Here is a 144,179-nt window from a genome sequence, read left to right as displayed (position 1 = left end):
CCCAGCCTCTACCCACCCACTTGACTCTCCACTGAAGTCTTGCTTCATCTGACCCCCTCCCCCCATCCCTATGACTCTCAGCAGAAGTCTCCCTTCCTCTGACTCCCCACTCTCTACCCATTCCTAACTCTCCATTCAGGTCTCCATTCCTCCGACTCCCCAGCCTCCACCCATTCCTGACTCCCCGCTGAGGTCTCCCTTCCTCCGACTACCCATCCTCCACCCATTCCTGACGCTCCGCTGAGGTCTCCCTTCCTCCGACTACCCAGCCTCCACCCATTCCTGACTCTCCGCTGAGGTCTCCATTCCTCCGACTCCACCCATTCCTGACTCTCCGCTGAGGTCTCCCTTCCTCCAACTCTCCAGCCTCCACCCATTCATGACTGGCTGAGGTCTCCCTTCCTCCGACTCCCCAGCCTCCATCAATTCCTGACTCTCCGCGAGGTCTCCTTTCCTCTGACTCTCCGCTGAGGTCTCCCTTCCTCTGACTCTCCAGCCTCCACCCATTCATGACTCTCCGCTGAGGTCTCCCTCCGACTCCCCAGCCTCCATCAATTCCTGACTCTCCGCGAGGTCTCCCTTCCTCTGACTCTCCGCTGAGGTCTCCCTTCCTCCGAATCTCCAGCCTCCACCCATTCATGAGTCTCCGCTGAGGTCTCCCTTCCTCTGACTCCCCAGCCTCCATCAATTCCTGACTCTCCGCGAGGTCTCCCTTCCTCTGACTCTCCGCTGAGGTCTCCCTTCCTCGGTATCCCCTGCCTCCACTTTCCCTCTCTGTCCGCATGCATATTCCCTTCTCATCTCTTTACCTGCCCTTCTCTCCACCTATATATTTGTCACTATCTCGAGTTCTCCAGATTCTATTATCTGTGAGGCGTTCTGCACATCCCATGTTCTGTGACCTTTAGTCCACAACCCTCTCAGTACCCTTTTGACTGCATTCCTCCCCATTGCCTCTCCCCATCAATAATCCTGTATCACTGAATTCCCTGTACATCCCTCTTTGCACTCGTCCTGTTTTTATGATTCCCCTATCTCCGTGCTTCTTTCACTGTAACTACCACTTCCCATTCTCAAACGATTGTCCCTCCATTAGTGCCCCAGCTCTCTCTTCTAGTTTGTCTCTTTCTTTTTTTCAACTGTTTCTCTTTTGCTTACTTTGCTCACCCAGCACCATATTTTTTCTGTCATCTCCTTGTTTCCATGTTTCCCCTTCTTTCTCCCCAGAGTCACTCAGCTGATTATGGGGCCCATCCATTAACATTTCCCTATCTACGACCATCTCCTGCACTCCTCTCCTCATCTAAGTACAAAACAGCACAGTAGCCTGGGGAAGAGACACTGCAGACAAGGTAGGCCTCAGGCCTGTAGCCCTGCCAGGCGAGTCCAGCCCATGGGAGCTGAGAACTGAAGGCCTATTAACCCAGTGGTCGTTGCGCGCCTAGAGCACAGCAATGCGCCTAATGTTCAACATATTTATTTTAAACAAAGTCTGAGATAACTCCACATTTTAAATTATTAGAAAATACCCCCGCCCTCCCAGCAACACCAGAAGCAGAATCCTGTGAATGGAACCCTATGACATGCAGGACCTCCAGTGTGACGTCAGTAGGTCCAGGCTATGGGGGCATAGGGGTTTCCGCCGCAGCAGGGAGACAGGAAGAATAAGAGCCCACTAAGGGGGAGAGTGCCGGGGAGAATGGGATCACTTTTTGGTTCATCGCAGGATCATTTTCGTGACTAAATGGTTGTTTATTTTCAGGAAACTGAATTAAACCCGTGCAGTGCTTGTTCCCCGTTAAACTGAAGTACGTGGCATCACCCATAAATCTGTGACGTAGGATGGGTTGAAAAGTCTCCATTGTGACGTGTCCTCGGTATCCAGACAGCTGCAGCACTGCGCGCGAGGACACCGGAGGAGGCGGACACTGCTGGCTCCGGAGCTGAGGCCAGAGAGAGCCCGAAGCCGCAGGGGCCTATCAGGCCCCAAAACGGACAGGCAGGGGTGGGTTCAAGGGCACGAGGTGAGTATATAAACCAAACGAAAAGCGAATTGTAACTAAACTTGAAACCAAACTGAAAACTAACTTGAAACTGGCTTGATACTGGCTTGAAACCCCAATTCCCTCTCCTTCCTTTCTCGCCTTCCCATCCCCTTACCTTTTCCTTTTTCCTCTTAGCTCTCTTTTCTTTCAATTTCCCTTTCCTTCCATTACTTTCTTCCCTACCTCTTCTATGCTCTCCCCTTGTCACCCCCTTTTCCTTATCCATTCCTTTTCTTTTCCCTTCCCTTCTCTTTCCTTCCATTCCCTTCCTCACTCCTGTACCCTACCAAGCCCTCCCCTTCCACCTCTCCTCTTCCCCTTCCTTCCACTCGGTTCCCTTTTCTTGCATCCCTTTCCCTTCCCCTTCTTCCTTTCCACTCCCCCTTCCCGTTATCTATCCCCTGTCCCTTCCCCTTCCCTTTCCCTCACCCTTTACCCGCTCCCGTCCCCTCATTCCCTTCTCCATTCCCTATCCTTAACCATCACCTTACACTTTCCTTCCCTGCCCTATCACCCTTGCCTTCCTCATCCCATTTCCTTCCCCCTCCAATTCCCACCCCTTCCTTCCCACTCACCCATCTTCTTTCACTCCCTTCCCTTCCCCCCTCTACCCTCTGCACCCCTACCATCCCTACCTTCCTTTCATTTCCCTTCCCCATCTTTCTCTCACCCTTGCCTTCCTTTAATTCTCTACACTTCCCTTTCCCATCCTCTTCTCTTCCTCATCATACTCCTTTACCCTTCCTCTCTCTCTCTCCTTCTCTCCTTTTCCCTTCCCTCCTGTTCTCTTCTCCCCCTCCCTCCCCTTTCCCTTCTACCTCCTCACTCTACCCCTTCCTTTTTTTTCACTTGCCTCCTCTTTCCTCCCCCTTCCTCTTTCCCACCCCCTTCCCCATCCTCTTACCTTTCGCTTACCACTATCCCCTCACCCTCCACATCCCCTCATACACCCCTTCCTCTTACCCCTTCCTCCCCTTTCCTTTCCCTTCCTTATCCTTTCTACCGCCTCACTATACCCCTTCCCTTCCTCTTCTCCCCCTCCCTCCCCTTTCCCTTCTACCTCCTCACTCTACCCCTTCCTTTTTTTTCACTTGCCTCCTCTTTCCTCCCCCTTCCTCTTTCCCTCCCCCCCTTCCCCATCCTCTTACCTTTCGCTTACCACTATCCCCTCACCCTCCACATCCCCTCATACACCCCTTCCTCTTACCCCTTCCTCCCCTTTCCTTTCCCTTCCTTATCCTTTCTACCGCCTCACTATACCCCTTCCCTTCCCCTTCCCCTCCTCTTCTTCTTCCCTTCCTTTCTCTTGCCCATCCACTTCCCTTTCCCATCCCCTTCCCCCACCCTTTCCTTCTCCCTTTTCCTTCTGCATCCCATAGCCTTTCCCTTCTCCTACCCCTCACCCTTTCCTTCCCTTTCCCCTACCTCCTCACCCTACCCCTTCCCTTTTCCTTCAGTTCCCTCCTGTTCCCTTCCCTTTTCTGCCCCCCCTCCCTTCATGCCCCCTCCATTTAATTCCCTTTCACTTCCCAACCTCTCCCTTTCTTTCCCATCCAATCTGTCTCCTACCCTTCCCTCTTTCCCTTCCCTCCTTTTCTTCCCTTCCCCATCACTTCCTCTTCCCCTCCCTCTCCTGTCTCCTCCGTCTTCCCTCTCCCTCTCCTTCCCCACCCTCCTTTCCTTTCCCTTCGCTTCTCTTCCTTTCTTTTCCTACCCTTCCCCATCTCCTCACTCTTTCCCACTCCACTTCCCCTCTACCTCCCAATCCCCTTCTCTTCCATACCCCACCCCTTCCCCTTCTCCATCCCCTCAACCTAACCTCCCCTTCTTTGCTCCTTCCCTTCCCCCTCCCCGTCTCCATCCCCTGCTCTTCCCTTCCCCCACCCATCCTGTTTCCCTTTCCATTCTTTTTCACCTCCTTTCTCCCGCCCCCACCCGCTTTCCTACCTCTCTCTCCCCATGTCCCTCCCCTTTCCCCTTTCCCACCCCTTCCCCTACCCTTTCCTTGCATTTCCTCATCCTCCCTTCCCTTTTCTTCTGCGTCTCATACCCTTCCACATTCCCTCACCCTTTCCTTCTTCCCTTCTCCCTTTTTTTGCCCTCTCTATTCCTCCACACTCTTTTCCTGCCCCCTCCCTCCCTTTCCTTTCTCTTCACTTCCCAACCTTTCCCTTTCTTTTCCATCCCATTCTCTTCCCCATCTTTCACTTTGCCTCATCCCTTTCTCCTTACCTTCTCCTTCCCCACCTCCCTCCCCTTTCCCTCCCCTTCGTCTCTCTTCCTCCTTCCCCTCACCCCTTCCTTTCCTTGCCCTTTTCTTTACACTTCCACATCTCCTAACCCTTCCCCTCACCCTCCATTCCCCATCCCCTCAACCTAACCTCCCCTTCTCTGCCCCTTCCCTTACTCCTTCAAGTCTCCTTCCCCTGCTCTTCCCTTCCCCCACCCTTCCCGTTTCTCTTTCCATTCCCCTTCCCATTCCTTTTCACATCCTTCCTCCTGCCCAATCCTCTTTCCCCCGTCTCCCTCCCATGTCCCTCCCTTTTCCCCCACCTCTTCCCTACGGTTCCCTTGCATTTCCTCATCCTCCCTTCCCTTTTCTTCTGCCTCTTATACCCTTCCCCATTCCCTCACCTTTCTTTCCTTTTCCCCTTCTCTCCCCCTTCTACCTCCCCACCCTACCCCCTTCCCTTACCCTTTACTTACCTCCTCCTCCATTCCCCTCACATTTTTTGCCTCCGCTCTCCTTTCCTGCCCATCCCTTTCCTTTCCTTTCCCTTCACAACCTTTCTCTTTCTTTTCCATCCCATCTAATCTGACCATTACCTCTTCCCTCTTTCCCTCTCCCTCGTGCCCCTCCCATTCCCCCCTCTTTCATCCCTTCTGTTCCCCATTCCCTTTGTTCCCCATTCCCTTCTCTTTCCCATCCACTTCACTTTCCCTCACCCCTTCCCCTCTCCCTCCTCTCTTCCCTCCCCCTTCTCTCTTCCCCTACCCCCTTGCCTTCCAAAACCCCTCACCCTTCACTTCCCCTTTACCTCACAATCCCCTTCTCTTCCCCTCCTGTTCCTCTTCCCTTCTCCCCATCCCCTCCCCTTCCGCTGCTCTTCGCTTCCCCATCCTTCACCCTTCCCTTTTTTCTACCCTCCCCAAGTCCCTTCCTTTTCTCCTCACCTTCTCCTCTTCCTCCCTTCACTTTCCCTCTTCCTCTTCCTCCCTTTCCTTCTCTGTCTGCAACACCTGCACATCTCATCACCCTTCCCTTCTCCATATTCCTGGGCCTTCCCTCCTTTCTCTCCCTTTTCTCTCCCCTTTCCTTCTCTTCCCCGCACCCCTTTCCCTTCCTTGCTCTTTCCTTCTCATTCCCATCCCCTCACCTTCCACTTCCCCCGCTCACCCCTCCCCCACCCTTCCTGTTCACATCCCCTCTCCCTTCCCTTTTGACCTCCCCATCCTTTCCCTTACACTTCCGACCCGTTCTTCCCGTCCCCAAGAGGGACGTGAATGGTTGAGGGGAAGGGAGGGGTGGGATGGGAAGGGAGGAGGAAAAATGGAAAGAAGGTGGGAGGCAAGGAATACAGGGAAGGGATAGGGAAGGGGATGGAGAGGGGAGAAAGGAGAGAACAGGAGGGGAGGGAAAGGAGAGGGGAAGAGAAAGTGACTGGGTGGGGAAGGGAAGAGAGGAAGGGGAAGGGAATGTAAAGGGGAAGGGGAGGGAGGGGAATGGGAGAGGGGGCAGGGGAGAGAGAAAGGATGGTCAGGTGAGTGGGGTACAGGAAGGGAAGGGAACAGACGGTTGAGGGAAAGGGAAGTGTGAGGGGGAGGCAAAGGAAAGGGTCAGTGGAGGGGAAGGGGAAGTAAAGGGAGGGAAGGGACAGGAGAAGGGAAAGGGGAAGAGAAGGGGAGGGAGAAAGGGGGAAAGGAGAGTGGAAGAGGAGCAATGGGAACTTAGGTTGAGGGGCTGGGAATGGTAGGTGAGGCCGTGTGCCTGCCTGCCCCCCTTCTCTCATGTACCCCGTGTGAGTGGTTTTCTTATTCTTTTTTTGCCTTCCATTTTCCGATCGTCGCGATCGCCAAAGGGCTCCTCAGCCCCGTTTTTTCCCGCCGCTGCCTCCTGTGCAGCCCGCCCCCCTGCTTCCATTCGCTGTCCTACCCTCCCTCCTCCCAGCTGACCCCTCTTCCCCTCCTACCCTCTTATGGCAGCCGCTGCGCGGCAGAGACAGCAACCCTTGACCCTTGGGTAGGTCGCTTCCCCACCGCTGCAGCTCCGCCTGCTCTGTCCGCTGTGACCGCAGTGACCTGCTATCTTCCTGATCGGCACTGAACGCCTGCGCGATTGCCGCCTTGGTTCCCCACTGACTGCCTGTGCCCCTTGCTTTCTGTGCCCCCGTGTGCCTGCCTGCCCCCCTTCTCTCATGTACCCCGTGTGAGTGTGAGTGGTTTTCTTATTCTATTTTTTGCCTTCCATTTTCCGATCGTCGCGATCGCCAACGGGCTCCTCAGCCCCGTTTTTTTCCCGCCGCTACCTCCCGTGCGGCCCCGCCCCCCTGCTCCTATTCGCTGTCCTACCCTCCCCCCTCCCAGCTGACCCCTCCTCCCCTCTTATGGCGGCCGCTGTGTGGCCGCACAGCTGGCGTGCTGCAGGTGCGCCAAAGGCAATCCTGTCTGCGCCCGTCCGCACCTGGACCGCGCCCAGCACCAGAACCCCTGGCCCCCACCGCACACAAAGCACCCGACTGAGATACGACTCCGCCTCCCTCAACGCCCTCAACACCGGACGAACAGCCACCTGCTACCAAGACACCCCAAAGCGAACCCATGGACCCTTCACCTGTCAAGCCTGCAAATACACATGCCTCCGAACCTGCAGACCACCCACCGGCCCTCGCAACAACAACAACCACCTCAAGTGCATCCTCCTCAACACACGCTCCGTCCATAAGCACGCCATCGAACTATGGGACCTCCTGGACACAACAGCACCAGACGTCGCCTTCATCACGGAAACCTGGATGAACGCTTCCTCTGCCCCAGACATCGCCATTGCCATCCCTGACGGCTACAAGATCGCCCGGAAGGACCGTGTCTACCAAACCGGAGGAGGAATCGCCATCATCTACAGGAACACCATCAACATCACAACCCCCACCGAAGACACACCCCTCACCGTCGAACACGTACACTTCCAGATTCACACCGACCCCAAGACCACCCTCAGAGGAACACTCATCTACAGACCCCCGGGTCCACGCGTGCAATTCAGCGAAACCATCGCAGACTTCTTCAGCCCGCACGTCCTAGCCTCACCAGAATACATCCTCTTTGGGGACCTGAACTTCCATCTGGAGAAAAACAACAACACCACCACCACCCTGCTAGCCAACCTCGCCAACCTCTGACTCGAGCAACTGGTGATCACCCCCACCCACATTGCTGGCCACACACTCGACCCATTCTTCTCCGCCAGCAACCATGTCTCCTTCAGCCACTCCTCCGGACTACACTGGACCGACCACAGATGCATCCACTTCACCTTCAAACGGGAGACTCACCACCATCGCACACAACAAATCCCCCGCAGATGCTGGAGCAAAATCACCACAGACAAGCTCCTCTCAACACTGAGCCAGAACCTACCAGCCAACATCACTGACGTCAACAACGCAGCCCACAACCTCACACAGTAGATCACCAACTGCGCCGACAACCTCGCACCACTTAAGAACCCCCCAGGCGGGACCAGCAACAGGAAAACCCCATGGTTCACGGACGCCCTCAAAGAATCTAAGAAATCCTGCCGAACCCTCAAAAAAAACCTGGCGCAGCGAACGAACCACAGAAAACATGACAACCCTCAAGTTCGCCACCCGTGAACACCACCAGCTGATCCGCTCCACCAATAGGACATCATTCAAAGTGCGACTAGACAACAACTCCCACAACAGCAAGGAACTCTTCAACATCGTCAAAGAGCTCTCCAACCCCAGCGCCAGCTCCAACGACATTGCATCGTCATAAGAACTCTGCAACTCCCTCGCCACGTTCTTCCACCGAAAGATCACAGATCTACACGACAGCCTCGGACCCCAGATCCCGCCTCCTACCACCGAACCAGCAGCACCCACCACTACCCTCAGCTCCTGGACCCCTATCAGCTCAGAAGAGACCATAAGCATCATGAACACCACTCCGGCTCCCCCTCGGACCCTTGCCCCCATCACATCTTCAGCAAAGCTGACACCATCATCGCACCCCATCTCCGGAACATCATCAATAGCTCGTTCGCATCAGCCACCTTCCCCGAGAGCTGGAAGCACGCAGAAATCAACACCCTCCTGAAAAAACCCACGGCAGACCCTAATGACCTGAAGAACTTCCGCCCCATCTCTCTTCTTCCCTTCCCGGCCAAGGTCATCGAGAAGACCGTCAATAAGCAGCTGACCGCTTTCCTCAAGGCTAACAACTCGCTCAACCCATCCCAGTCTGGATTTCGAGCCAACCACAGCACAGAAACCGCCCTCATCGCAGTCACCGACGACATCAGGACCCTGATGGACAACGGAGAAACAACCGCCCTCATCCTCCTGGACCTCTCGGTAGCCTTCAATACAGTGTGCCATTGCACCCTAGTAACCCGCCTCTGCACCACTGGAATCCTAGGAAAGGTCATCTCGTTCCCCTCCGACAGAACCCAGAGAGTCCGCCTCCCTCCCTTTCGCTCAGAACCCACCGAGATCATCTGCGGAGTACCCCAAGGATCCTCGCTCAGCCCAACCCTTTTCAATATCTACATGAGCCCCCTCGCCGCCACCGCACGCGAACACAACATCAACATCATCTCCTACGCCGACGACACCCAGCTGATACGCTCCCTCACCAAAGACCCTGCCACCGCCAAAACCAACCTACAGGAAGGAATGAAAGACGTCGCGGAATGGATGAAGCTCAGCCGCCTAAAACTGAACTCAGACAAGACGGAGGTCCTCATCCTCGGACAATCCCCATCCGCCTGGGACGACTCCTGGTGGCCCACGGCGCTGAGCACCGCACCAACCCCCTCGGATCACACACACAACCCGGGTTCATCCCGGACTTCCTCCTCACAATGACCAAGCAAGTCAACGCCGTCTCGTCATCATGCTTCAACACCCTACGCATGCTCCAGAAGATCTTCCGGTGGATCCCCACAGAAACCAGAAAGACGGTTACCCATGCCCTCGTCACAAGCCGACTGGACTACGGAAACACCCTATACGCAGGAACCACCGCCAAGCTTCAGAAACGACTACAACGCATACAGAACGCCTCCGCACGCCTCATCCTCGACATTCCTCGCCACATATCCGCCCACCTGAAACACCTGCACTGGCTCCCCATCAACAAGAGGATCACCTGCAGGCTCCTTACCCACGCACACAAAGCACTCCACGACATGGGCCCGAATACCTCAACAGCCGCCTCTCGTTCTACACGCCCACCCGTCAGCTCCGCTCAGCCAGCCTCGCCCTCGCCACCGTCCCACGGATCCGCGGCACCACTGCCGGAGGAAGATCATTCTCCTACCTGGCGGCCAAAGCATGGAACTCCCTCCCCGCACACCTAAGAACTACCCAGGACCATCTCGCCTTCAGGAAACACCTCAAGACATGGCTCTTCGAGCAGCAGTAACAAACCTCCCCTCCCCCCTCCAGCGCCTTGAGACCCTCACGAGTGAGTTGCGCGCTCTATAAATGGACTGATTGATTGATTGATTGAGGGGAAGGGTTAGGAGATGTGGAGGCGTAAAGAAAAGGGCAAGGAAAGGAAGGGGCGAGGGGAAGGAGGAAGAGAGAGGAAGGGGAGGGAAAGGGGAGGGAGGTGGGGAAGGAGAACTAAAATCATAAACATTTATAAAGCGCGCTACTCACCCGTGCGGGTCTCAAGGCGCTAGGGGGAAGGGGTTACTGCTGCTCGAAAAGCCAGGTCTTGAGTAGTCTCCGGAATGCGGAGTGGTCCTGGGTGGTCCTGAGGATGGTGGGGAGGGTGTTCCAAGTCTTGGCTGCCAGGTAGGAGAAGGACCTCCCACCCGCCGTGGAGCGGCAGATGCGAGGGACGGCGGCGAGAGCGAGGCTGGTGGAGCGGAGAAGACGGGTGGGAGCGTAGAAGCTGAGGCGGCTGTTGAGGTATTCTGGTCCCTTGTTGTGGAGGGCTTTGTGTGCATGGGTGAGGAGTCGGAAGGTGATCCTTTTGCTGACGGGAAGCCAGTGCAGGTGTCTCAGGTGTGCGGAGATGTGGCTGTTGCGGGTATGTTGAGGATGAGGCGGGCGGAGGCGTTTTGAATTCGTTACAGACGTTTCTGGAGTTTAGCGGTGGTTCCTGCGTATAGGGTGTTGCCGTAGTCCAGGCGGATCGTGACGAGGGCGTGGGTCACGGTCTTTCTGGTGTCGGCGGGGATCCAACGGAAGATCTTCCGGAGCATGCGGAGGGTGAGGAAGCAGGAGGATGATACAGCGTTGACTTGTTTGGTCATGGTGAGAAGTGGGTCCAGGATGAAACCGAGGTTGCTTGCGTGGTCTGAGGGGGGTCGGTGCGGTGCCAAGGGCCGTGGGCCACCAGGAGTCGTCCCAGGAGGTCGGGGTGTTTCTGAGGATGAGGACTTCCGTTTTGTCAGAGTTCAGTTTTAGACGGCTTAGTTTCATCCAGTCTGCGACGTCTCTTATTCCGTCTTGCAGGTTGGTCTTGGCGCTGGTGGGGTCCTTGGTGAGGGAAAGTATCAGCTGGGTGTCGTCGGCGTAGGAGGTGATGATGATGCTGTGTTTGCGTACGATGTCGGCGAGGGGGCTCATGTAGACATTGAAGAGAGTCGGGCTGAGCGAGGAGCCTTGTGGGATGCCGCAGATGATCTCGGTGGGGTTTGAGCGGAAAGGTGGGAGGTAGACTCTTTGGGAGCGGTTGGAAAGGAAGGAGGTGATCCAGTCTAGGGCCTGTCCTTGGATCCCGGTGGAGCGGAGGCGGGTTATTAGGGTGCGGTGGCAGACGGTGTTGAAGGCAGCCGAGAGGTCGAGGAGGATGAGGGCGACTGTTTCTTCGTTGTCCATCAGGGTTCTGATGTCGTCTGTGACTGAGATGAAGGCGGTTTCAGTGCTGTGGTTGGCTCGGAATCCGGACTGAGAGGGGTCGAGAAGGTTGTTGTCTTCAAGGAAGTTGGTAAGCTGCTTGTTGACGGTCTTCTCTATGACTTTGGCAGGGAAGGGGAGGAGCGAGTTGGGGCGGAAGTTCTTCAGGTCGCTTGGGTCAGCCGTAGGTTTCTTCAGTAGGGTGTTGACTTCAGCTTGTTTCCAGCTCTCGGGGAAGGTAGCAGATGAAAAGGAGCTGTTGATGATGGTCTGGAGGTGCGGGGCGATGATGTCGTCGGCTTTGTTGAAGATAAAGTGTGGGCAGGGGTCTGAGAGGGCACCGGAGTGGATGGAGTTCATGGTGGCTTTGGTCTCTTCCGTGTTGATGTGGGTCCAGGCGTTGAGGGTGATGGCTGGGGTTGTGGGTTCTGTGGTGGTCGGCTGGGTCTGGTGTCTGAAGCTGTCGTGTAGGTCGGTGATCTTGCGATGGAAGAAGGTGGCGAGGGAGTTGCAAAGGTCTTGTGAGGGTGTGATGGCGTTGGCGAGCTCTTTTACGATGTTGAAGAGTTCTCTGCTGTTGTGGCTGTTTTTGTCCAGTCTGTCTGTGAAGAAATTCCTTTTGGCAGCGCGGATCAGGTGGTGGCGTTCGCGGGTAGCGTTCTTGAGGGCAGTCATGTTATCTGCGGTGTGGTCCTTACGCCAGGCTTTCGCGAGAGTGCGACAGGTTTTCTTTGATTCCTTAAGGGTGTCAGTGAACCAGAGAGGTTTTTTGGTGTTGGTCTGTCTAGGGAGGCGTCTGAGGGGAGCGAGGTTGTCTGCGCAGTTGGTGATCCAGTTCGTAAGGCTGAGGGGGTTGTCGATGAGAGTGGAGAGAAGCTGTTCTTCGGGGATTTTGTTCCACTGTCGACGTGGGATTGGTTGTGTGCGGAGGTGGCGAGTCTCGCGTCGGAAGGTGAAGTGGACACATCTGTGGTCGGTCCAGTGTAGAGCGGAGGAGTGGCTGAAGGATACGTGGTTGCTGGCGGAGAAGATGGGGTCGAGCGTGTGTCCGGCGATGTGGGTGGGGGTGTTCACCAGTTGCTTGAGACCGAGGTTGGCGAGGTTGTCGATCAGGGCGGTGGTGTTGGGGTGGTTGTTCTGTTCCAGATGGAAGTTGAGGTCGCAGAGGAGGATGTAGAAAGGGGTGAGGGAAAGTGAAGGGGAAGAGAAGGGGATGGAAAAGAAAGGGAAAGGTTGGGAAGTGAAGAGAAAGGAAAGGGAGGGGGTAGGAAAGGAGTGTGGAGGGAGAGGGGGGCAATAAAAGGGAGGGGAATAGAAGGGCAGGTAAGTGAAGGAAATGGAAGGGAAGGGGTAGGGTCAGGAGGCAGGAGAAGGGAAAAAGGGAACGGAAAGGGTGAGGGAATGGGGAAGGGGTATGGGAGGAGGAAATGCAAGGGGTAGGGAAGGGGTGGGAAAGGGGAGGGGCATGGGGAGGGATAGGTCCGAAAGAGGGTGGGGTGGGAAAAAGGATGTGAAAAGGAATGGGAAGGGGAATGGAAGGAGAAACGGGGTGGGTGGGGGAAGGGATGAGAAGGGGAAGGAAACAGGGAGGGGTAAGGGAAGGGGCAGAGAAGAGATTAGGTTGAGGGGATGGGGAGTGGAAGGGGTGGGGAAGAGAAGGGGGTTGGGAGGTAGAGGGGAAGTGGGAGGTGAGGGGGTGGGGAAGGCCCGGGTATAGGGAGAAGGGAAGGGTGATGAGAAGTGCAGGTGTTGGAGATAGAGAAGGAAAGGAAGGGAGTGAGAGGAAGAAAGAAAGGAGAGGGAAAGTGAAGGGAGGTGGGAAAGGAGAAGGTTAGGAGAAAAGGAAGGGACTTGGGGAAGCGAAGGGCAGCGGAAAGGGAGGGGATGGAGAGAAGGGAAGGGGAACAGAAGGGGAAGAGGATTTGGAAGGTAAGGGGGTAGGGAAGAGAGAAGGGAAGGCAAGACAGGAGGGAGAGGGGAAGGGTTGAGGGAAAGTGAAGGGGATGGGGAAGAAGAGGGAATGGGGAAGAGAAGGGACGAGAAGGGACAGAGGGGAGTGGGAGGGTGAGGGGAAGGGTTAAGAGAGGTGGAGGCATAAAGAAAAGTGCAAGAGAGGAAGGGGGAGGGAAAGTGAAGGGGATGGAAGGGAAAGGTTGGGAAGTGAAGTAAAAGGAAAGAAAAGGGAGGGGGCAGGAAAGGAGTGTGGAGGGAGAGAGGGGGCAAAAAAGGGGAGGGGAATGGAGAGGCAGGTAAGGGAAGGGGAAGGGAAGGGGTAGGGTCCGGAAGTAGGTGAAGGGAAGAAGGGAAAGGAAAGGGTGAGGGAATGGGGAAGGGTGTGGGATGCAGCAGAAGAAAAGGGAGGGGAGGAGGAAATGCAAAGAAAGGGTAGGGAAGGGGTGGGGAAAGGGGAGGTACATGTGGAGGAATAGGTAGGAAAGAGGATGGAGGCGGGAAAAAGGATGTGAAAAGGGAGTGGAAAGAGAAATGGCATGGGTGGGGGAAGACAAGGTATGGAGACGGGGAGGGGTAAAGGAAGGGGCAGAGAAGGGGAGGTTAGGTTGAAGGGGTGGGGAATGGAAGGGGTGGGGAAGAGAAGGGAGAATGGGTGGGGTAAGGAAGAGAAGGGGATTGGGAGGTAGAGGGGAAGTGGAGGGTGAGGGGATGGGGAAGAGAAGGAAAGGGTGAGGAGATGGGGAAGGGTAGGGGATGGAGAAGGAAAGGAAAGGAAGAGAAGCGAAGGGAAAGGAAAGGAGGGTGGGGAAGGAAAGGTGGAGGGAACATGGGAAGGGGAGGAGAGGGGGGGGAGAGGAAGTGGATGGGGAAGGGAAGAAAGTGAAGGAAAGTAGGGAAGGGAAAGAGGGAAGGGGAGGAGACAGATTGGTTGGGAAGTGAAAGGGAAGGGGGAAGGGAAGGGGAAGGAAAGGGGGAAGGATGGGAAAAGGGAAGGGGTAGAGTGAGGGGTAGGAGAAGGGAAAGGGAAAGGCTATGGGACGCAGAAGGACAAGGGAGAAGGAAGGGGATGGGGCTGGGGAAGGGAAAGGAGGTAAGTGAAGGAAAGGGGGAAGGGAAGGGGTAGAGTGAGGAGGTAGAATGGGAAAGGAAAGGAAAGGGAAGGAAGAGAGAAGAGGGAAGAGGAAGGGGTGTAGGAGGGGATGTGGACGGTGAGGGCATAGTGGTAAGGGAAAGGTAAGAGGATGGGGAAGGGGATGGGCAAGAGGAAAGAAAGAGGTGGAGGACAGAGGCAAGTGAAGGAAAAAAGGAAGGGGTAGAGTGAGGAGGTAGAAGGGAAAGGGAATACGGGAGGGAGAGGGGAGGGAGGGGGAGAAGAGAAAGAATGAATGGGGAGAGAACAGGAGAAGGAAAAGGGGAAAAGGAGAGAAGGAGAGAGAAGGGAAGGGTAAAAGAAGGGAAGGGGAGAAGGGGAGGGGAAAGGAAGGGGCTTGAGTATGGTGAGGAAGAGAAGAGGATGGGTAAGGGAAGTGCAGAGAATTAAAGGAAGGCAAGGGTGAAAGAAAGATGGGGAAGGAAAGGGTATGAGATGAAGAAGAACAGGGAAGGGAGGATGAGGAAATGCAAGGAAAGGAGGGAAGGGGTGGGAAAGGGGAGGGACATGGGGAGAGAGGTAGGAAAGAGGGTGGGGCGGGAGAAAGGATGTGAAAAGGAATGGAAAGGGGAATGGAAAGAGAAACTGGATGGGTGGGGGAAGGGAAGAGCAGTGGAAAGAGACGGGGAGGGGTAAGGGAAGAAGCAAAGAAGGGGAGGTTAGGTTGAGGGGATGGGGAAGGGAGAAGGGGAAGGGGTGGGGTATGGAAGAGAAGGGGATTGAGAGGTAGAGGGGAAGTGGAGGGTGAGGGGATGGGGAAGAGAAGGAAAGGGTGAGGAGATGCGGAAGGGTAGGAAAGGAAAGGAAGAAAAGCGAAGGGAAAGGAAAGGAGGGTGGGGAAGGAGAGGTAGAGGGAAGACGGGAAGGGGATAGGAGAGGGAGGGGAAGAGGAAGTGGATGGGGAAGAGAAGAAAAGAAAAGGAGGGAAAGGAAAGAAGGAAAGTTAGGAGACAGATTGGACGGAAAAGAAAGGGAGAGGTTGGGAAGTGAAAGGGAAGGAAATGGAGAGGGCAGGAAGGGAGAGGGAGAGAGGGCAGAAAAGGGAACAGGAGGTAAGTGAAGGAAAAGGGAAGGGGTAGGGTGAGGAGGTAGGGGAAAGGGAAGGGGTAGGGTGAGGGGTAGAAGAAGGGAAAGGCTATGGGATGCAGAAGGAAAAGGGTGAAAGAAGGGATAGGGAAGGGGATGGGAAAGGGAAGTGGATGGGCAAGAAGAAGAGGAGTGGAAGGGAAAGGAGGTGAGGGGAAGGGAAAGGAGGTAAGTGAAGGAAAAGGGGAAGGGAAGGGGTAGAATGGAAAAGGAAGGGAAAGGAAATGGGAGGAAGGGGGAAGAGGAAGGGGTGTATGAGGGGATGTGGAGGGTGAGGGGATAGTGGTAAGCGAAAGGTAAGAGGATGGGGAAGCGGTGGGCAAGGGGAAGGAAAGGGGGGAAAGAGGAAGGGGGAGGAAAGAGGAGGCAAGTGAAGGAAAAAAGGGATAGAGTGAGGAGGTAGAAAGGAAAGGGAAGAAGGGAGGGAAAGGGGAGGGAGGGGGAGAAGAGAAAGGAGGAATAGGGGGAGAGAACAGGAGGGAAGGGAAGGAAAAGGGGAAAAGTAGAGAAGGCGAGAGAAGGGAAGCGTAAAGGAAGGGGGGAGGGGAAAGGAAGGGGCTTGAGTATGGTGAGTAAGAGAAGAGGATGGGAAAGGGAAGTGTAGAGAATTAAAGGAAGGCAAGGGTGAAAGAAAGATGGGGAAGGGAAATGAAAGGAAGGTAGGAATGTTAGGGGTGCAGAGGGTAGAGGAGGGAAGGGAAGGGAGTGAAAGAAGGAGAAGGGTGAGTGGGAGGGAAGGGGTGGGAATTGAAGGGGAAAGGAGGAAAGGGGAAGGTAAATGAAGGGTAGGAAGAGGGGGAGTGGAGGGTAAGGGGATGGGAAGGAAATGGGATGAGGAAGGCAAGGGTGCTAGGGCAGGGAAGGAAAGTTTAAGGGGATGGTTAAGGATAGGGGATGGAGAAGGGAAAAGAGAAGGGAATGAGGGGACGGGTGTGGGTAAAGGGTGAGGGAAAGAGAAAGGGAAGGGGCAGGGGATGGAGAAAGGGAACGGGGAGTGGAAGGAAGAAGGGGAAGGGAAACTGGGGTTTCAAGCCAGTATCAAGTCAGTTGCAAGCCAGTATCAAGTCAGTTGCAAGTCAGTTGCAAGCCAGTATCAAGCCAGTATCAAGCCAGTTTCAAGTTAGTTTTCAGTTTGGTTTCAAGTTCAGTTTCAATTCGCTTTTCGTTTGGTTTATATACTCACCTCGTGTCCTTGGACCCACCCCTGCCTGTCCGTTTTGGAGCCTGATAGGCCCCTGCGGCTTCGGGCTCTCTCTGGCCTCAGCTCAGGAGCCAGCAGTGTCCGCCTCCTCCGGTGTCCTCGCGCGCAGTGCTGCAGCTGCCTGGATACCGGCCTCTTATACCAAGGACACGTCACAATGGAGACTTTTCAACCTGTCATCACATGTCACAGGTTTATGGGTGATGCCACGTGCTTCAGTTTAACGGGGAGCAGGCACTGCACGGGTTTAATTCCGTTTCCTGAAAATAAACAATCATTTAGTCACGGAAATGATCCTGCGATGAACCAAAAAGAGATCCCACTCTCCCCGGCATTCTCCCCCCTCAGTTGCCTCTCTTGCTGCGGAGGAGCCCCCACCCCTGCACATAGCCTGCATCTAGTGACGTCACACTGGAGGTCCTGGCATGTCATACGTGTTCCATTCGCAGGATTCTGCTTCTGGAAAGGCGCGGACCTTTTACATTCATTTAAAATGTGGAGCTTTCTCAGACCTTGTTTAAATAAATGATATTTTCAACGTTAGGTGCATTGTTACAATTTGCTTGCACAACAGGCACAGATACACACACAGACAGACACATTCAAACACGAGCGCACACTCGCATAGAGGTGTCATGTTCCAGTCTTTATCTTAAGAAGAGAGCCCAAAGAGGGCCGCTTTTCAGTGACAATGAGATAATTTCAAACCAATCACATACAGGAGCAATGGCTGCTTCTCTGCTGATAGTGGGTCTCGTCTCCATGGGGATGTATCACTGGCTCGGGTATCTAGGGTTCATTACCAGACAAAATAGATCTTGTTCTCTAGCGCACTGAAGTGAGTTTCCAGAAAAAATCTTTCTGTGGGTCGTCCCTGGTGCTTTTCACTTTCCCATGTGAGTCTTAGGCATAGCTGGCAATTTTCCGAGGTCCTTCCGTGGTGTGCTGCTCCAGTTGAGGTTTTTCCTTTTGAATTCACAAAGGAATAAACACGACTACAAGTCCCAGAATGTGAAGAAAAAATCTGGACTGCAGCAGCACATCATGGATGGATTGGCAAAACTTGGCAGTGCTTCTTAAGTTGTCTTTCACCGACCTACCCTAGTGAGACTGAAGGGTTCCCTTCACTACTCCAGAGTGTAGACAGAAAGTAATGAGGCAAAGGCGTGGGTGAGCTGGTTTGAGGGAAGAACCTCCTCGCTCCTACAGGTGCTTACTGAAAAATGTCTTGAGACTCTGCTCTCAATGTGTGGGCTATTGCCTGGTGTTTAGAAGTATGCAAGGTGTGAAGCGCCCTCAACCCTCCAAAGAAAGTAGCAGAGTCCCACCTGCCCTCATTCCCAAACTCTGGAAAGCCCCCTCCCAGGTTAAGACAATAAGGGAAATCACACCTTCTCACCAGCCCTGTCCCCTTCACCATGTCTACCTTGTGCATTGGCTCTTATGGAACTGACAGAATCAACATTCTCTCCAAACATATTGTCACCACAATCCAAGTATACAACCAATTAGACACCTGCTGGTGCTGTCACTCATGCTGCACTCAGCCTAGGCACACCCCGGACACACCATCTGTCCCTCCTATTGGAACACTTTAGTGCACCCAAGAAATTGTGCCAGATACCTGCATGCCCACAGTAATGTACGAACACGAAACCTTGAGCCCAAATATTTACTTCATGCGTACCTGCAGGAAGGAGCAGCCAACGAATGAATCAATCAGTGTTTTGGCATTGTACAAGGACATGAGGCTACTTTGAACTCTAGAATTGTTTATTTCATATATTTGATCTCACGTTTGTATTCTTAATTCCACATTAGTAGTTTGAGTCCATCATCAGTCACATTTTTTTTTTCTTCAAAATAAGACTTCATAACTTGTCACTTCCTCAGGGCACAAAAACATATGAATAAAATTTGTGTTTCGAACTAGTGGTTTTGCAGTAGGCTCAGAGATGGGAGTAAGTGAACAATGTTCATATTTGAAACCATCCTTATAGCTCTGTGTTAAAGAGTTAGGGATGATTTAATCTAGTTTGAAGTTATGAAGTGCACGTTGAGGGGCAAGACCTTAGTTCTTTAGTACATGCCATGTTGGGGAGTGGTTAGGTCAACAGTAACTAGTGCCTGCAAGTCAGCATTGAGTCATCACTGCAGTGCTATCTGGTGAGGTAGTGTGAGTTGCCTACGTTCTTCAAGGCGCTGTGGGTAGACAGTGAATGTAAGTCTTTGTGTTCTTGGTGCACATGTGTGCTTGGGTGTGTCTGTGTGTGTGTCATTCGTGTCTATGCATGTGCTTGTTTGTATGTCTGTTTGGGTAGGTCCGTTTTTATGTGTTTGTTCTTTTGCATGTGTGTATATGCTTGACTGCATGGCTGGGTGTATCTCTGCCCCTTTGTGCTCCTTCTTTGAAGGTGTGTGTGTGGAGGGGAGCACCCACGTGCAGGCCGGGCCCAGTGTAAGCAATGTTGGGTTCTAGACTGCATCCTGGTTTCCTGCACTATGAACCTCGGTATGAAACTACGTAGATTGATTATTTGTATGGTACTTTTTTTTGTTTACAAACTAATTTTGTGTGATTATAATTCTCCATTAATGAACAATGGAGGAAAGAACACAATCCGCCATCTTTGCTGCCTGCAAGGATAAAGCTTGATTTTGGATCAGAATGAAATGTCCACATGCCCCATGGCCATCCCTAAGTCAAGCACATGGCTGGTCCCTTGCTGCAATCTCCAACTTAGTTCGAGCCTGCTCCCCTCCCCCTACCCCCGCCAACAGACTGCTTCCCGGCAAACAAGAGACTGCTTCCCTCCAAGCATGAGACACCTTACCTTTAAACAGGAGACTGCATGACTTCAAACACGAGACTGCATGTCTTGAAACAAGAGATCACTTCCCTTTATGCTTGAAACTGCCCCCACCACTTCAAAGATGGGGTTGTATCCTAACAGTCACAACATTGTATCCCACCAAACACAAGAGTGCACGTCTTTAATCATGAGACTGCACCCAAAGCAAGGGAGTGCATCCTTCCGAGCAAGAGACTGTATCCCTTTGAGCACAAGAATACATCTATTCATCTACAGCATTGCACCGTCTTCACGCTGGAGACTGCATCCCTTCAAGCATGAGTCTGCATCAATGCAGCATAAGACTGCATCCGAGCATGAAACTCCATCCTTCTGAGCATGAACCTTCATCCATCCGAGCATGAGACTGCATGGAGCCGGCGGAGTTGCTGGTGTGCGACGGGTGCAGTTGCACCCGTCGCGATTTTCAGTGTCAGCTAGCCAGACACTGAAAATCAATGTGGGGCCCTGTTAGGGGGCCCCTGCAGTGCCCATGCAGTGAAAACCGCCAGAACCAGGCTGGCGGGAAGGGGGTCGGAATCCCCATGGCGGCGCCGCCGTGGAGGATTCACAGGGGCAGGGGAAAACCGGCGGGAAACCGCCGGTTTCCCTTTTCTGACCGCAGCTTTACCGCCGCGGTCAGAATTGCCCTTGATGCACCGCCAGCCTGTTGGCGGTGCATCCTCCAACCCCGGCCCTGGCGGTCCATGACCGCCAGGGTCGGAATGACCCCCTAAGTCTTTAACATTTCAAGACAAGGTTTATCCAGGGTGATGTCAAAACACATTTTCTACATACTTGTAACATGTCTTGTAAATTCATACTTTACTGTGACAGCACAAGGGATTCACTCAATATATGAATACCAATATGCAAAATATTTAACTATCACTCCACATCTGAAGTTTAGGCATGCATGTCCAGTCATCCCTTCAAGGATAACACTCCATCCACTGGTTAGGTTTGGAGGCTAGGCAAGCATGTTGCGGTCATCCCTCCCAGCATGAGACTACATCCACTGGTTAGATTTGGATCTTGAATGGGGATGTGGCCAAGATGGTGGCTGAAGCAGTCACCTGAGTGAGGGCTTCGGATTGGCTTTTGGTGCATCCTGTACCATCCTGCCCGGGAAGGCCTCCGAAGCCCCTGATGTGAACTCGCTAATACACCCCAAGGACTTCGCTCAGCTGGTGCACTGGGAGACTTTTATCATTGTAATGGAGCGTGACTAGAGCCAGAGTCTCTGTTTCCCCATAACAAAATGGCGGCACCAGCAGTCGCCGAGTGACATCCGCAGCCCTGTGGAGAACTGCTGGAGTGGCCCCATTGAGCATTTGCACTAGTGGGTGACTGGGTGAGGCCTCCTCTCCTTAGAGTGCTCTGATTACCCCCTGAAGGTGCCAGGGCGGGTTGCGCTACACAGCGGCCTCTGGCGGCTGTGGTGCCTATTGGTTCTCCCTGTGAAATGGCAGGCCCACTCTGCTGAGGCCGCACCATCAGACATCAGCTTGGGGCAGTCGATGCAAGATATTGCTCAGCTGCTGGAGGCAGATGAATAGTGTTCCACCAGCCAAAGTTGCCTCCCCTGCATGATACTACACATAAATGTCAGAAGTCTGGGACCACTAATATATGCAGCATGACACCTGTGATTATGTTATATTATTGTTGCTCGGGCATCAACAGGGAGGGTAGTAAAGTGTAGGGGAGGGTCTGTTTACACAGGTTTCTTAGTGTTACAAGCTGCACACATACACTGTCCAGAATATATTTGACATCGCAGCACATACACCTTCCCGAAGCGATTTCACTCACTACTAATGTCTGACATGGCTCTACACCCACATAGGTTGCTTCAGCAAGATAAATTATTAACGTGAATGTCTGGCTACCCCAGCAAAGAGGCATCAGGTTCACACCTACCTTAAGTGTCATATAGGGTGGACCCATAGGGCCAATATGTGGTGGTGAAGGGTCAAATAGATGGAACATCCCTCGCAATGCTGGCTTTCAACACACTGACTGCCGGACACCTGGGGTATTTAGATGGACTCACCCCAGCTCTTCTTCTAGGACCCCACACCCATATAGTCTGGGGAGGGGACTTTATTTGTGTCCCAGACATTATCTGGGCCCGTTTCACCCTGCCATTGCTGGGTGCTGGCTGTTGCATGGAATCCCAGTGCTTTCAGGAATGGCTAGCCACTGTTTAGTGCCTCCACCACACGGATAGCAACAAGTTCTCCTTCTACTCCCCAGTACACAGCCTGCATGCTTGGATTGATCTTTTCCTCTGTACTACAAAGCTTTGCCCACAGGCCCTCTGCTCTGAATATCTGAGGGAGGGCTCGTTCCTGCATTCCTTCATTTCGGCTACAAACGGATGCGCTTCATGACATCCCTTTTCGGGATGAGCTGGCAACACACACTGTACAATATTTCGCATTGAATGCAGAGATAGCCTTGCATTGGGCGACGAAATGGACTGCACACAAGGTGGTCGTCCAGGGCTACTGCATTGCAACAGCATGGGGACTGTACCAAATGCCTCACAGGGAGCTTAAGGAACAGTAAGATGAACTGCGATAACATAAGGTGCAGCCATTGCAAAATCGTGCGGAGACCGATAGACTTCACCAGTTATGGACAGATTACTGAGACACTGAGGCATGCCTTTGGACATTAGACTATAAACACCCTCTGGCCTGGCTACACGTCGAGGGCAATCTGTCAGGACAACTCTTGGCGTGGCTCCTCAAAGACGACATGCTTACACTCACTAATAGGAGGACTCTGACTGGACGATGGTCATATCATCAGCTCAAAGATGGAAATTGATGAAGCCTTTCTTGTTTACTGCAGAGCTGTGGATGCCTTAGAGACCTTTTTTTGGCAGCTTCACTTACCTCTAGTAGATTCGCTTCAACGATGCGGACCTTGATGCTCCCCTGCAGAGAGAGGAGATTTGTTTAGCCATCACACAAATCACCCATGCGGCCACAGGCACAGACAGGCTCCCCAGAGAGTACTATGCATCCTTCTCTGCTACGTTGGGCCCTCGACTCCTAGAGATCTATGACGAAGCATGGGACAGAGGTACACTGCTGGACACTCTGAGAGAAGCCCTTACAGTGGTACTCCCCAAACCAGGCCGGGACCCCCTGGACGTAATGTCATATCATCCACTCTCACTTTTGAATCTTGACTATAAAATACTGGGCAAGATCCTAGCGAATAGCTGTTGCCCATTATTGCACACATCATCCATGCAGACCAAAATATATTTATCCAAGGCTGCACACTAACCTTAATATTCACTCCCCCTCGGTCTGATGGAGGAAAGTGAAACTGGTCCCAGTGGCGGTCTCGCTTGACATCAAAAAGGCCTTCGACACTCCAGGGTTGGGACACTTGTTCTCGACCCTGGAGGTTATGCACTTTGGCCAGTGGTATTTGAGGTGGCTCGGAGCGTTGTATGACCACCTAGTAACACGGGTTACAACAGGACAGCTGATATCCACTAGATTCGAAATACAGAGAGGTATCGAGCAAGGCCCGCTCCCTTCTTTGCTGACCTACACAAGCTCCTTTTGGAACTGATATGGGGTTCTGGTAAGCGCCGTATATAACTTCCGATCCATGCAGGAAGGGAGTCTGGAAGCCTCAAATAGGAGCTCTATTATGCTGTGGTGCAGCTACAGTTGCCATTTCGCTGGCTGGATATGACCCCCTGCACAGAACAGGCAGTGCTGGACCTCACTGGGACAGTATCCCCCACTGCTAGACACTCATGATGCGGGCTGCACGCTGCTGTTGGCTGTGATACGTTGATGGCAAACCGCAACACCGACATATTTTCCATTAATCCCTTTGTGGCAGATGGCAGCACTCCAGAATGTTATCTGACCCCACACTACCCAAGGATGGCAAGAAGCAGGACTGACACGGATGGGGCACCTCTATGCAGATGGCCAGATTCCTCCATTTCAAGATCTTAGGGACTCTTATGATATCCTTGCTGGTCCCTTCTTGATATATCATGCAGTAGCTTTACAGTCAGGGCAGAGTCGGTAAGAACCCTCCACTGCCCTTCCAGTCCGCATAGCCCCAACACATGGAAATGCATGCAGGCTTATCACTGTTCTTTACACCTCTTTATTATCTTACAACTCTCCACCCGATATTGGGCCACACGAATGTTGCTCTTGCAATCTACACATGCCACTTCTGGATAAACATTGGGAGCAATCCCAGAATCAGATCTGCTACATGTCAAACCAACCACATCTACACTTCACACAATTTAAATATGTGCACCAGATATACCTCACGCCCGACAGATAGCATGCATGTTCCAGACTGCCTCCCCAACCTGCCTGAGATGTTGAACACTGGATGCGGGTTGTTTTCTGTGTGGCGTAGGAATGCCCAGTGCGCACTTGGCCAGACATAATAGGTGTAACGTCCACACCTGTTGATACAGAGCTCCCGCTTACAACTGAGTCCTGCTTACCGGGGAACCACACGAGGGCTAAAGGGGACAAAAATCTACATACATTTGTTGATCTGGCATTTATACTGTTTAATCGTTTAATTACCATATCCTGGAAATCACCGACCTCTTTCGAGAAGCTGTGCTGGCTCCATGCACTGCTCAAATGGGCACATGCAGAAGCAGATGCCCTAGTGCAAGCCCGCAGACAGGGAAGCAAGGGGATCTAGAACTTATATGTACAGAACTTGGAGGAAAGGAACGATCACCGCCCTCTGTGAGGATCTTACCTGTAATCTCCATCACTTCTGGGATATGGACCGACCTTTGAAGCTGTTCAATGGCGATACCCTCTTTACTCCACAGTGTGCCTAGTGGGTGGGTACAACATGCTGATACAAATTTTTATGCCTCATCGGTAGTTACTCTAACGCCTGCCATGTACGGGCTTCCTCATTCATTGTGTATCTGTAGCTCATCTTGAATTTGTGTATTCTATTTTCTGTTTTTGTTTGCTATGTTGACTGCATTTCTATAGTAAAATTATGTAAAAAAAAAAAAAAAATAAGGTTTGGAGCTTGGAGACGCATTTTGCAATCCTATATTTTCAGAGGTTTGATCTACTACCTATCAATAATAAGAAATGGTTTCTTACCTGTAACTCCAGTTCTCTCGTAGGGGTATTTCCATGATAGTCATAAGCACTGAATAGTTCCGCGCGCCTGCGGGGACCCCGGAGCACTGTTGTGTAGTATATTCTTAAGTGCAATCATCAGCTCCTTGACAAAAAGGTCTGTGAAAAACACTTAAGAATAACAATGTGCAGCCTATGTGAACAGCTACACAGGCCAAATTGTTAGAAGAAAAAAAAACAGTTGTAGTGTAAATTTCACGTTTAAACCTCTATTTATTCTATAAATACATAAATAAATACATTCTCATATTTTATTTACACCTCTCATGAGAATAAAACAATGTAGGGCAGTGTAGCCCATAGGCTGCCATTATACAGAATGAAAATAGAGCTGTGCCTTTAAGAAAGTAAAGTCTTCCTGTTTCCCATCATGCACAGCAAAAGGCAGTTGCCTCAGTTCTTTTTTGGAGGCTATTAACGTGACATGAAGAAAAAACAAAACATTTGTTGGAGTACCAACCTCCATAATATTCATGTTCTATGTCAACTCCACCGGGGAGGAGGGAGGGTTGCTTATGACTATCATGGAAATACCCCTACGAGAGAACTGGAGTTACAGGTAAGAAACCATTTCTTCTCTCGTAGGGGATTTCCATGTATAGTCATAAGCACTGAATAGAGTAGCAAGCCCATCCCCATAACCGCGGTGGAGTAGATATAAGAATACTGAGAAAAACATGAATCATGCAAACAAATTCTTGAGCAAAGCCTGCCCAACCTGAGCATCTGCCCTAGCGTCTGTATCAAGGCAGTAATGCTTAGTAAAGGTATGGACCGACCTCCAAGTGGCAGCCTTGCATATTTCTGCCAAAGGGACATTTCTCATCAAGGCTACAGTAGCTGCTTTCCCTCTGGTAGAGTGGGCTTTTGGCCTACCACCAAGGGATTTGTTTGCTAACTGATAACATAACATTATACATGAAACAATCCACCTGGATAAAGATTGTTTAGATGTACCCAAACCTGTTCTGATTGGGCCATAGTTAATAAAAAGCTGTTGTGATTTTCGTAAGCTTTTTGTCCTGTCCAAGTAAAATTTCAAGACTCTCTTTACATCCAGAGAGTGCAGAGTTCTCTCAGCAGGAGTAGCTGGATTCTGAAAGAAAGTCGGTAATGAAATTGTTTGGTTCACATGGAAGTCGGAGACTACCTTAGGTAAAAATTTTGGATGAGTTCTCATTACCACTTTTGCAGAATGAAAAACCGTGTAGGGTTCCTGAGCGCAAAGGGCCTGGATTTCGCTGACCCTACGCGCTGAAGTGATTGCCACCAGAAAAGCAGCTTTCCATGTGAGATGTTGCAGCGATGCCTTATGTATTGGCTCGAATGGCGGCAGCATCAGACGTGATAAGACAACGTTCAGTTCCCATGGAGGAGAAGGCTTTCTAATGGGGGGAAAAACCTTCTTTAAACCTTCTAGGAAATCCTTAATAATCGGAATCCGAAAAAAGGAAGTTTGTGAAGGACTCTTTCTGTATGCTGTGACAGCCGCCAAGTGAACTTTTATTGACGACAGTTGTAAGCCCGATTTTGCCAAACTTAACAAGTATGGCAGGATAGATTGTTCTCCACAGGAAACCGGGTCAATGTTGTTGTGTAAACACCAAATGCAGAATCTCTTCCACTTGCTTGCATAGGCTGATCGTGTGGAAGGGCGCTTTGCTTCCTTCAGAATTTCCATACAGTCCTGAGGTAGGTTCAAGTGTCCATATTGCACTAGCTCAGGAGCCATGCTGCCAAACTCAACGATGAGGGGTTGGGATGAGATATCTGCCCTCTGAACTTCGTGAGAAGGTCCGGACGATATGGTAGCCTGATGTGTGGTTTGAGTGACCGGTGAAGAAGGTCTGGGAACCACCACTGGCGTGGCCACTCCGGAGCAATTAGGATCATTTTGGTCTGAACATTGGACAGCTTCTGGAGGACCGCCGGAATCAGGGGAAGCGGTGGAAAGGCGTAAAGAAATGCTCCTGACCAGCTTATCCACAGGGCATTCCCCAGTGTCCCTGGATGGTAATATCTGGAGGCGAAGTTTTGGCATTTTTTGTTTTCTGGGGTTGCGAATAGGTCTGTAGAGGGGGTACCCCAGAGTGCGAAAATGGAATGAACGACGTCGTCGTGTAGTACCCATTCGTGGTTCTCGTCCATTACCCGACTGAGGGCATCCGCTTGAACATTCTGGATGCCGGGCAGGTGAGTTGCCACTAGTGACAGGTTCCTGGCTAGAAGCCAATGCCAGATTGTCTGAGCCTCTCTGGATAAAATTCTGGACCTGGTGCCTCCTTGTTTGTTCACGTAGTACATAGTGGCCACGTTGTCTGTCTGGAGAAGGAGAGTTTCCGTTCTCAGAGAGGGAAGGAAGGCTTTGAGCGCAAGGTGGACTGCGCGAAGTTCCAGCAGGTTGATGTGATAGAGACTCTCTCTCTGTGACCACTCGCCTTGGACTCGAAGATGTTCCATGTGCGCCCCCCATCCGATCAGTGACGCATCTGTTACGATGGTTTGAGATGGGGGCCGTTGTTGGAACGGAATCCCCACCAAGAGATTGCTGGGTAAACACCACCACTTGAGGGATTGTAGGGTGTGAGGAGAAAGAAGGACTTTGTTCTCCCAATCGTCCCTCAGTTGACACCACTGATCCTCCAGGTTTTCCTGCAATGGTCTCATATGGAGGCGAGCATTGGGAACCAGATGGATACAAGACGCCATCGAGCCCATTAGAGAAGCTATTATTCTTGCAGTGGCTTGAGGTCTTTCCTGCAGTTGTTTGCACTTCTGGAGAATCGATAACCGTCGTTCCTCCGAAGGAAACACCTTTCCTAGCCTGGTATCTACAATGGCCCCTAAGTAATGCAACCTCTGAACAGGTGTTGCTGTAGATTTCAGGAGATTGACTTGAAGACCAAGTTTTTGCAGCAGTTGTAGAGTCCATTCGAAATGTTGCTGTGTCTCGAGACAACTGGAGGCCTTTATGAGCCAATCGTCTAGATAGGGGTAGACGAATATTCGCTGTTTCCTCAAGTGGGCGGCTACTACCGCCATGCATTTGGAAAAAGTTCTTGGCGCTGATTTTAGGCCGAAAGGTAGAACTGCAAATTGGTAATGGCGTTTTCCGACAGTGAACCTTAGGAATTTTCGATGTTTCTTGGTTACTGGGATGTGAAAGTAAGCGTCGCAAAGATCTATCGCACATAGCCAGTCGCCCTGACGTAGATGTGGATAAATTTGGTGTAAGGCTAACATCCTGAATTTTTCTTTGCGAATCCATTTGTTTGCTGTCCTCAGATCTAAGATGGGACGAAACTCTTGTTTGTCTTTTTTCGGTACAAGGAAATATCTCGAATAAATCCCCTTCCCTTGCTGGCTGATGGGAACGGGTTCTATGGCTCTTTTTTGCAATAGGATATTGACCTCTAACTGTAGAGCTTCGAGATGGCGGTTGGCTGTTTTGGGTGGAACAGATGGTGGAGGACTGGTGAATCTGAGAGCGTAACCATGTCTCACAATATTCAATACCCAGGCGTCTGTTGTGATGCGTAGCCACTCGTCCAGATGATTTGAGATACTTCCCCCTACCGGAGTGGATAACGGAGGAGGGGGAAGCAAAGATTCAGGGCTTAGACGTGGGAGCCTGTCGAGTTGCCTGAGTTTGAGGTGTTGAACGACCCCTTGTCGACCTTCGCTGAGTAGAGAAACCCCTTTGATACTGCTGTTGTTGCTGTTGCTGGGGGCGCGAAGACATCCAGTGTGGCGACTGATACCGGTGGGTGAAAAGTCGTCGTTGATATGGCCGGAAAACCTTTCTTTGTTCTTTCGGTCTTTCCATCCCTACCGCTTTCAAGATATCTAGTTCAGCTTTCATTCTAGCCATCTCGTCATCGGCATGAGAACCGAACAAGGTGGAGCCCGAGAAAGGCAGGTTTTGTATTCTCTGCTGCGCTTCAGGTTTGAGTGATGTAAGTCTCAACCATGCATGCCTTCTGAGCGCTATCCCGTGTGCATAATTGTGTGCGGATAGCACCGAAGAGTCAGCTGCAGCACTTATAATTTGGTTAGACACCATGGATCCCTCACCCACGACCTCCAGGAAATCTTCCCTTTTATCCTTAGGAAGATGTTCCGCAAACTGTATTAAAGAGTCCCAGAGGGCACGATCGTACCGCCCTAATAACGCAGTAGCGCTGGCTGCCTTCATCGTGACGGCTGCAGTAGAGCATACTTTTCGTCCTGCAGCATCTATCTTTCTGCTCTCTTTATCTGGAGGTGAAGAAGAAGATGGTGAGGTTGAATGCAGTTTCTTTGCCGCTACTATGACCACCGAATCAGGAACTGGGTCCGACCTCAAGAATAGAGGATCTTGTTCTGGTGGACGATATTTTTTAATAAGTCTGGAAGGAGCAGACTTTGTTGCGGCCGGTGCAAGGAAAATATCCATTGCTGGTTCAAGGAGACCTGGAACCAGTGGAAGCAAAGGTCTGGAAGATGTCCTGTGATGCAAGGTCTCGAAGATCACTGACGTCGATGGGGCAGGTACCGCCAGCGGGATGTTCAGCTTGGTTGCCCCTCGTACTAAGACCTCCTGGAACGTATTCACATCATCTATGGGGGACACTCTCGGGGACGGTGAGTCCGATAGGGTTGGAGAGTAGTCCCGTGTAGACGAAGAAGAACGCCTGTGATGTGAATGCTGAGATCTCTGTGGGTCATGACGGTGCCGAGAGGAAGAAGAGCGTCTAGAGGAATGTCCCGAACGTCTTACAGACCGCGTTGGAGTCCTCAAAACAGACTCTACAGGCGGAGCCGGAAGAGGCGCCGTAGGTGTTACCGGCGTCTGTGGCAATGGTGATTGTCGAGGAGAGAGTTGTGGAGACGCTGGAAGGAGGATGATTGAAGCCGAGGATTCTGAGGTTGTATAAACCCTCCTAGGTCTTTTTGATTGTCTCGACGTCGACACACTCCTCGACGTCGAAGTACGGTGACGGCGAGTGTCCTTCGCCGTCGATTCTTCTCGCCGTTGAGAATCTCTCGACGACGACCCTCGACGTCGCCGTGATGACGGTGAACGTCTACGACGTCGAGCACCCCTCGACGTTGATCGATCTCGCCGTTTCGACGGCGAACCGGATTCAGATCTCCTCGACGTGGAACGTCCTCGCCGTGTCGACGGTGACCCAGATCTCGACGGCGAAAGTCCACGCCGTCTTGACGGCGAAATCGTCGTCGACGGCGAGCGATGTCTCTTTCTCGCCGGCGAACCACTCCTCGACGGCGAGCATGTTGGCGCCGTTCCTTGCCTCGACGTCGACGCCCTCGACGTCGTCGGAGACCTGTGCCGTTTTTGAGCCGGTCTGGTCGGAGTTATAGAGGAACCAGTGTGAGCCCTGGTAGAAGACTGACCTTCTCCTCGCTCTGTGGTAGAATGACCACTTTTCCTCCTGTCCTCTTTCGCCTGGAGTCGGATCTTCTCCCTGTCACGAAGGGTCCTTCTGGAGAAGGTTTTGCAGATGTCACACGACTCCGGTTTGTGGCTGGATGGAAGGCAAATTATGCAGACCCGATGTGGATCTGTTTTGGCCTTTTTTCTGCCACAAGAAGGACATTTGTCAAACAGTGAAGGCATTTCTGAAGTAGAAAAACCTCAAAATTCTGTCAGAATCTAACAGAAAAAAGCAGAAAATTATCACTCAATGTTAAAAACGTCGAGTGAAAATGAAATTCAAAAGATTTTAAATGAATTTCTGTCACAAAAGGATTTTGTGAGGTAGAGCTCAATGCTTCAGGGTCCTGTCAGAAAGGAGCCGGAAAAAAGAACTGAGGCAACTGCCTTTTGCTGTGCATGATGGGAAACAGGAAGACTTTACTTTCTTAAAGGCACAGCTCTATTTTCATTCTGTATAATGGCAGCCTATGGGCTACACTGCCCTACATTGTTTTATTCTCATGAGAGGTGTAAATAAAATATGAGAATGTATTTATTTATGTATTTATAGAATAAATAGAGGTTTAAACGTGAAATTTACACTACAACTGTTTTTTTTTCTTCTAACAATTTGGCCTGTGTAGCTGTTCACATAGGCTGCACATTGTTATTCTTAAGTGTTTTTCACAGACCTTTTTGTCAAGGAGCTGATGATTGCACTTAAGAATATACTACACAACAGTGCTCCGGGGTCCCCGCAGGCGCGCTGAACTATTCAGTGCTTATGACTATACATGGAAATCCCCTACGAGAGAATGACTATACATTACTAGGCCATCTTTAAAATTAGGGCTAGGGATCTCGGGAGAAGCACAGGATTTTCTGGATAGATATGACATCAAGGAACTCCCATCTGGCAGCATGGACGTGGGCAAGGCTTCCCTACGTAGACCTCCACCTATGACTCCAAAAGGGCAGACTGATGCAACCTAATGTGATGACCTCACTGGTGTCAGTGAGGTCATCACAGTAGGTTGAGTCATTCTGCCGTTTTGAGATCATAGGTGGAGAGCCGTTTGTGCAAGGCATTGCGATTCTATGCTTGGAGAGGAGCAACATCATAGTAATTAGTTTTCTTCTGTGGAGGGGAATAAAACATTTTCTAGCTATCACATCAACAGTTTTCACCTCTATTGAGGACATGGAGGCAAGGATTATGCTTCTCATTTTTTTTACTGTAAAATGACAGACGCCAATCAAAAACAGGTAAACATTTAAACTACACTTCCCACAAAACCACTTACCAAGCAGGACCTTTCTAGCCCTTTATCAATCAGAGACACCAAGATCCCTCCTCTTTCTTTACAATATCACACAAACGAAAGGAAGAAACAACAGCCAACATGACCAAAATACCAACCAACAAGACCACAGTGCTTCTCTGGTTCACCGGCCTACAAAGTGCATTGATCCATAGGCTCCTTCAGCTGAAAGTTTCACAATGTGGCGCTCTGACAAAACATGATATTTCCTCAGAGCACAGAAATCGTTTAGAGGTGGTCCTGGATCCTGGAAACATGATGAACAACATCAACTGCAAAGAATTACTCCTGTTCTGATAATTTCCTGAAAGGCAAAAGATAAGCATTGACAACTATTCCACCAAAAAGACCCATCAACAGGATGGGAAACAACAGTAGGCAGACAATAATTGTGCAATAAATCAGAAATGCATTTGATTTCAGAATACAAATAACCCCTAACAATAAATCTAAGGCAATACATGTCAATTTGGATGGGATAATCCTCGCCACTTTGTCCCTAATAGAACTGAATTTTTTTTATGCAATAGCTAGAAGAACGAGTTACTTACCTTCGGTAACGACTTTTCTGGTGGATACATTAGCTACCTGTGGATTCCTCACCTAATGAATACTCCCATTGCGCCAGCACTCGACGGAAATCTTCCTTCTAGCTTCTGCACGTCGACGAGGACGTCACATTTGCCCATGCGACGCCGTCTGACGTCATACAGGCAAAAAGAGGTCCTCGCCGACGTGCCGACGTCAGTACCAACATTTTTTTACGTGCCTGAGAATAATAATCCATTGAGATGAAAGAACAATAGCAATATTTAATAACATTTCAAACAGACACATCATTCTGAGAATCCGGTCTACCAATTTTTTTTTTTTTTTTTTTTTTAAACACGTAAATAAATATATGAACTATATATATATACATATATACATAATATATACCAATACTCAAAACCAAGAGGAGCACACTCAAGAATTACTTGGTTAGACCAAACAGGCAACGGGGAGGCGGGTGGGACAATGAGGAATCCACAGGTAGCTAATGTATCCACCAGAAAAGTTGTTACCGAAGGTAAGTAACTCGTTCTTCTGATGGATACAACTACCTGTGGATTCCTCACCTAATGAATTGAGTCCCAAAGCAGTACCGCACTCTGTGGTGGGTGCCTGAATGGTCAAACCAAGAAATCCTGCAGCACTGACCGTGCAAAATGGCCGTCCCTTCTGACCTCAGAGTCCAAGCAGTAATGCTTCGCAAAAGTGTGAAGGGACGACCAAGTTGCGGCCTTGCAGATGTCGACCACAGGAACACCCCTATCCAAGGCCGAAGAGGCCGACTTAGCTCTGGTGGAATGAGCTCTTATACCATCAGGGGGATCCTTCTTTGCCAAAGAGTAACACATTTTAATGCAAAGAACAACCCACCTGGAGAGTGTTCTCTTGTGGACTGCCTTTCCTCTCCTCCTTCCCACGTATCCGATGAAAAGCTGATCCTCCAGCCTGAAATCCTTTGTCCTGTCTATATAAAAGCTTAACGCCCTCCTTGGGTCCAAGCGGTGTAGTCTCTCTTCTTCCTTTGACGGATGAGGCTGAGGATAAAACGTGGATAGAGTAATTGTCTGGGCCAAATGAAAGGGTGAAACAACCTTCAGAAGGAAAGCAGCCTTGGTCCTCAACACTACCTTATCCCCATAAAAAGATGTATAAGGGGGTTTTACCGATAGAGCCTGCAACTCACTCACTCTCCTTGCAGATGTGATAGCAACCAGGAAAACTGTTTTAAGAACTAACAAACTTATGGGGCAAGAATGCATAGGCTCAAAAGGGGACCCCATAAGGAAAGTTAGAACCAAGGACAAATCCCATTGAGGCATAACGAAAGGATTTGGAGGAAATTTATTCATAAGGCCCTTCAAGAATCTAAGTACTATTGGAGATTTAAATAAAGAAGGCTGGTCTGGAAGACAAAGAAAGGCTGACAAGGCAGACAAGTAACCCTTAACAGTAGCCACTGCACAACCCCTCTGTGCTAAAGACAAAGCAAAAGATAAAACATCCGACAAATGAGCACGTAAGTGATCAATCTGCCTCTCTCCGCACCATACCACAAATTTAGACCACCTATTAGCGTAGATAGATTTAGTGGAGTGTCGCCTGGCCGATAAGATAACATCCACTACCTCAGGCGGGAGAGAAGGAATGGTTTCTTACCTGTAACTCCAGTTCTCTCGTAGGGGTATTTCCATGATAGTCATAAGCACTGAATAGTTCTGCGCGCCTGCGGGGACCCCGGAGCACTGGTGTGAAGTATATTCTTAAGTGCAAATACCAACCCTTTGAAAAAAGGTTTGTCAAAAAACACTTAAGAATAACACTGTGCAGCCTATGTGAACAGCTACACAGGCCAAATTGTTGAAAAGAAAAAATCATTATTAGTGTAAATTCAAGTTCAAACACCTATTTATTCTAGAAATGTAATAACAAGTACATTCTCATACTTTATTTACACCTCTGATGAGAATAAAACAATGCAGGGCAGTGTAGCCCATAGGCTGCCATTATACAGAATATAAATAGAGCTGTGCCTTTAAGAAAGTAAAGTCTTCCTGTATCCCATCATGCACAGCAAAAGGCAGTTGCCTCAGTTCTTTTTGAAGGCTTTTAACCTGGAACAACCTTTGTTGGAGTACCAACATCAACAATATTTATGGCAACCTTTTCTATGTGAACTCCACCGGGGAGGAGGGAGGGTTGCTTATGACTATCATGGAAATACCCCTACGAGAGAACTGGAGTTACAGGTAAGAAATCATTCCTTCTCTCGTAGGGGATTTCCATGTATAGTCATAAGCACTGAATAGATTAGCAAGCCCATCCCCATAACCGCGGTGGAGTAGACAGAAAAAATACTGCCAAAACACAAAAGTTATGCAAATAAGTTCTTAAGCAAGGCCTGTCCAACCTGCGCATCTGCCCTAGCGTCTGTATCAAGGCAGTAATGCTGAGTAAAGGTATGGACCGACTTCCAAGTGGCAGCCTTGCATATTTCTGCCAAAGAGATATTTCTCATCAAGGCTGTAGTAGCTGCCTTCCCTCTAGTAGAGTGGGCTTTCGGCCTACCACCGAGGGACTTGTTCGCTAACTGATAACATAACATTATACATGAAACAATCCACCTGGATAATGATTGCTTAGACGTGCCCAACCCTGTTCTAACTGGGCCATAGTTAACAAAAAGCTGTTGTGATTTACGTAAGCATTTTGTCCTGTCCAAGTAAAATTTCAAAACCCTCTTTACATCCAGAGAGTGCAGAGTTCTCTCAGCAGGAGTAGCTGGATTTTGAAAGAAAATTGGTAATGAAATGGTTTGGTTCACATGAAAATCGGAGACGACTTTCGGTAAAATTTTTGGATGAGTCCTCAATACCACTTTCGCAGAATGAAAAACCGTGTAGGGTTCTTGAGCGCAAAGGGCCTGGATTTCGCTGACCCTACGCGCTGAAGTGATTGCCACCAGAAAAGCAGTTTTCCATGTGAGATGTTGAAGTGATGCCTTATGTATTGGCTCGAATGGAGGTAGCATCAGACGCGATAGGACAACATTCAGTTCCCATGGAGGAGATGGTCTTCTAATGGGAGGAAAAACCTTTTTTAAACCCTCCAGGAAGTCCTTAATAATTGGGATTCGAAAAAAGGAAGTTTGTGAGGGGCTCTTTCTGTATGCTGTTAAAGCCGCCAAATGTACCTTTAATGATGACAATTGTAAGCCCGATTTTGCCAAACTTAGCAAGTATGGCAGAATAGACTCCTCTCCGCAGGATATTGGGTCAATGTTGTTGTCTAAACACCACACGCAGAATCTCTTCCACTTGCTTGCATAAGTGGATCGTGTGGAAGGGCGCTTTGCTTCTTTCAGGATTTCCATACAATCCTGAGGTAAGTTCAAGTGTCCATATTGCACTAGCTCAGGAGACATGCTGCCAAACTCAACGATGAGAGGTTGGGATGGGATATCTGCCCTCTGAAATTCGTGAGCAGGTCCGGACGATAAGGGAGCCTGATGTGTGGTTTGAGTGACCGGTGAAGAAGGTCTGGGAACCACCATTGCCGTGGCCATTCCGGAGCAATCAGGATCATTTTGGACTGAGCATTGGATAACTTCTGGAGGACCGCCGGAATCAGGGGAAGCGGTGGAAAGGCGTAAAGAAATGCTCCTGACCAGCTTATCCACAGGGCATTCCCCAGTGTCCCTGGATGGTAATATCTGGAGGCGAAGTTTTGGCATTTTTTGTTTTCTGGGGTTGCGAATAGGTCTATAGAGGGGGTACCCCATAGTGCGAAAATGGAATGAACGACGTCGTCGTGTAGAACCCACTCGTGGTTCTCGTCCATTACGCGGCTGAGAGCATCCACTTGAACATTCTGGATGCCAGGCAGGTGAGTTGCTACTAGCGACATGTTCCTGGCTAGAAACCAATGCCAGATTGTCTGAGCCTCTCTGGATAAAATCCTGGACCTGGTGCCTCCTTGTTTGTTTACGTAGTACATAGTGGCCACGTTGTCCGTCTGGAGAAGGAGAGTTTCCGCTCTCAGAGAGGGAAGGAAAGCTTTGAGCGCAAGGTGGACTGTGCGAAGCTCCAGCAGGTTGATATGATAGAGACTCTCTTTCTGTGACCACTTGCCTTGGACTTGAAGATGTTCCATGTGCGCTCCCCATCCGAGCAGTGACGCATCTGTTACGATGGTTTGAGCTGGAGGCTGATGTTGGAACGGAATCCCCACCAAGAGATTGTCGGGTAGACACCACCACTTGAGGGACTGTAGGGCGTGGGGAGAAAGGAGGACTTTGCTCTCCCATTCGTTCATTAGTTGACTCCATTGATCCTCCAGGTTTTCCTGTAATGGTCTCATATGGAGGCGAGCATTGGGAACGAGATGGATACAAGACGCCATCGAGCCCAGTAGAGAAGCTATTACTCTTGCAGTGGTCTGTGGAGTCTCTTGCAGTTGTTTGCACTTTTGGAGAATCGATAATAGTCGTTCCTCCGAAGGAAACACCTTTCCTAGATTGGTATCTATAATGGCCCCTAAGTAGTGCAACCTCTGAACAGGTGTTGCTGTGGATTTCAGGAGATTTACTTGAAGACCGAGCTTCTGCAACAGCTGTAGAGTCCATTTGAAATGTTGTTGCGCCTCTAGATAACTGGAGGCCTTTATGAGCCAATCGTCTAGATAGGGGTAGACAAATATTCGATGTTTCCTCAAGTGGGCGGCTACCACCGCCATGCATTTGGAAAAAGTCCTCGGCGCTGATTTGAGGCCGAAGGGCAGAACCGCAAATTGGTAATGACGTTTTCCGACGGTGAACCTTAGGAATTTTCTATGTTTCTTGGTCACCGGAATATGAAAGTAAGCGTCGCAAAGGTCTATTGCACAGAGCCAGTCGCCCTGACGAAGATGTGGGTAAATTTGGTGCGAGGATAGCATCCTGAATTTCTCTTTGCAAATCCACTTGTTTGCTGTCCTTAGATCTAAAATGGGACGAAACTCTTGCTTGTCTTTTTTGGGCACAAGGAAATACCTCAAATAAATCCTCTTCCCTTGCTGGCTTATCGGGACGGGTTCTATGGCTCTTTTTTGTAATAGAATGGTGACTTCTAACTGAAGAGCTTTGAGGTGTCGGCTGGTTGTTTTGGGTGGAACACATGGTGGAGGACTGGTGAATCTGAGAACGTAACCATGTCTCACAATATTCAATACCCAGGCGTCTGTTGGGATGCGTAGCCACTCGTCCAGATGATTTGAGATACTTCCCGCTACTGGAGTGGATAACAGAGGAGGGGGAAGCGAAGATTCAGGGCTTAGACGCGGGAGCCTGTTGAGTTGCCTGAGTTTGAGGTGTTGAACGACCCCTTGTCGACCTTCGTTGTGTGAAGAAACCCCTATGATGCTGCTGCTGTTGCTGGGGGCGTGAAGACATCCAATGTGGAGTCTGATACCTGTGGGTGAACAGTCTTTGTGATATGGGCGGAATACCTTTCGCTGTTCTTTCGGTCGTTCCATGCCTACCGCTTTCAGGGTATCCAGCTCAGACTTCATTCTGGCCATCTCGTCATCGGCATGAGAGCCGAACAAAGTGGAGCCTGAGAAAGGTAATTTTTGTATTCTCTGCTGTGCTTCAGGTTTAAGCGATGTAAGTCACAGCCATGCATGTCTCCTGAGCGCTGTTCCGTGAGCATAGTTATGTGCGGATAGTATCGAAGAATCCGCCGCAGCACTTATAACTTGGTTAGAAACCATAGCTCCCTCGCCCACGACCTCCAGGAAATCTTTCCTTTTGTCCTTAGGAAGATGCTCCGCAAACTGCAGTACAGAGTCCCAGAGGGCTCCATCTTATCTCCCTAATAAAGCAGTGGCACTGGCTGCTTTCATGGTGATGGATGCAGTAGAGCATACTTTTCTTCCTGCAGAATCGATCTTTCTGCTCTCTTTATCTGGAGGTGAAGAGGAAGACGGTGACGTAGAATGCAATTTCTTTGCTGCCACTATAACCACCGAGTCCGGTGCTGGGTCCGACCTCAAGAATAGAGGATCTTGTTCTGGTGGACGGTATTTTTTAATAAGTCTGGAAGGAGCAGACTTTGTTGCAGCCGGTGTAAGAAAAATGTCCATTGCCGGCTCAATAAGACCCGGAACCAGTGGAAGCAAAGGTCTTGAAGATGTCCTGTGATGCAAGGTCTCGAAGATTACTGACGTCGATGGGGCCGGCACCGCCAGCGGGATATTCAGTTTGGTTGCCCCTCGCACTAAGACCTCCTGGAATGTATTCACATCATCTATGGGGGACACTCTCGGGGACGGTGAGTCCGATAGGGTTGGAGAGTAGTCCCGTGTAGACGAAGAAGAATGTCTATGATGTGAATGCTGAGATCTCGGTCGTGATTCATGACGATGGTGCCGAGAGGAAGATGAACGTCTAGAAGAATGTCCAGAACGCCTTACAGATCACGTTGGAGTCCTCGGAACAGACTCTGAAGGAGGAGCCGGAAGAGGAGCCGTAGGTGTTACCGGTGTCTGCGGCAACGGCGACTGCCGAGGCGAGAGCTGTGGAGACGCTGGAAGCAGGATAAGTGAGGCCGAGGATTCCGACGTTGTATAAACCCTTCTAGGCCTCTTTGATTGTCGTCTCGACGTCAAAGCGCGGTGACGGCGAGTGCCTCTGGACGTCGATTCCTCTCGCCGTTGAGAACCTCTAGACGACGACCCTCGACGTCGTTGTGGTGACGGCGAACGTCTCCGACGGCGAGTACTCTCTCTCGACGTCGATCGCCCTCGCCGTGTCGACGGCGAGCCTGACTCGGATCTCCTCGACATGGAACGTCCTTGCCGTGTCGACGGCGACCCAGATCCTTTCAACGTCGGGTGTCCACGCCGTCTCGACGGCGAAATGGTTGTCGACGGCGAACGATGTCTTTTCCTCGCCGGCGAACCACTCCTCGACGGCGAACATGTTGGCGCCGTTCCCTGTCTCGACGTCGACGCCCTCGACGTCGTCGGAGACCTGTGCCGTTTTTCAGCAGGTCTGGTAGGAGTTATAGAGGAAACAGGTTGAGCCCTGGTAGAAGCCTGACCTTCTCCTCGCTCTGTGGTGGAATGGCCACTTTTTCTCCTGTCCTCTCTCGCCTGAAGTCGGATTTTATCCCTATCACGAAGAGTTCTCCTGGAGAAGGTTTTACAGATGTCACACGACTCCGGTTTGTGGCTGGATGGAAGACAAATTATGCAGACCCTATGTGGATCTGTTTTAGCCTTTTTTCTGCCACAAGAAGGACATTTGTCAAAAAGTGAAGGCATTTCTAAACTAGAAAAACCTCAAAATTCTGTCAGAATTTAACAGAAAATAGTAGGAAATGATCACTCAATGTTAAAAACGTCGAGTGAAATTGAAATTCAAAAGATTTTAAATGAATTTCTGTCACAAAAAACTTTGTGAGGTAGAGCTCAATGCTTCAGGGTCCTGTCAGAAGGAGCCGGAAAAAAGAACTGAGGCAACTGCCTTTTGCTGTGCATGATGGGATACAGGAAGACTTTCTTTTCTTAAAGGCAAAGCTCTATTTACATTCTGTATAATGGCAGCCTATGGGCTACACTGCCCTGCATTGTTTTATTCTCATCAGAGGTGTAAATAAAGTATGAGAATGTACTTGTTATTACATTTCTAGAATAAATAGGTGTTTGAACTTGAATTTACACTAATATTGATTTTTTCTTTTCAACAATTTGGCCTGTGCAGCTGTTCACATAGGCTGCACAGTGTTATTCTTAAGTGTTTTTTGACAAACCTTTTTTCAAAGGGTTGGTATTTGCACTTAAGAATATACTTCACACCAGTGCTCCGGGGTCCCCGCAGGCGCGCGGAACTATTCAGTGCTTATGACTATACATGGAAATCCCCTACGAGAGAAAAGGAACTCAGGTTGCCCCGTTCAATCTCCAGGCATGAAGGTGCAGGCTCTGGAGGTTGGGGTGTAAAACCTGCCCCTGCGACTGCGAGAGGAGGTCTGCCCTGAGAGGGAGACGGAGCGGAGGGCACAGTGAGAGTTGGAGAAGGTCGGAATACCACACCCTCCTTGGCCAATCCGGAGCAATTAAGATTACGTGGGCCCAGTCTTGGCATATTTTCCTCAATACTCGAGGAATCAAGGGTATGGGGGGAAACGCGTAAAGCAACTGGTCGCACCAGGTCATCTGAAACACGTCCCCCAACGTTCCTTGTACCGGATACTGGAGGCTGCAGAATAACGGGCAGTGCGAGTTCTCCCGGGTGGCAAACAGATCTATCCGAGGAAACCCCCACATCTGGAAGATTAGAAGGACTTGATCTGGATGGAGACGCCACTCGTGGTCGGCTGAGAAATGGCGACTGAGACTGTCCGCACGTACGTTCAAGACTCCGGCCAGATGATTTGCTACCAAGCAAATCTGATGGTCCTTTGCCCAGGACCATAGCCGAAGAGCTTCCCTGCAGAGAAGGTACGACCCTACCCCTCCCTGTTTGTTTATATACCACATCGCGGTAGTATTGTCTGTCAGGACCTGAACCGACTGACCGCGAAGGGATGGGAGGAAGGCCTTGAGAGCCAGACGTACAGTCTGTAACTCCAACAGATTGTTATGAAACATCTATTCCACTGGAGACCAAAGCCCTTTGATCTCCAGGTCCCCCAGATGAGCTCCCCACCCTAGAGTGGAAGCATCCGTTATTACCGTGGTCACTGGTGGAGGTTGCGTGAACAGCCTTCCACGGGAAAGATTGTCGCCCGCAATCCACCACTTCAAATCCGTGGCAGCATCTCTGGAGATCTTTACAGAACCTTCGAGATCCCCTTTGTGTTGAGACCACTGCCTTCGGAGGCACCACTGAAGAGCCCTCATGTGCCAGCGAGCATGCGTGACCAACAATATGCAGGAGGCAAACAGACCGAGCAGACGTAGGACCTTGAGGACTGGAATGACCGCTCCACTTTGAAACATTGGAACCAACGACTGAATGTCTTGAATCCGCTGAGGCGGAGGAAAGGCTCGATTCAATGTTGTATCCAGTACTGCCCCTATGAACAGGAGGCGCTGAGAGGGCTCTAGGTGAGATTTGGGCACGTTCACCGAATAGCCCAGGTCGAACAACAACTGGGTTGTCGACTGCAGATGATGCAACACGAGCTCCGGGGACTTGGCTTTGATCAACCAGTCGTCCAGGTGAGGGAATACTGCTATCCCCTTCCTTCTGAGCTCTGCCGCAACCACCGACATCACCTTCGTGAAGACTCGAGGTGCTGAAGTAAGACCAAATGGGAGGACCGCAAACTGATAGTGCCGCGACCCCACCTCAAACCGGAGATACTTCCTGTGCGACTTGAGTATCGGGATATGAAAGTAAGCATCCTGCAAGTCGACAGACCCCATCCAATCTCCCTTGTTCAACGCCAAAAGCACCTGAGCTAGGGTCAGCATCTTGAACTTTTCCTGTTTGAGGAACCAATTCAAAATCCTCAGGTCCAGGATTGGTCTCAACCGACCATCCTTCTTGGGAATCAGGAAGTACTTCGAGTAACAACCTTGACCCCTTTCCTGCTCTGGAACCAACTCCACTGCGCCCTTTGAAAGGAGGACTTGAACCTCCTGTTCTAACAGGAGGTGTTCTTCTGAACAATAAGATGGGCGGGGCGGGATGGGGGGGCGGAAACTCCCAAAAGGGAAGGGTGTAGCCTTTTCTCACAATGCTGGTAACCCAAGAGTCTGATGTGATGACCTCCCACTTGTGGAGAAAATACAGTAACCTTCCCCCTACAGGAGAGGAGTGAGTGGGAATTGGTGGAAGCCTAAGGCTGCTTCCCCTGCTGCACCCCTCCAGAGGAAGAGGAAGAGGCAGAGTGCTGCTGAGAGGCTCCCCTGGTACGGACCCTACCCCTCCCTCTAAAAGACCTATAGGAGAGAGCAGAGGTAGGCTGCTGGAATTTTCCTCAAAAGGAAGAGGAGGAGGAACCACGACCCAATCCTCGAAACCTCCTAAAAAATCTGGAGAAGGCAGAAAAAGTGGCTTGCAAACTCAGCGACTTGGCCGTGGCCCTGCTCTCCTTGAACCTCTCTAAGGCCAAATCTGCCTTGGCACCAAAGAGCTTGTCCCCATCAAAAGGAAGGTCCAGCAGGGTCGACTGAAGAACCGATGAAAATCCTGAGTTACGAAGCCAAGCCTGCCTCCTCGTAACTACAGCAGTGCCCATTGCTCTAGCCACAGAGTCAGTTGTATCCAACCCAGATTGGATAACCGGAGTTGCAGCAGCTTGAGCGTCCGATACCAGATTCAATCGCCCTTGAGGGACCTCCGTATGCGTAGATGTAATTTCGTCCATCAGAGCATAAATGTACCTCCCTAAAATACATGTAGCATTGGTGGACTTTAATGCCATGCTACATGACGAGAACACCTTTTTGGATGCCATGTCCATCTTCTTGGAGTCTCTATCCGATGGCACAGATGGAAAAGAACCAGGAGCAGACCTTGCCGAGCAGGAAGCCTGGACCACCAAGCTTTCAGGTGTTGGATGTCTGGTAAGAAAACCAGGGTCAGCCGGTGCAGCCCGATACCTCCTCTTCTGTATACTCCCCAGGAGATGACAAGTCCCACTCAGGGGAAGTATCTAGGCCACTAGCAGTGTCCAGCCCATGGAGACCCTCACGAGAGTCCTCAATCTCTCCTTCCTCCAGGTTCTGCTGGTACTCCTGTTCTTCCAGGAGACGGAGAGCAAGCCTCCTCGAGTGCAGCCTCTCCTCAATCCTCGGCGCCGACATGGCGTCAGCAGATGTCCAAGAACGACGCTGATCTCCGGATCCGTCCGATGTCGGGTCTACAGGCGCCACAGGTACCTTCGGCGCCGAACCAGGAGTCGGATGGAGAGAAGACTGCTTCGGAGTCGTAGGAGGTCTAGACGGCGTCACTGGCTGAAACACCAAAACCGCTGGAGCCGAAACTGTCGGAGCCGAAGTCTCAGGAGCCACCGGAGCCGATACCGGCGCCGCGCCCACGTTCCCCAGGGGGAGAAAGGGCATAAAGGATGCTGGTCGAAGCGGAGCCGGAGCACCCATGTTGAAAGCCAAAGGGCCCGAAGGCCCAGCCGGTCCACCACCTGGAGCCATCTGCTGAAAGATGGAGAACATTGCATTTAAAAATGTGGTATTATCAGCTCCAGGGGCCGGAAAAGCCGGGTACTGGGGTGCCTGGTTCGAAGGCGACACCGACCTCGACGTCTGTAACGTCGGAGAAAACATTTGAGGCTGAGGAACCTCAAACACTGAAGGTGGTTGGCCCGAAGACCCGGGCGAAGTCAGTGAGGCTGGAGAAGGCAACGGCATCGACTTATGAGGAATGACTGTGGGACTGACCTCCCAAGTCTTCCGACGCCGAGTCGATGGTGACCTCGACCGAGACCTCTCTTTACTCGACCGGCGCCGTGATTCTCGACGACGCCGATGAGACTTCGGTGATGAGGATTTTCGATGGTGTCTCTTCTCCCTCTTTTTCGACTTCGCCAGAAAAAGCTTGGCCTTGCGCTCTTTCAGGGCCTTCGGATTCATATGCTGACATGAATCACAACTGTCAACATCATGATTGGAACTAAGACACCACAAACAGTCAGAATGTGGGTCAGTTACCGACATTTTGCCCCCACACTCACGACAGGGCTTAAATCTTGACTTTCTCTGCGACATTGTAATCTCAGAGAAAAAACAACCAAAAAACACACTAACTGTCGAACAGCAACAGTTGCTCCCTCGAAGATAACCGTTTCGAATGGCACGGAAAAAAGGGAACTGACGTCGGCGAGGACCTCTTATTGCCTGTATGACGTCAGACGGCGTCGCGTGGGCAAATGTGACGTCGTCAACGTGCAGAAGCTAGGAAGAAGATTTCCGTCGAGTGCTGGCGCAATGGGAGTATTCATTAGGTGAGGAATCCACAGATAGTTGTATCCATCAGAAAATATTTTGTTCTATGTCAGGGCCAGAGGAGAGATCATGCTTGTTTAAAGCTGATTCACCACCACAGATGCTACTTTATGAATACGTTTATAGTAAAATGTTTTTAAACGTGATGGGGAATCAGATTGTTTAAAGCTAATTCACCACCTTAAATGTTACATCAGGAATAAGCTTATTATTTTTAAACATTAAATCTGAGGACTAGTCTGATGCCCTCATGTCTAGACAAGAACCTAACCCAAAGTTCTTGATGCCATGGTACCCCTTACCAAGTGTGTACCAAATCTAGCCGGAGTGAAGCCGTCTCTGCCATAAACCATTTCACCCATTGCATCAAGATAGCTGACATAACCGGCCGAAATGGTTCTAGCAAGACAATCAAAAGTTGACCTAAGGGAGAATCACTAAGCTCCCTTGTGCAGTCAATTTAAGTTTTCAAACACTGAACTCCACGCAATTTGGGATTATCCAGAATTTCTCTCCTTGAGATAGAGTTTTTACAAATACAAATTTGAAAAGAAACTCCATCAGGAGGAACAATCGAGTCAAGTGTACGCACACCAGACACTCTTCAGCAGGAAATCAAACTGAAAAGCATAGTAGGCTTTGCAGACCAGTCTTGCAAAAACCATCAACACTAAATCGACATTCCAAAGACAGAAATATCGAGGTTGATAGGAAATAGATAGCAAAATATCCTTCAGCACTTAGCACACAAATGGGTGCTCTCTCACAGGTCTGTCTTCCACATGGGAATGTCCTGCAGAAATGGCATAACGGAAAGTGTTGATCTATCTGTAGGCCAGCCCTACCAAAGCTTAACACAACATGAAGTTCACCATGTAGGGCAAATCCACCTCCCACAGGATCCACGTTGAGTATGCCATGTCAATGTACCCATCGCAGTCAGGCTGAAGAATAGCGTTTATGGGTACCGAAGGCCAAGAACTGCCAGATAAAGAAACTCCAAAAAGAACAGATAATAGACAGAATGCTGAACAAATCAAACATTCACCCAGAGTCACAGATCTGGGTTAAATCCATCATTTTGCTTTGCTTGCCATGCCATTCCAATCTGGACCCAGCCATGTGTAAATCAGTCTCGACCCTGATGGGAAGAGTCCAGCCCAAACTGCCAAGCTAGGTCCTCTGTGGACCAGAATCAAGCATCCTGGGACTAGTGCTCTCAGAGGGCCTCATAGACGGAGTAGAAAATTTGGGTTTTTTTTAGTAACTGGCAACAGAAACTCCAGCAAATCATTAGTGCCGCCAGAGTGGAACATCCGATTCCTTATCTGACCTGTCTCCAGGAGCTTCTAGGGCAGTGGTCTTCAAAACTTTTTAATGCCCCCCCCAGTTGGAAAATAAAAATCATTGCCCCCCCCCCAGAATTAATTTTTCACAATTATTTTAGAAAGATGGCAATGTTTAAATATGTCTAAACCTATTTAAACATTGCAGTTAAGTTCTGTTACCTTTTTTAAACTGCAATAACATGCTTTTGCTTAAAACAAAGGCATGTTATCTGTATAATATTTCTTTTGGTCAGAGTTTGGCGCCCCCCCCCCCCTGGGATCACTTGAGGCCCCACTAGGGGGGCCCGCCCCCCAGTTTGAAGACCTCTGTTCTAGGGGGAGATTCTCAGGGTGGCGAACACTATAGCCATGATCGGTCATAAATGACTTTGATAGTTTGTCAAAAACCTTTGAGTGAGGCTTTGTATCAGACTTTGCTCGAGTTTTACGTCAGACCTATGTAGGCTCGCCAGGACTGGGTTGAATTGACGCACTCTAGAAAAGTGGTAGGTGTGCGACATATCTTTTCAGGGTTGAAGTGCAACAGCTAAGGCGGTGTTTACAGATTGCTGCACCAAATTATCAATGGCCTCCACCAGCTGGTCCCACACATAGTATTCTTCCTCAATATAGGGTGGATGCTCCTCCGAGCAAAAGCTTTCAGACTGGCTCCATTATGGCAACTGGTCCACAAAGATAACAAAAACTCCCACCCCAAATTATACACAGACCAAATTGATCTTAGTACGTTCATTACAATAGGGTGAGCCACCCTAAGTCTCAGTGTGTAAGGATGGTGAACCACGCTCTTCAGGCAAGCCTGTAATTGAATTATATAGCCCGACATACTAGCCAGACAGACATGCCTAAAAGTAAAAGAAGGCTGCAGCAGGAGCTCAGGGCTGTGGAAAATCGATTTTGTTATGCAGGCGTGAGCTCAACATGGTTCCAACTCCCTCAGAGATGATTTCAAGTAACCGCAAACATACCAATCACAATCATGAAAATAGAAAGAGCAATCCACGGTCTCCGAGCTCAGGGCGCGTTTTTCTCGACGTGCTAGCGTAATGAGTGAAGGAACTTAAAAAAGTAAGCGCCCGCAGTAAATTCTGCCAGAAAACAAATTATCAAGCACAAATCATGTGAAAGTATGAGCATTACATGAAAGACACGAGCACATATCAAAGACCAAACTGGTGACTGCAGAAGCAAAGCAAGAGTAGGGATTTCGGTCTCTCTAATAGATGAAGGGCTAGGTTGGTCCTGATTGACCTGAGGTTGTATAGGAAGTATAGTTTCTATGGTTATCTGTTTTTCATTGCCTGCTGTCACTTTACAGTAAAGAAATGAGAAGCATGATCTGAGCCTCCAGTCCTGGCATAGAATCTTACCCACATACCTACCAGTGCTATAAGAGGGGAACCTATCTATTTCCTAATCTGTGATATTACTAATGGTTTCAAAAATAGATTCCCAAAATTCACATATGACAGAAAGTGACAGTTCAAGCGAATAAAATCAGCCGGTCGACAATTAGTACGCACACACCATACTCTAGGTGTGCGTGATCTACAGTAAATGCACCTGTACTCAGAAAAGCAATTATTCACTCGGACACAGATTAGAATTTCACTGTGGATTCTCAGATTTACACCAGGCGTTCTATACCCATGTCCACTGAAATTATGCAGCGGATAATGGAAATGTGACAAATCTATAATTGCGATGCAGCCGCACAGTCACATAATTCCAGAGGTCGTGATTATTCTTTATTGTGTCTTCAAGTGCTCACTATTTTTATACCATATTTTAGTATTTAAAAATGTTCTTCATTTTGTTGTTAATTTTTTTAAGGTTTTCAGTTTCATAAATATAGAACATGTTTTTGATGTTTCAGTTATCATAATATGTATGCATTTTTATACTCAGTATTATTATTTAATATAAATTAATACTATTACATTTCCTATTTAATATTTATATATTAGTCATATAATTTTTAAAATATATAATTTAATACTAGATTTGCTACACTATTTGAACAAACATTTCAAGTCACATATAATTATGCCATGGTATATTATTAAATTGCCATTGCAGTTTCTTTTTTTTAGGCCCACAATTTATGTGATTTAGATAATTTCTGTTGGTGCTCTGTTGCATATCATTTTTATTTTTATTGTATTTTACTGTATACATTTGACAGTGCATTATTTTCTTATTGTATTGATTTAATAGCCATGCAAATATAGTGCCCAAAACATTGTTTATACTGAGGTTTCTTGTTTTTCACTGTTTATCCAAATATATATGTATATACACTGTACCTTCATGTCTGTGTGTGAGCCCAGTCAATGTGACGGCCGTAATGCGTCATGTTGGAGTGAACCACCTTTCTACACCATGCACTCCACAGCGAGCATCTTTTTTTCTGGTTTCAGCCTGCCGATTCCCACTGGCGTTCTTGGCCGGCTTGACGCTCCACCCCTCACATCGAGCATTTGGCTTCCAGAAAAAAAATACATATATATATATATATATATATATATATATATATATATATATATATATATATATATATATATATATTATTTTGGCTGCCAATATTTTGACAATAATCATTTTGAACCGCAAGAGTTTTCTGGCATAACAGCCAGAGCTGATGACTTTGGAGCTGGGGAACCAGGTTCACGCCTCGGCACTGACTCAACATTCTGTTATTCTGGGCAAATCACTTAATATCCCCCTGTCTACCAAAAATGAATGTGTCCTTGTGTAACGTAACTGGGGCTCATGTAAAGCGATCCAATACCTTTGGGTTGTGTTCGCGATATGAAAATAAGCTAGTTACCTGTAACTATGATTCTCCAGTATTGGAATCTTTCATAGATTCACATGCTTGAATCATTCGCCGTCGTCAAGATAGGAGTCCCCGGTACCTTAGAAAAGACAATGTCCCCAAAGACATAACAGCAATAACATTAAAACTCTACATTTTAGTAATCAATCCAAGTCCTTATGTAAAAAGGACCAAACTTGAGCCTCAGCCAATGAGAGTGCCCTACCCTCTAGAACTCTCCTGAGAGAAGCTCCAGTACCTCAGATTTTGTAAGCACTACTGCATAAGTTACAGGTTGAACAAGAGATATTTGAAAGTGAGCTTCCCTCGGGAGGTGGAGGGTCGCATGTGAATCTATGAAAGCTTCCAATACTGGAGAACTACAGTTACAGGTAAGTAACTTATTTCTTACTCCAGTATTGGAACTTTCATAGATTCACATGCTTGAATAAGACTAGCAAGAGGTAACCAACTGTGAGAAAGTAGCCTCTTTCTAGCCTTGTTACCCCCACTTTTGGCCTGTTTGTGAGTGTATGTCAGGGTGTTTTCACTGTCTCACTGGGATCCTGCTAGCCAGGGCCCAGTGCTCATAGTGAAAACCCTATGTTTTCAGTATGTTTGTTATGTGTCACTGGGACCCTGCTAGTCAGGACCCCAGTGCTCATAAGTTTGTGGCCTATATGTATGTGTTCCCTGTGTAGTGCCCGTCTCACTGAGGCTCTTCTAATCAGAACCTCAGTGGTTATGCTCTCTCATTTCTTTCAAATTGTCACTAACAGGCTAGTGACCAATTTTACCAATTTACATTGGCTTACTGGAACACCCTTATAATTCCCTAGTATATGGTACTGAGGTACCCAGGGTATTGGGGTTCCAGGAGATCCCTATGGGCTGCAGCATTTCTTTTGCCACCCATAGGGAGCTCTGACAATTCTTACACAGGCCTGCCACTGCAGCCTGAGTGAAATAACGTCCACGTTATTTCACAGCCATTTTACACTGCACTTAAGTAACTTATAAGTCACCTATATGTCTAACCTTTACCTGGTAAAGGTTAGGTGCAAAGTAACTTAGTGTGAGGGCACCCTGGCACTAGCCAAGGTGCCCCCACATTGTTCAGGGCCAATTCCCCGGACTTTGTGAGTGCGGGGACACCATTACACGCGTGCACTACATATAGGTCACTACCTATATGTAGCTTCACAATGGTAACTCCGAATATGGCCATGTAACATGTCTATGATCATGGAATTGCTCCCTCAATACCATCCTGGCATAGTTGGCACAATCCCATGATCCCAGTGGTCTGTAGCACAGACCCTGGTACTGCCAAACTGCCCTTCCTGGGGTTTCACTGCAGCTGCTGCTGCTGCCAACCCCTCAGACAGGCATCTGCCCTCCTGGGGTCCAGCCAGGTCTGGCCCAGGATGGCAGAACAAAGGACTTCCTCTGAGAGAGGGTGTTACACCCTCTCCCTTTGGAAAATTGTGTGAAGGCAGGGGAGGAGTAGCCTCCCCCAGCCTCTGGAAATGCTTTCATGGGCACTTTTGGTGCCCATTTCTGCATAAGCCAGTCTACACCGGTTCAGGGACCCCTTAGCCCTGCTCTGGCGCGAAACTGGACAAAGGAAAGGGGAGTGACCACTCCCCTGACCTGCACCTCCCCTGGGAGGTGTCCAGAGCTCCTCCAGTGTGCTCCAGACCTCTGCCATCTTGGAAACAGGTGCTGCTGGCACACTGGACTGCTCTGAGTGGTCAGTGCCACCAGGTGACGTCAGAGACTCCTTCTGATAGGCTCCTTCAGGTGTTGCTAGCCTATCCTCTCTCCTAGGTAGCCAAACCCTCTTTTCTGGCTATTTAGGGTCTCTGTCTCTGGGGAAACTTTAGATAACGAATGCAAGAGCTCATCCGAGTTCCTCTGCATCTCTCTCTTCACCTTCTGCCAAGGAATCGACTGCTGACCGCGCTGGAAGCCTGCAAAACTGCAACATAGTAGCAAAGACGACTACTGCAACTCTGTAACGCTGATCCTGCCGCCTTCTCGACTGTTTTCCTGGTGGTGCATGCTGTGGGGGTAGTCTGCCTCCTCTCTGCACTAGAAGCTCCGAAGAAATCTCCTGTGGGTCGACGGAATCTTCCCCCTGCAACCGCAGGCGCCAAAAAGCTGCATTACCGGTCCCTTGGGTCTCCTCTCAGCACGACGAGCGAGGTCCCTCGAATCCAGCAACTCTGTCCAAGTGACTCCCACAGTCCAGTGACTCTTCAGTCCAAGTTTGGTGGAGGTAAGTCCTTGCCTCACCTCGCTAGACTGCATTGCTGGGAACCGCGACTTTTCCAGCTACTCCGGCCCCTGTGCACTTCCGGCGGAAATCCTTTGTGCACAGCCAAGCCTGGGTCCACGGCACTCTAACCTGCATTGCACGACTTTCTAAGTTGGTCTCTGGCGACGTGGGACTCCTTTGTGCGACTTCGGGTGAGCACCGTTTCACGCATCCTCGTAGTGCCTGTTTCTGGCACTTCTCCGGGTGCTACCTACTGCTAAGAGGGCTCCTTGTCTTGCTCGACGTCCCCTCCACCTCCTGGTCCAATTTGCGACCTCCTGGTCCCTCCTGGGCCACAGCAGCATCCAAAAACGCTAACCGCACGATTTGCAGCTAGCAAGGCTTGTTGGCGTTCTTTCAGCGGGAAAACACTTCTGCACGACTCTCCACGGCGAGAGGGATCCGTCCACCAAAGGGGAAGTCTCTAGCCCTTTTCGTTCCTGCAGAAACCTCAGCTTCTTCTGTCCAGTAGAAGCTTCTTTGCACCCACAGCTGGCATTTCCTGGGCATCTGCCCATCTTCGACTTGCTTGTGACTTTTGGACTTGGTCCCCTTGTTCCACAGGTACCCAAGATTGGAAATCCACCGTTGTTGCATTGTTGGTTTGTATCTTTCCTGCATTATTCCTCTATCACGACTTCTATGTCCTTGGGGGAACTTTAGTGCACTTTGCACTCACTTTTCAGGGTCTTGGGGTGGGCTATTTTTCTAACCCTCACTATTTTCTAATAGTCCCAGCGACCCTCTACAAGGTCACATAGGTTTGGGGTCCATTCGTGGTTCGCATTCCACTTTTGGAGTATATGGTTTGTGTAGCCCCTATCCCTATGTGTCCCCATTGCATCCTATTGTAACTATACATTGTTTGCACTGTTTTCTAAGACTATACTGCATATTTTTGGTATTGTGTACATATATCTTGTGTATATTTCCTATCCTCTCACTGAGGGTACACTCTAAGATACTTTGGCATATTGTCATAAAAATAAAGTACCTTTATTTTTAGTATAACTGTGTATTGTGTTTTCTTATGATATTGTGCATATGACACTAAGTGGTACTGTAGGAGCTTCACTCGTCTCCTAGTTCAGCCTAAGCTGCTCTGCTAAGCTACCATTACCTATCAGCCTATGCTGCTAGACACCCTATACACTAATAAGGGATAACTGGGCCTGGTGTAAGGTGCAAGTACCCCTAGGTACTCACTACAAGCCAGTCCAGCCTCCTACATTGGTGGCAGCGGTGGGATAAGTGCTTTGAGACTACTTACCACTCTTGTCATTGTACTTTTCATAAGAGAAAAATATACAAAACAAGTTCAGTGTGTGTACACATAGCTAACATTTTTGCATTTCCTCTTTTCACTCTTTTCTAAAGTGCTGAAAAGTACTTCTAAACTTTCAAAAAGTTCTTAAAAGTTTAAAAAGTTTCTTTCTGTCTTTCTAAAAAGTTCTGAAAACTTTTTTCTCTTTTTCTATCACTTTAACTCTCTAAAAATATCTGGCACAGGCCAAAATGTTGATCTGTCCAAACTTGCATATGACCACCTTAGCTGGAAAGGAGCAAGGAGTCTCTGCATAGAGAGAGGTTTGAGTGTAGGGAAGAATCCTTCCTTGGAACTGTTACTTAACATGCTTAGAGAACAAGCTAAGGCTAAAAGTGCCCCATCTGTGGAAAAAGTAGCTAATGGTTCCCAATCTGATCCAGGGACTCCCCCAGGAAAAGATTCAGGAAAGAAACTTCATAGCCTGCCCATTACTAGACAGGCTAGCATAGTTGGTAATGATGAAGAGCCACACCATACAAATAGTGTTGTCTCACATCATAGCAAAAGCATTTATTCTCACCACAGTGGTACTGATGTTTTTGTTAGCCAAGCTGTTAGGGTGCCCTCTGTAAGGGACAGGTCTCCTTCTGTCCATTCTCATCATACTTCTGTTTCAAGACATGTCCCTCCCACCCACCCTGATGACAGATTGTTAGAAAGGGAGCTCAATAGGTTGAGGGTGGAGCAAACCAGACTGAAGCTTAAAAAAGCAACAGCTGGATTTGGATAGACAGTCTTTAGAATTAGAGAAGGAAAGACAGAAGTTGGGTTTAGAAACCCATGGTGGCAGCAGCAGTATTCCCCATAGTCATCCTGCAAAAGAGCATGATTCCAGGAATCTGCACAAGATAGTTCCCCCTTATAAGGAGGGGGATGACATTAACAAGTGGTTTGCTGCACTTGAGAGGGCCTGTGTTGTACAGGATGTCCCTCAAAGGCAGTGGGCTGCTATCCTATGGCTATCATTTAGTGGAAAAGGTAGGGATAGGCTCCTTACTGTGAAAGAAAGTGATGCCAATAACAAACACTGTTCATCTCATCATAAGATATCGTTCGCATTAAGACAGGTAAATGCCAAGCAACAAAAGTTAACCTTTTGAAACATAAATGAATATGCATAAGAGGTACGTGAATACTGAACAGAAAATGTGATATTATATCAGAAGCGGATGGTGGGAAAACAAACAGCTCAGCTTATCAGAACAAATGTCTAAGGACTGCTTGACCCACCGCTGCATCTCGGAGCGCCTCAGCATCCAGACAGTAATGCTTCGTGAAGGCGTGTGTCGTTCTCCACATCGCTGCTCGCAACACAGAGAAGAGCGCATAGAATGTAGAGACTGCCCTGGTAGAATGCGCACGTACTCTGGCCTCCAGGGGTCGACCAGCCTTTTGATGGCAAAGAGCCTATTGTGCTTGAGGTCCATCTAGAAATAGTCTGTTTAGTAACAGGATGCCCTCTTCTGGGCGCACTAAATGCCACAAATAGTTGATTTGATTTCCGGATCGAGGATGTTCGCTGCAGATAAAATTTAAGGCATTGTTTACCGTCAAGGGAATGCAGCAGTCTTTCTGCTCCAGTCTGCGGCTGTGGAAAGAAAGTCTTTAGCACTACTGGCTCATTAATATGTAAGTCTGACGGCACTTTAGGTATAAACTTAGGGTTTGTCTGTAGGATGACTTTATCGTCACCAAATCTCATGAAGGGTTCCTGGACGGTAAATCCTTGGATCTCGCTTACTCGACAAGCAGATGTTAAAGCCAAGAGGAGAGCTACCTTCCAGGTGAGATACTTAGGGGGTCAACACAACATTGGCGGTAAAAGGCGCTTACCGCCGTGCAGAAGACCGCCAATACACCGCCGCGGCCGTGGAATTCCGCCACAGCTATTATGACACACGGCTCGGAATCCGCCGAAATTCAGACACCCACACAACTCCGCCACACCAAAGGTCAGTGATAAACTGGCGATAACAAAACCTCCACCTCCACGCCAACAGAAACATGCCCATGCTATTACGACACACTAATCCACGCGGAGGTCTTTCAACCGCGGTATTCCATTGCCGGTACACACCGCCGCGCTCCAAATACACACACATCTCCAAAACACCGCCACATTGGACAATTCCAAATACACACACCTGATACACATAAAAACACCACTCCCACACACCCAATATAATATAAAATACACACCCACATCACCCACAAACCCCTACGACCAAAATTGAGAAGGAAGGCCAGAGAGAGAGAATAGACAGAATAGACAGAATAGACAACCCCAACACACAGAGGCACACAACACCATCACCCACACAACATCCACGCAGCAAACACCACACACCACTACACATCACCACACTCATCACCACATACACCACCCACACATCACACACACCACCCCATGTCACGCCAAAGACACCACCGCTTCTCCGAGGAGGAGCTCAGGGTCATGGTGGAGGAAATCATCCGGGTAGAGCCACAGCTATTTGGCTCACAGGTAAAGCACACATCAATAGCCAAGAAGATGGAGCTATGGCGCAGAATAGTGGACAGGGTCAACGCCGTGGGACAGCACCCAAGAAATAGGGAGGACATCAGGAAGAGGTGGAACAACCTACGGGGGAAGGTGCGTTCAACGGTCTCCAGGCACAACATCGCGGTGCAGCGGACTGGCGGCGGACCCCCACCTCCTCCCCCACAACTAATAACATGGGAGGAGCAAGTCTTGACCATCATGCATCCAGAGGGCCTCGGAGGAGTCGGTGGAGGATGGGACACTGGTAAGTCAAATCTTAACTATCATATCCCCCACTCTACCTGCATGCTATCACACACCCCCACCCTCACCCCCTCCCCTATCACTCCAACTCCTCACTAATAACAAAAACCACACATCCCAACACCAACCCCTGCATGACACAACTAAGCATGGACACCCAGCACTAAAGCATGCTCACTGCACATACCCAGAACAACCCCCTAACCATCATCAAACAAACCCACACACAGGAATGCTTGCACTGGGGTACACAAACACCCACCCATTGCACACAATTACACACACACACGCAATAATCATTCTCTTATGCCCCTGCAGGAACCTGAAGGACCGTCACCACACCAGAGGGTCCAGACAACACCACTTCACCCCCAGAAGAGGCCCACAGTGACGAGAGCAGCTCTGCCCTACTGGATCCTGACGACCAGCCCGGACCATCGTGGGCCTCGGGACAGTCGGTTCCCCTTGCACAGGCACAGCCCAACACTGACCTTCCACCCTCTGGTAACACCAGCACAGCACCCACCCAGCGGGCCCAAACCTCCCTACCCAGGACAGGTCAATCAGCGGTGTGTCCACCACTACAGGAAACCCAGGAGAACCCACCACCCCAACAACAGCGACCTGGGGTCAGTGGTAGTGGGCACACGGTCCAGGGGACGGAGGCACAGGAACACAGGGGAACTGGGAGGGCTGCTGTGCGACAGGGGGCGGCGGACAGGCCAAGGGAACCCACTCTCCACGAGGCCCTATCCTCCATCATGGGAGCATACCACCACTCCCAGGAGATGATGGCGAGGGTCCTGGACAAGTTGCAGGAGACCCTGCGCCTGCAGGAGGAACAGTATTTGGGGTTCAGGGAGAAGCTCAGGACCATCAGCTCCACCTTGGGCACCATCGTAGGGGTGCTGAAGGACATACAGAACACCATGAGGGACACCGTGGCACTCCAAGGGGCCCCTGACACTGGCCAGGACAATGAACTGCCCACCACCTCCGCCAGCGCTAGTGGACAAGATGCCCCACACCAGCACCCCACCCCCTGCAGACAGACAACCACCACGCAAGCGGTCCCTGAGATCCAGGAACAGGACGGAGCAAGATGGCAAGACCCCAGCTAGGAAATGAGACCACCCTCTTTGTCCTCCCACTGTCCCACTTTGTTACCCTGTCCATACTTAAACTGCCCCAGCTCCACTTCCTATGCCCAGATGGGCAGTGCACCTGTGAGACTAATAGACTGGACTCTGCCATGGACATTCCTCCACCATCACCCCTCACCATTTTACCACCCCCTTCAATGATTAGCACTTCAATAAACACCCTTGAAACACAAAACAATCTGGAGTCAGACTGTGATTTAGTAAATATGTATTATCAATGACAGTTTGATAATGAGTTTCCTATTATAAAGTTAACATACCTATGTCACACAGCACAAGTCCTTGAAGGATGCAAGCAGATGACACTTTGGTAACCACACCTGTGAAACAGTTATCCAAAGGTACAACTCAGTTACCAAATAGTGGTTGAAACCGACAGACAGGCTAGAGGTAGACGTGTGAAAGTTAATGTAATGTTAAACATGAAAATGTTCTCACCTGTGTGTCACTGGAAATATTGCTGTATGACTGACTCCCTGTTGTCGTTGTCTTCTTCCTCAGCTTCCTCCTCATCACTGTCCACAGGCTCCACAGCTGCTACAACACCGTCATCTGGATCATCCTCCTGCAGAAAAGGCACCTGGCGTCGCAAAGCCAAATTATGGAGCATGGAGCAGGCGATGATGATGTCGCACACCTTCTTCGGTGAGTAGAATAGGGATCCACCTGTCATATGGAGGCACCTGAACCTAGCCTTCAGGAGGCAGAAGGTGCGTTCAAACCCCCTTCCTAGTCCGCCCATGGGCCTCATTGTACCGTTCCTCTGCCCTGGTCCTGGGATTCCTCACTGAGGTCAATAGCCAGGAAAGGTTGGGGTAACCAGAGTCCCCCAATAGCCATACACGGTGCCTCTGGAGTTGAGCCATCATATCAGGGATGCTGCTATTCCGCAGGATGTAGGCGCCATGCACTGAGCCAGGGAACATAGCATTCACCTGGGAGATGTACTGGTCTGCCAAACATACCATCTGGACATTCATTGAATGATAACTCTTCCTGTACACCTGTTCACTCCTGTGGGGGGAGGGGGGGCAGAGCTACATGGGAAAATGATGCATCTCCTTACTTGTTTCAGCAGGGCAGACAGTACTCTGGACAACACGTTGGAAAACATAGGCTGGGACATCCTTGATGCCATGGCCACTGTTGTCTGAAAAGACCCACTTGCAAGGAAATGGAGCACTGACAGCACCTGCACGTCAGGGGAGATTCCAGTCGGATGGCGGATTGGTGACATCAGGTCTGGCTCCAACTGGGTACATAGTTCCTGGATTGTGGCACGGTCAAACCGGTAGGTTACGATGACATGTCGCTCTTCCATTGTCAACAGGTCCACCAGCGGTCGGTACACCGGAGGATTCCGCCATCTTCTCAAATGTCCCAGCTGACAGTGCCTACGAAGGACAACAGCGACGAATCAGTCATTATTCCTCCAGGTATGTACCCACAGTTATACACAAGACTACACCACTCACAAAACCCTTCCTGTATGTGTGTTGAGTGTAGGCCTAGCTATGTGTGTGACGCAGAGGTAAATCAAGCCATGTGGGCCCCTGAAATGGCGGCTGCCTGACCTCTACAATGGGACAATGGGATTGTGGGGTAACTGCGCTGGCGTTGCACACCGTCGTGGTAGGCGGTCATAGACCGCGGCGCAATGCTGCATTGGTTCACATAGGACCCTATGGGTCCCAGGAGCCAATGAACAGGTGCGCCGGCGGTGATGATGATACGCACCGCCGCAGATGTCACCGCCATTTTCTATCTGTTCAATCACTAGATACCTGACCTTCGACAGGAGAGGACCTACACTGCAAGTGCTGCTGTGACCTCAGTCTGGAAGCGACGATGGCTGCTGCGTCTGGGGAAAGGGCCCCTGCCTTCACTGCTCAGGAGTTGGAGAAACTGGTAGAAGGGGGTCTCTCCCCGTGTACACACTACTCTACGGTCCTCCAGACCAACAGTTTAGTACACAGGGAGCACGTTGTATGGGCTAGGCCTGGGTGGAGAGGGCTGGGTGGAAGAGGGAAGGGGGCAGAGTTCAGAGAACATTAATGCATGTCAATGAATGGGCCACATGGCTAGACTAGGGAGGGGGGCCACTCACATCGACGGTGCAGTTGGTAATGACTTCTCTTCTTCCCTTGTGCATGTCATGTAGGTCAGCGCCCACCAGAAGAGGGACATTTGCCGTGCCATCGCCAAGGACGTCCGGACCCTGGGGGCCCACCAGAGACGGGGCACCCACTGCCGTAAAAGATGGGAGGACATTCGCCGCTGCAGCAAGAAAACGGCGGAGGCTCAGCTGGGGATGGCCTCCCAACATGGGAGGGGTGCCCGTTGCACTATGACACCCCTGATGTTCCGGATCCTAGCGGTGGCCTACCCGGAGTTGGATGGGCGCTTGAGGGCATCACAGCAGACACAAGGGGGTGAGTACAACCTCATTCTGCGGACTTTGCGCGCAGTAGAGGGGTCTGGGTGGGGGAGGAGGTCTGTGGGTGTACCTAGGCCAGCCAGAAATGCGTAGACTAGGCCCCTCTGTAATGCAGCCCATGTGGCACACAACCCCACCTCAGTACAGTGCCAAGTAGAGGTATAGTTGCCCCTGTGGCATCCATGTGTGCAGATGTTCACCATAGCGATGTAGGCCATATCCCAGGAATTGCATATGCAGAGGCCAGGAGCACGGCGTAATGCAGGGGGCTGCTGTGTCTGTCTTGTCCGCCAACGGTAGCGGTATGCCATGCACTCAACCTGTTCTTCTTCTGTCTCCCCCCCTCCTTTTTGTACTCTCCCTGTTCTTTTGTGCATCAGCATCATCAGGCGGAGGTACAGTGGCACCGGAGCACGAGGGAGCTGCATCCCACATGGCCATGGAGGGCCACACCACAGACTCAGAATGCACCAGTGGGACGGAGGGCGAGGGGAGCTTCATGTTGGCCACTGGATCACCAAGCAGCGACACGGACTCGTCTGCCGATGGGGGCTCCCTTGTGGTGGCGGCACCATCTGTGCGCCCCACTTCTACAGGTACAGCCGCCACCTCCCCTACCAGCACCGCCCTCCCAGCAGCCCCTCAGCGTTCGCCCCGTGCCCGCTCACCCAGGAGGGTGGGCATCACCTTCACCCCAGGCACCTCAGGCCCTGCCCGAGTCACCCCTGCTGCCCTCAGTGAGGAGGCCATTTACCTCCTCAGGTCACTCACTGTTGGGCAGTCTACCATTGTGAATGCCATCCAGGGTGTAGAACGAGAGTTGCAAGACAGTAATGCATTCCTGGAGGGCATTCATTCTGGTCCTTCAGCGAACCCTGCAATCTCTGGCCTCAGCACTGATGGCAGCCATTGTCCCTGTGTCTAGCCTCCCCCCTCCAAACTCCTCCACCCAGACCCAATCCCCTGTACCCCAGTCCATCCCAAGCACACCTACAGACCAGCATGCACACAAGTCAGCACACACAAGAAGCTCAAGCAAACAGGCACCACACACACCACAGGCACTCACGCAAGCCTCACCCACATACAGACACAGCAACATCCACTGTCTCCACTGTGTCCCCCTCCTCCTCTTCTCCCTCTTCCCTCCCAGTCTCGTCTACACACACCTGCATGCACCACATCTACAGGCACCAGGAATCGCACCAGGACACCCAGCACCACAAGCCGCTCACCTGCACTCACCACCTCCACTGCCATTTACACGTCCCCTGTGTCCTCTCCCACTGTGTTTGTGACGCCCCCTCCCAAAGTACACAAACGCCGGCAACCACACACCCAACATCCATCCACCTCACGACAGCCTCCAGTACCTGCACCCAAAACACCTAAAGTGACACCTCCTACAACCACCTCCTCTTCCTCCACTCCCAGACCCCCTCCAACTACCCATCCCAGTGTTCGTCAGAAACTGTCCCTGTGTAAAGTTGACCTTTTTGCCCCCACCCTCCCCCTCATATTCATCAGTCACGTCGTAGCGCCACAGCCAAAAAGCCTCCAATACCAGTGGTGCCTGTTCAAGGTATGTGGAGTGCACCGGCCACCAGGGCAGGCAGTATGACCCGGAGCCAAGGCACTGGCAGCCCACCCCCTGTAAAGGCTCTGAAATTGGAAAGTGGACGACGGGACCGTGTGAAGACTCCTGGTGGGAAAACAACTCACAGGGGTCCCAAGGGGATTGGAGAGTCAGCTGTGACTCCACCAAAGGTGGGGAAGGGCCAGAGGAAGTCTGCCCAGCCTGTTGTGAGTCTTACGGCGGAGAAGGGCGGCATCATTCCCGGCGGTCGAGACGCCACCGCCAGCACCGTCGTCACTGGTCAGAAGCCCACCGCCGGAGTCAGTGCCCAGGAGGGCCCAAGTATCGTCATTGGTCAGGAGACCACCGCCCAAGTCATTGCCCAGGAGGGCCCAAGTATCGTCACTGGTCAGGAGACCACCGCCACTGCCGGAGTCAGAGCCCATGAGGGCCCAAGTATCGTCACTGGTCAGGAGACCACCGCCACTGCCGGAGTCAGAGCCCATGAGGGCCCAAGTATCGTCACTGGTCAGGTGACCACCGCCAGAGTCAGTGCCTAGGAGGGCCCAAGTATCGTCACTGGTCAGGATGTTGTGTGGGTGATGGTGTTGTGCGCCTCTGTGTGATGGGGTGGTCTATTCCGTGCTCTCTCTCTGGCCTTTGTTCGTGATTTTTTGGTCGTAGGGGTTTGTGGGTGATGTGGGTGTTTGTTTTATATTGTATTGGGTGTGTGGGAGTGGTCTTTGTATGTGTATCAGGTGTGTGTATTTGGAATTGTCCAATGTGGCGGTGTTTTGGAGATGTGTGTGTATTTTGAGCGCGGTGGTGTGTACCGCCAATGGAATACCGCGGTTGAAAGACCGCCGCATGGATTCGTGTGTCGTAATAGCATGGGCGTGTTTCTGTTGACGTGGAGGTGGAGGATTTGTTTCCGCCAGTTTATCACTGACCTTTGGTGTGGCGGTGCTGTGTGGGTGTCTGAATTTCGGCGGATTCCAAGATGTGTGTCATAATAGCTGTGGCGGAATACCGCCGCGGCGGCGGTGTATTGGCGGTCTTCTGCACGTCGGTAAGCGCCTTTTACCGCCAATGTTGTAATGACCCCCTAGGTGTCCGAATTCTAAGATTTCAGGAGCCAAATTGCTAGATTCAGCGATGCTGGATTTGGGTGTCTGATCTGTTGTTTGTGTTGAGTTAACAGATCTGGTCGGTTTGGCAGTTTGATATGAGGCACTACCAAGAGGTCTAGTAGTGTTGTGTACCAAGGTTGTCGTGCCCAAGTTGGTGCTATTAGTATGAGTTTGAGTTTGTTTTGACTCAATTTGTTTACTAGATACGGAAGGAGTGGGAGAGGTGGAAAAGGGTATGCAAATATCCCTGACCAACTCATTCATAACGCATTGCCTTGAGAGTGAGCCTGTGGGTACCTGGATGCGAAGTTTTGGCATTTTGCGTTTTGTTGCAAATAGGTCTATTTGCGGTGTTCCCCATCTCTGGAAGTAAGTCTTTAGTATTTGGGGTGAATTTCCAATTCGTGGATCGGTTGGTGATCCAGAGAGAGCTTGTCGGCTAACTGGTTTTGAATTCCTGGTATGAACTGCGCTATTAGGTGAATGTTGTTGTGAATCGCCCAATGCCATATCTTTTGTGCTAAGAGACACAACTGTGTCGAGTGTGTCCCTCCCTGTTTGTTCAGATAATATATTGTTGTCATGTTGTCTGTTTTGACAAGAATGTGTTTGTGGGTTATTATAGGTTGAAATGCTTTCAACGCTAAAAATACTGCTAGTAGTTCTAAGTGATTTATATGAAGCTGTCTCTGCTGAGTGTCCCATTGTCCCTGAAAGCTGTGTTGGTTGAGGTGTGCTCCCCACCCTATCATGGAAGCATCCGTTGTGATCACGTATTGAGGCACTGGGTCCTGAAAAGGCCGCCCTTTATTTAAGTTTATAGTGTTCCACCATTGTAGCGAGGAGTATGTTTGGCGGTCTATCAACACTAGATCTTGAAGCTGACCCAGTGCTTGTGACCATTGTGATGCTAGGCACTGTTGTAAGGGCCACATGTGTAATCTTGCGTTTGGGACAATGGCTATGCATGAGGACATCATGCCTAGTAGTTTCATCACTAATTTTACCTGGTACTTTTGTTTTGGGTGCATGTCCTGTATTACGTTTTGGAATGCCTGTACCCTTTGTGGACTGGGAGTGGCAATCCCTTTTGTTGTGTTGATTGTTGCTCCTAGGTACTGTTGTATTTGACACAGCTGTAGGTGTGATTTGTTGTAGTTGAGTGAGAAACCTAGCTTGTGAAGGGTTTCTATGACATACTTTGTGTGTTGTGAACACCGTTCTTGCGTATTTGTTTTGATTAACCAATTTTCTAGGTACGGGAACACATGTATTTGCTGCCTTCTGATATGGGCTGCCACTACTGCCAGGCATTTTGTAAAAACTCTTGGCGCTGTTGTTATTCCGAATGGCAACACTTTGAACTGGTAATGTACCCCTTGGATTACAAACCTTAGGTACTTTCTGTGGGAAGGATGTATAGGTATATGGAAATACACATCCTTGAGGTCTAATTTTGCCATGTAGTCTTGTTGTTTGAGCAATGGAATCACATCTTGTAGTGTCACCATGTGAAAGTGATCTGATTTGATGTAAATATTTAATGTTCTGAGATCTAGGATAGGTCTTAGAGTTTTGTCTTTTTTGGGTATGAGAAAGTACAGGGAGTATACTCCTGTTCCTTTCTGATGAATTGGTACTAATTCTATTGCATCTTTCTGCAACAACGCTTGGACTTCCAGTTGTAATAGATCCATGTGTTGTTTGGACATGTTGTTTGTTCTCGGAGGGACATTTGGAGGGAATTGTAGAAATTCTATGCAATAACCATGTTGGATAATGGCTAGGACCCACGTGTGTCTGTTGTTATTTCCTCCCAGTTTTTGTAAAAATTTGTTAGTCTCCCCCCCACTGGTGTTATGTGTTGGGGATTTGTGACGCTGAAGTCACTGTTTATTTTGCGGTCTCTTGGGACTTTGGAACTTCCCTCTAGTTTTAGTTCATTGTCCCCCTCTGTATTGTCCCCGAAAACTTCCCCTCTGATATTGACTCTGGTAAGTGGGTCTTGTTTGTGAGGTTGAGGGTTCTGTGCTCTGTCCTCAAAACCCCCCTCTAAACTGTGATTTACGAAATGTGCCTCTGCTCTGTGGGGAGTAGAGTGCGCCCATGGCTTTGGCCGTATCTGTGTCCTTTTTAAGTTTTTCGATAGCAGTGTCCACCTCCGGCCCAAACAACTGCTGTCCGTTAAATGGCATATTCAGCACGGCTTGTTGAATTTCCGGCTTGAATCCTGAGGTGCGTAGCCATGCGTGTCTCCGTATAGTGACCGCTGTATTTACTGTAGCTGTGTCAGCTGCATCCATTGCTGACCGTATCTGATTGTTAGAGATACTCTGGCCTTCTTCCACCACTTGTTGAGCCCTCTTTTGGAACTCTTTGGGTAGGTGTTCTATGAAATGTTGCATTTCGTCCCAATGAGCCCTATCATATCTAGCCAGCAAGGCCTGTGAATTGGCGATGCGCCATTGGTTGGCTGCTTGTGCTGCAACCCTTTTCCCCGCTGCGTCGAACTTGCGACTTTCCTTCTCGGGCGGTGGTGCATCTCCCGAGGTGTGTGAGTTCGCCCTTTTGCGAGCTGCCCCTCCTACCACGGAGTCCGGTGTTAATTGCTGCGTGATGTACATGGGGTCTGTTGGTGGAGGTTTGTACTTTTTCTCCACCCTTGGAGTAATGGCCCTGCCTTTTACAGGCTCTTGAAACACTTGCTTTGAATGTTTCAGCATTCCCGGTAACATAGGGAGACTCTGATACTGGCTATGTGTGGACAACAGTGTATTAAATAAAAAGTCATCTTCTACTGGTTCTGCGTGCAGGGTGACATTGTGAAACGCAGCTGCTCTTGACACCACCTGTGTGTAGGCAGTACTGTTCGCAGGTGGTGACGGTCTTGCTGGATAACAGTCGGGACTGTTATCTGACACTGGTGCATCATAAAGATCCCATGCGTCAGGATCATCTTGACTCATTCCCGTATGAGTTGGAGACTGCATCATTGGTGGAGTGGCTACCGGTGATGGTTGTGGTGAGCGTTGTGGTGATGGTGGTGGAGTTATTTGTCTTGCCACCTTTGCTTGTGGTTGCTTGTCTTTCTCTTGGAAGGCAAGTTTCCTTTTAATTCGGATTGGAGGGAGAATTCTGATTTTCCCTGTGTCCGTTTGAATGTGGAGCCTCCTTTGAGTGTAATCTGGCTCCCCTGCCTCTAGCTCCTAACCGAATCTGTGTCCTCGCATCTGTGAGGACAGGCCCTGTTCCTCGGTATAGGAGCTTGGTTTCGGCTATGAGGCCGGATGTTTCGGTATCGAAACCTTTTCGACCGTCCTTTTCGGCTCCGAAGACACTTACTTGCCTTTCGGTGTTCCGATCTCTCAGTGCCGACTCATTTTGGTGCCGACTCATTTCGGTGCCGCTCTCTCAGTGTCGAGAGTGCTCTGACCCGGTGTCTCGGGGTCGAGTCTGTTCTGTGCCGGTATCTCGACCGGAGTCGGATGACTTTGACACATGCGTGCCCTTTTTCGGAGCCGATGGTCGGTCACCTAATTTTTGGGTTAAGCCATAGCCTGTTGGCGGTGGCGTCCCCTGGGCTTTAGTGATTTTCCGTGAGTTTTGCTCATTGACGTCTTACTCACGGTTCTTAGCATCTGTTCAGGATCGACCTCGTCCGAGTCCGAATCCGCGATGGAGAAGGTTTCCTCTTCTTCCACGTGCTGTTGTCCTGCCGACGCCATTTGTAGTCTTCTTGCTCTTCGGTCTCTTAGCGTTTTCCTCGACTGAAACGCTCGACAGGCCTCGCAGGTATCCTCTTTGTGTTCGGGAGACAAACACAAATTACAGACCAGATGCTGATCTGTGTAAGGATACTTGTTGTGGTATTCGGGGCAGAAGCGGAATGGGTCCGTTCCATTAGCCATGAAGACGCACGAGGTCGGGCTGACCATGCCCCGTCGGGGAATCGGAAACCCCGAAGGGCCACCGGAGTTCTTCCGAAAACGGTGTCGATCTGTTGTAACTAACCCGATACCGAACGCAAACAATACCGTCTAATTTTCCGAGATTTAACTAACTTTCCGAACCGAAACACGGAGCGAAGAGGAACACGTCCGAATCCGATGGCGGAAAGAAAACAATCTAAGATGGAGTCGACGCCCATGCGCAATGGAGCCGAAAGGGGAGGAGTCCCTCGATCTCGTGACTCGAAAAGACTTCTTCGAACAAAAACAACTTGTAACACTCAGAGCCCAACACTAGATGGCGGGATGTGCACAGCATGTGTATCTGCAGCTACACATGCCATCGAACATATATATATATATATATATACACACACATTTATTTTCCAAGAGGTGGTGCCTTGCTTCTAAGAATACCAGTCACTATCTTTGAATAGGCGATATGCCTATTTCTAATAATTTTATGATTTTGTTTCTCCCACTTGTTTTGGTTGTGAGTTTTGTTTGCCAGTACTTTCCACAGGCGGGGTAACCTCCAAGTGGTGAGATGAGTCTCTGGGCTCCAGTTTGTTCTTAATTACCCCACCTCCTTTTTTTTTTTTTTTCTGCCCAACATCACCACACCTGATCCATGCCCCTATCCCGGCTGCCTAATTCATTCCGGACAATAAGCGTCTACACCAGATCCCACTCTAAGGGGAGGGTGCCTTTGTACCTCACTATGGCCTGGATTCTGGGGATTCTTCTGCCATTCTGGAAGGCAGTGCTTCTTTTATTTACTTGTGTTGGCTCTGCCAAGAGATGGTGTTCGGCTTCTGGGAATTCTGGGCGCCATCTTTGACTAGGCAATCTGCCTATTTTTAATTATTTTATGATTTTGTTTCTCCTACTTGTGACTTTTGTTTGCCAGTACTTTACACTGGTGAGATAGCTTCCATGGAGTGAGAGGAGTGTCTGGGCTCCAGTTTGGTTTTAGTTGTCCCTCCCTTTTTTTTTTTTTAAAGACACTATCTCGTCCACAGCCACACCCCCAATCCTTGCGGCCTATTTCATTCAGGGCAGCGTATATCTGTGCTGCTGGCGTGCCGAAGGCGAGCTAGAGGCAAGCCTATCTGCACTTGTCTGCACCCTGATTGCACCAGGAGCCAGAAACCCTGACCGTTTTATGCCACATTAAACATCTTATTCAGCCAACGAGTTCCGAGCCCTGCGCCCTTAAGCAGGCAGCCCGTGTATGCATGCTCTGGATCCCGTGTTGCAAATTGGTAAGTGGTTTATCCTGTAACTACTACTTCAATCTGAACTTTGGCAAACTTGCTTCTTGTATTCCTCAAGGTAAAGTGTGTATATATATATATATATATATATGGATAGATAGATATAATATATTCTTTGAAAAAAACAAAAGGTTACGAGACGTTATAGTTAGGACGTAGAATTTAAAAAAAACTAGAAGTTCACCAAAAAAACAAAGGTTACAGGGATGTTATAGTTAAATTCAGATTTTACATGCACAAAACCATAGAAATTCAGTAGTTATAACTACACCTAACTCAAGAAACTATAACCCATGCCATAAGGTAACTGTAACTTGCGTCCCCAAGCTCTAGCTCCAAACCCATCCGGCCCTCATACAGGACCACACTCGGATCTGCAGAACTAGCAATGATGTCCAAGGGCCAGGTAACAGAATATCTTGAGAAGCAAGATGCTACATACTTGCCAATCTGGCTTACACCCCCATCATAGCATGGAATTGTCTGTTCTGGACATATCTGACCACATGAAATTGTTGTTGGGTGTAGGAAAATATTTAGAGGGTCATTACAACCCTGTTAAAGTGGCGTTCGTACCACCAACAGGCTGGCGGTACGAAAACCCATATTTTGACGCCGCGGTCGCACCGCCGGGGCTGGCGGTATTCCGCCATTTTAGCCACGGCGGTGATAATCCGCCAGGGCAGCGCTGCCCTGGGGATTATGACTCCCCTACCGCCTGCCTGTTTCTGGCGGTTTGCACCGCCAGGAAGAGGCTGGCGGTAAGGGGACTTAAGGGGGCCCCTGGACTTGGCATGGGCAGTGCAGGGGCCCCCAGGCACAGCCCCGTTGCGCATTTCACTGCCCGAATTTTGGGCAGTGAAATGCGCGACGGGTGCTACTGCACCCACTGCACATCAGCATTGCTGCTGGCTCAATTACGAGCTGGCGGCAATGTTGATGTGACTTTTCCGCTGGGCCAGCGGACGGTAACTCTGTTACCGTCCGCTGGCCCAGCGGAAAAGTCAAAATACGGAGCCAGCCACACCGCCAGCACTGGCAGTATTCTGGCTCCCACAACCTCAAGGTTGTAATGACCCCCTTAGTCTTGATCCTTCTCTATTTGTCTGCCACCTTTGACACCGTCCCACAACCTATCCTCCTGCACAGTCTCTTTGTTTTGGGTGTTGGTTGGGGGGGGGGGGGGGGGGGGGGGGGGATTGGTACTGTGGTGTAGGCCTGGTGCAAGTCTTTCCTGGTTGCCAGAGGCCAATCAGTCTGGCTCACTCCATTTTCCTCGGAGGTCAAGGCAGTTAACCAAGGGTTCCCGCAGGGCTCTTCCCGTATCCCTACCCTTTTCTAGGTCTTCATTGCCCCCCTGGCATCTGTTATTGAGCCGTTCGGATGTAAAACCATTTCTTACGCTGATGATACTCAGCTACTCTTTACCTTCCAGAGCTCTCACGTTTCTATTGCAGCTTCCATCACCAACTGCATGTTGGCCATCTTTGACTGGATGGAGAGACTTAAATGCAACACAGAGGACGGAAATTATTCCATTTGGATTACACCTGTCCAACTGATGGTAAGATCTCTGGCCCTCTGCGTTGCCTGCCCTGCCTCCTACCTCTTTAGTAGTAAACAATCTAGGGGTGAAGTTGCAGCCAATGAAGTCGCAGATCTCTGCCGTGATAGTCCAATGCTTCGCATTGTACGCACAATCAAGAAATTCTCACTGCCCTGCCGGTGGAGGCGAGAAGAGTTGTGATCTATACCCTGATCACATCGCATTTGCATTACGTGAATGCCCTGTATTTTGGAGCATCAGAAGCTCAGGTGAATCATCTACAGGTGGCCCAAAATGCAGTAGCCAGGCTACTTCTTCATCTGCCACGCTGCTCTTCAACCGCAGCTAATCTAAAAGCTCTGCATTGGCTGCCTGTTACGAAACAGATTTTGTTTAAACCCTTTGTTTGGGTTCACAGGACAGTGCATCTGTCTAGTCCCAACAACAAGGCTGTGAGATTTTCCCTTTATATTCTTGCTAAAGCACTGCACTCTTCCTCAGTTCTGATAATCCTGCGGTTCAAACATGTTTGCAGGGACGGTTAAGCTTTTTCCTTCCTTGCGACCAAGGGATGGAATGAGCTCCCTTGCGAATTGCGTCTGATCTCGCTTTCCGTATAAAACTCAAAACCTGTTTTTTTTCTTGGGGGGGGGGGGGTTGGACATTAAGTTCTCTTTTGGCATTGTGTACCTTGGCTCTGCCTGTTGGTGCCGGGACACTCCTTGGAGTAGCCACACACTCTACAATTCCTTCTCATTCATTCATTCAATCAACAAAGCCTTCATCCTCCTCCTGACATTTAATACGTAGTTCTGAGGGGCTACGTGCCACCGGGAAAAAACCGTCATCCGAATAGACATCATCTTCCTCCTCCTCGTCAGCAAAGAGATGCTGCGGAGGTACTGGTGTGACTTTACTAGGTGATGTATGGAATGGTAGTAGGAGAGAAGACTTGCTTTTTATTGGCAGAATTCTCTGAGGTAGGTAAGAAGATGCTCCAAAATGCTTGGGTATAGGATCAGGAAATTGAGCCGTCGACAGAGTCGTCGTCGACGGTACGTTCGTCAGTGGTGTTCTCGCCGACGGTGTAGGTGTCGACGGAGCCGTCGTTAGTGGAGCCGTCATCGGCGATGCGAGCGTCGACGGAGTTGCCGTCGACGGTGCCAGTGTCGATGAAGTTTCTGTTGACGGGGCTGTCGTCGACGAAGAGGCTGTCGTCGACGAAGGTGTCGTCGATGGAGTAGTCGTCTCTGAGGGCAAAATCGATTGCCGCGCCGTCGCTGCTTCCATCGGTGGGATCGTCGACGAAAAGCCCCGGAGCTTACCCGTCGATGAATGCGTTGACGATAGAGATTTCATCTTCTTACCCGTTGACGGTTTCTTTGCGATCTTCAAGGTGTGAGCAGGTGAGGGTCCGTATTTTAAGCTCACCGACGTTATAGTCGTATATGACAGCGGAGATGAGGTAACAATCATTGGTGACGACGGAGCCGTAAACGTGGCCGTCGCTGTTTTCGCCGATGAAGGAAGACCTGCCGTCGACGAAGCGCTCCTCGACGGTGTGAATATCCTGGACGTCGACGGTGGTAGGGAACTTGAAGATCTTTTGAGCTTCTTTGAGGTGGTAGCAGGTGTAGATGGCTCTGAACGAACCTTACCACCAAGTTCCCTGGATGTTGAAGCCTGTTCCTCAGGTCTGTCCTTAAATGCATGCAGCTTCTTGGCTGACTTACTGCTCTTGGGGGAGAAACTCTCCACAGACTTTTTCCTCTTCTTTGAGGCCACTGATTTGTCGCTGTCCTCCTCCTCAGAAAAAGCTTCTCTGGCTTTTCGTTTCTGAAGCCAAAGTAGGAGCCTGGCTTCTCTGTCTCTGAGAGTCTTGTTAGGAAAAGTCCTGCAGATTTTACAGTCTTTGACCTTATGCTCTGGATGGAGAGAGTATACGCATTCCTTGTGAGGGTCCTCACAATGAAGCCTTAACTTTCCACAGGTACCACAAGGTCTAAACAAACCTTTTCTTGCTGTAGACATGATGGAAGAAGTACCACAGCAAAAACAAAAGTGAAAGCTGAAGAATATCTCTTGAAGAGAAAGTAAACTGAGCAGAGCTCAGGGAGACTCCCTTACACACAATGTGCGGTAGAAAATCTGAGAGACTGAGCCTCTGTGCTGAGGATTCTAAAGGGGTGGTCTCGCCTGATTGGCTGAAGTTTGGGCTTTTTCTAATGAGGCTGATAGTTACAAAACTGAATGTGTTTTTTCCTATTGACTACAATGAAGAAAAAAAAAAAAAGGTTTTTCTTTATCTATTTATTGCTTTCTATGTACTGTGGGACTCCCACTTCGACGACGGGGAATGATTCAAGCATGTGAATCTATGAAAGATACCACAATACTGGAGAATAAACGATTATTCAAAGTTCAGACTATAAAAATGTAGGTAGAGAGTCCTTTTTATTATTATTATTGATATATGAATTAAGAAATACTAACACATTTTCTTTTCTAGATATGAATTAAGAATTATTGAAGCATACACTATCACTAGATGAAATATTCTAGCTAGACAATCTAGTGCAAATTGGAGCAAGACAGATTTTAATCCCTCATCCATTTTGTACTACGAATTAAGTGATAATATGTATTACCTGTAAGGACCGTTCAAGATGGATTTTTTTTTTTTTCTAAACAATGTGAAAGCAAGCACTGGTACTATCTGTACTTGTCTGAAGAAAATTTGTTACTTACCTTTAACTATGGTTCTCCAGTATTGGTATCTTTAATAGATTCACATGCTTGAATCATCCGTTGTCGAGTTGGGAGTCCCACAGTAACCTTAAGTATACATAGCAGTATGCGTACCACACTAGGCTTCAATGGTATAGCCAAGCACTGTTATAGCCTATCCATGTTCTTTTATAAAAAATAAAAAAAGAACCAAATCTGAACTACAACGAATCAGGCGACAGCACTCTCTAGAACACTCCCAACAGAGGCTGTTTCCCTCAGATTTTATAGTATAAGTGTGAAGTATATAGTCTTATAATTGAGGGGAGCCTCTGAGGGGAGGAGGGCGATTTGCATGTGAATCTATAAAAGATACCAATACTGAAGAACCATAGTTACAGGTAAAAAGCCAATTTTCTTCTCCAGCATTGGATCTTTCATAGATTTGCATGATTGAATTAGAATAGCAAGCAGTAATTTTGCTTATTTTAACAATAACATCAATAATAATAGCAATGATACTACATTTAGTTAATATTTGAAAGCAATTTATGTATTGAGAATTTTAACATAACAAGAATAGCAATAACAACAATAATAGCAATAAAAACAATATTAGGTGAGTACTGACAACATACCTATCAAGTGGAAGGTGGGATAACCAGAGAGGCTCACCTTCATTGAATAGATGTCTTAGTACTGCTTGTCCAACGGCTATATCCGTTTTGTTCGTCTCATCGAAGCAGTAGTGCTTTGTAAATGTATGTTGACTGGACAACGTTGCTGGCCTACAAATATGCTGGAGGGGTACCCCAACAAACATAGCTGTGGATGTGGCTACCGCTCTGGTAGAGTAGGCTTTAACCCTAGTGCGTAAAGGTTTTCTTGCCTGGGCATGACAAAATTGCAGAGTCAATCTGTCCATCTAGCAATGGTTTTCTTAGATACTGCAGAGCCTTTCTTTGCATCTCCATATGCTACAAATAGCTGGCCCGATTTCTGTATGCCATGCATTTTTTTTTTTTTTTTTAAAGATAAAACTTTAGACATCTCTTTACATCTAGCAAATGCAGTGGTTTTTCCGCTGCCGTTTGAGGATTAGGAAAAAACATTCTTAAAAGCACTGGCTCATTCAAATGGAAATTTAATGATAATTTTTGTATATACTTAGGGTTTGTTCGAAGTATGACACCATTTGGAGTGAATTGGATAAAAGTATCCCGGATGGTGAAGGCTTGTATGTCACTCACCCTTTTCGCTGATGAGAGCTAGTAAAAGTGATGTCTTCCAAGAAAGATATTTTAATTCTGACCTGTGGATTGGTTCGAAAGGTGGCTTCATGAGTTGTCCTAACACTATGTTCAACAACCATAACGGAGGAGGTTTATGCGCCGGCGGAAACACTCTAAAAGGGCCCTTGATTAATTGCTTTACAATCCTGGAAGAGTATAGCGAGGGGCCCTGCTGAGAGCGGCGGAATCTTGAAATTACCGCCACTTGTACTCCTATTGATGAATAAGAAAGTCCGGATTTTGCCAAATATAATAAATAAGGAAGTATTTTCTCCGGAGGTGATATCATAGGATGGATTGCCTCAGTAACACAACACAAGCAGAAGCGCTTCTATTTAAGCTTATGGGTCTTATAGTTTCAGTCCTGGCTTTGCTAATATTGCTCTACATTCCGGTGGAATGTTTAAGGTGGAAAACTAATTGAATTCAGGAGCCATGCCGATAAGTGTAGACGAAAAGGATTTGTGTGTCTGACCTGGCCCCGGTGCACGGTCAGCAGAGCTGATGTCTGTCTGAGTTACATGTGGTTGTTCAGAGTACAGAAGGAGTTCTGTGAACCAGAACTGTCTGAGCCATTTGAGTGCCACTAGGAGGAGACTGCATCCCTTGCCTTTCATCTTGCTGATCACCCTGGGAATCAAAGGAATTGGGGGAAAAGCTTAGGCATAGATTTCTGACCATCTCATCAAAAAAGCATTTTCACACAATCCTTTCTGGGGATGCCAGCTTGCGTAATATGGGCATTTCTTGTCTTAGTTTGTGGCAAAAAGGTCCAGATTCGGTTTGACCCATCTTTGGAAAAGCTGGATGAGAACCTGTTGGTCGAGTTCCCACTCGTGATACAGGATGATTGTTCTGCTCAATGAGTGTGCCAGGAGGTTGGACTGCCCCTGCAAATGTTCTGCTTTTAGAGAAATGTGATTCTCTGGCCCATTTCCATATGCTCTGGGCTTGATGTCAAAGTCCTAACGATTTTGTGCCTCCCTGTTTGTTCAGGTAAAACATACTTGTGGTGTTGTCCGTTCTTATGAGGATTGTTGAGTTTTGGATTTTTGGTAAGAAAACTTTTAGTGCCAGATCGATTGCATTAAGCTCTAGTTGATTTATGTGGAGCTTTTTGTCCTTTTGCATCCAGTTGCGACTTATTGGTAGATCCTGAAGGTGGGCGCCCTAACCTTCGAGCGACGCATCTGTCGTTATTATGTAGTTTGGTACTTGTAGAAATGAAAGGCCCTTGGATAGATTTGACTGTTCTTTTCACCAAGACATGGCACTTTTCATTGCGGGTGTGACCTGAATCTGATAGTCGAAGGAGCCATTCCCCTGTAGCCACTGAGCGTCTAGTTGCTCCTGTAGAGATAGCATATGCAGTCAGCAATTTGGAATCAGTGGAATACATGAGGAAATTATTCCCATAAATTACTTATAGGTTCGAACTGAAACAAACCTTTCTGCTGATAGCTTGTGAGCCATTTTGCAAATTGTTTGCGGTCTCTCTTGGGACAGAAATGCCTTGCTTTTGGGTAGTATCCAGTATTGCTCCTAGGAACCTCAGCCGATTTGTGGGTTGAAAATGTTATTTGCGATAGTGGACAGTAATGCCCAGAGTTTTGAACAACTGGAGACAAGGGGATGTGTGTTGCACCACTTGATTTCTTGTGGATGCCTTTATGAGCCAGTCATCCGAATATGGAAAGATCTTTATTCCTAGTAGTCATAGATGAGCTGCTACTGGGGCCAGCACCTTGGCGAAAATTCTGGGGGCTGATTTTAGCACGAACAGTACAACCCAAAACTGTAGATGCATACCAGCTACCTTGACCTGAGAATTTACGATCATTTCAATGTATTGAGATATGGAAATACGCATCCCGGAGGTCTAGAGATGGCATGTGATCTCCTGTGTTTAAGAGGCGTAGAATGTCCTGACGCGTTACCATATAAAACATTTGCTTTTTCAGGAACCTTCCGGCCCACTGATCCAGTATGGGACACCAATCCCCCGAAGGTATTTTCACTAGAAAAAAGCAGGAATAGAACCCTATCTGTAGAGTCGGAACAACCTCCATTGCTCCTCTGTTCATCATGGAATACATTTCCTTGAGGAGTTGTTTTAAGCGTGGGGTGCTGGTCCTGATAGCAGGGTATTTGGAGGCTTCTGGATGAATTCTAGATTATGCCCCTTGGATACTATATCTAGTTACCACCTGTCCGATATTATCCTTGACCACTGAAGGACATGATAAGTGATGCGGCCTCCAATCTTTGATACACAAGTGAGGTTGGTAGCTGGTATGAATGTGCGGTCATTGTTTTCTGCCAGTGTGTCTACCAGGGGTTGAGGATCTTCCTCTTGTGAAGTGCCTGTAGGCAGCTGTTGGTGGTAACCTGTACTACTGTTGCTGTCCGTACTGTTGTCAAGAGCCTGTTTGGGCAGTTTGATACTTCTGTCTCAATGGCCGCAAAAGGAATAGGTTCCTCTGCCTCTAGCCCCTCGAAAGGGCTGTCTTTTGTACTGTAGTGTACCCAGGGATCTGGCCATGTCTGTATCTGCCTTTTATAGATTGCAAAGCCTCATCTACATGCTTCCCCATCATATGTGTAAGGAAATGCCTCCTTGGCATGGTTACCCCCCGACTTTTTGCCTTTGCTGATGCCAAGTTACGATTTGAAAGTGTGCTGAGGCCTGCTAACCAGGCCCCAGCACCAGTGTTCTTTCCCTAACCTGTACCTTTGTCTCCACAATTGGCACACCCTGGCATCCAGGTAAGTCCCTTGTAACTGGTACCAAGGGCCCTGGTGCCAGGGTAGGTCTCTAAGGGCTGCAGCATGTCTTATGCCACCCTGGGGACCCCTCACTCAGCACAGACACCCTGCTTGCCAGCTTGTGTGTGCTGGTGGGGAGAAAATGACTAAGTCGACATGGCACTCCCCTCAGGGTGCCATGCCAACCTCACACTGCCTATGGCATAGGTAAGTCACCCCTCTAACAGGCCTTACAGCCGTAAGGCAGGGTGCACTATACCACAGGTGAGGGCATAGGTGCATGAGCACTATGCCCCTACAGTGTCTAAGCAAAACCTTAGACATTGTAAGTGCAGGGTAGCCATAAGAGTATATGGTCTGGGAGTCTGTCATACATGAACTCCACAGCACCATAATAGCTACACTGAAAACTGGGAAGTTTGGTATCAAACTTCTCAGCACAATAAATCAACACTGATGCCAGTGTACATTTTATTGTGAAATACACCCAGAGGGCATCTTAGAGATTCCCCCTGAAAACATACCTGACTTCCAGTGTGGGCTGACTAGTTTCTGCCAGCCTGCCACACACCAGACATGTTGCTGGCCACATGGGGAAGAGTGCCTTTGTCACTCTGTGGCTAGTAACAAAGCCTGTACTGGGTGAAGGTGCTTCTCACCTCCCCCCGCAGGAACTGTAACACCTGGCGGTGAGCCTCAAAGGCTCACCCCCTTTGTTACAGTGCCACAGGGCATCCCAGCTAGTGGAGATGCCAGCCCCCTCCGGCCACGGCCCCACTTTTGGCGGCAAGGCCGGAGGAGATAATGAGAAAAACAAGGAGTCACTGGACAGTCAGGACAACCCCTAAGGAGTCCTGAGCTGAGGCGACTCTAACTTTTAGAAATCCTCCATCTTGCAGATGGAGGATTCCCCCAATAGGATTAGGGATGTGCCCCCCTCCCCTCAGGGAGGAGGCACAAAGAGGGTGTAGCCACCCTCAGGGCTAGTAGCCACTGGCTACAAACCTCCCAGACCTAAAAACACCACTAAATTGAGTATTTAGGGGCCCCCAGAACCAAGGAAGACAGATTCCTGCAACCTGAAGAACTGCTGACCTGAAGCCCTGCAGAGAAGACGGAGACACCAACCGCTTTGGCCCCAGCCCTACTGGCCTGTCTCCCCACTTCAAGCAAAACTGCAACAGTGACGCGTCCCCCAGGGTCCAGTGACCTCTGAAGCCTCAGAGGACTACCCTGCATCTCAAAGGACCAAGAATTCCCGAGGACAGCGGCCCTGTTCCACAAAGACTGAAACTTGCAACACAGAAACAACTTTTAAAGGACGGCACGTTTCCCGCCGGAAGCGTGAGATTTTCCACTCTGCACCAGACGCCCCTGGCTCGGCCTGCGGAGAAACAACACTACAGAGAGGACTCCCTGGCAAGCGCGAGCCCGTGAGTAGCCAGAGTTGACCCCCCCACAGCGACGCCTGCAGAGGGAATCCAGAGGCTCCACCTGACCACGACTGCCTGCTTCAAAGAACCTGACGCCTGGTAAAGACACTGCACCCGCACCCCCAGGACCTGAAGGATCTGACCTCCAGTGCAGAAGTGGCCCCCAGGTGGCCCTCTCCCTTGCCCAGGTGGTGGCTACCCCGAGGAGCCCCCCCCTTGGCTGCCTGCTTCGCTGAAGAGACACCTGGGTCTCCCATTGAAACCAATTGCAAACCTGACGCCTGTTTGCACTCTGCACCCGGCCGCCCCTGTGCCGCGGAGGGTGTACTTTTTGTGCTGACTTGTGTCCCCCCCGGTGCCCTACAAAACCCCCCTGGTCTTCCCTCCGAAGTCGCGGGTACTTACCTGCTGGCAGACTGGAACTGGGGCACCCCCTTCTCCATTGAAGCCTATGCGTTTTGGGCACCACTTTGACCTCTGCACCTGACCGGCCCTGAGCTGCTGGTGTGGTAACTTTGGGGTTGCCCTGAACCCCCAATGGTGGGCTACCTTGGACCCCAATTTGAACCCCATAGGTGGTTTACTTACCTGCAAGAACTAACAATTACTTACCTCCCCTAGGAACTGTGAAAATTGCACTGTCTAGTTTTAAAATAGCTTTTAAGCCCTTTGAGTTTTTGATGACTTGGCATAACGGTCCTGACCTTTGTTGTTCCAATGGAAGATGTTTAGATTTTTAGATACTTTCTTAGGAGGCTCTGAAGAAAGTTGTTCTTTACTTTTAGCCCTTTTAAGAGATTGAGAAACCTGTGAGGAGGCCTCATCCATCAAAAGGGCATTCCATAGCTTTTTGTTTTTGTAGCCATAAGTCTCCCTTCTCTGTCTTTAAGGGTTTTATGGTTAAAGGTACAACAAATTTTAGTCTCTCACCTTATGATCTGGATGTAGGCACTATATACATTTCTTGTGTGGGTTGTCAATATGAAGTCTTTTTCTCCCACAATTGTCACAAATCCTGAAGAGTCCTTTTTTTAGTCTGCTGGAACATCCTGCCCAATGAAATATTGATATATCCGAGAGAAATGTTCCTGTCAGGGTAGCTGTAGAGCACAGAAGTTGAGCAAAGCTCAGGGAAACTCCCTTCACCAGACATGCACTACAAAGTCTGAGAGAAACAGCCTCTGTTGGGAGTGTTCTAGAGGGTGCTGTCGCCCGACTGGTTGTAGTTCATATTGGTTTTTTGGATAAAATAACATGGATAGGCTTAAACGGTGCACGTCTATGCCACTGAGGCCTAGTGTAGTACACTTACTGCTATGTATATATAAGGTTACTGTGGGACTCCCAACTCGACAGGGATGAACCAAGCATGTGAACATATGAAAGATCAAATACTGGGTAACAAATTTATTTGTAAGCATCTGTATTTTAAACAAGAGCAATTTCCTTTTGCTTGAAAGTGACAGGCAGGGCAATTTCTCAAGGCACTGAGCAGCATAAACCCCAGGCCCAATCTGCTGCCATGTGTGGCTCGAAATTATAGGGATATGTAAATGTTTCTTCTCTCTTGCAGTCTACGAAGAGCACTGAAGTCCCCCTCTAGTCCTCGTAACACTATTGGTATTGGAAAGGGGCCTGAGAAGTACAAATTCATTGGTTCACCTCAGACCTTATTATACTGTCCAAAAACAGAATGTGAAGCTGTGGAAAATGTCAATATGGAGTTGCTGTACAAGAGGTTTTCTTTTTCTTGGCAAGTGAAAGGTGTGTGGACGGTCTTAATATAGCCATGACTTCCTGATCACTACAGGTCTTTCTAAATTGTAGTTGTCCCCTGAATTAATACTGGTTCCATTACCAAACGATTAAATAAATACATTTTTAAAAAAGTCTGAGGCGTTTGAGGATGAGTGCACGGGCTTCATCATTGAGCCTTCTTTATAATAGTGCAAACCACATTTTTAATGCTATTGAGGTTACATTGAACAATAATTTACCTAAGTTGTATACATTAAGTTTTAATTTGCTACACTGTCTTTAGCTACATTTACCTATTCATGGAATTTTACTTGGCCGCAAATAAAATCTGCTTTCACTGCTCGTCTGCGTAATAGTTTAAACTACTTATTTGTCCATGGTACTGTTTTTAAAAATGTATCTTAGAGATGATCGAAGTGCCCTACGAATCTGAAAGTGTGTGTGTGTGTGTGTGTTCGTTTTAGGGGGTAGCAACAAAAACAAGGAGACACTTTCATCTACTCAAAGTTTAAACTGACAACCCGGTGTAACTTATCACTGAAGTCCAACGTGAAACTTCAGACCGATAATTCTGCACTGTCGCCACACATCTCTATACTTGGAGGGTGGGTGGCCGTCAGAGTACAATGGATTCTGTTATGGGCTGAAGGGGTACTGATTCGAGTAGTCCTGGTGTAAGAAGTGCATTGGATGGTATGGGAATGATACAAATGCATACAAGAATTAGGTACCTACTCATTCCAAAGCTAACCAGCTTAATGGCTTGACTTACAGTTCAACAAGGATGGAATGTTACTATTATTCAAGCCTTCATATATTAAAAGGATATTTCACATTAAAGAACATTTCCAGTTATCACCCAGACACATCTCCTTGATGAGCTAAGGCAGCACAACCGGCTGCTTACTAAAAACCTGCAGGATGCTCTAGTTAACGGTTTAATATAACAGTACTCTTCACATGGTCATCCTTTAACTCATACAGGTCACAAGACAAGCCTCACTTTGGGACTTCAGAGTACAAAACGTTGGTCAAGTGTCATTGCCACAAGTCATTCTTCAATCTCTTTGTCCACTGCATGGACTCTATAACGCAATAATTGTAGCACTTTAGAGCTTAGATGTACACAATAGATGTAAGACCATGCCACCATGGAAGTTACTCTGGGTCGTTCCAGAGGCCTCTTCTAAATAGCTCAGCTCTTATCCCTCGGGATTTCCAAAGCAATAGGTCTAGGAAACACCAACTTTCATATAACTATACTTGCTAGTCTCTGAGAGAGCCACCAAGTTGTATCTGGAATCCCTCTCGAGTACAGGCAGTCAGTAGATGGGTTTTCCAATTGGGCCTTTGGACCAGGCGATGTACCAGAACTGGTTTGGCAAGGTGCCTTTCCATCTTCATTTCTACATAACCAGTGACTCCTCGGAGTGCAGCTGCACAATTCTGGACCTATGTATGTAATCATCATTGACCGAACAACCAACTGCATCTAGTCTTCACACATTAAAACGCTGCTTTCTAGTTCTGACCAAGTATGGCTTATGGGGGCAATGACACTAGGATTATGTATTCACAATTAGTTCTACTTCCGATATGGAATTCTGTATAGATTTAGTGCCGATTACTGTCCAAGAGCATTTACCTTGCCTACTACTAACCTACGTCCATAGAAGAACATGCATGTGTCTTGCTCTGCCATCAAATGGGACAAGATCCACCCAAAAATGTTTTTCCACCTCTCCAGAGTGCAGCATGATCAGATGTAGCATAGCATAAGATGCTACCACGTTGCATTTTAGATGTGCAAGGACACCAAAGTTACCAAGGCAAGTCTTTCATTATTTAGGACATCATTCTGTACACTTTCCTTATCACAGTGCAAGGTCATACCATCCTCCACAGACGTTGGCGCGCTATGCAAAGCAAATCAATAATTGGGGCACTGAGACCCTCTACTCAGAAACACACAAGTGAGTGCAATTTTAGAAGTGTGCTGTGAAACAGCAAGAAAATCTCCTGGAGTAATCTTGCAGCAGTTTTATTTCCTCACCTCATATACAAAATTGGTATAGTGTATTACTAGTTTGCAGGGCACACTCACAGCAGAATCAGTTGGTTGCTCTTCATAATGTTCAGCACCACTCTTAGTTTGTCTGAACCTTTTCCAGAGAAATAAGGTACTATGTTAATGTTTTTAGCAGTTTCTAGATATTATGTGCAGTATATGCATATACGCTTTTAGAGTCTAGGATTCCTGTAAATCAAAGCTGGGATCTTGTAAAATAGCTGTTGTGGTTGCTTCAACCTGGAGAGGGCCAACCACAAACTTGCAGATCCGTGGCTCCAAAAATCAGGCTTCTGAATACAATTTCAAAATAACTATGCGTGTCCCTTACAACTATGTGGATACGCCTAAGCCTTGGACACAATTTCTCCATCAAACGAGTTTGGCCACGCTGGATTTTAGGGTTGCTGCACAGTCTATAAAGCACCTACATTATTAATCATTTTTTTAAAAAGGAAGTAGGATAGACAGGTACGTGTGAGCATAATAGCAACTGTTATTTGACCACACACCACTCACTGCAGGCCTTCCACACAACCCACCCAAAAACTTACGCCTGGATAAACATTGTACGAACTACAACACTGGAAGCCAGTAAGATTTGGGGGAATGTGGCAGGAGCATGGGAACAGCAGGTTTTATGATAGATAGTGCCCCAGAGCAAAAGGCAGTGAATGTCACTGTATGCTGAGCAATCAGGACTGTAGTGATAAAATTCGAATTCTATAGCAGGACCGGAGGCGAGGATTATGCAGATCTTTCTTCACTTTTTATTAATTAGCAAGTTCAAAGTTAAACACAAAATGAACAAAAAAACTACAAGTTCCATGAAGCCGCCGCCATGGTAACCAGTATCCAATGAGGTTCCTCCATTAACGCCGGTATAAATATCCTCAAATGCGTCACACTTCCTCTTTTTTCACTGCTACTAACCGTCAGATAAGTGCCTTTACTGCCTCCGGTTATTTTTTCTATTGTCCTCAATAGTGTTTGAATTGCTTAGCGTTATTTGCTGTTGCTTTATACTGTTGTAGCAACGAGTGTTGCTACGGGCGTGTGCTCGGCTCGGAACAAGCGTTCTGCTCGAGCGCTTTCATTTTCCCCCTCAACACGCGTCGGGCCAGACAGAGGGCGCGCGCGGTGTTGTTTCAAGCGCGTTTGAGCGCTCGTGTGTTTTCAACACTCGGCGCTCGTTGGGCATTTTTATGTTAAGTTTAAATTTCACATTTCTTTCGACACTACTGTGTTTCTCTTAGTTTCCCTACCCCGTGACACCTACTTGGTAGGCATTACCCCCGAGTGGGAAGAATTTTTGACCAAAAGCTACTGCTTGACAGAGGGGGTAGGGAATTACCCTTTATATATTTTTTATAGGGTGTACTCTCTGTCGCACTATTGTGTTTCGTCTGAACCTCAGCATGCAATCCTCACAGGAACATGAGCCTTTTGCCAACATGTCCCCAGGTGAGGGTCCCTCTCACCGTACCCTTCCCCCTGGGGTGGACGCTTTGTTTTCGCAAGCGATTTCACACGCCTTGGCCCCTCTTAGGGATACAGTAGCTAAACTCACGGAACAGGTGTCCAAGGGTACGGGCATGTTTGGTGTGACGGGAGCGGAGGGTGATTCCTCTACCCTTTTGGTTCCCAAGAAAATACGCAAGCGCGACGCAGGGCACCTGGAGGATAGCAAATTTTTATCACACTCCAAGAGTGCGCGCGCGCATAAGCGTTTACCCTCCCGGGAGGGTCGATTGCCCGGAGTAATGGGTGACATGCTGCACCACCTATGGAACCCTGACTTGGGGTCACCTAAAGGCATCCTGGGAGGTTCAGACGAGGATTCCTCATCTTTGGATGATGACTCAGGTCGCCCTTGGCGTCCTAATGCTACCCTACCGGATCCTTCTGACCCGGGGGATTCTGACTCCGATATGTTTGAACCGGAGGGTATCTACCATCCGCGTTCCTCGGAGTGGTGTCCAGACCACAAGGTGGCTGAGTATGTCGCCAGTAAAATTAGACAACCTTTGGACAAAGAGGTGCGTGCTCGCTTACGGGCGGAATGCCCACGCCCGTCTTTATCAGATAAGGTCGCTTTTACACCTGATATAGACCCAAAAATGTGTAAATGTTTTGCTAAGTACACCAAAGATCCCAAGAAGGGAATCGATCGCTCCTGGAAGGCATGACAGGACAAACTTCTCGATGTGTTGGGACCCCTCACACAGATAATTCAATTGGCAGAACGCGCCAAGCAATCAAACACTCCCCTTCAGACAGACATTGTCGCAGGATGGGCCCAGAGAGCTGTCTGTTTACTGGGCAACGCAAACTGTGCCATTTCGGCAGAAAGGCGCAGGTCTTTATTAATAAAAATAGACCCCAAATTAGGGGAGCTTTCTAACTCGGAGGCAGGGGCTATTGCCCAATGCAATTTATTTGGTGATCCTTTTGTAAAGGAGTTGGGTAAATTTGTTGCTACTTTTTCGGCTCTCGATAAAGCCCAATTATCCATCAAAAAGATTTTCCCCAATAAGGTTTTTGGCGGGGCCGGACGAGGCAGAGGTCGCTCTTCCGGCCGTCTTTACCAGCAAGGCCCCGGTTCCTTCCGAAACAACGGTTGGCGTGATGGCAGACAGGGAACGTTCTTCCCCAACAGAGGAAGGGGGAAGGTAGATGCATGAGGAGCATCAAATGCCCCAGGAGGTCCCTCTGGTAAGGCTTATCCCTTTTTCCCCCTCGAAACTTCAGAGGGAGATTGCGGTTTTTCAAGAACAATTGGAGGCGTATTACATCCGACGCATGGGTTCTGCAGACAGTGTCAGGGTTTCAGATAGAGTTCTGGGGTACCCCGCTTCAAGGAAAACTGCCACCGCCAATAGTGTTTCGGCAGCAGACTACGAACTCAGACTTAGAAGTTCAGGATCTGCTGCACAAGGGCGCCATATCCTTCACATCCCGGAATCCCACGGGTTTCGTAAGCAACATCATCTTAGTAGAAAAGAAGGACAAGGGTTTTCGGCCTGTTATCAATCTTCGGGCATTCAACGAATGGGTTGTTTACAGGCATTTCAAAATGGAGGGTATTCATTTGCTCCGCAACCTCCTTCTACAAGGGGACTGGATGGTTCGTCTAGATCTCAAAGACGTATACCTCACCGTCCCTATTTTTCCCCCTCATTGCAGATTCCTGCAATTCATCTGGAACGATCCGGTATTCTCGTCGGCACCATGGTGTTTTACCAAACTCCACAAACCAGTGGTGGAAGCACTGAGGTTGCAAGGCATTCGACTCATCATTTACCTGGACGACATCCTTTTAATGGATCAATCCAGGTCTCAGCTTTTATCCAATATGAACACAACTATTGCTCTTTTCCAGGATCTGGGGTTCGTAATCAACCAACAGAAATCGGAACTTACTCCGACCCAATCGTTAATCTTCCTCGGTTTTCTCATAGATTCTCGTTCGGCATCCCTCAGTCTTCCGACGACGAAGGTATCCAAGATAAAGAAGGAACTGAGAAAAGTCCTTCGGCGCGACAAGATTTCGCTACGTCAATTAGCCAGAGTGGTCGGCCTGCTTTCCTCCTCAATTCAGGCCATTTTTCCAGGTCCCCTACACTACAGAGCCCTGCAGCGCCTGAAGGCCTTTCACCTTCGCCGGGGGGGTGACTTATTCCGAACTCATCTCCCTGTCTCAGGAGGCAAGGACGGAATTACATTGGTGGCTGGACCACATGGAAGCATGGAATGGCAGGGCCATTTTCGGAGCCGCCCCAGACCTGGTGATAGAGTCAGACGCCAGTCGCCACGGATGGGGGGCTCGATGCGGGGCCATCTCGTTTGGGGGACGCTGGACCACGCAGGAGCTCACCATGCATATCAATTGTCTGGAACTCCTGGCGGGATTGTTTGCGATCAAGTCTCTGACGAGAGACAAGGTCTCATGTGTAGTTCTTCTACGGATGGACAATGTATCGGCAGTACAATACATAAATCGTTTGGGGGGGGACGCGATCGAGAGCCTTAGCGGAACTAGCAAAGGATTTTTGGCATTTTTGCCTCCAACACCAAATCTCGGGCAGAGTATCTTCCGGGAGCCCAGAATTCTTGGGCGGACTGGAATTCCTGTTATCTCACGGATTCCAGCGATTGACAGCTACATCGATCGATTTTTCAGGCGATCATGGCTCGTTGGGGTCCCTGCACAGTGGACCTTTTTGCGTCCAGATGGAATGCTCATCTTCCCCTATACTTCAGTTGGCGCCCGGACCCGGGAGCTGCGGCAGTAGATGCGTTTCTCCAGCACTGGGGGACGCTTCAAGGTTATGCTTTCCCACCGTTCCTTCTTATCCCGCGGGTCGCAGCACAGGTTCGCCGTCAGGAGGCGACAGTGATTCTAATAACCCCCTGGTGGAGATCTCAGGCGTGGTTCCCGACTCTGCTGGAACTCTCTTGCGAATGTCCTCTTCGTCTCCCGGTCTTTCCCTCGATTCTCTGGGACCCGGTGGGGGTTTTATCACCCCCTGGTCCTTCAGGGTCATCTTTCTCTCATTGCTTGGAAGATTTCAGGCATCGTTGGCAAGACGGCAGACTTCCGCAGGAAGCTAAAAAGTTCATTGCCCAGGCCTGGGCCCCTGGGACATGCAAGCGATATAGATCAGCATGGAATAGATGGTCTCGTTGGTGCGTGGGCAAACACTGCGAGATCCCATGGGGGCCAGTATTACAGACATCATAAATTTCCTTGCAGAATTAGCGGAATCCGGTCTCGCTTATTGTACAATTAATTATTTTCGTTCAGCTATCTCCGCGGGTCACCCCCCTCTGAACAACCACCCGATCGGCGAACATCCCTGGATATGTAAACTCCTCAAGGGTATTAGACTCTCCAGACCTCCACAGCCCAGATACGCAGAACTCTGGGATGTAAACATAGTCCTTAATCTTTTAACCTCTTGGCAGGATAATCAGTATTTGTCGAGAAAGGAGTTGTCAGCCAAATTAGCCATGCTTTTGTGCCTCATTTCATGTAAACGGGTGTCAGATATCAGGGCACTGGATGTATCAGCTCGAGTCTTTACTCCTGAAGGAGTCACGTTTACTATTTCAAGGAGAACGAAGAATAATACCAGGTCAGTATCCTATCCAGCTTTTCGTGATTCCCCAAAATTATGCGTCGTTAGATGTCTCAAGGTCTATGAGGAAGTGACCGTGAATCATAGACCTCCAGGTGAAAGTCAATTGTTGATTTCCATAAAGAGACCGTTTAAGGCGGTTTCGTCTCCTTCCATTGCCAGATGGGTCAGATGGCTTCTGTCCGAAGCAGGTATCAATATTCAGGTTTTTGGCGCCCATTCTACTCGGGAGCCATGGCCTCAAAAGCCATACAGGTGGAGGGTAGATTAGAGGATATCATGCATGCGGCTGATTGGTCTTCTGAATCTACTTTTAAAAAATGTTACTTTAAACCAATTCATGAAGCAGCCTCACTGGTGGTGGGTAAGCTTTGAACTTGCATAATCCTCGCCTCCGGTCCTGCTATAGAATGCGAAATTTCCTAGCTATCGTGAAGGAAAGTTTCAATTCTATTAAGGACACGGAGGCGAGGATTATCCCACCCACATACTGCTCACGATTTTCTTCCCACCCGAACACTTGTATCTTCGTATTGAGGTGGTATATGAAAATAAGTTACTTACCTGTAACTGTAGTTCTCCAGTATTGGAATCTTTCATAGATTCACATGCTTGAATCATTCCCCGTCGTCGAGATGGGAGTCCCGGTATAATTTTCATAAGTAATGTTAAAACATATTGAAGAGAAAAAGGCCCTAGGCCTCTTCAATTTGATAGTCTATCAGAGTCATTTTGTGAAAAAGGACCAAACTTGATCCTCCACCAATCAGGCGACAGCACCCTTCAGAACCTCCTGAGAGAAGCTCTAGCACCTCAGATTTTCCACGCACAAGTGCGTATATTACAATGAGTATATGTACTACTAGAAAGAAAGAGGTGAAGTGAGCTTCTCCGGGGAGGTGGGTGGGTCGCATGTGAATCTATGAAAGATTACAATACTGGAGAACTACAGTTACAGGTAAGTAACTTATTTTCTTACTCCAGTATTGGAACTTTCATAGATTCACATGCTTGAATCAGAGTAGAAAGCAATAACTATGCACATTGTAAAATGACTACCCCTTTAATAAACAGGTTATCTTAGACCACAAAACCTTATCATGTATAAATTGATGAAGTATATGAGTGTACTGACATATGTATCTATCTATATATATATATATATATATATACACACACACACACACACCTATCTATACACACGTATATATACATAAATATAAGTATCTTTTTATCTCTAATAGAAATAGGGATATTCCTGTGAAGATACATGATTAAATTTAAATAACAAACCAGAATTAAAACATAAAACAGTAATGTAACCTGATCAATATCTGATAACCCGCTTACATATGGGATTATGATAGTGTTCTATTATCTTTAGATACATTTCTTTTTTTTTTTTTTTTTTCAATGTGCATACCTTTTCTAGGATGGAGGGATGTAGGAGAAATGGCTCACCTTCACCTGAAGAGATTCCTGAGAACCGCTTGGCCCACTGCTACCTCTCCGTGCGAGAGGGACTCCAAGCAATAGTGCTTAGTAAAGGTATGACAGCTCTTCCATGTTGCTGCCCTACATATGTCTTGTAGTGGCACTCCGGCAAACAGTGCCGCTGACGATTAGACTTTTCTCGTCGAGTGAGCATGCACAGATGACTGCAAAGGTTTGCCCGCTGTCTGATGGCAGAAGCGAATTGCAGAGGCGATCCATCTTGAAATACTCTGTTTGGATAGCGGGTACCCCTTCCTAGGGGCACTGTATGCCACAAATAGCTGATTAGAGCGCCGAAAAGCTTTTGTCCTGTCCAAATAAAATTGAACGCATCTTTTCACGTCTAGAGAGTGTAATGCTCTCTCCGCTGGAGTAGATGGATGAGGGAAAAAAGACTTGAAGACCAAAGGTTCGTTAATGTGAAAGTCTGACGGAACCTATGGAATAAAATGCGGGTTAGTGCGCATTAGTAGTCTATCTTGTTTAAACTGTAGGAATGGCTCTTGGATGGAGAGCGCTTGTACCTCACTGACCCGCCTAGCTGATGTAAGAGCTATCAATAAGGCAACCTTCCACGATAAATGTTTGAGGGAAGCACGGTGGATCGGTTCAAAAGGATGTTTCATCAGTTGTGCCAAAACAATGTTCAGGTTCCACGAAAGAGGTGGAGGTCTGAAAGGAGGGTAAACCCTGAACAGCCCTTTTAGAAATCTCTTAATCAGCCGAGAAGAGCGAGGGTGTGTCATCTGAACGTCTGTATGCCGCTATGGCTGCTACATGAACTTTAATGGACGAGTGTGCTAGGCCAGATCGAGCTAACTCTAAGAGATACAGCAAAATCTCTTCTGGTGGTGAAAGAAAAGGGTCGATTTGACGCTGATGACACCAGGCACAGAATCTCTTCCATTTACACCGATACGCCTTGTTAGTGCTATCCGCTCTGGCCTGTGACAAGATATCTCTGCAGTCCTGCGGGATATTCAAATGCTCAAATTCTCTGTGGTGAGGAGCCATGCCGCTAACCGCATTGACTGCGGATCGGGGTGTCGAACTTGGCCGTTGTTCATTGTTAGTAAATGAGGTAACGGCTCCAGTGGAATATGAGGTTTGACTGACAGAATGAGGAGCTCTGTGAACCAATGTTGGCGCTGCCAGTACGGGCTATCAGTATGAGAGTGCACGGTTCTGTTTTCATCTTCGTGAGGACCCTTGGGATCAACGGAATGGGAGGAAAAGCGTAAGCAAAGATGTCTGACCAGACTATCGAAAACGCATTCCTCCAAGATCCCTTTTGGTGATGCCAACTTGCGAAGAACTGGCATTTGGCGTTGTCCTTCTTCGCAAACAGATCCACTGTTGGTGTTCCCCACTGGGAAAAAATCTGGGTGAGTACCGTCTGGTCTAGTTCCCACTCGTGGCAGTCCGATTTCTGCCTGCTGAGTGCATCTGCTGCCTTGTTGTTTATTCCCGGCAAGTGCACCGCCGATAGTGTGACGCCTTGCTGCGAGGCCCAGTTCCAGATCGCTTGGGCTTCCCTGGAGAGGGTTAGAGATCTTGTACCTCCTTGTTTGTTGAGATAGTGCATTGTAGTGGTGTTGTCCGTTCTTATCACCACTTGCGATCCATGGATTCTTGGGAGAAACGCTTGTAAGGCAAGATGCACTGCCCTGAGTTCTAGCCAATTGATATGCCTTGATGCCAGATGAGTTGGCCATTTGCCACTTATCTTCAAGTCCTGTAATACTGCGCCCCAGCCTTCCAGTGAGGCATCTGTTGTTATGGTCCACGGGGCTGGCTGTTGAAGAAACGAGAGACCGATTGAGAGATGATGCTTTTGAGACCACCACGTGAGAGTTTTGATCATTATCGGAGTAATTTGTATCTGGTCTTTGAAAGTTCCTGATACTTGAAGCCATTGACGGTTTAGCTGCTCCTGCAAGGGGCGCATCTTTAGCCGACACAGAGGGATCAGAGGTATGCATGAAGACATCATGCCCAATAGTGATTTGAAGAGACGGACTGTAACCTTTCGTCTTTTGTGTATGAAACTCCCTAGGGTTAGTAATCTTTGTTGTCTCTCTAACGTGGGACATGCGATGCCGGATTCCGTGTTCAGTTTTGCTCCCAGAAAAGTAATACTGCGGCCTGGTAGAGGGTTGGACTTCTCCCAGTTGATCGTTAATCTGAGATTGGTCAGCAAGGAAACGCACTTTCTTGTTGACTTGTGTGCTCCTGTGTAAGTCTTTGCCTTTATTAACCAGTCGTCTAAGTATGGAAAGACCTGGTGCTTTCTTCTCCTGAGAAAGGCTGCCACTGGTGCTAGGCATTTGGTAAATATTCTTGGGGCTGATTTGAGCCCGAAGGGAAGGACGCGATATTGATAATGACTCCCGGCTACGGTAAATCTCAAATACTTTCTGTGGGCAGGGTGGATTGGTATGTGGAAGTATGCGTCCTTGAGGTCTAGCGATGACATAAAATCTCTTTGATTGAGACGCAGAAGGACGTCTTGCAGGCTGATCATTCGAAACGATTGCTTCTTTAGGTATACATTTAGTTGCCTTAAATCGAGGATCGGTTTCCAATCCTTCCGCTTTTTTCGAATTATGAAGAACCTGGAATAAAATCCTGTTCCTCGTTGATCCCGAGGCACCTTCTCTATAGCTCCCTTGAGAAGGAGCTTGTAGATCTCTTCTTTGAGTTGTTGAGGGTATCTTGAAGGAGTCCTGCGGGGAGGGTTGGAGGGAGGTTTCTGGACAAATTCTAAAGTATGGCCCCGTTCCACTAATTGTAGGACCCACTTGTCTGACGTAATGGTTTGCCATTGACTGAGAAATAAGGAAATTCTTCCGCCCAGGGTGACAGGAGGAACACTGGGCGTAGCCGGCGCCTCTAAAACATCAGGTTCTACGAGCTGAATCCTTAGCAGGGCGGGTTGAGCGTCCACGGCCTGCCGGTCTATTATAGGCTGATTGAGTCGGTTGTCTTTGGGAATAGTATGGCCGAAATTGTTGTGAAGATGATGGATAGGAAGAATATCTCTGTTGTTGATATCCCCCTCTGTAAGAGGGCTGGCCGCGCCCCCTAGGACGAAAGGACGATTTCCGATATTGCAGGGTCCCTAGTGAACCTTGCAGTGTCCGTGTCCGTTTTAATTGACTGTAGGGCTTCGTCCACATGTTTCCCAAATAACGCTTGGCCATCAAAGGGTAAGTCTAAGATCTTATTCTGGACTTCTGGACGAAATGAGGTGGCTTTGAGCCAGCCCTGTCTTCTTAATACAGCAGCACCTGCAAGCTGTCTGAAAGCAGTGGTCGCTATATCCATTGCGCAGTCTATAAGCTCTGCAGACGCGCGTTGACCCTCTTGCACAGTCTTATTTGCCTCGGATTTTACGTCTTCCGGCAGTTGATCAATGAAAGGTGCAATATCCGCCCAAAGCGATCTGTCGTATCGAGACAAAATAGCTAAGGAGTTGGCAGCTCTAAGCACTAGGCTGGCCATAGAAGAAAATTTTTCCTTTGTTATCTAGCCTTCTACCCTCCTTATCTGGGGGCGCGGAAATCGGAGCAGAAGGATTCTTTGATCTTCTTTGAGCCGCTTGAGCTACTACCGAATCTGGAGGAGGATGGCCTGTCAAGCATGTTGGGGCATCATCAGGAGCTTTGTATTTCTTATCCAGACGTGGTAAAACTGCTCTGACTGTTGCTGGAGTAGTCATGACTTTAAGGCCTTCTTCCCACAAGTAGTTCACCATCGGGATGGAGCGCACAGACTTCTGGAAGGGCTCTTTAAAATCATAAAGGAAACAATCTGTTTGCTTCGTAGGCAGCGGTAATGCAAAACGCTTGGCTGCCCTCTCTAAGAGATTGTGAAAACCTCCAATGTCTTCAGGTGGGGACTCCACCTTCGAATGAGAAGGAGAAGATGGAGCAGGAATACTCGTCCCACTCTGAGTGAGTATCTATGAGCTCTCCTTCTTCTTGATCTCCTTCTGAAATGTCAGTGTCTTGGGGAATTGTCATGTCGGGGGTGGCCACATCTGTGAGATGCAAAGACGTTGGTCTTTGATGTGGAGTAGAAGGGCCAGAAATGGGCGATGGATGAGGCTGTTCTCCTTGTGGAGGAAACCTTCTGTTATAATCCACCAACATGGCTCTAAGGCCAGTAAGCAGGTCGGAAGGGATATACGTTCCCTGTTGATACTGCTGATGCTCCAAGGAAGCCTGGGGATCATAAGCTTCCTCATATTCCTCCTCTTCCTGATATTTTACATTCAATTCAGGGGGGCTGTGGGCTGTACCAAAAGGCCCATCTTCATCCGAATCTTCATCTGCCTCCAAAAGATGTACTGGTACCCGGGAGGATACCTTACTAGGTGAAGTGTGGGTTGGAGTTAATTTCTCTGTCCTTTTTTGATATTTTTCCCTCGTCGACGGTGTCGAAGATCTCGTCGCCGACGTGTAAACTGACTTTGTCGTAGACGGTGCCGTCGACGTTGGACGCACTGTTATTTTAATAGCCGCAAGCTTCGCTGACGAGTCTACCGTCGACGAAGTCGTCGTCGACGGTAAAGCTGACACTGACATCAGCGCCGTCGACGATGACGAGGTGTAGACGGTAGTCGACGCTGAAGTCGTCATTGTAGTTCTCTTCGACGGTGGTGTAGTCAGACGATGTCGCCGACGGAGCCGTGGACGATGAAACACCTAAAGTAGTTGGAGTCGTCGGAAATGCGCCCACCGACTGCCGTCGACGGGGAATCCGTCGACGAGGCCTTTTTTCCAGTCACAGAAGATGGCTTTTTGAAAGGCACAGATGGTGGAACAGATTAAGATTTCCTGTGCCTCTCAGAACTGGAAGAATGTCTTTTCCCCTCCTTACTTGAGAGTTTAGTTGGGGAAGAAGATGGGCTGCGACCCTTAAAAGACCCTGAGGCAGTCTTTTTGAGGGCTTTCCTTGAGGTTTGTGAGGGAGATCTAGAGCGTGATCTTGCCCTTTTGGTTGATCTCTTGGATGTTGATGATTCCTCACTCTCAGAATCGGAAACTGGATCCTTCCTATGTTTCAGTTTCTGCTGCCATATTAATAATCTGCCTTCTCTATCCTTTAAGGTCTTAGAAGAAAAAGTACGGCAAATCTTACAGTCCTTGGCTGAATGATCTGGATAGAGGCAGTAAATGCAATCCTGGTGAGGATCTTCAGAATGAAGTCTTTTCTTCCCACAAGTCTTGCAGTCTCTAAAGAGACTTTTCTTTTCCTTGTCAGACATAGTTGAAAAATAGCTGACAAATCCAAATAAATGAGTTTCTCCGAGAGAAAAAGAGCTGAATAAAGGTGTGAAAACAGAGCAGAGCTCTGAAGAGACTCCCCAGCACGACGTGTGGTAGAAAATCTGAGGTGCTAGAGCTTCTCTCAGGAGGTTCTGAAGGGTGCTGTCGCCTGATTGGTGGAGGATCAAGTTTGGTCCTTTTTCACAAAATGACTCTGACAGACTATCAAATTGAAGAGGCCTAGGGCCTTTTTCTCTTCAATATGTTTTAACATTACTTATGAAAATTATACCGGGACTCCCATCTCGACGACGGGGAATGATTCAAGCATGTGAATCTATGAAAGTTCCAATACTGGAGTAATTGCATCTATCCCTTTATTTATTTATTATCTTTGCTTATATGTCTAGTTTTCTTTAAGCGGAGTTGCTAGTTATTATGCTTGTATTTATGATTCAAGTTTTTAAGATGCGTATATTCCATTCTTTATTGACATTGGAATGCGACATTGACTTATCGGTTTGGGCCCTAATTACACCATCTTTTTGTAGGTTCCGAAACTACAACCAATTGACTCTACCAGAATTTCCGCAAACGCGCTTGAAACAACACCCCGCGCACCCTCTGTCTGGCCCGACGCGTGTTGAGGGAAAAATGAAAGCGCTCGAGCAGAACGCTTGTTCCGAGCCGAGCACACGCCCGTAGCAACACTCGTTGCTACAACAGTATAAAGCAACAGCAAATAACGCTAAGCAATTCAAACACTATTGAGGACAATAGAAAAAATAACCGGAGGCAGTAAAGGCACTTATCTGACGGTTAGTAGCAGTGAAAAAAGAGGAAGTGTGACGCATTTGAGGATATTTATACCGGCGTTAATGGAGGAACCTCATTGGATACTGGTTACCATGGCGGCGGCTTCATGGAACTTGTAGTTTTTTTTGTTCATTTTGTGTTTAACTTTGAACTTGCTAATTAATAAAAAGTGAAGAAAGATCTGCATAATCCTCGCCTCCGTGTCCTTAATAGAATTGAAACTTTCCTTCACGATAGCTAGGAAATTTGGCATTTAACGGTAGTAAAACTGACGTTTTGATCCCTTCGGACAGATACGTGTCAGGTATAAAGTATTCTGACCATTCTCATTAAGCCAAGAACCTAGCCCAACTCAAAATGTAAAAAAAAAAAAGCTGGGAGTAAGTGGATGCAGGGAACAGCAAGTGAATAAAGTGGTGAAATAGATTTTTAATTAAGGGTGCTGATGTATATTTATTTACAAAGGAACAATTCACATTATGAATGCATGTGTTTTAGAAAGACTAGACTACTGTAATGCACTGTACCTCGAACATTAAAAAACTGATACGATTTTAAATGATACAGAATGTGACGTCAAAGTTGATTTTTAATAATAGAAATCATTACTTCTTTGCCACAGTGTTATCCAAACTACACTGGTTGCCCGGTGATCAAGGAATACAATTCTGAGAAAGTAGTGGATCAGTCACAATGTGACCTGCTAAGATATTTACATTTTGTAAACCAAATCACAGTCTTCGATCAGAAAGTGCAAGGTTGTTGAATGTCAGAAGGTTTCGTTGAGGAGCGGTCAGAACCTTTTCAGTGCGAGTGGGCAAAATGTAGAATGGCATGCCCAAAGTACTGTGGGAGGAATCATTTTGTCTCCACCCAGTCTCATTACAAACAATGGAAGCTGCATGTGATCAGAAAGGAGTGTCAAATCAGTTGTTTTGACCAACCAGCACCAAGATAGCTACATGCGGAAGTGTGTACTTAATAAACAGTGAGAAATTAAAAGCATCAAATACAACCAGGCTTCAAATCTCTTAGAGACCACCGACGAGTTGCAGAGGTGCGTGCATCCGCCGGTCTGTCAAGGCAGGAATCCAGAAGTCCATTTGAAGGTAAGACTCATATTCAAGACCGCAATAACTTCTACAGTGATTAACTTTTAATGACCAAGTTTAAGAATAAGCAACACATCACCTCTGCCATGACATTGTAGTGCCTCGCTTTAAAAATCCGTGTGGGGACAAAGTATATCTATTCGCTACACAGAAACCTCCAAAGACAAGCTTTTAAAACAGAGGTGGTTCTCAGTGCGAGAACTGTGCGTTATCAATTTTCTTTTCCAGTCTACTTTTGCTGCGGCGACGTAATGAACATTTAAAAAACCACCACCGGATCATCGAACCGTGGAGGGTCCTGCTGGCTGGCTGCCCTTAAGTAATCGCATTGATTACATATACTTGAGTAACTGCCACGACAAAACAGGTAAATAAGTGCCTTGTAACCATAGATTAATCTATTTGGACTAATTAGCGCGCGTTTGTCAAATATTTCAGACATTCAAAACTGAAAAGAATTCCAGTCAATACTAAGCAGCAATAATCTCAGCATGAAGATGTATCTTGGTTGATATCCTTAATTGATATCCTTAATAACTGCAGCTGTGTTCAGACTACGCAGCACTTTCATTCCAACAGCTGACAGGAAGTGAAGCCCCAAGGGAGGGCCCCATCCGGCTGCCCCGTTACTTGGACTGCAGCTAACCCCAGAGCCCGGGCAATTACTGGGCAGGCAGTAAGAAGCACAGGCTTGCTCCCTGCCACGATACCAACACCCACTAAACAGGATACATGATTCCATACATCAGCAGTGGCTTGAATAGTCAGTGATGTTACTTCAAGGCCACTCAATCCATCATACCGCTCTTGGTAGCATTAGGATAGATTAATTGGTCCACAAGACCACCATGCAACACAAGGAGGACACTCCCCCGTCATCGACTGTATCTGCAGCCTTTACCAATTCAAAGTAGCAAAGACAAACATGTCCCTATAACACGGACCTGCAGCAACAAATCCCAGGGCGGCATGGCTGTTGCAATCCGCAATGCAATAACAATTTTCTGCGCTGAAAAGCTTGGAGCTCCAAGTCTACAAAAGTGACAGTAGTAAGCAGCATTCGGAGAAGATGCAGATACGTAAGCATTCATAAAGCACCGATTTCCGAGCAGGAACTAGCATCAATTACAAAAGCTGGGGCAACATAAAAGACCAACATTTAAAGTTTCACCCACGCCGTGGAGCCCCCAGAACAGTACACAGCAAGCAAGATAAAAGTAACGAAATAAGGTTTTATTCCGTTAGAAAAACGAGGGAACATGTACCAAAAAAGTCATAAGTGTCAACATAAAATAAAATTAAAGTCTTGGCCGGTATGCCGTAGAACCATCGTTGGACCGCTCCTTCGGGATGTGGTGAAGTTCTGTGTTGGGTAAAGGAGCATTGTCTGCGAAAACAAAAGCAACCGGATTAAAAGGCGGTAGATGTGGCAAAGCTAGTTTTCCAAAGCTGAAATGCCTAAGTTGCATACACAGCAAGGTGGGAAAGACAGAGCTTTCAGCATTTCGCGATTTGCTACACAGGTGAAGCAAAAAAAAATGAGCTATGAAGCGTGATGCCCTCAACATAAAACACGGAGGCCTCCAAAAATACAAAATAAAAGTCTCACGTGCTCAAAGATAATTATTTATATAATGTCAGGATAGCTACTTCCTGCTTATTTCGGAGTTTACCAGGAGCTGGAGTCACCAGTCAGGCAGAGGCCCATAGACTGATTCGGGCTCAGAATTTCAGCACAATTATGAGGCTGGCTACCAAATTGAGCACTCATGTTTTTTTTAGTACAGAGCTTTGATTTAAAGAAGAAGAAAAAAAAAGTACACACCATGCAGGAGCTAATTTTACATAGGCCTATTCCTCTACTTCAATTTTAAGAAGGCAGAATACACAAGCGCGCCAAGGCATACTCATTCCCATAGCTAGGTAGCTGCGAGTCCCCCTGTTATGGGAGCGCTCCTCTGCGCTGTGGTCCGATAGGTGACCTCCAAGGGCCCTGGCGATTGACAAGGATGCTTGAAAACATGGAAGCCTGGCTGCCGAGTGAGGGTTGGGTTAAAAAACAAAACAAAAATAACAGCACCTCTTCAGCCTCGAACAGATGAATGAGTAGACACCACACCATCTGCAAGAAGCATAGTTTGAGTTACAGGCTAAAGAAGCAGCAGCTGATGACGTTCACTCGTGTGCCTTCACAAATGGTGCGTTGTGGACTGGGTTGGGAATCACTGGGGATGCTGGTGTGTGGCATGGACAAATCCAAAAGAACAAACTGGAGTGGCTCCAAAAGTACCTCCATGTGACAAACCACTGCAATTAAACTTAGTTCTGCTCATGGCCTTCCAGTCTGGCATATTGTGGAGTACTTTATTGCTGGTGCGCTTGTATCTAAGTGACATTTTGCAGAGGAAATAACTTGCTGCATTTCCATTTCGTCACACCAAAACTGCGACACAAACCACTCTATCCAAGGATGATGTCTTTCAGTGATAGCTACATAGCATGTTAAGGCTGACAGACTAGTCTCATTTTGCAGAAGCTGCAATGGGGAAATTCCCAGCATGGTTAATAGTGGTGTCCAGAGTACCAGACTGTATATTAACTTGTATACCGATTTAGGGACCCCGATTTAGATCTTGGCGGAGGGGAATACTCCCGTCACAAACGTGACTGATATCCTTCCCGCCGTATTACGACCACAATGTCCTAAGGATATCTTCATATGGGGGACAGGATACCAGTCATGTTTCCGACTGAGTATTCCACCTGCCAAGATCTAAACCAGGCCCTTATTCTGGCCTTGGTGTCACATCAATCTATCGTGAAGGTTAGGCCCGCTCTTGGCAAAAAGTCCAGAACCTGGAAGGGCTCACCTTCGTGCCTTCAGAGTGGTAATGAACTACAGTCCATCAAGCCCGAGGTGCGTCACATAAAGTAGTGATGTTTGGGTACTTTGTACCGAGACTCTTTAGTGTTGCTGAACCCTTTTTTGTGTCAAGGGTATGCCTCGTCAAAGTTCTGCTGTTATGTGAAACAGTACCTTGAGATTATGATCTGTGGGCATGCATGTGCCACGTGTGGCACACGCATGGTAAGACTATGTTGTGGTTGTAAGTACTGCGACCTGTGGGATCCATTTTGGACGTCCTAGTCCAACATGGGACAATAGGTGGATAAGGACAGCTTCCCTCCAAAAATTACATTTGACAAGGAACTACCCAAAACCAATTTTCTGAAGATTTGGACAGCCAATGCACATCAGCCATATGGAAAATGTGTTTGAAAGAACGACCCCTCAGTTCCAGTTCAGGTTACAAAGGAAGGGTCTTCTCTGGGTGACCAGGGTTTGTGTTTGCATGACAATTGGTCGCCTACCTAGCATCTAGCTATATTCACGCTTCAACTGGGAACTCTGACTTGCTGTTCCACAGTATTTTGGGTTGAAAGATGACAGATTGACGTCCTGCAAGACCGCAGGAGGCATCCTGCCCTCATATCTTCCTGCACGCAAGGCTTTCTTTCCTTTGTGGTCACTAACTGGCAACACCAGGATTTGGTGTCCCACAGCAGCCACAATACACAGGCCTAAGGCAGAACAATCTCAGAGAAAACACGATCATTGTCCTTAGTCTACTGTCGTGTTTGGCTTGTTCAATGCTCTAGAATGTTACCCCAACCGTAAGTACGGCAGACAGACACTCACCGATACTTTTAAAACATACCCATGTCAAAGTGAATATCTTTCTGGAATAATTTCAATTAGTTTATTGCCGAATATGGATGGGCATGAGAAAATTAAAGTGGTGCAATAATACCACAAAAATCAACTGTGGCACAAAATTTCCATTTGTGTTGCAAAACTTGCTATCGATATCACAATATCCTGTGGGGTTTGGGAAGCAGCAGAGGGGCAAAGAAAAGGAATAGGCAACAGTAATGCCTTAGTAAAAATCCTATATCTTATTATACTACACAATCTGTATTAAAAAACGGCACGTCATTGCCTACTGGGACTGCTTCAGAAAAAGAGTGGTAAAAATGATATATTGTTTTGCACAATAGGGAATAATTCTAGCCAGGTGCAGAATTGCTGTACACTGGGGTAGTCCAGCGCCGAGAGGCTGTTGATAGATGGGAGATAGGGTGCGGAGGTAGTCGCTTCCTCTCCTCCCCCTAGCCTTGGTTGTTGGGGACGCTGCAAACTCTCCCTTATTTTTCTTTTGCTCCCCTCGAGGAGGATAGGATCGGGCTGTGCACTAGTGATTCCCTGGTCTGTGGAGTTACCAATTTGTTATCGGAGGTAAGCTTATCAGATGGATACAAAAGGATTACAAATATAGTATGATTGCATTTGTAAGGTGATTTTGAGATATGGACACTTAAAAAAAATAAGCATGGGAATACGAAATGAGAGCAGAATGCATTTTATCATGTGGTATATTTTAGGCAGAGTACCTCGATTTAACATAAAGGTGTCAAAATCAGAAGGTGCTTGGTTCAATTAACTTTATGCGGCAGCACCGTCTATTTCCTCGGTAACAAAGCAAATAGTATACTTGACCTTCAGAATTTTTGCTCAGCAAGAAAACCTGCAGAAGGGAAGTTTCAGGCGATCAGAGAAAGGACCGGGGAGGAGGAGGAGGGGGGGGGGGGGGGGGGGGGCGGTGGGCGGGGGGGGGGGGGGGGGTGGGAGGCCGGGATTTGAGTAAGCATTGCCTTATTTGTAAAGCTCAACAATGTGGGGGTATTCGAGGCTTGCTTTAATTTACAAGATTTTAAGAAAGTCTGGAACATCTTAAGATAGTAATTTTGGGGCAAAAAGCAGCTGAAGTACCCAATAGAGCTCGTTCAAGCCCACTATGACAAGATCTTGATAAAAGATGCCCTTAGCATACGTAGCAGGTAAAGTAATGCTGCCCTAAAGAAGGAACCTGTGATTATTCAGAAAAATTATGACAAAGGATATTAAGCAGATACGAAATCAATATTTCTTTGGCTTATTTTAATTATCCCCAACAAAGAAAATGCTCAAACATTTTCTTGGATACCACATGTAATAAGGTTTTAGTCTTCAGAAGGAATACCTACAAGGGAAAACTGTAATAAGAGGCAAGCAAGTTCTTACTCTGCTTTATCAGGATAGGAGCCTTTCCAAAACGGCATCAAGTTGCCGGATTCCCAAAAATATTTCACGCTCCCGCCCATAACTTGTTAATTCAACAAATATAAAATACCTTGGGAATATTTTTCGGTTTGGCTAAGCATACTGAAATAATTAAAGAGCAAAAGTTAAGCCATTGGTAAGCTAAGGTCGAACTGAACAGCAGATATTCTAACAACGGCTGGAAAAGCCAACATGCATTTCCAATGGAAATATCGATTTAATGACTGCCTCTTAACCACTTTGATGCACGTGTCTAAAAAATGATTTTTTTTTTTACTATAAGTGACAAGTTATAACAAGCGCGCACTTACAATAGCTTTTTCTGTGTCCTTAGACAAGCATATAGTCTTCACAAAGAGCAAAACCTACAATATAACAAAGTGCTTCCTACAATTTCAACAAAGGGAAAAAATCCATGTTTCGCTATTTCAAAAACTTCTGACGCCCTTGAGCCGCATTTCCATATAACCTAAGTTTATGCTCAGCGTTCACTATTAATTCATTTGGTTCAGTATTTTCGACTGACATCGCATTTGAAACCCTAGTTTTATTGCCAATAAATCTAAAGTGTCCTCGAAGGCAAAATATTTAACCAAGCTTACTTTACTCAGTTGTTTCCATGCTCTCTTCTTCTTCCTCCTCCTCTGCTACGTCAGTACCCTCTGGCACAGTCTCCTCCTCTTCCTCCTCCTCTTCCTTCTCATCTTCCTTCTTTTCAGGGGGCTTTTCATAAGCCTTTTCAGAAGGAGTAACTATTACACCATCCCAGGTTGACATTTCAGTGGCAAGATCTGTTTGGAAAGTAACATACTAGAGTTAAAACATCAAGACCGTCAGTTTCGACGATTGTCTACAGTTGAATCATGCAACGTTACTTACAGCTAGCATCGCCTTCTTGTCCCAGGATGTGGCGATATCCACCGTGTGAAAGTATCCGGACCAGAGTCTGTGCTGTAAAGCAAACCATGTCCTGAAAAATAAAAAAAAACACCACACACATTAACCTTAATCCAAAAGGGCACTTTCACTTAAGAAAAAAAACACAACTGCATAAAGACAATTGCATATATCTAATAATAATACAAATAACTCATGTTAAAACATCGGCCAAACTGGACCATTTTGTAAGCCATAGACAAAGTGGTTGGCTATGTTGACAATGAAACATGCATTAGCATGTGAAAATGAGAGAATAAGCGTCCCAGGAATAAAGCAAGCCAATAAACTTGCCTTACTGAATAGTTATTTTAGAAAAGCCTTTCCTGGAAAATCCATATAAAACTTTTAGTTTGGGAAAGGTATTTAAAACTGTACCCTCAGACAAATAAAAGAAGAGGCCCACTAACCTTCACTACAAGAGTCACTCACCAATAATGAAAGAGTTGGAGATATTTTGGTGCATGAAGAAGCTCAGCATGTGTACAATCCCTACCTGCTGCTCAAGTGTCATGACAGTGTGAACTCTGAAGTTTCCAGATTCACAAGGGTCTGTGATTCCTACAGACCCAGGCAGAAAGAGTCCAGCTGCTAGTATCTGCAAACAACGCCTGTAGGGAAAACAGATTTTGTAGTAACACTGTGTTGTGCTATTGTGCTAATTTATCAACCCATGAGGTATAGCGTTTGTCATACCTGAACGCAATATTGAGAGCCAGGGGTGTTCTTTGTGGATTGTTCATCACTGCATAGTGCCCCTGAAGGTGAAAGGACAAATCAACTCATTGTATGACTGTGTAGACAAAGATATAAGCAGATTGACATTTGAATTTGTGAACAACTAAAACATACCAGCAGATCAATTATCCACGGTGTTAAAGGCTCAAATCCAGGGAACCGGTTCCTCAGATCCTTAAGCAATCTGACTAAAACTTTCACTCTGGAAAGAGAAGAATATTTACTAAGGCATTACCTTGCAGCACGAATGTACAAGTGACAAATTACAATGAAGGCAGCAATTCATACACACACACACACTACTACTGCGAGAAAAAGCTTTAACGTTAACTAAAGATCACAAAATGGGTAAAAAAAAAAAAAAAAAGGCTTTTCATAACGATGACTCGTGACAACATTATCGTAGAAGCTTCTTGGTGCTCCCCAAATGGTCAAGTTTCATCTTTTACTAAATGAGTCACTCAAAGGATATGTAGATGATACATACGATATTGCATCAAAGGCAGACAAAAAGATCTTGATAGACAAAAGGCAAACACGGTTGAACATAAGTAGACGCAAGAATTGTAGATAAGGATCCCAGTCAGTTGTAACTTACGTGGACTGTGATGCATTTTCCTCAAACCAGCGAGCATGCCTAATGGCGGCCAAAGCGCTCTGTAACACCTTAATATCCACTGAAATAAAGACAGAAGTTATGAGTTAACAGCATTCAATCCATCCTTACATTGCCTACTAAGCTTAGCAGACAGGAACGCTGAAATGAACGGACCAAAAAGAAACAATATTTATTGTAGAGGCTCAACATCTGTAGAGAGCACAAATGAGTGACCAAGAAATGAATTAGACGAGGAGAAGATACTCATGCAGATTCAGGCAAACAAGAGCGGTGCACAGTTTGACAAAGGGACTCAAGGAAAATAAAACATAAATGGGGAGGAGATAGGCATTTACGGATAGATCCAGAAATTGTCACACAAGGGCATTGGTCAAAGTACTCACAGTGAAGATCACCATCTAGCTTGCGCAGGTTAGGGGGCACTGTGGTGATCAGAATTTTAACAATGGCATCTGCAGAGCTGATTTCAAATCCAGTTTCATTGACCTCCATTAACAACTCTACAAAATAAAATAGGTCTAGTTGGAATAATGTTGAGTCACATAACTGAAGCGCTCCTGTAGCTGGGCTCCCATCTACCCAACTTATGTACATAGTCTCGGGCCTCAGTATCCCAACAACACAGCGTTCCTTTGCTAACCAATCGTATTATGATTGTGTAGATACACACCATTAGGTGCTCGTATCATCTGACTACCTGTAATAATCCAGGGGAAACATCACATACTGAACATAAGCTGCTATTGGAAACTTGGTGACGATGCCATGAATTATTTAAACGTACTGTAAGAGTGAAATGTACTTGGAGCCTGCAGTGCCAAAACACCCCCCTAGATCTTACGCAACAAGTTAAAAAGCAGTAATTCTGTGGTGTTTAATTGTGCTAAATTACCAAATAAATATATTTAAAAAAAAAAAAATTAGGTCAACCAACCTTCTGAAGCGTCTTGGGCCTTAAGCGTCTCGACTACTTTGTTCCCTAAAGCTGAAACTGCTTCCACTGCAATAAGGATAAAAAGGAGACATCAAGTTCAATTCTCACCACCATCCCCTCAATAAAATAACTACGCAGACCTGCGGCGTAGAACTAACCGGTAGGCAAGATCTTCAATATAACCACCAGATCTGCAACGTTATGGCCAGTCATCATAGTGCCTTTCTTGTAGGAACCAACTTGCCGAACTTCTTCTATTTGCTGTACAAAAATAATTGTATTGCAAAGAAGTAAAAAAGGTAAGTATATGCTACTTTTTCTCCTTACCATGGCCACAAGCAAAGATAATAATTGCACACCTCAACCCACCAGATGCAAAAAAATACTATTACCGTATGACTCATCATCCAGGATGCCTTGTGATAAAAGGGGCGCTATGTCACTGTTGTGCTGTTTGGTCAGATGGACCAAAGCCCTATTTGCTTAATATAATCATGTACTGCCAATTTCTATTAAACTTGCATTGGGCTTCTAAACAGGTAGGGCTCGGCTTCCTATGAAGCAGGTGTCAGTATTAACCCAAGTTACACTATTTTTCCACTGAAATCATGTTTTAGATAAACATATCTTTAGGAGTGTTGTCGTACCAGAGCTGCACTCTTACCATACTTCAAGCTGTCATCTGTAGGAAAGTACACTCTGACTGTAAGTCACCCCTACGGTAGGCCCTTTCAGCCCAAAAGGCGGGATGCAGGTTTGTGTGAGGGCACCCCTGCATGAGCAGCAGTGCCCCTACGAACCCCAGTTCCAATGCACTGGACTTTGTAAGTGCGGGAAAGCAATTTTACCCATGTACTGGCCACAGGTGGTCAAGCTACATAACGGTAACTCCAAACCTGGGCACATTTGGTGTCAAACATGTCAGAATCGTAGCCCAATACTAATGCCAGTATTGGAGGCATGATTCCATGCACTCTGGGGCTCTTTAGAGGACCCCCCTCCCCCTGTATTGCTCCTACCAGTCTTCTAGGGTTTTACTAGCAGCCCACGCTGCTGCCACCCCATAGATTTCGGTCATCGTCCTGCTGCTTGACTAGCTCAGGCAGGTGAAAGCAGAACAATGTATTTCCTGTGGAAGAGCGAGGCAACACGTTCTCCCTTGGAAATAGGTGTTACAAGGCTGAGGAGGGTAGCCTCCCCACACCACAGGCTTGATATGTAGGGCACATTTGATGCCTTGTCTGCATAAACTAGTTAGCACCAACCCAGGGACCCCGGGTCCCTGCTCTTGCACGATTCTGGACAAAGGAAAGGGGAGTGACTACTCCCCCATTCATTACCTCCCCAGGGGTGGTGCCAAGAGCTCCTCCAGGTGGCCACTTGATTCTGCCATCTTGAAAACAAGATGTGCATAGGCCCCTGGGAGCATCCGAGAGGCCAGGTGACCGCAACTGGACACTTCAGGAACCAACAAGGCAGCAACTCCCGAGACCTTGCCTTGCAGCATTGTTTCCCCAGCTCCTTCCAGCAACTGCAACATGTCCATGGCTGTGCTTCCTCTTGGTGCAGCAAGACTTCAGCTGCACCAAGAAGGAATCTCTCCTGGAGTGATGGAGTCACTCCCCTGCATCTGCAGGCATCTAAGGCAACGACGTCGGGCTGCGTGGAGCTGTTCTCCTCTGGAACTGCACGGATCCTGCAAAACAGATGGTGGTCTGGAGTGGTCCTCCCTGCCCTCTGTCCATTTTGGGAGACAGTGAACCCTTGCCTCTCCTTTCAGGGCAGTACCCCTGTGCACACGACTCTTGTGGCAACCAAGGCTTGTTGACTCTTGCGCTGAAGGATCTTCAGGCTTCAAGTAGCCCCAGCACTTAATCCTTGCAAGGACAGTCTCTTCCATGCTGCTCCAGTGATGGGGGACTCCTCTTCAGGTGTGCTGATTGGGCCTCACTGCAACTTACTGTGTCAAGCGACCCTTGACCACACTGCTGCCCCGTGCCGCCTCCACTCTGCTGCCTCTGTCATTGCCCGTTCTCCTGACTGCTTCCGAGCAACCAGCCGATGCGCGCCACAGCCCCGTCCCCTCCTCGAATCTCTATCCTTTTTCAGCCCATTCCCACCGCTGAGCCCTGGCCCCCACCCCCCCCCCACTTTCCCATTCGCCGATCCCTCCCGCCTCCCAGCTGCCACACCCTCCCACCTCCCCTCTTATGGCAGCCGCAGCAGGCAGCTATACTGCCAGTGACCTCCACGCCGTCAATCCAGGACGCCCCCCACTTGCTTTCAGTCCTCCCCAAATAATACCAAGGGACCTTTCTCCTGCAAAGCTTGCCGCTTCACCTGCACCCTAAAGCACCGCGACAGACCTGCCAACCACCTCAGCTGCATCCTACTCACCACCCGCTCCATCCACAAACATGCAATTGAACTATGGGACCTACTAACCTCAACGGACATCGCCTTCTTCACCGAAACCTGGACAAACTCAGCCTCAGAACCCGCCATAGCCATAGCCATCCCTGAAGGCTACAAATTCACCAGAAGAGACCGCAACAACAAACCAGGAGGAGGACTCGCCACAGTACACAAAAGCACCATCAAAGTCTCGAGTAGCACCCATAACACTCTCAACCTTGCCAAGCACCTCCACTTCAAAATCCACATCAACGCCAACACCACCCTCAAAGGAACTCTGATCTACAGACCCCCAGGCCCCCGTTGTCAATTCTGCGACGCCATTGCCAACATCGTAAGTGCCAACGCCCGACTCCACAGAATACATCCTCCTCGGCGACCTGAACTTTCACCTAGAAAACAACGCCTGCTGGACAACCTTGCCAACCCCGGCCTCAAACAACTCGTCACCTCACCCACCCACTCGATCCAGTCTTCTCAGCCAGCAACCACGTCTCCTTCAGCCAAACCACCGAACTCAGCTGGACAGACCACCGCTGCATCCACTTCTCCTACCAGAAACCAGTCACTCGCCGCCACCACCGCACACAACCCCCCCCCCCCCGACGCAACTGGAGCAAAATATCAACGGATCAACTGATTTCCACCCTCGCCCGGGCCACACCCCCTGGGACCCCAAAACAGCTGCCACCAACCTGCATCGTTGGATAGAAGACTGCACCAACACCCTCACACTGCAAAAAAAAACACCCGCCACAGAACCAAGGCCAGCTGGTTCACCCCAGACCAACGGCTATGTCACAGAATGGAAAAAACCTGGCACCTTGAACCTACCAACTCCAACCAAATTGCTTTCAAAGATGCCATACGCAAACACCACCAACTGATCTGCACCACCAAAAGGACCCACTTCAAAAACCGCATTGACACCAACGCTCACAACAGTAAAGAGCTCTTCGGCATCATCCAAGAGCTCTCCACTCCCAGGACCTGCTCCAACGAACCCCTGCCATCACAGGAGTTCTGCAACTCACTCGCAACCCACTTCTGTCGAAAGAGAAGAAATCCACAACAGCTTCAACCCCCAGACGCACTAGCTGACTACAAACACCCACGAACCCAACGCCCCAAGCAACACCCACCTCCTCCACACCTGGACCCCCGTCAACATAGAAGACACCGCCAACACCATGGCCTCCATCAACTCCGGATCACCATCAGACCCCTGCCCACACACTATCTTCAATAAAGCAAACATCATCGCCCCCCCACCTCTGCAAAACCATCAACAGCTCCTTCGAGTCAGCCATCTTCCCAGAAAGATGGAAGCACGCAGAAGTCAACGCCCCGCTGAAGAAACCAAAAGCAGACCCAGACGACCCCAAGAACTACCGGCCGATCTCCTTCCTCCCCTTCCCAGCCTGGTTCCTGGAAGACAGCAAAACGCTCAACACCTCCCAATCCGGATTCCGCAAAAACCACAGCACCGAGACCGCACTCATTGCTGCCACAGACGACATCAGGACCATGCTCGACGAAGGAGAAACAGCAGCACTCATCCTCCTGGACCTCTCCACAGCCTTTGATACAGTATGCCATCACACTCTCCGCACACGTCTCCACAACGCTGGAATCCGCAACATGGCACTCGACTGGATCTCGTCATTTCTCGCAGGCAGAACCCAGAGAGTCCGCCTCCCACTGTTCCCGTCAGAAGCCTCCAGAATCATCTGTGGCGTCCCCCAAGGATCATCGCTCAACCCCACGTACATGGCCCCACTCACCAACATCACACGAACCCACCGCATCAACAGTTTCCTACGCAGAAGACACTCAGCTCATCCTCTCCCTCACGTAAGACCCTACAACTGCAAAGAACAACCTCCACAACAGACTTTACGCCATCGCCAGCTGGATGGAATCAAGCCGCCTCAAGTTAAAACACAGACCAGACAGAAATCCTCATCTTTGGCACCAACCCCTCAGCATGGAACAACAACTGGTGGCCCACCTCCCTAGGATCCGCACCCTCACCCACCACCCAGGCACGCAACCTGGGATTCATCTTGGACTCCACACTCAGCATGTCAACGCCATCTCCTCTTCCTGCTACAACACGCTCCGCAAGATCTTCAAGTGGATCCCCATTGAAGCCAGGAAAACAGTCACCCACGCCCTGGTCAGCAGCTGGTTGGACTACGGAAATGCCCTATATGCAGGAACAACCACCAAACTCCAAACAAAGCTGCAAAGAATCCAGAACGAATCTGCCCGCTTCATTCTTGACGTCCCACGTCGCAACCACATCTCCCCCCACCTCAGAGACTTACACTGGCTACCAGTATCAAAGAGGATCACCTTCAAGCTCCTCATCCACGCACACAACGCCCTCCACGACACAGGTCCAGCATCCCTCAACGACAGACTCACCTTCCACACCCCCGATCTTCACTCGGCCAGCCTCGCCCTCACCTCCGTCCCCTGCATCCGCCACAAGAAAGATCCTTCTCTTACCTAGCCGCCAAGACCGAGAACTCCTTACTGCTCCACCTTCGCCAGACCGAAGACCCCTTGACATTCAGGAAACACCTCAAGACATGGCTTTACGACCAGTAGCTCCCCCCTCCCCTCCCCCACCCCAGCGCCTTGAGAGCCTAACGGGTGAGTAGTGCGCTTTATAAATCCTTTGATTGATTGATTGATTGCCTGCTGCCTTTGGGGGCTGCAACTGCTTCTGCTGGCCCTCCCAGCTGCGAGGGCCAACCCAGACTCCCATCCAAGGGTAGTCCCCTGGGGCTTGCTGGTCCTCTTCAGCCTTGCAACTCTGTGCTCCACCCTGCATTTGCCAAGGCTTGTTGTTGTTGGTCCTCCTGACCCCTAAGTAACTGCAACCCAGCAACGGATGCGGGACATCATCTGCATGGCTCCAGGGACTTCTCTGCAGCTCTTGGGCTCCACAGCTTATCTTCTACCTCCCGTCGACCCAGATCTTCATCCACAGAAGGGTGGGTAGTGGCTCCTGCCCACTCTGGACACTCCACCCTGGACCAGATTATGCCCCTTCTTTTGCAGGTCCTTGTCTTCCAGAATCCACCTTTGGGTTCCTCTGGTCTGGTTCTGCTCTTGCTAATTTACTTTTCTAAGTCCTTGTGAAGACCAGGAACTTACCTCTGCTCTCGGGGGGGGGGTGTCACTCAGGTACTCACCTCTTGAGGTGCTGTGTTTTTCCAGCTCCCCTCTAATGACTCCAAATCCTTGGGTGGAGGACTTCACATTCCACTATTTTAGTATATGGTTTGGTCCTCCCCCTAGGGCCCTAGCTATTTTCTATAGTTTCTTGCCAACGCTTGTTGTTTCCTAGGCTAAGCTAATTCCCAATTGTTATAGAGTATGTGTGTATGTGTGTATGTGTATGTGTGTGTGCATACACACACACACAAATAAATATATCTTGTGTACGTACCTCCAGGTGCGGGACCACCTGGAAGTAATCTAGTTCAGTGTTACTGTAATAAAGTACCTTTATTTTCGTAACGCTGTGTGATTCCTTTCAGGTGTGAAAAGTTGCTGTGTGACTGTTGTGGTATTGCAAGGGCTTTACACCCTCTCTAGATAAACCTTTGCTGCTCATCCACAGCTACCTCTAGAGAGTCCTTGCTTGATTCTTCTAAAAGAGGCAACACCGGCTTATTCTTTGATGACCTTTGAGGCCACATTATCATTACCCTTTCCACCCTACTCCTTTTAGGTGACCTCAACCCAACCCATTACCAAAGCAGAAATACTCAAAGGGACAGGCGAGCCCTTACCTGGACACTTGATTAGAATGTGTGTTCCACTCTGGCCCACAGCATGACCCCCCCCCCCCTTTGCCATAAAAGTCACATAAAAGACAACCAATATATTGCTTATTTAAGTATTGCCACGTAAAGGCTCACATCGCTTAATACGAACACCCTGAATACCCCCACACAAAAATTCACAACCTCACATATGTACTGAACACCTTTCAAAATGCAGAGAAATTTATGGGATGCTTGCACTTTGTCACAAGATTTCTCCAATTCACCCACAACCCAGTGATGGATAATCTTGAGACCAACAAACATGCCATGTCCAACATCAAATCAAGTGTCACATCAGTCCAATTAACTTACGATCAATACCCTCCAAGCAATGCCAGCAACAAGTACCACTAACTCCCCAGCAAATCTCCCTAACAATGCCACTTTCAAGCCCACCGCCTTATCCCACTTGAACTCTTATCACAGTATCAAGCTCTTCAACTTTTTCCATACACCCTTTCAATGTAATGGCCATTCTCAAAAGGGTGAACTTATCATGTGCACCATCTTACCCAGTCAGCAAACAAATCCTTACGGCTCTTCCCAAGGTACTAACCAATCCTTTTATCCTTCCACACTGACAAATCCCCCCCACCCCCATTCCCCCTTAACTACACATTGGGACTCTTTGTCCATTCCCCCCCTTCTTGTTAATGGACATGTACTTAAATAGTTATAAAACTCGTTGTGATAGTATGTAAAGATTTCATTATTTTCAATGTCAACTCACCACTTCAAAATTTCCTGGTGCCACAATGAGGTTATCAATGACATTGTTGATCTTTGTGACCAAGGAGAGTATTGATGCCTAAAGGGGAACACGCAAATAAATAATAAGCAAAAACAAACACAAAATCAATTCCACATCCTTATTCTCTACATACACGCCAGCTTAATTATCAGGGAGCAAGACGCAGCGCCCCCAACACAAGAATTTACCCGAAAGAACTGTTTTGTTTATAGATCGCACCGTAAAAGATTTTGGATCCATACGTGCTGACTTATGAGTACTCCCTCACGAAGACTGGGGGATAATAGTGTTTTGCCCCCGTCACGTGATACCCACTACTCTTTCTCTATTGATCGTACATTTTCTTGAAGAGTTTTACTTGATTAGGATAAGCCATTTATGCATGTTAACACCTTGCTTATATTTTACCCTGAGGAAGTCAATGAGATTAATTTCTCAGAGACGAAACACGGCTGTTGTTGATGACCACATATGGAATCTTTCTGATGTGATGAACATGTATGAAAACCTCGCACAAGAATAAAGACACTGAACTTTAACTCTGTTTGGATTATATATTGATTCTCCAAAGACCAAGAACCTAACTGTACAGACTTGTCTTATTTCATACGAGTGCCCTGGCCTTTTGAATCAGTTTGGTTTTTCCTATTGGAGAAACACTGGAGGTGCTGGGAGGACCCTCCGCTCGGGAGCACCATATTTACTATCTATTTATTGTTAAAGAAATGTTTTGTTGTTATTCTGTTAGCGCCTGTCCCTATAATTTCCCCCCCTTTTCTTCACAACAAAATCAATTCCATTTGGACACAAACTGACTGCCTATCTCAGACCACCCAAACAAACCAACTACTGGAAGTAGTCTCTATAGGTATGATATTCGACAGCGCAATGTGTCTATAATGAAGCACGAAAATTAAAAAGCAGTACCTGTTCTGCTGGTGTGGGTGCGAGGTCCTGGTTCCTCTTTAACAATGCGTCACTGAAAGGAGTCTCGTCGGGGGCACTTTTCACACGAGGGAAGGCCATCTCGCACTGAATAAGGAAAAGGATGTTATTAAAATTTATTAACCAGTGTACAGGTGCAAATATTTTCTCCAGAATCCACGCTCAATCAATCCCTTACAGTGCAAGCACCATAGCTAGACAAGCCAATCTACAACACTGTTGTCGGACCACTTACCACGTAGAAGTCAAAGGGGATGTGTGGAACAAAAGGTCTAAACCTAAAAAGAAGGTAACATCTGTTAAATCACTGTTGGATCAGATACAGTATATGAATGAACAAGCAATTAACATTATCGGTGCTGCAGAAACAACGCGAACACACCAGAGGTTAGTCAAAATCTATGCAGAGATGTCAAAGAAATGTTTTATAAAAATAACTTGCTGCACCTGATGTAGGAAGAATAGGAATACATCATATACAAACAAACATAAATTCCCAAATACCAATACAAGCATTTTAGGCTAGATAGTTGTAAACCAATGTAAGTAGTGAAAGGCTTAATACACGACATGTTAAAAAAAGACAGACTGTGGGTTCAATAGAAAAGGCAGGTCATATTTAGGACAAACAAACACTTATTAGTTAGGAAACATATATACATGCTACATTGTTAAGTTAGCTGTGCTGAAACACACAAGAGGCCCCAGCCACATTAGAATGAGAGTTTTTCTTTAAAGCTGCACCAACTGTTGCTTTCATAATGTTCACTCAGCATGAACAGGGTGGAACAGAAGGGTGTATCCTTCCTTAGCACAGGGGTCCTAAAAACCACAAGTCATTCATATCGTGTTAAGGGGAATTGTGTAAAGGGTCAGATAAGTATTTACAAGGCAGGGCTACCATGAGCAGCACGCAACATATAATCTCTTGTTGTGCAGAAAGATAGATATGGTGAATGACGTCAGTGTAACTTACCCACCCATGAGGCCAACAAGTGCATGTGCTTCTTTCCAGAGGCACCTTATTATCTTATCTGTACTGCTTGTAGTTGCTTACGTCAATGGTGAACTCTTCACCACAGTTTTTTGTGGTTTTTACAGTATAAATGCTACTGGTGTTTGAACCAGAACTTTGAACTTCAGTCATGGCCTCTATGTTGAGACTGCCTGTTGTTCCCAGCTGAAAATCGATTAAACCTATATTATTGTGTTAAATTGATCTGTCTCATTTTGTTAACAGATTTCCCTCTAACATATTGGCGAGCCAGCCAGGAGCTCTACTTTGATCCCACCAACTGCTGGACTGGGGGCCCTGCCTGTCTCCACGAGGTGATTTGCGCACTTTTTAAAGAGGTAAGGGAGATGCCAACATTTATGTAAAAATCTCTGATTTCGTGGGGACAGATCGGTCTCTGTGGAAGGTAGTGAAGTGGACAAAGTACGAGGTCTGTTCCTTTTATTTTATAAAGACAGTTACAATTTTGACACTGTAATGTATGTAATTTTTGTGTTTGCATGCAAGATTGTGTATGAATTGAGATAATATTAAGGGATCCCGGTGGTAAATCCGGAAGATACAGGGAGCTTGACTAAGTAAGTCAAAAGTGGTCAGGAGTAGTGTTGGGCTTGGGGGCTGAGCAGTCAGTGTATGTTTTAAACACCACTCATGTCAACCTAACCCAGATATTAGATCTGGAAGTCACTTTTTTGTTGAAAATAGTGAAAAGTTGTCCCCTCTATGAATCCAGAGGGAAGTGACCAGTAGTATTTTGTTTGCCCTAGTATGAAATTAAGAATTACTGTGTATGTATATTAAAATGTACTGTGTATGTATATGCATGTATAGACAGAAATGTGGCCACATAATAATGTCAATATATAAGTTTGTTATTTAGTGTATAAGTTAGGAATAAGTATCAGACCTCCTATTCTTATGAAGGTTAAGTCATAACAGTATACTCAAAAGTGAAGTACTGTCCCAAAAAAGTCAACTAATTAATTCCACATCCCTGAATTAATTATTCATTTTTATAACAGTCAGGCTGTCGCCCTCTGCAACAGAATTGACCTTAAGTAGATCAGCAATATCAATACCATAGAATAATTTTTTTAAAGTCAGAAGTTTGTGTATTTATAGTATATCACCTCTAGGCCTTAAAAACAACCTACATTGACATAAGAGAAATGCCTGTTAGACAATTATAAACAAAATATTCAAAGAACTAATACAAGGACATTATCCTCCAAGTTAAAAGTAGTGTAGTAGCCTTATGAACCCCATAACAAATATTGACACTACTAACTATTATTCCCATTATGAAACTATAGAGCGTCAATATTGGAGGCCAGATGAAATATCATATAGTATAGACTGGGACATACACACATCTATTGAAGATATACAAATAGAAGGAGAATTATTAGCTACTATACATACAAATATATTTAACTACCTTTCAGATAAATGTGAACAGGATCTTCGCATAATTAGAATAAAAGAGTTTATTTTTAAATCTACAAAACCTGTTGCAGTTGTCTTTCCAAGAGTAAAGTTTTACATTTGTTTTCATGTGTGACACTGGTGCCACCTTGTGGCAGGAAAGTGAATATATTGAAGTTACTGCAATTTTTCAGTGGAACCATGGGCAACAGTCACGTGAATTCTCTGCAATAATAACAGACTCATCTTTAGTATTAGACCTCTTACTATATGCATTTATTAGGGACCTCCCAGTATGGAATTTAGGATATGAATAATTTATAAACATACATATATCACAATAACATTATTGTTTGTTGCGTCAGGCAAACAAACCACTTAGGCCACACATTAATGCACCTACCCAATATATATGTAAATGAACAAAGTTTTTAAAGAGATTAGGGCTATATATATATGAATATCTGATGTTCACCTTCATAGCCTAATAATAGTTTATGTGAAGTCTGGAAATACCCTAGGAAGTAAATAGAAGTCCATTTAGAGTGAGAAACATATGGTACAAAAGATTAAGTTCACTAAACAGACATGGGGTCTCCTTTAGAACACATGGTTAAAGTGTTCTCAGGAGACAGGGACAGGATAGGAAAATACTGTAAGGAATGGCACAAAGCAACATTAAAACTTGCACATGCATGGCCCAAGGAGGGCACACTTGATAATACAATAATATAACACATGGGCACCTTCCTACAGAGCAAATACAAGGGAAATAAACTAGAGAAAAGGAAGATCACACTAGACCAATGGAGGGTCTTTTGTGAAACAAATATGAATGAGTCAAATACAAAGCCTCAAACCCTCCCTTCGGCTCCTCCACCCCCCTATCAAGATGTGCCATTAAGGTTAGGCAGTGCAAAGGTACAGGGCATGTATACTTTGCAACCTGGTGCCCCACACTCATTACCTATCTCTTCACATCCCCCTGCTGTGGGATATACAGACCCAGAGTATAGCCCACCATTAGAATCTTTTTCTAAACATAGAGAATATGTTGATCCATCTCCATGTCCTCAAATGGCCAGTACACCACAGGAAATGTCAGGTGGGGACAGTACTAAGTACATAGGGACAGTAGATGCTACATTTACACTTCATTTAGAGGACGAGATGTCCCCCACTAGAAAGAATGAAGGTATACCTAATGAGGGATCAAGAGGGGTACAGAGAATGGAGGGGGCTAGAAAAAAGGAAGGTGTTTTTTAATATTGGCACTCGGTTTTTTCAAATAAGACAAGAAGGTTCGCTTTCACACCAGAAAGTCCTCCCACAGGGTGCTGGAGGTTCATGCACTCAGGAGCAGAAGGTAATAGTGTAGGCAAGTGGGTCACAGAGCAGGAAGATGGATGGGTAGACAAAAGAGCGGCTTGGGAAAAGGGGGAAGGACCCCTGAGGCAGTCAAGAGCCCACACTATCCCACAAATAATTGAACAAGAAGGACTAGATGACACAGTCTACACACATAGCAGCTTAGATGAAGAAGATATGGGTTTAGAAAAATCCTACAAAGTATCAGAGGGGGCATTAGATGACATCACTGAACATGTTAAAAGAATGTCCCTTCTTGAGGATCATAACAAGGAACAGTCACAATATGCCTGTGAGGGAGACGAAAACAGTAAGACAGGACAGACTTTACAAAAGAAGCCAAGAGAATTACAGAGATTAGTATTTGATGGGGCGCATGCACGCCCATATGAAAGAGGGAACATTTGATATGGCAGGAAAAATGACACTGAGAAAAGACATGGCACGTGCATTCCCTGTATGTCCTGGCATTAATTTGACACCCAATGAAATAGTAGCTCAGTATGAAAATAGTTGGTATAATGTTGTCCCTTTTACTGACAACCTAGCAGGTTGGACAGAAGGACTGGCATCACAGATGACACCATGGCCGCGAGAGGGTTCCTTTGAACCCCGAGACATGGCTAATGCAGAAAGGTGCATTTTTCAGGGTGCAGGGGATCCTTATTGGGATTATCCCTATATGCAGAAAAGTTTAAGAGTGTGGCAGAGATATGCTTGTAAGTATGACTCACGTCACCCTACTGGCAATAGGACTACAGTCCTGTCACAACTGCCCTTGATATTCAAGGGCCCAGGGGCGCCTCAATATATACCATGGCCCCAGATGGACAAAGAAAATCTTTAAAAACAGTTGCCACAACTTGCTGAGGGTGCTGGGAAATGGATAGCAGCTCTGGAAAAACATACTGCAGGGATTACTCTTGCAATAGGGGACATTAAGAGTTTACTAAGTTCCCTTATAGGAGATGAGACAGACACATTGTTCACAAAGGCAGGAGTAAAAGATGTGACATTAACTAACCCAAAATGTGATGGGGCACCCTTTAATAGAGTAAGGGGAATTGTTTGGAAGCAACTGAGGAAAATGTATCCAGACAGGCCAGACATTGGGTCCCTTATGGCACAAACAATGCAGCCAAATGAGGACCCAGCCCAATTCCTTAGCAGAATGAAGGAAAAATGGACACAGGAATTGGGGGAGAGTTAGGATGTCACTGGACAGAATGCAATACTATTTTTCAATATAGTGAAAAAGGGTCTGCCAGTTGAAGTGCAGGATAAATTAGATAATATAGTGGCCTTGGAGGCCAAACCATGGACAGAGATACAAGCACACATAATACATTTTTGTAAGAAGAGACAAGAAAAGGAAAAGAGTGAGAAAGATAAAATAGAGAAAGCAGCAGCTAAATTGGTCCAACAGAAACTAGCCAAGAAAACAGAGGAAGGAATTGCCACTGCCACCACCCAGTTAGCTGCAGTGTCCCTGGGAATGCCTCCTTCAGGCACCCCAATGCAACCCTACCAGTATGCCCAGAGAAGCAATAACAGGAATAATGGAAGAGGAGGGCAAGGAAGGTTTGGGGGAAATAGAGTAAACACATTCCAGAGGGGACAGACATGCCACTATTGCAAAATGACAGGACATTTCATTAGAGACTGTAGGGTTAAAAAGGAAGATGAACTTAGCAACCAGACCAGGGCAAATTATGGCCAACAAATGGTACCGCCTGGTGGCATTGTAACACAACCTGCCATGAGTCCCCAAGTGATATCTCCCACAGCCCCAAATACAAATGCAGCCTCAACCACAGATACAGCCTCAACAGTTACAGCAATCAGTGCCCCAAATACAGTATGGGCCACAGCAGACAGTGCAGCCCACCTTGCAGCACCAGAACTTACAAGGAGGGATAACTGTCAGGGGAGGGAACCCATTCCAGCAAAACTACATGGGAGGATATGCCCAATGAAGGTGCCCAAGGAGAAGTCTCATGTGTCCAGTCTTATCGGTAACCCACAGGCCAGATGAGGAACCCACTGTGATGGTAGCCATAAATGACAAGGAATACACCTTTCTCATCGATACTGGGGCCACTAGGTCCTGTATCCGTGAGAAGGGACTGCCATTGTCAAATTTATCAATGGACACACAGGGGTTCTCCGGGGCTGTGATGAGGGTTCCATTCACTAAATCTGTGGAGATGGAAATAGGGGGGGAGATATGTTGATGGATGTTTCTTATTCTCCCCAAATGCACCAGCTAATCTGCTAGGACGTGATCTCATGGCAAAATTAAACATGACTATTCACTTTGAAGAGGATGGGACTATGATCTGTTCAACACCTGGAGTATCTAGTACACGCATCATGACAATGGTTACACACCCCCCAGATGGTAACCAAGTTAGAGCCAGACCTGTAGACATTTTAGCCTTTACTAGAGCAGTGTACACCATCATAGCAGAAACACCAGAACTGACAGGGAAACTAGTTGAATTACCCAAAAACTTCCTCTTTAGACGACAGGGCCCCTGTTTTGAAACATTAGACAAAAACCTCATTCTGGAAATAGAGGCTCTAGAAGTGTCCCCCACCTATGGGACCCTGATGGCAAGTGACCACACTGGTGTGATGTGGGCATGTGTCATCTTTTGTGATCCCAACATGCAGGTGGGCGACATATCAGATGACCAGTTGTTTGCTGATGACTTTAGAAGGACAGAGATTGTTTTTTCAAAACAGTGTACTTTTACGCACCACACTGGAGACAAGGCCTGTGATACCAATAAATGTCTCCAGTCCTATCAAAGATAATGACCTTGCGCAGGTACCCTCTAACTTATGGACAAAAGGCCCTTATGATGTAGGCCTCGTCCGCACAGCAGTACCATTCAGAATAACTTTGAAAGAAGGAGCAATACTGCCAAGAGTGAGACAATATCCTCTATCCAAAGAAGCAGAGGAGGGCATTGCACCTGTTATACAGGCATTGGTGGAGCAGGGAGTCATATACCCAGGTGTATCCCCCTGCAACACCCCAATTTACCCTATAAAGAAGGCCAAGGGAAATTTGTGGCGCATGATTCAAGACCTGCGCCCCCTTAACGACATAGTGATACCAGAATTCCCTATAGTACCTGATCCTTCCATCATCCTAACCAACATACCCCAAGATGCTAGGTACTTTACAGTCATAGACGCAGAATGCATTTTTCAGCATACCCCTGCACCAAGACAGTCATTATTTGACTGCATTTTCCTATCGTGGTTCACAGTACCTGTATTCCAGATTACCTCAAGGGTACTGTGAGTCCCCTAGTGTCTTTAACAGGACGGTCAAGAATGACCTCGCCAATTTTCAATGTGACAGCACAGTCTTGCAGTATGTTGATGATCTACTAATCTGTAGTCCAGCAGAAGAGCAGTGTAGAAAGGACAGTGTGTCCCTGTTGTGCACCCTTGCTCAAAGAGGTTACAAGGTAGACAGGGACAAATTACAGTACTGCCAGGAAGAAGTTCAATACTTGGGGCAACTACTATCAGCATCAGGCCGTAGAGTTATGCCAGGGAGAGCAGAATCCATTCAACAGATGACAGAACCTGAGACTGTAAAAGGAATGCAGAAGTTCCTAGGCTTATGTAATTATGTCAGACAATGGGTTTTTGACTACAGTACTTTAATATCCCCACTGCTTGCATCTATCAAACAGGCAAAAACACAGAAAGACAGGATAACATGGACTACGGAGATGAAACAAACCTTCAGTAAGCTAAAAACAGAGATAACAAATGCACCAGTGTTAGGAACACCAGACTATACCAAAGAGTTTTTTCTATTTTGCCACTGTAATGGCCAGGTGATGACGGCTGTCCTCACCCAAAAGTATCCTTTAGGCCACAAACCAATTGCATATTTTAGTGGCCTACTTGATTCTGTCATGAAAGGTCATTACCCTTGTGAACAATCACTAGCCACAGCAGCCTTTGCAGTAGAGAAAAGTGCTCCCATTGTCATGGGTGCACCCTTGACACTGTATGCTGAACATGCTGCGTTTGCAATAATCCAGAAAGCTAAAACAACACTAACAACACAGAGAGTATCAGGCTATGAGATAATACTATCATTACCATCCTTGAAGGTGGTTAAATGCCACACAGTCAATCCTGCTACCTTCTTTGCACACCCCATTTCAGACACTGACGATGATGCACATGATTGTGCCACATATACTCCAGATGAGTGTAGCCCAGCAACAGAAGACCCCATTCCAGGTAGTGTTGTGTATTTTGTGGATGGTTCTTCCACAATAGATCAGGACACAGGGGTAAGACATACAGGTGCTGCAGTGGTCAGAGCTATGCAGCACAACTCTTCAGACACACTGCAGATAACTGAACAGATAACTTTGCCATCTCAATATTCAGCCCAGGCTGCTGAATTAGTAGCTTTAGTGGCAGCCCTCAAACAAGGGGAAGGAGAAACAATAACAGTATACTCTGATTCAGCCTATGTTACTACAACAGTGCATTCCAGCATTATGCGGTGGAATAGACGGGGATTTCTCAAGTCTGATGGAAGCCCTGTCATGCACCGCCCCCTTTTAGAGGACTTGATACAAGCTTTAACACTGCCACATGCAGTTGCAGTAGTGAAATGCACAGCCCACACTAATGCTCAGGATTTTGTGTCCCGTGGAAATGCCCTGGCAGATTGGGCAGCCAAAGATGCAGCAACACGCCCTCTTAGTGATACACATACCACAGTTTTGTTAGCTAGTGAAACATTGACATCTTCAGACTCTTTGAATGCATCCAGACATTACACAGAGACAGCTCACTTGCATATAAGAGAGATACAAGAAAATGCACCAGAACATGAGAAACAGTTGTGGGAAGCCAGAGGATGCACACAGACAGGAACAGATTTAATATACAGACAAATATCAACAGGGAAGCCTGTCATGCCCCAAGCATTGCTACTGATAGCTCTAAACCAGCTACATCTTCCGTCACATACTGCTAGAGACAATATGTCCCTCCAAATACGTCAGGATTGGTTTGTCCCTAACTTACATGAGATGATTACAATGTACATACACACCTGCACAGTGTGCCAGCAGTATTCACCAAATCCCACATCTAAGGTAATAGCTTCCACAATACCTCGCCCACAAGGTCCCTTTAAGGAACTGCACATTGACTACATTGATATGATTGACAGATGCAATCATTATCGCTATCTGATAGTTGTAGTCTGCCCATTCTCAAGGTGGATTGAAGCAGGACCTTGTGTTCACTGTGATGCCAAATCTGCTGCTAATTTTTTGATTCGTGAGGTAATACCGCAATGGGGTGTCCCGGAGGGGATCAGATCGGACAATGGCACCCATTTTGTCAATAATATCTTTTCTCACCTCACCACCTTGTTAGGAATAACACATAAATTGTCCTCAGCTTATCATCCGCAAAGCAATGGAATTGTGGAGCGCCTTAATGACCTCCTCAAGAACAGAATAAGTAAACTATGTGTGACATTGAAGAAGAAATGGCTATACTGCCTCCCTTTGGCACTCTTTGCTTTGAGAAATACCCCAGGATCAGATCATCATTTAACTCCACATCAAATAGTGACAGGTAGAACAATGAGCACATTTGTGCCATCAACTAGACATAAATTGGAGACTGAGGGTGCACCTGAGGTTGTACAAATTGAAATGAATGAATACATGTCTGAGCTAACCAAAGTTGCAAAGTTCTTCTCTAAACAGGTTACACGTGCAGCCAAGAAGCGCGCCAACGCATCTCCTGCAAAGGATCAACAAACACCATTACCTTTGGGAACTTTAGTATATATTCGCAATTTTGTCAGAAAGTGGAAGGACTGCAAATTCAAGGGACCCTTTCCAGTGACAGACAGCACAACTACAGCAGTGAAAGTCCAAGGCCACAAACCATGGTACCACCTCCAGGATATCCGCCTGGCCCCAACCATGCCATCCATCCCTTTGGACACCGAGCAGGAAAAAGAGGGGGGGAGAACAGGAGAAGCAACCGGAGTAAAGCCTCCCTCTAAAGCTTCAATCTTAGACAATTCTTCTTTTCAGTTATGTATTTTATGTTTGTTTTTCCTCCTCGTTGCACTGATATTGCTGCTTTTAGCCCTTGGATATTTAAATTTTTTTGATCCTATATCAATTACTACACGCATGCGTAGAACTGTTGATAATGATACTGACCATCACCCTCTCCATATTGCTTTGTTTGACAATGTGTGGTATCAGCACATGCACAGTATAGGCACATCCAACACCAGTTATGTATGCTCTCTCATCCCCCATGCTGCTGGAGTAGATAACTTGCATCTCCCTAAAGAGGTATCCCCAAACATTACACATTGTCTCCTGCACCTATTTTTATGCAGAATGAGAGCACAGCTACAGCCAACTCATGTTAGTCCTGCTACTGCACGAGTTAACACAACTAGATTTGACACCACCCCAGAAGTCCTACAAGTCCTGACAGAAAAACAAGAGATAATGGAAGAGATATCAAGAATGAAGGAAGCAGGGCAAACAATGATTCACCCAGATTGGGAAAAATGGGTATTACGTCGAGGTATTTTTGGAAGGTCTTACCCATCATCTGAATGTAGCAACTATTTAGCTGAACCCCTGCCCCCGGATTGCGCAAGCAGGCCAGTTCTTAGTATCACAGGATCAGTATTTGCCCATGATAAATGGCATACCGAGGCCAAGTTCTCATGTAGAGCAATATCATTATGGAATGGTACCAAGACACAAGGTCCACTAAGCTTTAATAAGATAATAGGTCAATGTCAGGAAATATGGGATGCGAACATAGAGATGTACATGGACAGGGACTACCATACACCCTAGAATAGCAATGAAATTAACACACTTTTCTCTTTGTTTCAGAGGGAAAGGGACAGTGAAGGTGGGGAGTAACCTCAACTGCAACATCACCACCTACAACACGGATATGCAGGGCGGCACCTCCAGCCTGATGGATCACTACTGGATGTGTGGGGCCCGGCTCCACATGCAACTACCCCCGAACTGGAATGGCCTCTGTTCCCTAGTGACTTTGCACATCCCCTCCCTGGTAATACCAGGTGTGGACATCTCTCAGTTACATGACCATCCCATGAGCCGTCCAACAACCTTGCTTCACCATTACCGGACAAAACGAGCTGCTGAGTTTCTTGGTACTGAAGTGTGGAAAGATGTTCCACAGGAACACAGACTATTTAATGATGCCCAAATCTTTTTTGGTAGCATCCTACCATTCATTCAGGCGAAGGCAACTGCACGCTGGCTGCAGATCACGCGCTTTGAATTGATGAAGACCATAAATGCAACTGAAGATGGATTCAATGCTATCAAGGAAGAACTTCGAGCCCTTAGGCTGATGGTAATGCAACACAGATATGTACTTGATTTAATGACGGTCATGGAAGGAGGGGTGTGTAAGAAGATTGGATCGGCCTGTTGTACTTATGTGCCGGCCAATGATGCGGACAATGGGACATTAACTCAGGCCATTCAGACATTGCATGATCTACAAAAGAAAATGATCGATGAGGGGGGTGCCGCTGATAGGTGGTTTGAGGGCTGGTTCGAATGGGTGCCGTCCTGGATGTCGGGGTTGTTCAAGGCCTTGTTGCCTTGGATTGTGTTATTGCTTTTGATGCGTCTTATTTTTCAGGTAATAATAGCATGTTGCAAAAGGATGACAGCTAAATTGGTAGGGACAGAGTAGTGGGTATGTGATGATTCCCCTAATTTCATTAGTAGATGGGAAGGTAGGAAAAGTAGTTGAATAATCAACTAGAGGGAGGAATGATGTAGGAAGAATAGGAATACATCATATACAAACAAACATAAATTCCCAAATACCAATACAAGCATTTTAGGCTAGATAGTTGTAAACCAATGTAAGTAGTGAAAGGCTTAATACATGACATGTTAAAAAAAGACAGACTGTGGGTTCAATAGAAAAGGCAGGTCATATTTAGGACAAACAAACACTTATTAGTTAGGAAACATATATACATGCTACATTGTTAAGTTAGCTGTGCTGAAACACACAAGAGGCCCCAGCCACATTAGAATGAGAGTTTTTCTTTAAAGCTGCACCAACTGTTGCTTTCATAATGTTCACTCAGCATGAACAGGGTGGAACAGAAGGGTATAATCCTTCCTTAGCACAGGGGTCCTAAAAACCACAAGTCATTCATATCGTGTTAAGGGGAATTGTGTAAAGGGTCAGATAAGTCAGGGCTACCATGAGCAGCACGCAACATATAATCTCTTGTTGTGCAGAAAGATAGATATGGTGAATGACGTCAGTGTAACTTACCCACCCATGAGGCCAACAAGTGCATGTGCTTCTTTCCAGAGGCACCTCATTATCTTATCTGTACTGCTTGTAGTTGCTTACGTCAATGGTGAACTCTTCACCACAGTTTTTTGTGGTTTTTACAGTATAAATGCTACTGGTGTTTGAACCAGAACTTTGAACTTCAGTCATGGCCTCTATGTTGAGACTGCCTGTTGTTCCCAGCTGAAAATCGATTAAACCTATATTATTGTGTTAAATTGATCTGTCTCATTTTGTTAACAGATTTCCCTCTAACACACCAAAGACCACCACTGGCTTAAATCAGAGAACAGGATCCACTTCATGACTGGTTATGTCTTAAGACCCCACGGTCTGGTCGTAGAAACCTTAAGCAAAGGATAACATTCTAGATCATCCTAACAGCCTTCTCTATGGAAAAGTAAAAGCTAAACGTTTCCCAAACCGCACCCCCTCAAAAAAAAATAATGTAAAGCGCTTTTCCAAGCTTCTCAGTCAGGTAGGTGGCAGCAAATTAAAAGACTGAATGAGAGCCCCAAAGGTGCTCATGAAGTCAGAGAACACCAGAAAACGGAGGTAAAACAGTCAGGTACTAGCTGTACACCAGTAAAGTAGTAGGCGAATAAATAACATAAATTAGCGGGAAATTATGACGCAGTTTTTAAAAATAAAATACAACACACGTATTACAGTGGAAACTGAAAGCACTGGAATGGGATGTTTTCATCATTTCACACATTAACCAAAACAGACGCGAATTACAACTTACCCTGTAGAAAGGCCACCCCTGGCACCGAAGCGTCCACGACCGCGACCTCTTTCGCCCCTGAAAAACAAAATGACTTCTCTTGGGTATGTGTTCTGTAAAATGTAAGAAACTGTTGTGTGATCGCTCGCCCACCTGGCCTCCAACTCCAGTCACAAATGTCCCCCGCTAAGCCCCAACCGCCCTCTTTGTTTTACAGTTTTATATAGCGTGAACTTCTCAAGGGAAATTAAAGAGATTCACACGAGCACAATTTCACAACGGTTCTTAAAAGGGGGGATTCAGAGACTTATCCAGAATCACATGATGTCGAGACTAGTTTCTGGCTCCCAGTACCAACGCCTGCTACTCTGGCCTTTTATTCATAATCAAGGTCCTTCCTTCAAGCCTCAGCTTAAACCCGGTCGACGGTTCTATTCCGCCAGGCTCCGCACCTCACCTCATGATTAGGCCGTAGACAGGCGCTGCAAACCCGGCGAACAATCAATGGAGAAGACGGCCAGGGACTGCACACGGCGAGGAGACCGGCGGGCCGGATTTTAGAACACTACTCTAGCCCAAATCCAACCAAGAAGTAGCCCAATGTAAGGAGGGGTTTGCGGCCCTGTGACGCAGTTGGGATGAGGTCTGCGCATGCGCACAAAGGTGGGGAACAGTTTGGTCCATCTTTGCAGACTGTTTCTCTTGAGTCCGGTACGTCTGCGTCCTGTGAGGAGCAGCAGTGAGCCACACTCGATTTCTCATCTGTGTGGCCGTGTTTTTCACGTGTAGTTTTAAGGCTAGCAGACACAGTGTGAGCATTTGGTGTAATTAGAGGCACCGGGCAGTGCACGCATGTGACGGACTGACTTTGTCAGGAGTTGCTTGTCTCTCAACTTTTTGCAGCAGTGTGGCGGGAGCCTTCATATTTTGTTTTAACATTATGACATTTTACTTTTCAGCGTGTGTTTTTAAAACATACCGGATAAGCGCGTAATTGGATATTTAAAACATTAATATTTGCCTACAAATTGGGGGTTGTGCGGGGCAGTAGGCTCCGGAAGTAGCGGTGCGTACGGTGCTGCTGCACACGCTCGGACATAACCATGTTGGAGGCCGAATTTATTTATCTAGTCGCATTTGCTGTACGTTCAAAGATCAAATGTCATCAGGCTATGGCTTCTTATTCGTTTAATATGTAGATTTGGATTTTCTTTTCATTCTCTGACTGCTAAGAGACAGGATTTTGCTTCTAGGTTTTAGGCCCACCTTGGCTCCTAGGTAGGATGATATTAATAAATAAAAAAAAGAGGGCACTCTAAGTCGGGCCTTTGTTCTGGGCACAGCTGGAAGTGAAAAGAACAAACATTTGCAAATAGGTCTCCGCTATGCACAAGCTATTGGCTTTGTCAATGTTATTGTCTTTTAGCCACGTATATTAGGGTATTTCAATGCTTTTTTCGTTATGAGTATTAAGAAACCTGCCAAATAAATATCGCGTTAGGCAACCATGTGCGTCATCCAACTAACTCTCAATAACATCTTTGATAAAAGCTTCCCTCACATTTTGGCAGAAGGCAATGATTTTAAATGCTACCAATACCGATGATCTGATGCAAATACGACTAAACATTTGTAAAGAGGTCTTTCCCTAAAGGTGCCAAACAAAATACTCTGTGCCTAGGGAGAAGCGTACTGCTGAAATATATATATTTATGTACATTTGGGCAAAGATTTTGTATTACACCGGGGACTCCCATCTCAATGACGGGGAAGTATTCAAGCATGTGAATCTATGAAAGTTCCAATACTGGAGTAAATCAAGTGTTGTAAAACAAGTGAGAAGAAAATGTACCTTATCTCTTCCAAAGTTTTCCTGCACATACCTCCTGCAGCGTTCAGAACTGAGAGCGATCTGGCTGGGGATGAGATGGGGGTGAGGGGGTAGAGAAAACAGGAGACGGAGGATGGAGCAAGTGAAAACACAAGCAGTCGTGTGGAGTGCTCAAGCACAAAAAAATAAAGCAGTGGATGGATACAAGTACTTGGTCCAAGGTCTGGGGAGGGCTAAACCCAAGAACAGGCATGACGCATGCATGCCATGGACAAACGGGGACAAAGGATATGAGCAGTGCTTGAATTGGAAAAATAGAAGTGCAGGTACTCTGTACCAGAGTACCTGCTTGTTTCTGAGAAGTCCCGGTACTCTCTAATTAAAGGTATTACGTTTTTCCCAAGAAGTGCAGGTACTCTCCCTCTCAAAATAAGAAAAGCGTTTGTACTCAGTACTGGACAGTATCGGCCCATTTAAAGCACTGGACATGAGATTGACGACGAAGCAAGCACATGGTAAGCCTATGGGTGGACTGAAGCCCACTGAATTGTAAACAACATGCCTGTTACGCTAAAATAATTTTAAAATGTATAATGTGAACATATATTTTACTCTTCCTGTTAGATTTTTCTTGTTCTTAATACATCTTTAGATTCTAATGTTTTTATCACCTTTAATTTTTCTTGTTTTAGACCAAAAGCAGGAATAATTCTGATGGGTTCAAATTCCTGATGACTTTACAACCTTGCAAAAAAGAGGAGGAAGAATCCTGTTGGACACTGTGATTTACGTGGGTTACTTAACAATTGGCTATATTCAGGGCCATCTTAATTTTGCGATAGTGCAGCTACAGTATTTTTTTTTTTTTGCATAATTATAGATTTGCCACAAAATCCATTTTCTGCTCCATAATCTGCAGATTTTAAAAATGTTTCTAGCTCAAACAAATCAAAAGTTATTGAAAATCCAGCAACACATGCTGCAGCGCAGTGGAAGGCCTTTTGCAAAGGTTAACTGATCACCTTTCTGTTGTTTATTGCTTAACTGGTACTAATGTGATGCAACTTATGCCCAGACAGTGTTAACAAGTGCTGATACGACAAATTAATAAAGTAATGCTATCAGGGAATGTGCTTCATTAAGCGTTGCCTTTTCTTATTGCATAATTTAGTCAATCCTACTACATTATTTGTCCTTCTAGTGCAGCATAATTCCAGTGACTGGCTATATTTTGGTGACTATATTGTTTGATTGAAGTTATTGGCTTATAAAAAATAAATAAAGAGACTGTATAGTCTTCACCTTCGTGTCCGTCAGAGAATTAATTTTGTTTTTGTTTATGAATGCTATAAACTTTGCTTCTTGGTCTGTGACAACATCATATAACCGCTTTCTATGAAGCATCTGAAAAAGTACGCCACACAGAACCCCGAGATATTTAAGACTGGTCATAATTCCTGGATCAACTCACTACATATTTGTTAACTCATTCAGATTTACGCTGACCCCCGAGTTAGGGGAAACAAGCCTGAAATTCCCACAACTTTGGGAGGCTCCAGATCTTACAAGTAGCTCCACATTTAGCTACAAGTGCAGGATATGGGTGGTGGAGCCAGCCGGACAACTTAGGGTAGACTACTTTTTTTTGTTTGTTTCTAAGGCACCTAATCCAAAACTAACTGCTGTACTGTGGAAGGAGTCTTCCGGCTTTTAAGGCTAGAAAGTAGCCTATAATTGCCCACATCATCCATTCAGAAATGACTTGCACCACACTAGGAAGAACAACTTGTTGCAAAAAGATGGTAACCAGAGCCTTGTTAAAGGGACATATGTCTCTCACAGCTAGTGAGGATGCTGACCCACTTCACTTTTACTGTGAAACTACTATAGTCAACTTATTTTTTAAGAACTGTTGGACAAATACTTATTCCACTAAAAATATGCGCTCCTCTCGCTTTGATATGCTGTAATTAACTGGTTACCATTACTAAGAAAGTCTCCAGAATAAAACTCTTACAAATACGGGAGCCTAAAACGCACCCTGTTACAAAACACTGACCATCCAGGCTGAAAAACGCTGTGCGGCAGACACGTCAGCTATGCAGGAAAGCAGTCAAGGCGATCAACAGCAGAACATAAAGCCAACCCCCCTTTTCGAACTGCGGTGACGGTATGAAGAAGTCAGATGTATGGTGCATTACTGAGCTTTGTCTCGGGTCAGGAATAAAGTGCGTGGGGCGAGCTGGAAGGAGGAGATGGTGACCCAGAGCTTGTTTAGGTAGGATGAGAAGACAATGAATGCAGTGTACTTGCAGAGCTTTTTGTTGGACACCTGCTGCGAGTCCAGGTGTGTCCACAGCAATGTGTTGCAGTACTGATGTAAGGTGCACTGGTAGACCAAGAAATTGAGGTACATTGGAAAAGAACAAAGGTTGGACTGAGTGAGTCTGGTACAAAGAGGTTGAAGCCGAACTGGGAGTCACAAGTCACACAACAGCAGCAAATTAAAACGCAAAGCAATCCAAGTACTCGAAGTTTATTTAACATCTGCTGAAGACGCGGCTGAAGAAAGCATTTTCATATAAAGTCAGTCCACCCGTTCCTGAAAAGAGGGTATTGTACCCTGTCATTGACCCACACCCACTGAAAAAATAAATTTACCTTGCGCCTGGAACCATTATACTGTAGAGCAGGAACAGTCTCCAGGTTCCTTTTAGGCACACAATTTACCAGAGCATTTAAAAGGCCAATAAGATGGATGGACAGATGATAAAAGGACGGTAACGCAGCATATCTCATATGGTTATCTACAGTATTCTGGGTGCAATTTGAGTATCTCTTAAACATGAAACTTAAAGCCCAGCTGAATTAGCGGGTGTAGGACGTACAAGCATGGTAGAGGGTAGGAAAAGGTGGATGGGTAGGACAGCGTGAGCTACAGAGATTAGAGCTTCTCTGGTGTGAGTAGGGTGGAAGAGGAGCTCCTGAATTTAACAGATTAGGAGCCTCGTCCCAAATTTATGATAGAAGAGTTCTGGAAACTATGGTCATAACTTGCAGAGATTGAAGGTATTCTTTCCCCCTCCTCCCCACAGATGTTTTGAGAAAGGGAGAGGAGTGGCTCTTGACCTACAGAAGATCAGAACATCTCTCAAGTTGTTGCAAATTTAGTTGGCATGGAGGTACTTTTAGTACCAATTACTAGCATTTTGTGCCTGTGTTAAGAAGGCAAGTACTTGGTGTTCACGGGCCGGTTTTCTCCCCAGGTGCTTCACGCTTTTGAAGTACAGAAGGTAGGGCGCCTTTCCAGTTGTTGCAGGTTAAAGGAGAGGTGGTCTTCTTGAGGTACAGAGGGCATGGCTTCTCTCCCAGGTATGAAGGAAGGAGGAGGCGGAGTTCTTCAGGTATGGAACCAAGTGTCTTTCCCAGTTTCGACAGGAGACTAAGAGGGTTACGTACTTATGAAAAAGATGGAAGCCTTTTTTCTCACTGTGTTGCGGGGTAAAATTGGAAAGGATCTGGGGATAGGTCTCTGCCCCAGGTGATGGGCAAGACGTTTTTGAGATACAAAAAGCTGGGTTATTCCGTTAATCGAAGGATTTAAATGTGTTAGGAGAGCTGCCTTGACATACCGACTATAGCTTTACACCCCCAGTATTAGGAGTGGGTTCGTAGATAGGAAGGACCATTTTTAGTGGTTGCTTCTTTTGTATTTAGGGTGTGGACTCGAGAGGTGGGTTGAGAAGGTTTTTTTTTTTTTTCGTAGTTAGAGATGGCATATTATGGATGTAGAAACCAGAAGTACATTTTACTTAACCCTTAGCTCTTCATTAAATCTAGCAAAAATGCATTCAATTAGGTGCTTGCAAGTCGCACATTGACCCCTGGCAACTTCAGACAGTCTTGCTCTGCCTCCCACTTCTTTGCCACATGACTGGGAAACAAAACACAATCAAGCATCATCACAGTTCATTGGCGATGCTGGCAACAAGGCAATATCCTAATACATCGTCTTCTAGTGTTCTCTTCCTGCGATGGTCTTTCTTATACATTCGCCTCTCCCCGGAGCAATACGTCACATACAAATAGATGAGAAGAGGAAGGCAGAACTATACCAGAATCTGTCAAAAGCCTTCACTGCTTATGGCTAAGAAGAGTGGATTCATCATGGTTCTCAGTAAGACAGGCACAGTAGGCACCACTACATGTTATGATTTGAAGTGTCTTGAGCAGCCATGACTGGCCCACTAGCAAAGACTTCCACATCACTTGCTTGGTGATCCTGAGGGGTACACTCCACTTGACTCCAGCATGGCCTTCCTGCGTGCAGTCTCCTTACCCACGCTGTGATTGAGGCGTCTCAGGCGTTCCTGTCAAAAAATTAAAACACAGCCATGAGTAATATTCCCAACAGTAGCTATTGGTCGAGTGTTGTTCTGTGTTCTTCAAATTCTCCATACCCTCGCATGTGCAATTTTGAAAGCCAGAAATGTTGTTTTTGACCATGAGGGTGCCTTCTCACCTAAACCTTTGTGACACTATAAAAACGAGCTAAATAAAAAACAAGGGAATTTTTAAAAAACAAGTTTGGCACTAGGAATGTATTGGTAACTTATCATACACCCTGAACCTCCCTCTTTTCTCACAATCAAGCACTGCAACTTAATTTGTCACTTGCTCTTCTAGCCCGCGCGATATGGAATTCATCCTCCTGGTCTTGCCCTCTGCCAGCCAAACACAGAGTGTCACGACTATTAAATGGGGTTGACACAGTTTAAATTAAAGCTGTTTGCATGGGCGCAGGTATCATCTTGACTGCATGGAGCAGGTAAAAATCCATGGCCATTTAAGAGAATTAATGATTCGAAGGACAGCCCCACAACAGTGCAGCTGAAGAAAGAAGTGAAAACATGACCAAAGGAAATGTTTGCCAATGGACTACAGTGAGGTGGCCTGTGGTCGTTTATTAATCAGTGAATATGCTTAGCATGGACCTCACCCTAAGGCATCAGAGTGCAGTTTATTTAATGATATGAGCTTTGAGACTTCAGATGTTATCCTAAAGGAGTCTACAGTGGGCGCAAACACGAGCAAGCAGGTCACGTATTGTTTAAGTATTCTCTTAGGGCTCTAAAATAAAACTGCTGCTGTGTGCTTCCTGAAACTTGAGAAATTCCTGCACCAAAGGAAGGGCTACTCAGACTCACATTTCACCAGCATCTATCTTAACTATATATTCACCTGGGCATTCTGCAAAATATTATTGACTAGAACCACTCTCCGTCTGGCGTTCAATAGCTTCTTTACATAGGGATCCAGGTCGAGCGCCACTTTCTGGTCCTCATTGATCCTGCAGAGCTCTGAGGGTGGGGAGAAAGCAAAAAAGTTGCTAGTAAATTTGGAAAGCCTGTTTTCAATAGACAGAGCTCTATGGTACAACAGGACCAGTTATCTTCAAAGTAAAGCCAAGTAGGGAAATTAGCAGAGGAAAGGGAGTAGAAAGATGAAAAGGAAAAAATAAGAAATGTTTTGCTAAATAGACAGAAGACTGCACGACAAAAAGAAAGACAAAAGAGATACATACACACAATGGCTTCTCACAATCACAACTAATTAAATAGTTGATAGACTGGATGAGTTAACAGTTCATGGCAATCATTAAATCATAGTGATTACCTGTGGCTAAGTTGTCAATGTGCTCTCGCAAATCCACCTGGCTTTCTCTGCGGACAAGAAAAGAAATGCTGTTCAATGAACATATAGGAAGCTAAAGTCTCCTGCCTCGGGGCACACGGAAAAGTTCAGCACATCAAAATGACCCATAATTAAACATGGAGTGCCCATTTTCAGATAGTGGTTTGGCTTACAAGATCTTGTAAAAATGAAATGCAAAGCTTCGTGCAAATCCAATCTCGAAAAAGCCTGCAACGTGACAGTTATGTAGTGGAAGTCACAATCTTCCAAACTAGCAAAAAAAAAAAAAAAGTTAAAAGCACCCATTCTGTATTGCATATTGCAACGAATCACCCTGCTCTGCCCAGAACCTGTCACCACATTCCCAATTTAACAACACAGGCCCCATTTTTAGGACCAGGTTCATATGAGCAGATGTCAATAAAACCCGAGAGGGGGCTTTTATTACTAGCTCATGCAACGGCTAAGACACACCGGACAATCTTGTTACACTACATGCCGCATCCCCACAGACTGTACCAGGAGACATGCAAGTATGTAGTTAGTTAAGCTTAATTTTTATTTCTATAGAATGTCGATCAAAAACTTGATCATAACCAATGTCTTTTGATAAGGAGTCCCACTGTTCTCAAACATTTGGGCGGCTAACTTTATATCAAATTCAGACATATTTTGAATCAACAGAAGGAATTGTGCACTGAATATTTTGATTCTCACTAATTACATTGATGCACTTTATACCTTTTTCTATTCTGCAGAACAGAGCCAATAAAACAATCAGTTGTTTCAAAAATAAAATTATTTTGCCGAAATGCAACGGGCTGAATGAATCTCAAACAGAAGCATTGTCTAAGTAAATGGGTTTGGCACTCAAGCGCCAACATAAGAAATTAAATAACGCCTACTGAAGTGGAAAAATAATTATACAGCAAGACTACTTTGTATATACAATACATGGATGACAGAGATTACATAAAAATTACAGAATTAACTGTGTGATGGGAGGGTGTATTTTTTCAGATGTTAAATAGTCCATTCTTCGTTCATAAAAACTTTATTCGATTTTTCAATAAAAATCATAAAAAGTTTACATACAGTTCAAAATAAGACAAAAAGGAAAATAATATATCCAAAAGAAAAATAGCAGCATGTCAAATACATATACATAGAGAGCATTTCATTAGGAAAAAAAACATAATTCAGGAACAAATGCATCCCCTATTACAGAGATTAAAACCCACAGTATTAAGGACTTCCATCAGAGATGAAGGTATTACATGATTATATGCGGTGTGGCAAAGGACCACATACAAACAGGGATCTCATTAACGATAACCAATATAAAAAAATATACTTTGTATTTTTTTGCAGCATAATTTAGTCAGCTCTGTCGCATAAAATTGGATGCTCCCCTTCCACGTGCATTGTTGGCCCTGCATAATAGGCTGCTTTCATAGTAGTGCAAATGAAAACAGAACTGAATATGTCATACAAGAACGTGATAAACTTGACCTTTCCGTTTCTAATCTAGTGCTAAAGGCAGATACCAAGTCCAGCAAAGCTTCTTATCCAACAGTTAACATGACAAACATACAAACGATTTTACTTCAAGTCACTGCTAAAATCAGACAAGGCACCACTGATGGGAAAGAAAGTATCCTCTTACAAGTTGTCGATCAACCTTCTGTAGTACTGAAACTATCCCCTACCCAATGTCTCCTTAAAGCCCCTTTCGGTGGTCAAGATGAATTCAGTTAGAAATGGCCGTGTGCGAGCTTTTCACTTGAAATGGCAAGAATGCCCCTTCGGTTATAATCGATGCAAAATGGGGATTAAACAATAATACTGTTGCTTGTTAAGAAACAGAATTATCCCATTCCAAGATGGCCGTCAAGCATAAACGTATACTGAAGAGGCACCAAACATTTGCGCGACCGCAGCACAGAGGAATAAGGAACCTCGTCTACTTTCTATTGCCATGCCCCCGTCTGCTGGGCCATGGACCAGGGTCTGTGCTCCTTCTAGCGCACCCTCCCACGCCCGTACCTGACGGCGTGCACGTGAGAATCTAACTGTTGTACGGCGGGCTGCAGCAGCTCCAAAAGACCCTCGGCGAAGACTTCTCTGCCCGCAGGGGTACCCTCCGCTGATGACAAAATAGCTGTCGCCATAGCCATCTTCAGAAAGTGGTAAAATGCACTTGCGCACATCCGTTAGGGAAGTGAGATTTGTTGATGACAGATTTGGTAAGCATAGAGGGAGGACAACGTTTTCTACAAGCTCCCTTATGGAATAATGCGGGAGCCATCTTAAAGGCATGAAGCTCAATACAGCTCCCACCAGGTGTTTTAGTGAAATTCATTTAGGAGGATTGCCCTTTCTTTGCGGAGCTACAATTGGAGCACCATTTCACGGTGCTCAGTTTGCATCTGTAAGAGTGCTTTTATCCTTGTGGCTTTGCATGGTTCATGTCTACTTTGCATAGTTGACAAGTGGCCTAGGTGATTTATTTAAGATTACCTGACAAGTTGTGTGCGTATGTGACATTTCTATATTTGCATTGGGCATATGTGTGAACTTTGCGTGCCTCACATTTAACGAATTGAGTGAGACTTATTACAATATATATTTTTTTTAAGTATTGGCGGTGCAGTGCAGCATGGCTAAAAGGTAAAAAGAAAAATTGATATGACGGACGAGAACGACAGGGGAAGATGAAATAACCATAATACCTCAATTACAGTACAAGTATTGAAAAGACAGTAAAAAAAGATGAATCATTAAGTATTTGGTCCATGCTCCGCAGAAAAGAAGAGGAAGTGAAGTTGCCACACACTAGCCAAAGAGGAGGCAGACAATGAACCCATGGACTTGTATGCAATGGGCAGGCCCCAAGCCCCTTGAATACAATATCTCTTGCAGGCGACAGCACATGTGTTCTGTCTTAGGTGAGACCTAAAACAAAGGCAAGCATACCAGGTCTCTCAACTCTCAGTGCTGTTAGCACTCAATGGAGCACATTACACCGCTGCCTTTATTATAACAATACTGTAAATGTAATGCTTCTAAAATGCATGCACATCATTAAGCTCCTGGTCTGTGCAACAGGCTTTAAAAGAAAAAAAAGATCATAGCATGATCTGGGAAACAGAACTCATGTCAGCTTTAAACAGCATAATAAGAGCATTATAATATATTCTTTTTTCACATATAAGACTTGCCCCACTGTTCACAGAATAGCTATGCCATTAGATTATGCGCCAAATCATCACTTTACAATAAATGGAATTTTGTCTTTTCTGTCAAGGTCTGCACTAATGGAATGATTTCACAATTTAATTACCATCAGCTTCGTATTCCAGTCACATACATTTCAAATCTATTAGTAAAAACAAAATTCTCTTCATGTTCTATATAAATATTGTCCTCATTTATTTCTATCTACAAGTATGAGGTTTGGAAGAAGAGCATAAAGAGGTAACTCCATGCAACAATTTATCCACTTACCTTGATGACGGTGATGAATGATCTTTATTCAATTATTAAAATAATCATAAAAGAGCAGTACAGTCAAAAACAATAAACAGTACAAATAAAAGTAAATAACCACCATCAGTGAAAGCACAGAAAGCACACATTACTACATAGGAAGGTAAAAGTGATCATATACAATTTCTTCTTGGTGATAAGAAGGCTAAAGAGTCATGGCACACATATCAAGTGAGGAAGGAATATCCTGCTTCCTAAGCACAGAGAACGGACATAGCTTTAAGACAGGGGTCTTCAAACTGGGGGCCTCAAGTAATCCCCGAGGGGGCGCATGCTCTGACCAAATGAAGCGTTATACTTATATCAGAGTTTTGGTTTTAGTAAGTGGCAGTTAGCCGCTCTGTAATGGGCCATCAATTACATCTTTTGTAATTTATATCCTGGCTGGGAGAAGGTGTCAAAAGGGAAGGGGCTCCGAATATTCTTCAAACCCCTCACCCCTATTTCTAATAATCACACTGTGCATCCTTTTACATGTTTGTAAGGCCTCCCTGACCAAAATAATATGTCTGGCAATCTCGTATTTGACAGCAATTTCAAATCGCTAACAATACTTAACTGCAATGTTTAAATAAGTCTAGACATATTTAAAAATGGTCAGTTTAATAAAATAATTGTGAAAAATTTTGAGGGGGCCCGATGATTATTTTTTTCCACTGGGAAGGGGGGAGGGGGCATTAAATAGTTTGAAGACCACTGCTGTAAGAGAAGAGGACACCATACAATATCGCACATAGGTGCTACAAATAAATATACATAAATACCCACTTACCTTATTTAAAGGATACATTACATAATCGTGAATATTGCTCACTATCAAATAAACCAGTACCACACAAAACACTCAGAATAGCACTCTGCGCTCGAACAAAATTTGTTACTGGCCAGTGTGGTGCTTCTCATTACACCTACCTGAGAAGAATGAAACACTGATTTAAGAACGCATGTCACTCCTAAATCGCTTCAGTGTGTTATGTTGCCAGCTTAGAAAGATATTAAGTATTATCACCCACTGCAATGGCAGCCATCAACATTTTGAAAAGGTGCAGCACCAAGCTTTGGATTGCAGAACGCCAGGTGCACCGCATTCAAAACCTTTTAGAAAAGGGTGGTACCTATTTGATGGTCTAGAGCACAGCTAGGTGTTCTGTGGCGAGGCTGCTCCAAATGACAGTGACCTACTAGGCGATGGCTAAGTCTCAGTACATGGAGCGATAAAGAATCAACACAAATGCCAGATCTCCAGGTGACTGCGGCAGGGTTTTCCATGTGCACCCAAGCAAGAATAGTGTCTGAACTCACATTCACGAACTCATCCATCTATACATTCACCTCACTAATTAAGCACCCACTGCAGATCTCTGTCTAGAACCTATATGTCGCTCTTGCCTTAAGTGTACGTATTCTGTGGGTGATGAAAGCTCGTAATAGTCTGCCCTGCTGGATCTGTTCTGCAGGAAATGGAAGATTGCACATACTGCCGTCTGTGAGAGAGGGGAGCTTGATTTACTACTGTCGTAATGTCCCTCTTTTGTGTGGAGGTAAAGCTTGCACTGCTGCTGGCCAATTTCTACCTGGCCGGTGAGGGTGAAAACGTAGGCTGATGCTATCAAGGCAGTATCTGTCTTCCAGTTGGAAAGCTGGCACTCTTTCTGCCAAAAGTGTATCTGTTCTTTGAAGAGGGTTGTGTTGCACCTACCCTGTATGTGTGAGAGAATCTTGTATACTGCCACTTGTCCTTAACTTATTTGTGTTAAGGAAGATTACGAAGCTGATGTCTATGTTATACCTTTATTGTGTTGTGAAGATAAGTATGAAACTTTCCACTAAACATAAGAACAAAGAATTCACATTGCCAATAATTGTTTTTATGCAGGATGTGCGTAAGAGAGTGAACGCTTAGGTTTTACGCATAAAACAAGCAGTTTTTAAAAAGGGGTGGCTTACTTTGTAAAATTTTAAAACATAGCTGACTGGCGGCTCTATGTCACGCATAACACCTCCAGCTAATTCAAGCAATTTAGCCAACAACACTTTGTATTCTTGGATTTTGAGCCTGTAATGAAACTGTTAAAAGCAATACTACAAGCCCCATGATACAACATGGTGTTGGTCAAAAAATAGATGATTATATCCTATGTCGTAATGCCAAAGAGCAGAGTTGTGAAAAACAAAATAAAATGAAGTTCCTAGCTTTCTGCCTTTTTTCTTTCAGGAAAACATAGGTTTACAGTCATGAGAGGGGAAAGGTAGCCATTCAGATGCAAAAGCCTGTAACTCACTGCTAATGGGTTAACGTTAGCTCTCCCTTCAAAACAAAAGACATTATTTACCAGAACAGTGCAAGAAGCAGCAGTTAGATGTGTCTGGAGACACAGTAAAAGGAAAAATAATGACCTGCTCCCCCTCTTTCTAAGCACATCCTCGGCTTAGAATTTGGTGCAATTTAGTTAGCAAGCTTAGAAAAACTACTGTGAACTACCCTTCGGTAAACAAATGACCCACTTGCTGCAGGCGCTGTCCCGCAAGAACTGCCAGTGACCCACTGAGAAAAAATTGCGTAACATATGGTGACAATACAATGGAACACCAATACCGTGCATAATAGATATGAATATAGAGCTTTTATTTAAAATTCTTTTGTTCCTTCACAAAATCTATCCTGGTACTCACGTAACATGGTTTTTACTTTACCTAAGTAAAATATACACACAACAAGTTTCTTCAAATATTTATTTTAACATTAAAGAAAATCTTCATGTTCTGTTTGCAAACATCCAGGTGAAGCACATCTGGGGAAGTAACCAAATTAGTCCAGTGCCAAATGTGATACACAGAACAAAGGGAAGGGCTGATGTACATTAAAGAGTGGATGATTGAGGCATACATGCCAATAGACCTTATTCAGATGGGATACTCCCGATTTTTAAAGCATAAAATGGCTTTATTTTGGCTGTCTCCCGCCTGAAAATAACTCTCTGTCGATAGTGTAGGAGGCTGGCTCTATATGTAGGTTGCAAAGCTAGGCACACTCTACAGAGAAGCCAGGCAGCCACACATTGGCTTACAGAGGTAAAAACTAGACCACCTAATACTCTAACGTTTGTGGTAGCTTGGTCGAGCAGTTAGGCTAATCTTGGAGAAGTGCAAATCATTGTTGTACTCACAGCATCAATAATCGAGACCACACACTCATAAGAATAACTCAAGAACAATTTACAAAAATACTTCAGACTTGTATAAAAATTTTAAGACCAAGATCATCAAAATCGGGTAAGTACTTTTCAAGTTATGGATTTTTAATTTTAATAAAAAGTCTTTTTGTGCATAATTACGCACCATAGGAATCAACAGAGAAATTGTTTGAAAATGCATATAAAATCAGGCAATGCGTTTACCAATGTCTCCTTTTGCAGGTATGTTGAGGTCGTCGGTGGGCATTATGGACCAGCTAGAAAAGTTTGGTCAGCTCCCGGTTTCGGCAGGAGCAACTGCAGAAAGTCATTGGAGCTGTTGCAAGGCCACTGTGGGGGACCACTTGGAAAAGCACTGTACAGGTGAACTTAACAGTAAATTCAGTAGGTCCCCTTTGAGTGTTGAGGTCGCAAGGCGTGGGGGACACTTAGGGCCCAGCTGGTTCTTCGGTGCAGGGCACAGGGCGGCTGGGTGCAGAGCGAATCGGTGAGCCACAAGCTGTGCGCAAGGAAGCCCTTGGAAGTAGGAGGTAGGTCTCTTAGAGGGTCACCTACAGGTCAGCAGAGGCACTCTGGTGGGAAGTACTTGTGGTTTCTGAAGTTCCTCGACTGGGGCTTCCTCCTGGTCCTTTTACAGTCCAGAATGGACTGTCCTTCGGGATATCCGACTTTATGTGACCGTTACCTTGGGCAATAGTGTGGTTTGGCTGCTGGAGGGCGCAGTGCCACCAATCTTCGGACACTTGCAGGGTTTGTCCTCATGGTCCTTTGGGTGGAGGTTTGGTGTGGCATACGATTCCTTGGTCAGCAGCTGGTCAGTGAAGCTGCCTTCACAGGGTCTTTGGTTGTAGGGGAGTGATGTCTTCACTCTGGAGGGAGATCTTTGGTGATTTTTGAAGTGTGGAGATCCTCTGGGGGGTTGTAGTGTCTGCCCAACATCCAAACAACCCTACAGCGGCGATTGTCGAGTCCTGGGTGCAGCAGGCAGGGTTTGGCACCTTTTTGTGGTGCAACAGGACTTCAATACTTTGGTCTTCTGTGTGGCTGGTCTTCTTTTGTCTGATTTCTTGGTCTAGGGATGCCCACTAAATATTGTATCTAGTGGGCACTTAGAGGAGTACCTAGTAGTGACCAATGGATAATCTACCCTAGAGTGGCTACACCCATTAAGTGGCCACTTCCTGTGGGCAGAGGTCACTTCCCTACACCTGAGTGGCTATTTTCCTTTTATGTAAGATGGAGGAAAATGAAATGGAGGGGTCACCTCGCATGCTACACCTTAGGGGTGGTGCAAGCTGTGGTTGACCCCTCCTCCTTTCCTTTGTGTGGTTTCCTGCCGTTGCTCCCGCCAGAAGTGGGGGTTTGCAATGGGTACTGCCATCTGCTGCTAGCAGCAGGATTGGGGGTCGAGCTTTAAGGGCGGTAAGCCCTTTGAAGCTCGCTAGCAGGACAGTGCTCATTCCTGAGGGAGGAGATGTTTACACCTAAACCCAGGAAGGGCTTTGTTCTGGGACCCAGAGAGCAGAATCTCTCACTTCAGGATTCCAGAATCTTGTCTGGTGGTGGCAGGCTGGTTGGGACAGGCCAGTAACCATGCCAGGGTAATTAGCTTTTTTCAGGTGACCCCTGGGTACATTTAGGGATAAATACAATGCTGGTACCAGATTAGATTTATCATTCTGAGTTGTTTGATACCAAACAACCCAGGAAACTGAGGAACCATCTTGTAGCTGTGAAACTCGTACTGGCCAGTGTCCAGCACATGCATTAAAATAGCTGCTCTGTTCATTTACAATGTCCCAGGTGTGGCAAGGACACAGTAGGGGGCATACTGCTCATGCATCTATGCCCCCACACACAGTATAGTGTACCCTGCCTTAGGGCTTGAAGGACTGCCAGAGGGGTGACTTACCTATATAGCATGCAGTGTATGGTGGGCAGGGCACACAGGCTGTGTGCCATGTTAAGTTTGTATTTTAGTATTGCATCACAACGCTCAGCCTGCAATGGCAGTGCTGGGTGTATCTGGATGCATGGCCCTTGAGGGTGGCACAATCTGTGCTGCTGCCCTCAGTGGCCTACCTTTAATACCCCATGCCATGGGTACCTAAGTACCATTTACTAGGGACTTATAGTGGCAGCTAAAGGTGTTGCCAATTGTGCCAATGCATCACAACAGTTTTAGGGAAACAGATATGGCCCAGGGAATCTGGTTAGCAGGAGCCCTGGGCACTAACAACCTTGAGACTACATCAAACACCAGGCAAAATCTCCCACTTTCCTATTCTAAAATATTGGCATGTATGTTGATGCATACTATCTGGCAATATAAAAAATCCTTTAGCATCAAATGCAGAGGGATTGATTTGATAAGATGTAATTCGTAACCTGTTTGTCTGCTGGCCACAATAGATATGGCCACAACAGATGTGGGCAAGCCTGGAAATACCTTTCAGCAAAGCCAGCAGACATAACACTTCTTAGAATGTACATCTGAACAAAATCTTAAGCATGCACTGATTAAAAAACACAAGGATTCCAAAACCGCACTAAGCCAGAAGTTCAGGATGTAGAAGCATGTAAACATGATGACCATTGCCAAATGCTTAACATTGTATGGAAAAAAACAATGACTGTCAAAGAGGCCAAAGTTCTCCAGCGGGCCACTTTTCATACCCTCCCTGGCCACAGTCGTCCTTCCCCAATGACATCCTCATTGGGAAGGCAAACCTGTGCTTCTTGCCCCCATGGCATTCCCAGTGGGGCCAAATTCCACCTTTTGGCAGGGGAGCTAATCTACATTGCTGTCTCCTGTGCTGTTACCCACTGGGTGACAAGGACAGCTTAATTGATTTTGGGCAGAAAACCCAAATTACACAGGTTTCTGTAGTTAAAGTTTTAATTTTCAACCAGTAAGGAGATGCTGCAGCCTACATCATCAAGGCCTGCACTGTCTTGCAATGAGAATAGACTAGATGCTGCATCCGTTGAAGGTGACCTGCTTTTTCATTACCCTTAGGCTCTTGCAACATGGTGACCTGTTGTTTCTTCTTAAAAAATAATTTAATAAAGTAAGACTGTGCATTATCACTTCCCCCATTGCAACAGTTACGGGCCGAGTTGCAGGCCTTGAGACCACCTCAGCGGATCATTCCAGTGAATAGTAAGTACACTGCTTCAAGCTCCATGACATCAGAATGTGACAGAATATCCTCTTTGACAAGCACGAAGATAGCAGGAACTGTGCCTGATGAAAACATGTTTGATTAGGTTAGTACCAGCTGAGTTGGCCAACAATGATCTAGGTGGCCTGTTAACATGGACTATCACCTCTCATCTGGAATTCCATAGAGCCCTCAGATCCTGGGAAATTCCACAACTCAAGAAAGGCCTACTTCAATTGTTTTTTATTTTTTCATAGTTTGCAATTGTTGGTGTCTTGGCTGCTGATGTGCCAAGAACAACCAGAAATGATCATTATGTCTGCAGGATAAGCATGTGCACTGGTCGAGAGCACTTTGTAAATGATACAGCTAGTTTTCAGGATGGTGCGGGCCGGCAAGGGAAGCCGATGACGGTCCATCAAGACAGGGTTGATGTGATCATACTTCTGAGGTGAGGAATTTTTCAGGACATAGAGTAGGGCATTACCATCATCCAGACGAGGGAGTACCAGGGCTTGAACAGCAGTTCTGAAGTTGCTTTCTGGAAGAAACAGTTTCACTTTCTTCAGAAGAGACAGCTAGTTTTGTCTTTGTTTTTTAACAAAGTGTTTCTTGAGGGTGAGGTTGGTATCCAAGGTGAATCCAAGTAACTTGACATTCAATTGAGGCTGGAGTCAGTAGCATTCAAGGTTTATGTAAGTGAGACAGGTTTATATTGTTTCTTGCTTGTTGTTCTCGGCAAATAACAGAAATTCTATCTTGGTTGGGTTGAGCTTCCCGAAGACACTGCCCAGCCAGCCTCCAGATGGTGTAGTCAGTATTTGCTGGTTTGGATGTTTGAAGCAGAGAAGACTTTGAAGTACGGTTGAATGTCATCAGCATATTGGTGAATCTTAATGCTGTCATCTGTAAGTGGAGCATCAAGCGGCTTCATGTAAACATTGAAGATGACAGGTTAGTAGATAAACCTGAGGAACTCCGCAGGTGATGGGATATTTTGGGATCCGGAGTTACCCACGTAAACAAACTGGTGTTGGTCAGACTTGTAGGAGGAGAATCTATGAAGGACATTGGCAGTGATTTCCAGTTGAGAATCCAGGATGCACACTAGGGTGGGTTGGTCGCTGTGTTAAAAAAGGCAGCTGATAGGTCCAGCACTATCCAGAGTTATGGGCCATCTTCACTTGTGGTCTGGAGGGTGTCATCTACGATGTGTAAGGTAGCAGTTTCTGTGCTGCAGTTACGTAGGCCAGACTGGTAGACGTGCAGGAGATGGTTAGCATTTATATGATCTTGAAGTTGAAAATAGAGTGCCTTTTCAATGATGAATGGTAAATGAGTGATGCGCTAGTAGTGTGGTCATTCTAGTCTAGTGTGGGTTTCTTTGGGAGTGTGAGGATCTGACCTCTCTTGAATGCACCTGGGAAGATGCTTTGTGTCAGGGTGGCATTGACAATGGTGAGCATGACTGAGAGAGTTTCAACAGACAGAGCTTTGATTAAGGGTAACCTATAATCTTCATTAGAAGTGGCTTTGAGGAGTTAAGTATGTTGACAATATTTCCATGAGCTGAGGCTTTGAAGGGTGACCATTATGGGGTCTCTTATGAGAAGGGAGTGGGCATAAAAGCTGAAGCAGGCTTGACGTTGTTGATGCACAGTAGGATCTTTACACATTTTTATTACAAATGAGTTTGAAGGTATAGCAGTTTTCTGTGGAGTGAGGAACAGCTGGGTCTAGCAAGGGGTTGCTTGATTGTCGCGAAAAGCGTTCTGCTTCTATTGGTGACTTCAACAATGTAATAATTTAAAAGACTGTGATGTGAACACTGGTTGCCACAAGGCAGGACTCGGTTCACTGTAGGATACTGGTTGGCTTTGAGAAGAGCTTTGATGTCAGCTAAAGTAGACCTTCATTGAGTTGAGTAAATCAGGCATTGAGTAGAAAATCATTGTAGAGCATGAAATACCAAGTCTTTGTCACCACATCAGATACTGAAAAGATCTGAGAAACACCACAAGGCTTAAGAGAGCGAAACCATGTCCTGACACTGTTAGATGTGGTACTATGTTTAGACAGATGGTGAATTAATGCCCAGAGTACAGAAAATCAGAATGTGGACTAGTATAGATATTGACGTAGGCTTACCTTGCTGTAGTTCTATGCTTTTACTTAATGGAGAATCTTGCACCTTAATGGAATATTTATCCTATATAGAGAAATCTGTAGTTTGCTTTAATAATGACTCAGCATAACCTCCTTAGCTTTTCAGAATTCAAGGAGTTGCTCTCACCAGGCAAGCTTCCCCAGGTTCAGTTAACAACCATCAGTATTTAAAGTAAATACGGAAGTCTGTTAACTTAAGCCGGAGAAGCTTTTACCCAGTGCAAGGACCAGATGGCACAGTCACATCATAACAGATACATTGTCCTCTTTATCAATGAAGTAGAAGAACAGCGCAAGTCTAGAGGCGAAGTCAGCACAATAATCTGAAATGAGTGAGCATAATTAGTACGTTGCAGCAATTAAAAACTCTAGGTTAAACAACTATTCAAAGTTTGCTGGAGGAAACATGTACATAAGCACTTAAGACTTCAGACAGAGAGCTACACCTCTAGAATCTTTTGCATATGACAGACCACAATAAAAAGATGTCCCGAACATTCTTTACAGCCTCAGAAAGATCTTGCAGTGCTGCTCTTTGCAACCACTTCTCTGTTCCACAGATTTAGGGCCCGCTACAATATGCATTAGTTACCATAGATGCCAACTCTCTGTACTAGAGAAGGATTTTATTGAGCGGCTATATGAATGTACATATTGGCATGTATTATAAAGCACAAGCCTGGCAAAAGAGTTGCCTGCCAGCAGAAATGATGTTCGTAACAATCCAGGATCATACAGAATTGGAAGAGGGACATAGGGGTGTCTTGGCTGTTAAGGACTGAGGTCAATAGAGGTCTTTATTGGTGTGCCCCTTGTAAAGAAAGCAGTCTTTAAAGAATTTCATGAGCAATATTACAAGGAGCAGTGTTTCTGATTCAGGGTGTATTTGTCAAAAGGATTTAGAGCTGCCTGTCATGTCATGTATGAGCCATGTCTAACAGGTGAGTAGCCCATCCTGTTGGCCAGCACTTTTTTCTGGACTTTGCACCTACACCCCATATGTTTAGCCAGCACAGCAGCCATGTGTATATGATCTTTCGCAGTTACCAATTTATTGCTCTTGGAAGAGCTGGGAGCATGGTATATATTCTGTACTGCCACTAACATGATCTGATTGAGCTAATCCTATGCATTATGCATACTTTTGGTATCTCAATAACATAGTCACTGCCATTGGTTAGTTAGTCAGCAAGTAAGAAAATAAATTACTTACCTGTAACTGTAGTTCTCCAGTATTGGAATCGCTCATAGATTCACATGCTTGAATCATTCCCTGTTGACGAGATGGGAGTCCCCGGTGTATTATAGTAGCAATGTAATAAGTAAAGTGTATACAGGCCTAAAGCCTGCCACGTTAGTAGTCTAGCCTTGTCTATTTGGGAAAAAAGAGCCAACGCAGATTTCAGCAAATCCGACTGCCCTTCCCTCTAGAACATTCCTGTGAGACGCTCCAGTGCCTCATATTACCCCACCCAGCACGAGTGCAGAAGCACATGAGGTATATGACCTGTAACAGTGAGCTTCTCAGGGGCGGATCGCATGTGAATCTATGAAAGATTCCAATACTGGAGAACTACAGTTACAGGTAAGTAATTTTCTTACTCTAGTATTGGAACTTTCATAAATGTACATGTTGAATCAGAGTAACGAGCAGTAGTGAAGCACATTTTATGATGAACACATTATTACCCCGGATAGATGCAACTTTATGAACTGAAAAGAAAGCTTTAAATGATTAATTGATATGGTAACAAAACAATGATTACATAGTACTAAACAACAACCAATATATTGTGAAGGAAAGAAACCTTATGATCATACAATGTGATGAGCGTTATACTGGGTATGAGGGGGAAAAAGGAGAATAACAGCTCAACGTTACTGCAACAGATGCCGCAGCACCGCTTGTCCCACTGCTACATCATCTTGTG

At 46.9% G+C, this 144,179-nt stretch overlaps 2 protein-coding genes across 3 annotated transcripts; both read right to left on the bottom strand.

The window, feature by feature from the left end:
* Positions 1 to 31,201: 31,201 nt before the first annotated feature.
* Positions 31,202 to 123,243, bottom strand: ILF2 (interleukin enhancer binding factor 2). 2 transcript variants are annotated; one of them, XM_069218106.1, is made up of 15 exons: positions 123,108 to 123,243; positions 122,672 to 122,728; positions 109,945 to 109,987; positions 109,692 to 109,796; positions 108,744 to 108,821; positions 101,912 to 102,014; positions 101,754 to 101,819; positions 101,203 to 101,319; positions 100,799 to 100,877; positions 100,315 to 100,402; positions 100,159 to 100,220; positions 99,959 to 100,073; positions 99,406 to 99,496; positions 99,129 to 99,317; positions 31,202 to 31,613 (listed from the first exon to the last, which is right to left on the bottom strand). In XM_069218106.1, exons 1-14 carry the CDS (start codon positions 123,110 to 123,112, stop codon positions 99,130 to 99,132), a joined length of 1,197 nt encoding a protein of 398 aa, XP_069074207.1. In that variant the 5' UTR covers positions 123,113 to 123,243; the 3' UTR covers positions 31,202 to 31,613; position 99,129. The 2 variants fall into 2 exon arrangements, with proteins under 2 accessions (XP_069074207.1, XP_069074206.1); XM_069218105.1 differs by lacking the exon at positions 31,202 to 31,613 and adding an exon at positions 94,578 to 94,752.
* A 3,758-nt stretch (positions 123,244 to 127,001) lies between these two features.
* SNAPIN (SNAP associated protein) lies at positions 127,002 to 132,398 on the bottom strand. The gene is made up of 4 exons (XM_069218107.1): positions 132,222 to 132,398; positions 130,158 to 130,204; positions 129,723 to 129,841; positions 127,002 to 128,851 (listed from the first exon to the last, which is right to left on the bottom strand). Exons 1-4 carry the CDS (start codon positions 132,383 to 132,385, stop codon positions 128,747 to 128,749), a joined length of 435 nt encoding a protein of 144 aa, XP_069074208.1. The 5' UTR covers positions 132,386 to 132,398; the 3' UTR covers positions 127,002 to 128,746.
* Positions 132,399 to 144,179: the final 11,781 nt, after the last annotated feature.

The sequence above is a fragment of the Pleurodeles waltl genome, chromosome 12 (assembly GCF_031143425.1).
Source record: "Pleurodeles waltl isolate 20211129_DDA chromosome 12, aPleWal1.hap1.20221129, whole genome shotgun sequence".
Classification (NCBI taxonomy): domain Eukaryota; kingdom Metazoa; phylum Chordata; class Amphibia; order Caudata; family Salamandridae; genus Pleurodeles; species Pleurodeles waltl.
The sequence above is the reverse complement of the archived record's forward strand: the minus strand, read 5'-3'. Positions and strand labels throughout refer to the sequence as shown.

What these genes read in the sequence shown, in the direction of transcription:
- ILF2 (XM_069218106.1), bottom strand. An exon ending in CACCAGGAAATTTTGAAGTG is followed by an intron (nt 102,015 to 108,743) that starts GTGAGTTGACAT and finishes ATTTTTGTACAG; the next exon opens with CAAATAGAAGAAGTTCGGCA. An exon ending in GCTAGATGGTGATCTTCACT is followed by an intron (nt 100,878 to 101,202) that starts GTGAGTACTTTG and finishes TCTTTATTTCAG; the next exon opens with TGGATATTAAGGTGTTACAG.
- SNAPIN (XM_069218107.1), bottom strand. Translation starts at nt 132,385, where the DNA reads ATGTGCGCAAGTGCATTTTACCACTTTCTGAAGATGGCTATGGCGACA. An exon ending in TCTCACGTGCACGCCGTCAG is followed by an intron (nt 130,205 to 132,221) that starts GTACGGGCGTGG and finishes TCTTGTCCGCAG; the next exon opens with AGAAAGCCAGGTGGATTTGC. An exon ending in ATATTTTGCAGAATGCCCAG is followed by an intron (nt 128,852 to 129,722) that starts GTGAATATATAG and finishes ATTTTTTGACAG; the next exon opens with GAACGCCTGAGACGCCTCAA.